Source organism: Zingiber officinale, chromosome 4B (genome assembly GCF_018446385.1).
Source record: "Zingiber officinale cultivar Zhangliang chromosome 4B, Zo_v1.1, whole genome shotgun sequence".
Classification (NCBI taxonomy): domain Eukaryota; kingdom Viridiplantae; phylum Streptophyta; class Magnoliopsida; order Zingiberales; family Zingiberaceae; genus Zingiber; species Zingiber officinale.
Genome location: NC_055993.1, coordinates 122,591,309 through 122,713,524, shown reverse-complemented (window position 1 = coordinate 122,713,524; position 122,216 = coordinate 122,591,309). Strand labels below are relative to the sequence as shown.

The 122,216-nt window shown below is 35.0% G+C and overlaps 11 protein-coding genes and 1 pseudogene across 13 annotated transcripts; 3 read left to right on the top strand and 9 right to left on the bottom strand.

Annotated features, from left to right (window-relative positions):
• Positions 1-2,405: 2,405 nt before the first annotated feature.
• On the bottom strand, positions 2,406-9,978 carry LOC121976357 (serine/threonine-protein kinase GRIK2-like). 2 transcript variants are annotated; one of them, XM_042528487.1, is made up of 13 exons: positions 9,848-9,978; positions 8,109-8,279; positions 6,311-6,597; positions 5,528-5,602; positions 5,408-5,452; positions 4,715-4,789; positions 4,327-4,414; positions 4,103-4,227; positions 3,196-3,291; positions 3,046-3,112; positions 2,854-2,969; positions 2,692-2,770; positions 2,406-2,612 (listed from the first exon to the last, which is right to left on the bottom strand). In XM_042528487.1, the coding sequence occupies exons 2-13, from the start codon at positions 8,128-8,130 to the stop codon at positions 2,497-2,499; spliced, it is 1,191 nt and encodes a 396-aa protein (XP_042384421.1). In that variant the 5' UTR covers positions 8,131-8,279; positions 9,848-9,978; the 3' UTR covers positions 2,406-2,496. The 2 variants fall into 2 exon arrangements, with proteins under 2 accessions (XP_042384421.1, XP_042384422.1); XM_042528488.1 differs by lacking the exon at positions 2,406-2,612 and having other exon boundaries at positions 2,697-2,782.
• Positions 9,979-10,497: 519 nt separating this feature from the next.
• LOC121976356 (protein C2-DOMAIN ABA-RELATED 4-like) lies at positions 10,498-15,720 on the bottom strand. Its single transcript, XM_042528486.1, has 3 exons — positions 15,536-15,720; positions 11,466-11,561; positions 10,498-11,073 (listed from the first exon to the last, which is right to left on the bottom strand). Exons 1-3 carry the CDS (start codon positions 15,644-15,646, stop codon positions 10,783-10,785), a joined length of 498 nt encoding a protein of 165 aa, XP_042384420.1. The 5' UTR covers positions 15,647-15,720; the 3' UTR covers positions 10,498-10,782.
• Positions 15,721-16,463: 743 nt separating this feature from the next.
• LOC121976355 (protein C2-DOMAIN ABA-RELATED 5-like) lies at positions 16,464-17,763 on the bottom strand (the record flags this gene model as incomplete). Its single annotated transcript, XM_042528485.1, has 2 exons — positions 16,464-17,257; positions 17,620-17,763. Coding segments are annotated over 2 exons (435 nt in total), but the record flags the coding sequence as incomplete, so codon positions are not given.
• A 626-nt stretch (positions 17,764-18,389) lies between these two features.
• Positions 18,390-23,799, bottom strand: LOC121978626 (uncharacterized protein sll0005-like). The gene is made up of 12 exons (XM_042530947.1): positions 23,425-23,799; positions 23,189-23,338; positions 22,499-22,675; positions 22,224-22,367; positions 21,796-21,901; positions 21,502-21,650; positions 21,298-21,423; positions 20,610-20,753; positions 20,431-20,518; positions 19,724-20,097; positions 19,230-19,553; positions 18,390-18,716 (listed from the first exon to the last, which is right to left on the bottom strand). Exons 1-12 carry the CDS (start codon positions 23,650-23,652, stop codon positions 18,390-18,392), a joined length of 2,337 nt encoding a protein of 778 aa, XP_042386881.1. The 5' UTR covers positions 23,653-23,799.
• Positions 23,800-27,232: 3,433 nt separating this feature from the next.
• Positions 27,233-28,755, top strand: LOC121978625 (annotated as a pseudogene).
• A 1,815-nt stretch (positions 28,756-30,570) lies between these two features.
• On the top strand, positions 30,571-31,209 carry LOC121976354 (vitellogenin-like). The gene is made up of 2 exons (XM_042528484.1): positions 30,571-30,713; positions 30,792-31,209. The coding sequence occupies exons 1-2, from the start codon at positions 30,644-30,646 to the stop codon at positions 31,172-31,174; spliced, it is 453 nt and encodes a 150-aa protein (XP_042384418.1). The 5' UTR covers positions 30,571-30,643; the 3' UTR covers positions 31,175-31,209.
• Positions 31,210-35,469: 4,260 nt separating this feature from the next.
• LOC121976353 (serine/threonine-protein kinase GRIK2-like) lies at positions 35,470-43,130 on the bottom strand. 2 transcript variants are annotated; one of them, XM_042528482.1, is made up of 13 exons: positions 42,992-43,130; positions 41,345-41,515; positions 39,592-39,878; positions 38,813-38,887; positions 38,693-38,737; positions 38,000-38,074; positions 37,612-37,699; positions 37,388-37,512; positions 36,490-36,585; positions 36,340-36,406; positions 36,148-36,263; positions 35,986-36,064; positions 35,470-35,906 (listed from the first exon to the last, which is right to left on the bottom strand). In XM_042528482.1, exons 2-13 carry the CDS (start codon positions 41,364-41,366, stop codon positions 35,791-35,793), a joined length of 1,191 nt encoding a protein of 396 aa, XP_042384416.1. In that variant the 5' UTR covers positions 41,367-41,515; positions 42,992-43,130; the 3' UTR covers positions 35,470-35,790. The 2 variants fall into 2 exon arrangements, with proteins under 2 accessions (XP_042384416.1, XP_042384417.1); XM_042528483.1 differs by lacking the exon at positions 35,470-35,906 and having other exon boundaries at positions 35,991-36,076.
• A 556-nt stretch (positions 43,131-43,686) lies between these two features.
• Positions 43,687-48,864, bottom strand: LOC121976352 (protein C2-DOMAIN ABA-RELATED 4-like). Its single transcript, XM_042528481.1, has 3 exons — positions 48,674-48,864; positions 44,617-44,712; positions 43,687-44,224 (listed from the first exon to the last, which is right to left on the bottom strand). Exons 1-3 carry the CDS (start codon positions 48,782-48,784, stop codon positions 43,934-43,936), a joined length of 498 nt encoding a protein of 165 aa, XP_042384415.1. The 5' UTR covers positions 48,785-48,864; the 3' UTR covers positions 43,687-43,933.
• A 701-nt stretch (positions 48,865-49,565) lies between these two features.
• On the bottom strand, positions 49,566-52,596 carry LOC121976351 (protein C2-DOMAIN ABA-RELATED 4-like). Its single transcript, XM_042528479.1, has 3 exons — positions 52,435-52,596; positions 50,720-50,815; positions 49,566-50,357 (listed from the first exon to the last, which is right to left on the bottom strand). Exons 1-3 carry the CDS (start codon positions 52,543-52,545, stop codon positions 50,067-50,069), a joined length of 498 nt encoding a protein of 165 aa, XP_042384413.1. The 5' UTR covers positions 52,546-52,596; the 3' UTR covers positions 49,566-50,066.
• Positions 52,597-72,490: 19,894 nt separating this feature from the next.
• On the top strand, positions 72,491-86,463 carry LOC121976350 (protein BLISTER-like). Its single transcript, XM_042528478.1, has 13 exons — positions 72,491-72,843; positions 75,529-76,252; positions 76,348-76,901; positions 77,412-77,531; positions 77,639-77,704; positions 78,767-78,877; positions 81,006-81,082; positions 81,956-82,023; positions 82,793-82,906; positions 83,750-83,955; positions 84,089-84,157; positions 84,573-84,728; positions 85,793-86,463. The coding sequence occupies exons 1-13, from the start codon at positions 72,766-72,768 to the stop codon at positions 85,871-85,873; spliced, it is 2,424 nt and encodes an 807-aa protein (XP_042384412.1). The 5' UTR covers positions 72,491-72,765; the 3' UTR covers positions 85,874-86,463.
• Positions 86,464-88,363: 1,900 nt separating this feature from the next.
• LOC121976349 lies at positions 88,364-91,622 on the bottom strand. The gene is made up of 3 exons (XM_042528477.1): positions 91,438-91,622; positions 91,218-91,355; positions 88,364-88,576 (listed from the first exon to the last, which is right to left on the bottom strand). The coding sequence occupies exons 1-3, from the start codon at positions 91,526-91,528 to the stop codon at positions 88,560-88,562; spliced, it is 246 nt and encodes an 81-aa protein (XP_042384411.1). The 5' UTR covers positions 91,529-91,622; the 3' UTR covers positions 88,364-88,559.
• An 887-nt stretch (positions 91,623-92,509) lies between these two features.
• Positions 92,510-119,346, bottom strand: LOC121976347 (probable protein NAP1). The gene is made up of 24 exons (XM_042528476.1): positions 119,075-119,346; positions 114,720-115,131; positions 114,567-114,641; positions 113,531-113,611; positions 113,364-113,444; positions 113,149-113,231; positions 111,839-111,923; positions 109,962-110,087; positions 109,756-109,863; positions 109,118-109,162; positions 108,905-109,047; positions 108,395-108,527; positions 107,603-107,710; positions 107,423-107,501; positions 105,671-105,864; positions 101,614-101,759; positions 101,036-101,117; positions 100,807-100,917; positions 99,136-99,261; positions 98,930-99,066; positions 98,757-98,853; positions 94,143-95,134; positions 93,600-93,812; positions 92,510-93,206 (listed from the first exon to the last, which is right to left on the bottom strand). Exons 2-24 carry the CDS (start codon positions 115,119-115,121, stop codon positions 92,711-92,713), a joined length of 4,143 nt encoding a protein of 1,380 aa, XP_042384410.1. The 5' UTR covers positions 115,122-115,131; positions 119,075-119,346; the 3' UTR covers positions 92,510-92,710.
• Between the last annotated feature and the right edge of the window lie 2,870 nt (positions 119,347-122,216).

Sequence of the window (122,216 nt, the reverse complement as noted above, 5' to 3'; positions counted from 1 at the left end):
AAATTTCTCCATATGCGTTGCAATGATAAAACATTGAACAAATAAAAAAAAAATCAAATTTGGAATCTCCGACTTGCATAAATTATGTTAAGAATTTAGGACAAATAAATTAACAAAAAGCGAACTTCAAACTGTAGAATTATCAAAGGAGGCATTTAATTTTTAGATGGTTCAAAAGGTGTTCTTATTTTTCATTTACCCCCTCAGAACAATATAACTATAGTGTTGGATTTTAAAAAATAGTGATGCATTTAAAAAAACTAATATGACAATGGTGTTAATTTTAAAGTTTATGCAGCACCAAAATAAAATGTTGATTTTTGAAATACACTACCACTGTAATATTAATTTTTAAAAATCAAAACTATAATAATATTAATTTTAGAGTTTATGCAGCACAAACTTTGTGCTGATTTTAAGATTTATCCATATTAATATAATGTTAATTTTTAAAATACAATATTACTTATAATGTTGATTTTTAAAATACACGGTAACTTGCTATAGTGTTGATTTTTAAAAACAACATTAAGGGGGTGTATTCAATCAAGAGATTGAATGACTTTCATTGACTTTTTTTTAATGATAAACTTTTGTGCAGTTGATTGATTTTTATTGACTTATATAGAATCTCGCGTAGTTGTGAAAAGAATTCTATGGAGTTCTATAGACTTTTTTGCAAGACTTTTACATACATTTATAAACTTTTTCATGGAAACTTATGGATTTATGAGAAAGAAAAATTCGTTTCGTTATTGCCAATATGATAAACATCGCTCCACATTCGATCCGCTATTGTATCTCTCCATGCATTGATATTTGCTCGTTGTTGTTCTTGAGTATCAAATAATTGATCAAAGCAATCGACACCATGAACTTGTTCTGGTAAGGATGATGAAACTTCATTATCTGGTTCAACTAGAAATTCATCAGAACGACACTCCTTGTGAAGAAAATTATACAATCCGGCACAAACCAAACTTTTTATAATAAAAATTTTATTTTAAAAAAGACCGTAAACTTTAAAAAAAAATAAAGAAAAATTAAAAAATGGTAAACTAATAAAAAAACATAAACTAACAAAATCGTAAACTTAAAAAAAAATTAAAGGAAAAAACATAAACTTTAAAAAAAACTTAAACTAAAAAAACGTAAAGTCAAAACTTAAAAAAAAAAAACCTAAACTAAAAAAAACATAAATTAAAAAAAAACGTAAACTTTAAAAACAAAAAAATAGAGAAAAGCATAAAATTCAAAATAATAATAATAATAATAAAGTTAAAAAAAATGTATAGTTAGTTTTGTAACAGAGGGTAACACACCCCTAAAGTAATCTCTATGGTAGACCGTCGACATGATCAAGGTGGTCAAGTTGGATTGTATACTATTGTATTGGTAGGCTCTGGACGGGGCTCAAAGAAATAATTAAAATCGAGGAGCGGAAAGAGAAAGGACTTATTCGTAAAAAATTAAAATGATTTGAAGTCTATAGAAATCTCAAGGGTGAGGAGAAGACTTTTTATTTTATATTTAAACTTGTACCAAGTATTTTGGAGAGCTCTCATTGGTTAAAATTTATATCCAAGGAATTCTAAAAGAATTCATGAAAATCTATTAAAATTTTGGATACCAAAAGATTTTCATGGAGTTTTAAAAAGTCGAGTTTGAATACCACATGACTTTTTAAAACTCTATAAAAATCCAATTTGGATACCATTAGATTTCTATAGAGTTTATAAAAGTCTAGATTGAATACATCTAGACTTTTAAAATCCACAAAAGTCATTCAAAATAATTAAAAGTTCAACATTGAATACACCCCCTAAGATAATGCTGATTTTAAAAATACAACACCACAATACTATTAATTTTTAAAATCCAACATAGTAATTGGAATGAGAAGTAAAATAGAAAACAAAAGACACCTTAAATTTGAAAGTTGATGTGTTTGTTTGCCCTGATTTTAAAAATACAACACCACAATACTATTAATTTTTAAAATCCAACATAGTAATTGGAATGAGAAGTAAAATAGAAAACAAAAGACACCTTAAATTTGAAAGTTGATGTGTTTGTTTGCCCTAAATATACCTTTGATCAATTGCTAAATAATTTATATTTTTAAAAAAAAGACTGTTTACCTCAGATTAATCAGGCAAAATCCAAACACCTAATTATTATACAAAATAAAATAAAATTTTAAAATGGAAACTTACAAAATGATGTACATAATTTCATAATTAACACACTGGACAAGTCCAAGAGACAGTGGGCAGTGGCATTAAGAACACTTTCATCAAACAACTCATATTAACACCATTCTCATCAGCAAACAAGTTTTCAAATTTTAAACACAAATTTTCAATATTTCCAGCTTGAAAAAAAGAATGAAAGAGAGAATTATATAACACAAACTGTTGATGTAATCTTCTTATTATGCTTTAGTCATAGCAATCTCTCGGGCAGTCAGTAAATTCGCAACTCCAATCAAGCTATTCAAGTAGAAGATTTTAGCCTGCTGCACCTGCATGAGTACTGTGGGATCGGACCCTCATCGCCAATGACCCAAGGATGCTCTGATACGGAATGCAAAGTGAGACGGGCTTTAGGATCTGTGAGACGAAAAGGAAGAATTAGGAGTTGTGAGATAGTTTAGTAAGAAAGCATCAGACAAATGCTAACTAGATCAACCTTTGCATAGAAGGCCTTCGATTAAATTTTGCAGTTGTGGATCTATACCATCGGGAATAATTATGGGGTTGTTGACAATCTACATCAAGAGCTAGATTTTTACAGTTGGGGATGTCAATTGAAGCAAGTTAAGCAAATCATTCGGGAGTAGTTCGTGCACACCTTATCGTATGTGTCCTGAAGAGTATCCCCTAGAAAAGGATACCGGCCGAAGACCATGCAATATAAGGTAACCCCTACAGCCCATGTATCGGCAGCCTTACCGTGGTAGGTTACATCTGTGTGGAATTAGAGATGCGATGAAGTATAAATTCCATGTGGGGTATCGTTTGAAAATGATACTGTCATTGTTACCTAGACAGCATTCGGGTGCAGTGAAAACAGGAGTTCCAGGTGATCTTCGGAGCATATCATTATCGTCCTGCAGTTCATCCGGGCTCGTATCAAATGGGGTAAATATTAATGTAAGCACAGCGATTTGAGTTAATGGGTGCCAAAAAGTACCTCAAAAACTTGGCTAACGCTGAAGTCTCCAATCTTTACGTTGTTGCTTTTGGTCACCAAAAGATTATCAGGTTTAATATCTCCATGGATGACATTCTGTGATTCAGAGTATCAACAGTATCAAAATTAAATGACCAAGAAAATGGAATCAATATCCCCCAAACACACACAAAAAAGACTTTCCCATCCTTTCATGACGTATTTCTGTTAGACGAATTAATCTATCAAGTAATGCATGAAGTGGCATCATAAGAACAACTATACCAAACCTTTGAACTGTACGTTATTCTTTGGATTGAATTCATTAGACGAAACAAAGCCATCGAACTAAATACTGCTAACTTAGCACAAAAGGCTATACAAGCAAGATTCTAAATCTTGATCCAGTAACCTATGACCTTCACCTAGTACAAAACCTCCATTTGCAAAAACTAAAATTCAACTTTTTTTTCTATCTTCCAACATAATGGATAGCCGACCCCACCTAGTGGGATAAGACTTGATTGTTGTTATCATCGTCTTCCAACATTATGGATCATAGCTTCACTTAGATAAAGATGATTGGTAAGACATCATTCGAACATAGAACAGAATAATATTCCGCAAAAACAAGATATCTTTTAGGAACCATGATCAGATGAGTAAATTTTGGCCTAAGTTTAATATCACGTGATGAGTTTAATAAAATTGTCAAAGAAAGCTGTCATGTTCCTGACCCCTTAACCTTTTAACTACTTGTAAGCATAAAATGCATTATTCAAAGATAGAATTTATTTATTTTTTTGAAATAGAAAGAACACTAAGATTTTTGTAGGCTGGCAGATGTACAAAATGATTGCACAGTCAAAATGCAAACGTGTCTTATTACAAGTTTTGAGAGCAATAATTCTCAGTTTAGACATCTTACATGAGAATGAAGATGCATCAGACCAGCAACTATGTCTCGCAGGTATCTTCTAGTTGTGCTTTCTCCTAAGCAATCAGCCGCTCCAGAACCCTCAAAAATCCACTTACCTTCAACATATTCTAGTACTGTGAAAGAGTAGATGACAGATAGGAAAAGTCATAATTCATGAAGGAGCCTAAATAAGTAGAAGTAACAACAACCAAATAATAGTTGAAAGAGGATACCCATGTAGAAGTTGTCTGTGTTTGGATCATCAATGACCTCGATGAGATTAACTATATTGGGATGATCCAACATTTTCATGATTGCTACCTGCAGAATAAGCTGTATTGCTAAACAATAGACAACAAATAAAAAGATGTAACTGAGAATAAAAAAGGCCACTATCTGGTTGGTTTTAATTAATGCCTTTACTTTTAGGACATGGTAGTTAAGCAAACAACCAGTTGACTTAGAAAAGCCACTGAAAGTTTAGTGCTCTTTTAAGTTTTTGGTTTAACCATCAAAGGCCAAAAACCCAATACATGCATCTCTATAGTTTGATCAAGCTAACAAATAACAGAAAGAACAGTGCGTCTAGAATTAGAAACATTCTGAGAGAATCACACTAACCTCCCGAAGAACATCATTCATTGCAGTTTCATAAGGGGCCACATGCAACTTTAACAAATGTGATTTGTGGAAGATCTGCAATATTGACCTAAGCTTAGGTATACAGGGAATTCAATAAGAAATGACAGAATCGCTGATATTTATCAGAAATCAGCATGCTTAATTAATGCTGATTTTCCATGGAAAATCTGAAAATCATTAGTACAAAACTGAATGACAAATGATGGAAACATGGATCTTTAAGCTTTCCTCATCAACCCTACATAGAGTAATCTATGGCATAGTTTCATAAAGCGTGGAACAGAGATCAGAAGCAAAAATGTCAACACTTGGAAAGGTTCAGAACATATGAAAAAATGTGATTTTCAGCCAAGATAGCTAAAGCCTCAGATAACTCAAAACCTTGGAGTATCTTAGTTAAGGCACAAATGCATACTCAGGATAAGACACCACTTTTAAATAGAATGTTACCGAATATGAAATGCTGGGCATTGTATCTATGACCTAGTTAAATTTCTCTGTATTCTAGAAGAGCATGTCCTGAGTCCTGTAACTCTATAATGAGATAAGGATTTCTATTTTCAACAGACAATGCAGCATTTTCCAAAAGGTAATGAACTAGTCATCATAATTTTAAAAGAATTCTGACCTCCAATACCCAATTGAAAGGATTGATAATTACAATTATGGTACCTTGATTGCATATTGCTTCCCATCCTCAGTGCTTCTATATAATACCTGCTTGTTTGCAAAACATTTCTTCGCACTTAAGATCAATTAGCTAAGATACATTTAACAGAATGTCAAGCTTACCACTTTGCCATAACTACCAGAACCAATCTTACATTGCCGAACATACTCGTTGATCATCTTGTCTCCATTATCATCCTAAAGTGCAATAAAGCAAAATAATGTTCAGAGTGCTTGCAAGACAAGGAAACATTAAAAAAAAAAAAAAAAAAAAAAAAAGAAGGTGGAGGTTAGTTGCCATCTTTAATCAGAATCATAGAAGGTTCAGGTTAAATTTTGTTGTCCTAGATATTTGCAGTTAGTGACCTATTTGAATTCATGTAATTCGATAACCTTTTACCAACAATAGCATTGTAACACCAGATCAACTTTTACCCATGGGATTTGGAAGGATTATGATAATGGAAGTGGACTAAATAAGAAAATGTGTCCTACTTCAAGTCCTTCAAGGAGGGAAACAAATTATAGCTGTCAGTATACTGAAGCAAAGTTTTAAGTAGCAATACTTCCCTAATACGCAACTAAAGTTTGTTTCCTATAAAGGTGGAGAGGAATCATGTAAAGGATGTTGGTAGACATATATCAACATGAACAAGCTCATTATTACTCTGGGTAACGTTGAGAAACCTATATAGACAGACAAACTTTAAAGCCAAAATTACATTTACGGTCGTCGATTTAACTCTTAAGACCTCCAAAGATAGTAAGTTTAAGGTCAGCATGAAGAACCAAGGAGTAACTCATAAGAAGGGAAGAGGGGGGTGGGGTGGGGAAGCTAAGAAATAGAAAAGCTTGTTTGAAAGGAACAATCATCCCTTCCATATCATCATAAAATCTAAATTTTACCTCTGAAAGAATAACCCTCCTAGTTTCCTTAACTGGAACTTCCCTGCATATCAATCCATTATGAAATCTCCATAAGAGAATTTCTTCAGAACGTTTAACAAAATGCTGTGAACCACAGTCACTGTCGGAATGATTGTTCCCATTGTCTCTGTTGTAAAATATACCATCAGGATCATCCATGTCCTGTGGCAAAAGGAAATCTTGGAACGGACCACCAGAGCGTTTGAGAGGGATAAGGGATCTCTGTGGCTTTCTCAAAAATCCAAAGCAACCACAGCAACCCATATCTATTAGGTCAGAAATTGAGAAGTTATTCCAAGAGATGCAGAACTAATGAAAGTAAAGAACATAGACAATGGTGGAAAAGACGATAATATGACAACTACCAACCTAAGATAGCTCAATGGAAGATTATGATAGATACAATTTTATAGTTCCCTTAGCATCAAAGAGTTGAATCTACTCTTCAATAAACTAAGGTATTTTATGCAACAGATAGTAAACAAAAACCTTTTCAAGCTTCAAACTAGAAGGTAAAACTGCACATATTTCATCAACTAGGCAACCACAAGCAAAGTAAATAATCTGCTCAAGCCAGGTATCCTACCAAAAACAAGGGTGTGCTGTTTCCAGTAATTCTTGAACACCTATCTAGGTAAAATTTCCATTTTGCCATTTAAAAACCTTAAAAGAATAGCCTTAAATATTTCATTCCATATTTCACCTTCAGAAGAACTAAGATACACCTTCCATAAGCAATTGTAAAGGGTTAAAGAATGTATCTTTCTCACAATAGACATATTAAATTACATTACAGGAATTAAAATGAATACATTCATAACGATGACACTTTTTAATATTTTTCCATCAACTCAATTAATCAGTGCATTAATAGGGATATGACTAAAAATAAGGTACAAAAAAAGCAAAAAAGTCATGAACATTCATGTTTAGATTACCCATAAAGTCAAAAAATCTTAATCAGTAGTAGATCTTCCAAGATACGAAACATCTAGAGTTCCAGCCACAGCTTGGCTTAAATGAGAATTGACTCATCAAGTTGTTACATTGAACCACCAACCCAAATTTCTAGTGGTTCATTCAGCTATCTACGAATCTCCTGTATTAGCCCACAAATATCATGGAGAACCAAATAAGAATGTCACAATCTCCCTCACTAAAAGGTTTGATATTCCCATCAAGATCCAAATTGCAACTCCAATCATAATCATCTCTACTTGATGGCAAGTTAAGCCTAGTGGTGGTTTCACTATCACACAAGATGTCTTTTCCAAATATCTTACCATTCTTAGATTATCACTCTAATAACAAAACGTCACAACAAACTTCAAACAAGAGAGTTAATTTGCTAAAATTGTAAGACTCGACCACCAGTAAAAATGCCTAAGCCCAAGTTAATTCTAAATTGTAATTCATTAATCTAATCCTATAAATTCCTATTAGCCCAGAACTCTCAAGGTGGGAATATACTAGGATAATTCTGTTTGTAATGTGGAAGACTTCTTATAATATGAGAAACATCACTTCTTTTGAGCTTTAAAATTGTTCGCTAGACATCAATGAAAAATGCATGCATGATGATACTACAAAAGTGTAGGAAGAGATCCATCCAATATCATCATACCATTTTTGATTATTTGTGTATATAGCTCAGACTTCTATATTGCAATCAAGTAACAATAAGATCTGAATATGAATCAGAAAAAAGGAACTACTTCCAATGAAAAACCTACACAGTTATGACTTAAATGACAAGGTTGCAAGTTAAATAACTTACCTCTCTGCATGATCAACTGCATATATTGATCTACCTAAATACCACTGTCAAGAATCACCATATTGCATTATTTTAGGAGCAGAAACCATTGATGAAGAACGGTCAATGCAATTTATGGTCAATACTTGTAGCATTGAGAATTACTTGTAACACTCCTATCAGCAAAGTAATCTAAGAAAAACACAAATTAAAAATAATGTGAGCAAAAGAGAAGCAAAAAAAAAAACAAAAGGAAGGCCGGCAAATGCCAAACTGAATACATACATGTGCTTATTCCTATTCACAGTAATGATTATATATATAAATAGGGAACACTATGCATGTTGAACACATTCAATGGAAGCATTCACATATTACAGAACCTAGAAGCAACCACCAGTACAACCAAGAATATCCTATACAGGCTAATAATATACTTATGAGAAGACTTATAAGTGAATTGCCATGATATAAAAATTAAGATAGTAGGAATCAAACACATCTCTTTGCCTTTAACTACTCAATATTCGAGAAAATTGTAATCAACAAAAGAATCAAAGGAACTTTTACAAGAATCGCCATGTTAGAACTTGCTGATACATTCCCAACTATAGAACCTAAATCAAATATAATGCAATAAAGCAACTAACTGAGACATCTAAATTCATCTCTAAAGTACTAAAAATATCTTCCTTTGGACACACTATATTTTTCAAGAAAGCCACACTGATCCTTATTTCCGAAGAAACTCTTCTAATGCTCAGTCTTGTGAAAGAGAAAATCTAAAAAAATTCCTTCATGCACATAAGCATGGAAAATGCTGAAATCTATACAACACACCAAAAATGGCAAGAGCATTCTATACCAATTGCTTGAAGATGATGACAGATCGCTGACTTTTAACATAAAATCAATGAAGAGTCCAAGGAGAAAATGGTTATAGCAGTGGGCAAACCATCTACTATAATATAATGACAGAGGAAGAGGCAAAGGAGGAAGCAGAGGAGTCATAGACACCCAACATAATGATTTACCACGAATAAGAATATCGGAAAATTTTGTCATTCACATATGGCCCTATGAAAATTTCAGCAATTTTTTATTTTTAATGTTCCTTTTCCAACTATAAAGCTTTTGCCAGTTTCAATTTCCTACCATTGCACAATGGTTAACTAATCGGAATAGAACAAAAAATGAGATGATCAGATCGTGCAATAAAAAGAAATCACATACATTCCAATCAATTTAGATGAAAATTCAGCATGTTGAATGACCGTACACATTGATTGATGTTTTCTTGCGTGAAGGCTAAAAAATGGAGCTTTTATAACTGATTAGAAAGCAGAAAGGAAAAATATTTCCATAGACCAAAGCAAATCTACACGTATACTCTATGCAGAAACAAGGAACAGAACCATAATCCAGATCAGGTAACAACCGAGCAATCCACTAAAAGCGCACAATTTTAGAAACAAACAAACCAATGGAAGAAGGATGACCTAGACCGACTCTGCTGATTGTGCAGATGGATACAAGAGAAGGGAGAGGGAGGGCATAGAAGAGCCGGCATAAGAAGAAGCGAGCAAGGATGGCCGGAGACGGAAAATTAGGTTCGTGGGGGGCGTCGGTTCCTAGCAACGAAAAGGTGACAGGGGGAAGGTGAGCGAGGAGGATGGGGAAAACGAGAAGTGCCAGGGAGAGGGCGGTTGCAGAGAGGAGGAGACAGAGGACGAGAGGAGGGAGCATATATGCAAACTGACCTTGGAGACAGAGGCGACGGCAGGCGGTGGTCGGTGGCAGGCGCCGGCCGAGGAGATTCTGGCTATGGGGAAGAGGAAATCCTAGAGAGAGACGGAGAGAGAGAGAGATGAACGATGGGCCGTTGAGTAGACTCGCGTTGGGTTCAAAATGCTCAACCGGTTCAATCTGGCACATCATTAGGACACGCGCAGGCCCATGAACCGACCCGGTCCACTATGAGAATTTCATTAGCAGTAGAAATTTAGGAAAAACTTAAAAGGATGCCGCTAATTAAGATTTTCATTAAAAGAATTCTTCTATATTTAAAGAGTTAAATCAGCACTTTAAAATATTTCTCATCTGAAAAATATCTATTATAATATAATTAAATTATAATATTTTCCTTTTAATTCAATTTAATTATAATTATTATGTATTAAATATATTTATATAAAAATATTTTTTATTAACTTAAATATTATTCATTTTGGACTTAGGTCTTCGTGGCTTTACTTTTAAATTCTCCCCAAAACATCTCCAATGAAAATATCATCCATCATTTTAACCCATAATCTTTATCAAATCTTTTCAATGTATGATTTAGATTGAACCCCAACAAAAGAGAAGTCGCTAATCAATTCTCGAAGTAAATCCACAACAGGACAGAAAATTGAAAATCATAAAAGATCCCAATCTTCTTCCGAAACATCAATACACAACCTGCTCATCCTCTGATTATCTGGTGAAAACAAAATATTACAGGAGCATACTCAGTTTATTTGGCATTTCCACTGCACACATTGCTTCTACAGCTGAAGCTTACAAACCTGAAGTATTTCATCACTCTGGAAAATGAAAATAGATAGGGAGTGCCTGATCGAATTGATCCAAATGCTGTACCTATGCTATAGGGTAGGAAAACAAAAGTATTCCATCATTCTCTGAATCAAGCAGCTTACGAGCCTGAAGCTTGCGATAGATTGATCCATGACAACTGCAGTTCCAATTCCCCGCTCTCTACATTTTTGAGCCTGACAATAATGTCTTGTACCACTGTGCCATCTCTCCAAACAATAGCGCTCTCGTCGGCCAGGCAGTTGTGTCGGTTGGGTCTCACGGTGGTGATCACGGTGCCATTAGGGATGTTGGATAAGTTCAGCTTTGTTGCTTCTACAAATGAATGGATATCGATCTCTGCATCGCCCATTTTATCATCTCGGCTAAATAGGTCCTTGTCGAAAACTTGCTACAATAACACGTCAATGAGAATCAGCAATCTATCTGCTATGTATCCTATAAAGGAATGTCTAAATTTGAATTTAACTGGGTACAGTAGAAGTAACATTGTTACTTTACATTCATATCAGTGAGTCTATTATGTAGAAAATATGCTTCTCCTATAGACAAAGGAAGAAATATCAAGTTAAAAATAACTATTTATTTGGTTCAGGTAAAGTGATATTGAATTGATATAGTAGTTTAGGCATCACAAGGGAAAGCTTCTTATAGATATTCACCATCCCTATTGTCTAAGAGAGAACAATTTGAAGCCAACTACTTATTTGGTCGACGGGAAGTAATATCAAGTCATTAAGTAGTTTAAGTATCACAAGGGCAAGCTTCATTGTAGATACTTACAAGCTTAAGTGGATGAATAGGATCCGAGACCGTGAGAGTCAGATCTTCGTTCCAAACTGGATTAACATTGTTCTTCTTCACACTTGTCTTCAATTTCTGGAAATAAAGTGAATAAACAAACGATCAATGGCAAAAAATGAAAGAAATATTTCATCAATTATACAATGCAACACCCATAATGCAACCCAAAGAAGATTGCTGTGTAACTTTCTTCTTTCTCCACCAACGATCGTAAGGTTACTAACTGTACATACACTCATGAACTAGTAGTACAAGGCAAAACTGTTCTGTCTCACATATAGGAAATTCTGTCAAAATGAAGGTTTTGAGAAACAATTTCTTGAACATCATGCAACAGTGTGTCCATGTGACAAATGACCATCTCATAGGAAACTGTTCTGTCTCACATATAGGAAATTCTGTCAAAATGAAGGTTTTGAGAAACAATTTCTTCAACATCATGCAATAGTGTGTCCATGTGACAAATGACCATCTTATAGGAAGAATCTTTTCGATTGGTGCTCAACAGCATATATAACTGAAAGTGCCAAATCTACTAACTAAATTAAATTGCACGCCAAAACAGGTAGAAGTCATTCATTAATTTCATGATCGTCAGAAGAGTAATATGTTTCCTTTAAGGAATAGAGGTTCAGCCTAAAATGAAATATGGAGGTGTAAAGATACAAAACGAAAGAATGAATTACATCAGCCAAGCATCTGTTCTGTCCCTAAATCTCTCTCCATAAAGCCATGACAGTATGGAAGAAGCTAGTTCATATACCACAAGTAGTTCCTTCAAGTGCTAGAATATTCCTACAAGTCAAAACACACACAAACCTAAAAAATTACTAGATGCAGTCTGCTCTTTCCTGCACACCCTCTTCCCATCCCATCATTCGATGAGCAACTTTGAATTGGGAAGAAATGGAAAAGTCCTAAGCTAAAGTGATGATCCTCCTGAAATCCAACATCTAGAGAATAGGTGATCACCATGTTCAAAGGAAGAAGTACAAAATGTGGCGTATGGGATCCAGTGAAATAATCTTTCGAGGAAAAAAAACACATTTAGTTAGAAGCCTGCTTGCCAAGAGGAGCCAGTGGAAGACTTCCAGTTCAAAAGGACATCTTAACTTACAGTGCTTTTCATTCAACAGCTATCCAAAACATTTGTCCATTCCAATGAAGCATATATGTCGAGTAGTTATGATTTCAGTCCTACCACATACAGTAATGGTTTTATTAGTTAACTATCAAGTATCAATGCGAGGATGATGATGTGAAGGGTTTCACCGGCCATAAAAGAGATGCATGAGTTGAAAGATTTATTTGAAAATTAACAAATTTGATGAATCGGAGTAAGTGTTACTTAGATGGATGGGAGAAATAACTAAAAGAGCGTGAACTAAAAGGAAGAGTCTGAATTCTAAGTCTATTTTTTGAGCCCAATGTAGGGGCATTTGTTCCATCAAAATTCATCAAAAACAGTATACTATTCCAACAAACCAAACATATCAAACAGAAGTATAAGATATTCAGAAGATTTTGAAGAATGTATAAATCTAAGTTGGATGTGGGTTGTCGTGTTTGATACGTATTGAGAAGACCAGATTGCATATAATTTAAGCAAAAGAATTAGGCATCCTAGAAGTAGGGATGACAATGGGTTAGAATCTGCTAGTTTGGGCATTTTTCGAACATGTATCCACTTAAATATCTGCTACCCAAACTCATTAAAATACATACTCTAGATGATAAATAGGTTCCCAACTTAAATGAGCAAAATATGCAGATACATCATACATGCATGTGTCAATGGCTACTTTTAATTTTAAACAATCCTAATCACACCCGAACCATTGTTAAGCATAATACGAGTTGGGTACCCACAAATACTCGATTATAGGGTACCTATTGCCACAAGTACTTTAGAATCTAAATTACTTTATGGAAGCAGTAAAAATACTTGGTTTAGTGTATAACTGTTTGATAAGACCAAAATGCAGATTCTTGTGAAGAAATAAGATGAAACATAAGTCATAGACCCTGATTCAAACAAACACATTATCATAAATATGGTCTGAGAAGATTTGCTAAAGGTTCAAAGCAGGGCCAACCCTGAGGCATGTCATCGGGGGCGACGGCCTAGGGCCCCTGATTTTTAGGGGCCCCAAATTTGACATGCATATACAATATATATTATATATAATTAGATTGTTTTAATAAAAACCCAACAAATATATTTTATTAGATTATTTTAATAAAGGTTCAAAAATATATATATTGTTGGATTGTTTTAATAAAGGTAAAAAAATATTTTATTGGATTATTTTATTAAAGGTCCAAAAATATATATATTGTTGGATTGTTTTAATAAAGGTAAAAAAAAATATTTTTCATTAAAAAAATCTAAAGAAAGAAAAAAATAAGAAATGTAAACGATTCTTTTTTTCCTTTCCAAGATTGTATTTCATGTACAACTCTTTCTTCATTAATTTGTTTATAGAAGTCGGAATACTCTGAAGAGTAAAGTTTGAATCATGAACGCTAATTTCTTCCCTTCTTCTCTTTTGTATTTCTTCTAATTAAATAAAAAAAGTCTATTCTCCAATATAAATTTTAGTTTCATCAATATATAAACTTACGTAAGTTATCTACTTATCTATATTTTTTCTTATTGTCAATATTCAATATTAATTTTTAATATTGTATTGGAGTCCAATATTTTATGATTTTTCTTGCAGATGTGAAAGAGTTAAAATAAATCATCCCAGTTTTAATCACTATAAAATAGATTATGTTGATTGCTTCAAGCACAAACCAAGCTTTATTGCTCTTTCACTATTATTTTCACTGCTTGTGTTTGTTTCATTGCTAGCTTTGTTGCTTGCTTGTGTTTGTTTCATTGCTAGCTTTGTTGCTAGTTTTGTGTGTTTTATTTTTACATTTGAAATTTGTAGTACAAACATGTTTCCAAAGAAATATCAATTTCGGAGTTAGAAAAAAAAAGAGTGGAACAACTTATTAAAACTAACAAAGGTGTTTTTCATAAGTTTTTTAAAGATGGCTCTTCAATTGAAGATTCAATTGATGAATTACAAGAAGAAAGTCAAGAAGAACTAAATGATCATGCAACAAATGAGCAACAATTGAGTAATCGAGAAGAACTAAATGATCATGCAATCAATGAGTAGGAAGAATTGAGAGAAAACGATGATCATAATCATGCAACGAGTGAGCACGAAGAATTGAGAGAAAATGATGATAATGATTTGAATATAAATGACTTGACAATTTTATGCATCGAAAATTAGGTATTAGAAAAGCTTGATTTTAAAGATCTTATTGTTGATTTTGCTTCTCAAAATGCTAAAGATTTAGATTTTTTCAATGATTATTTTATACTCTTTTTTTTGTATTTGTAGGTATTGCACTTTTTTGAGAAACTTGGGAAACATACACTTTTTAAAGAATCTTGAGAAATATATTTTATATGGAGTTTATCATATTTTAAATGAAATATATTGATTTTTAAGTTTTCTATTAAACTCTATTCAAATTGTACGTTAGTAAAAAAAATTCCTATAGAGGACCATTTTCTCTTGTCGCCAAGGGCCCCTAAAAGTCAGGGCCGACCCTGGTTCAAAGGCATAAAGCTAACACATATAAGAGACAAAGTAAGACATTTCTTAGGGTTAATTACCCAACAAAAACATTCATAAACTATTTCAATAAACAATTTTTTTTTTAAAAAAAAACATCTTAAAGAAATTGTGTTTCTATGATTACAATCTCTGTTGATGTTTCAACAACAATTCATTTCAGGAAGTATATGCTCAATATTTGCAGCCAAATAGGGAAACAAGGATAGAAACTCGCTATACTGATCTTCCAACGTGATTAAGGCGTTTGATTAGTGATGATAAGCTATGCGCCTAGAAGTATAACGATGAGGATTGCAACGAAAAAAAAGATAGAGAGAGATATATATATATATATATCATTTTGCACACGAAATCGATGAATGAAGCTGAGAAGAGATTGATCTGGCAAGTTTGAGCGGCTGTGACCTGGCCTCCCATACGGACGATGACGTAGGGGTCGCTTCCGGTGGCGTCTCGGTAGGCGAGGTTGACGCCCTTCGCCACCCGCAGCTTGATGAGCCCCAGCAGATGCTCCATGGATCCTCCACAGCGACAGCGAGAGAAGAGGAGGATGAGTCAACAGGGGAGGTCCATTTCGCTGGGTTTATTTATCCATCGGATAATTGTTCCGGTTTGACTAATTTAAACCGAGTGAACAAACCCAAACTGTTGACCTCCAACATGTGATTAGACTGAACCCGGTCAAAGATGCACGCACACGGTCTATCTCGCGTGGTTTATTTATTCAACCATCGGACAATTATTCCGGTTTGTTTAATCTAAACCGAGTTTGACCTGTCGTATTGCTCGAGACTTGAAGAATATTATATGAGAGAACAAAACCGATTGGACCGGAAAAATTGAAAGCTCACCAAAACCGTTGACCTCCAACAAGGGATTAGATTGGATCCGGTCTAGGATTAAGACACATCTACAATCTTATTCAACAAACCAAATCAAATCAAACCAAATCAATTTTTTATACTAATTAAATATTATTGCTATTTTTTTATTTAATAGTTTTTTTATTAATTTATATTTATTTTTTATTAGCAATTTCAAACTGAACACCAAATATACATAAAAAATTATCAATTTAATTTATATTTAGGCTGATCAAATCATCAAAACTACCCTTATATTGATTGTTTTTTCAAAAATACTCTCTAGAGTTTGAATCATGTTAAAATGTATTATAAAAAATAATTTATCATTAAAATATATCTACCTAAAATATTAAGGAGTATTTGGATTTTAACAAACTTTAAGGGCATTTAAGATATCTAATAAGGCTATTTTTAAAATAATGTAAATTTCATTCTCTAATCGACATAGAACAAAATTTTGACCGACATAGAACCAAATTTTGACCCATGATAAATTTTACTGCAGAGTAAATAACAAACAACTGCTTAGTTCATGGTCATCGAAGCTATTAGCCACTGCCTTATAGCATGGAGTTACATTTTCAAGATCACTTAAGTTCTAGAGTTCAGCAAGAGCTACATACATAAATAACAATTAGCAAACCTAGTTCTCGATGCGATGGGATGTCAATCATCAACTGTCGAAGTGAGTCCATGACAGGACAGATAACTGAAGATCGTAAAAGATCCTAATCTTCTTCTGAAAGATCGATACACAACCTGCTCATCCTCTGATTTTCAGGTGAAAACAAAACAATTAGAGGAACATACTCAAAGGTTTATTTGACATTTCCACTGAACACATTGCTTCTACGACTGGAGCTAACAAGTCAACAATGAAAATAGATAGCGGATGCTTGTCGAATTGATTCAAACGTTGTACTTGGGGTAGCAAAACAAAAGTATTTCATCATTCACAGAATCAAGCAGCTTACGACCCTGAAGCTTGGGATAGATTGATCCACGACAACTGCAGTTCCAATTCGCCACTCTCTACATTTTTTAGCCTGACAATAATGTCTTGAACAACTGTGCCATCTTTCCAAACAATGGTACTCTCGTCGGCCAAGCAGTTGTGTCGGTTGGGCTTCACGGTGGTGATCACAGTGCCATTAGGGATGTTGGATAAGTTCAACTTTGTTGCCTCTACAAATGAAAGGATATCGATCTCCGCATCGCCCATTTTGTCATCTTGGCTAAATGTGTCCTTGTCGAAAATTTGCTACAAGAACACGCCAATGAGAATCAGCAATCTATCTGGCTATATATCCTATAAAGGAATATCCAAGTACATTGTTACTTTAGATTCGTGACAGTGAGTTTATTACATAGAAAATATGCCTCTCCTCTAGACAAAAGAAGAAATAGTAAGTTAAAACTAACTATTTATTTGGTACAAGGAAAGTCATATCGAATTGATTTAGTAGTTTAGGCATCACAAGGGCAAGCCTCTTATAGATACTTACAATCCCTAATGACTTGAGAACAATTTGAAGCCCACTACTTATTTGGTCAGTGAAAAGTAATATCAAATCATTAAATAGTTTAGGAATCACAAGGGTAAGCTTCTTAGTAGATACTTACAAGCTTAAGTAGTTGAATAGGATCCGAGACAGCAAGAGTCAGATCTTCGTTCCAAACTGGATTAACATCATTCTTTTTTACACTTGTCTTCAATTTCTGGAAATAAAGTAAATAAACAAAACGATCAATGGCAAAAAAAATTAAAGAAATATTTCACTAATTATACAACGCAACACCCAGGATACAACCCAAAGAAGATTGCTATGTAACTTTCTTTTTTCTCCGTCGACGATCATAAGATTGCTAACTGTACACTCATAAACAACCTAGTTTAGAAGAATTTGTATTTACCAATAATTGTGTATCTGAACTAGTACAAGGCGAAACTGTTCTATCTAACATATAGGAAATTCAGTCAAAATGAAGGTTTCGAGAAACAATTTCTTCAAAATCAAGCAATAGTGTGTCCATCTGACAGATGACCATCTTATAGGAAGAATCTTTTCAATTGGTGCTCAACGGCATATATAACCGGAAGTGCCAAATCAACTAACTAAATTAACTTACATGCCAAAGCAGGAAGAAGTCATTCATTAATTTCATGATCATCAAAAGAATAAAGTGTTTCTTTAAGGAATAGAGGTGTAGCCTAAAATGAAATATGGAGATGGAAAGATACAAAATGAAAGGATGAATTACATCAAGCAAGTGTCTGTTCTGTCCCTAGATCTCTCTCCATAAAGCTATGGCAGTATGCAAGAAGCTAGCTCATACCACAAGTAGTTCCTTCAAATGATAGCATATTCCTACAAGCCTAAACTCACACAAACCTATAAAACCACTAGATGTAGTCTGCTCTTTCCTTCATACCCTCTTCCCATCCCATCATTCGATGAGAAACTTTGAACTGGGAAGATTTTGAAAAGTCCTAAGCTAAAGTGATGATCCTCCCACTGAAATCCAACAGCTAGAGAATAGTTGATCACCATGTTCAAAGAAAGAAGTACAAGATGTGGCATACGTGATCCAATGAAATGATCTTTTGAGGAAAAAAAAACAGCAATCATACTAAAGATTGGGACTGAATTCCCAATTCCTAGAGTTGCAGCGATCTGGACCAACTGCTCTCGGGAGACTGCATCAATTGCTTTAACAACCTACACAAGATTGACAAAACAGTTCAAATTGAAAGCTAGTGTACTAATAGATGATACAATGAGAAAAAATGTATTCAAAATGATATCAGCATCTTCAAACACAACAAATAAATTTAATAGATATAAGTATTGTATCTATTTAGAGTGGAAGGTGGAAGGCGTAGAGGAAGATCAACGAAAATATTAGTAAAGTGAATTTAATTATTAATGAATTAGTTGATTTCAATATTACTAGTGATAATGGCTGTCAATGTAGAGCTAAGATTCATACATCTGATCTGAAATAGTTGGATAAACACAACTTGATGGCATGGACAATCACATGAATGTTAAAACAAGCTTCACCAATTAAAAGTAGAGAAGTATAGCATTCAAGAAACCTAGGAAGCCAACATATTAGCAAGGAGCAATGATCTAAAACAATACTACTCGAGACATAAGTATGGTCGTCATATATTTGACTCGAAAAGATGCTTTGAGTAACATGGATTGATTAGTTTCAGTGAAGTCTACCTCATCTAGAATGAACTCTCTGAAGAAATTGCCTTTATCGGATAGCAAAAATATAAGAGCAGCCCTTGTTTTGACAGGCTGTGCTGGTTGAGACACAGCCGATGGAAATATTGGTACAAGGAAACCTGATTGATCCTGCAAAGAACCAAGACCTGCCATATTTCCATTTAGGTTCTCACCACCACCACTTTTTGCAGCGCTGATGAAATTCTCGAAGGCTTGCATGACATCGATGAATCTCTCTGCATTGAAGACTCCACGTTTACCATATATCATATATCGCAGTGCCTTCTTTAACCTTGGCGACTCATCTGTTAAAAGTCTCTGCTCCAATAAAAATGAAAAACAAATTTAATAAGCTGAACTCTCCACAGTTGTATTAAACAACAAAATTAAATCACAAAAGAATGTCGTTCAGGAAGCACAGATTCAACCTATCACCAGATATTGCCATATAGAAAGTAATGCCGAAATAGATAGACAAGATTATATACCTGAGCTAGATATGGATATGCTTCATCTACAATTGCAAAATCCGGATTTCCAACCAGGGCAATCCCTTCTAGTACTCCAATTGCTCTAATAATTAGAGCAAAATATGGTGGTATTCTGAAAGGGTAATCAAAAGTAATTTGAGCCAAATCTGATGCAAATTCCTGAAAGTTAAAGTTTTTTGCACCCCCTCCTTCAAGGGCCTGATCAAAAACTTTGGCAAGCACTGGCAAGATTGGCTCCAAATTGACCCCCTCAGGAATGAAATCAAGCTTTACGAAGTCTTTGACGATTTCATCATAGTCACGATGAATCAGATGTGCTATTGCTTCAATTATACCATACTTCTGGTCATCAGTCAACCTTGTCACAAGGCCTGATAGACCAAAGTCAATGTATCAATTTTTCCCAATTATGGGAAAGGATATTAAAAACAAATCTAAAGCAGGTCCAACTGAAAAAAAAAGGCTAAGAAAAGATGCAGATGACCGCAAAACCAAGTGAATGTGATAGATCAGAACAAAATTGAAACCCCAAAGATTTGGAGTCATCGATATCATAACTCTCAATGTGTTTGTATCCCTAGAACATGTGCTTATCAATAAACCTAATGATTATGTTTCTTATACTAGTCATAAGGAAGTTACTATACCAATGATATATGGTACAAGAATATCTACAAAACTTCCAATCTAGAATAGAAGATTACCAAAGTCAAGTATAGCCAACTTCCCATCCGATGTACGAATCATATTCCCAGGATGAGGATCAGCATGAAAGAAGCCAGTATCAAGCAACTGCCGATCAACATAGCCGTTTATCAATTAAATGCATAACCTATTGAACCATCTATCATATCTCAAACTATCATACCAGCCATAAACTAACCTGCTTTAGGTAGCAAATAACTCCAACACTAACCAGTTCTCCAACATCAGTCTCAGTACTTTGAGATAGTTTTTCTCCTTCAATCCATTGGGTAGTAAGTACCTTCCTCGACGTGTATTTATGGTGAGTCTTTGGTATGACCACCTGAAAAACTAAAAGCATTAAGATCAACTAACCACGTGTTGATTGAGCAATTTGTTGGCAACTGGTAAAAATTTAAAAATACATTTTTTTAGTAATAATTAAGGCATTAGAAAGCACTGCTTCTGTAAGAAAGAATTGAGCAAAAGTATTTCAGACCAACAAACTGAAAAATATTCATCAGTGACGGTATAAATGTTTAAACAAGAGGCTTGGCACCAACAAAAAATAACAAATATAATAAAGATACTATAAATATCTTCTTGAGGCAAATGTCAGAACTTCCACATTATAATCTTTGCACAGATTGGGCTTCTAGGCAGGTCCCAGCCCTACCAGTGGGAGACTGAATACAATGAATGAAGAAATGAAATATGACATGGAAAGATAGGTATGAAGGGACTGCTCCTTCTTTTGCAATAGTACATTGATGAAAGTGAAAAAAAAAAACTAAGATGGAGAAAATAATTTTGGAGCTAAATATGAATTCATATTTTTGTGCAGGGGATTCTTCACGCAACTCAATTAAGTAAATGCAACAAGGTACCTGAGGAAGATCTTCCTTCATCATTTCAGCAAAGCGAGTACCATTTTCTCCCTCATTCACATAATCAAGCTCTTCAAAGAAGCGAGCGGCCCATTCATCAACCAAACCAACAACATCAAGAGAAACCTGAAGGTTAAAAGAAAAGGTAAATACAGTATAATTTCCATGTTTAAATGGAAGCAACCTGAATAGCCACCTAGTTACCTGAGGAAATCTTCGCAAAAACAATCCCAATTTGCGTATAATGAAGAGATCTACAGTAACAGTTTCCAAAACAAAAGGCCTTTGTACTTTGACAGCCACCAAATCGCCAGTTTCTTTCAAACGGCCCTTGTATACTTGCCCCAATGATGCTGCATAATCCCATTACCATATGATAGTTCAATACCATATGTGAAAATGAAGATAAAAGAAAAAGGGTATTGCTACAAAAATTCTTCTCTAGAAAGACAGGAAATTTTGAAAGGGAAACAAAAAAAAATCAAAGCTTTGCATTACCAGCAGCAATTGGAGATGAAGTCAGTTCAGAGTAGATGTTATACCAAGGCTGGCCAAGTTCTTCTTCGATTAGTGCCATTGCTACATCATCAGGAAATGAAGGAACCTGAAATGTCAACAAGAAATATTAGTTTTAGAAAGTCGAGTAAAAAAAATAAAGATATCCAATTATCCATATAAAGGTATCATGAAATATTGGAACAGCTTCGGAAAACAATATTACCGTGAAAACCACAATGTATACCATATAGTTCAAAATGCTCTTGGGAAATAAAACATAAAGTAATTATACAAACTGAGAAGAAAAATGCTATTGAAATATATATGTGTAAATTTTATAACATCTACTGGTACAGATACTAAGCACAAGGTGTCAATGTTCTGGTCCATGATATTTATGAAAGCCAGAATGAATATAACTACATTACCTTATCACATAGCTTTTGCAGCTCAGTCATTGCAGCAGGAGATAATATATCTGGTCGAATACTCAAAGCTTGCCCAAGTTTTATATAAGCTGGGCCTAAAGATGTCACTATTTCTCTTAATTCAATAGCTCGAGCAACCTCATTCTGACAAGGGAAAAAAACATGAAATGTTTCAGAAACAAACAGTTGATTCAAAAATGGTGCTTTCTGTGCAAGTACTGAAAACATGCACCAAGGAAGTCAAATGAAACGTTTAGATTTGTCAATGGCTTTACCTCTTTGATTTTCTTGTTAATCAAATCTGAAGCTATGTGAGACAGAAAACCACCGGCCACAGATAGAAGCTGCACGATGCGTGTGGCAACTGCTCTAGGGCGCTTGCCCCAGTAGGACGATATAATGTCGGGATCATACACAAGTGGCAATGCTTCACCATTGGTTACATCTGGTACCTAAACAAATAAAACAATAGCTGTTAAAATAATTTCACTGCCATCTCAGTATCTTAAAGAATATAGTTTGATGTTTTTGTCAAGAAGTCCACATGTCTTGACTAAAAGAGAAGTAACAACTTGAGGGTCATTCCTTAAGGATGAAATTGGACTATCCTTGGAGATTAAACAACTTGAAAAAGTACTTCTTTTCTTTTTCTATGGACAATTATAGTCAGAAGAATAAGAAGAAAATGTCAGAAAGGCAGTTTATGGTGAAATTCTACACCATATATCACTTCTATCAGTGCATAGAAATCATAATTTGTTGCTGGTCCAAGGTATCTACAAATCACACACATCTACGATGACCAGAATCACTTGTATCTTGATACTTTTATCAAATTGTATCCCTCCGTTGAGCTCTAAGCAAGCCTACCTCACTCCTAATTTCAAATCAATCATCATCATTGATGTTCACAAAAGAAGACCGAACTAAGGCAAATCTCAAAGTGTCGGCCATAGAAAACGCACCTCAACTAATTGAAGCCTGATGTTCTCGTCAGCAAACTGCACATCGGTGAGATTTTGACCTCGGAGTCCTCTCATCAGAGTGGCCAATTGCTCGTCCTCCTCCATTTGCTTCCTCACCTTTTTGATCTCCTCCGATACGTTGCCGAACCTCTACCAATCCCCATCAAAAAACCACAGCCAATCCTCAATCTCCGTGATGTAAAATTAATAAACACAAAAAGTTGAAATCATCTTACATTCGAGGCGACGCCACTGACTGAACCGAGCGAGACGGAACTGGAAGGAGTAGAAGACGAAGAGGAAGGCTTCGTAGCCACGGCGAAGACTCCGAAACGGGGAAGCCCAGATTTGAGATGAACCGGTCGATGTTGGCAGGTCCTCCGATGCGGAAAGGCCGCCGACGACGACGGTAAGCAGCGGAAGGGATCGATCCCGCAACCGGAGAGTTGAATCGACACCTCCATCTGAGAAATCCAAGCTCTCTCTCTCGATCTCTCTCGGAGAAGACAACGTCGGCGGTGCTTCCACCGCAAAGCTAAAGCATCGGTTCGTGCTAACGCAATGGAGCAAGTGCTGAAGCAATACTTTGTCCCGCCGGAACACTTACACTATAACCGCTCCGACCAAAAAGGGCGCTTTTTAAATTTCTATTGTTTACTTCGAGTTGAAGAAGGGAAAAAGAAAAGAATTTCATCGACGGCGGTCATGCCAAAACCGTGTGAGGTGGTCGCGTCATGTAAGGTTGTCCACGTTGATTGCATAGGGCCGCATAGGCTTATAGTGAGTAAGGATGTAAATAAATCAAACGGCTCACGAGTTATTCGGAGTTCATTTCGATAAAAAATTCGTTCGAGTTCGTTTGTTTATCTTATCGAATCGAGCTCGAGCTCGATTTCGAGCTCGACAGTTTTATCGAGCCGAGCTCGAGCTTAAGGATATTCGGCTCATGAGCTCGTGAGCATGTTCATTTATAGGCTCGTGAGTAAAAAACGAGCCTTAAACCGAGCCAAAAATAAGCTCTAAAACGAATTTTAAAATGAACTTTAAATGAGCAAAAAACGAACTCTAAAACGAGTCCAAAATGAACTCTAAACGAGCCCGAAAACGAGTTAGACTCGTTAACTTTGATAATCGAACTAATAACAAGCCAAGTTCGAACTATTCATGAGCTTGATAATTTTAAAACGAACCGAGCTCGAGCCTTGTGATAAAAGCTCGATTCGAGCTCGAGACGAGCTCGAGCCCGAATATAACTTAAACGAGCCGAGCTCAAGCCTAATACTATTTGGCTCGGTTCAGCTTGTTTACATCCCTACTCGTAAGGGTGAAATCGAGTTGAGCTGAATTAAATTCTTGAATATTTAAATTTAATTTATGTCGAACTCATATTTTATTTAACAAATATATTCATAATTTACAAGTTTATTTAAATTTTTATAGAGTCGATTTTAATAAATTTAAATATTTATTAAAAATATAATTATATATTTAAAGAAAATTATAATATTTTTATTAAAATTTATAATTTATTCTAATGTATAAATTTAATATATTTGTCTATATTTTTCATAAATAGAGTGTAAAATTTATAAATTTAATATCAAAACTATTATTTTTTCATTTTAAAATTGATTCATAAGATTCCTAATGAATATGTTCACAAACTAACGAGTCAAGTATTGTGAAACATAAGCTTGGTTTATTTATTTTAATAAGTCTTATTAAATAAGTTCAAATAAAATTTTATCAAGCTTCGAATAATTCATAAGCGGCTTGATTTATTTACACCCCTAACCTCTCACAACCGGTGTAAGAAACTTTTTTTTTAAAAAAAATGTGAGAAATGAAAGAAAATTAGTTCTATTCTCTTGAATGTTTAATTTGGACGGATAAAAAAATATCTTAAATTTATCTACCAATTATTTTATAATAAATGAATAGTAAAAATATCGAGTAGTCTATTATTCTCTTAAAATGAAAAAAAAAAAATCTTAGTAAATTTTTTTCTCATCCTTCTAAATAATCAGCACGATCCTCTGATTCACAAATTATGAACCCGGAGATATTCATTACATGAGGACCCTTAATTTGGATAGACTCCACCTTTAAATAGGTTGAATACATCCAAATTAAAAGTCTAAAAAAATAGATCATCCTCTGGTCCGTAAATTACAGACCAGAGAATCCGTCCTCTTAAATAATGGGAAAAAAAAGTTTTTTTAATTTACATAGATGCCCGATTAATATGCATAAAATTTGGAGTTGTCTTTTAAGATATTCATTTTATTTAAGATTCACATAAATATTATTTTTTAAAAAAAATATTAAAATATAACCCTACCTATTATTTGATATCTAAACAGATTCTTTATTTTTGGCCGATTTAATCCCTTCAAAGTTGGAGTTATTTTGTAGCTAGATAAAAGTAATTTTAAAATGAAACAAAAAAAAGTATTTATGATATTCAATTATAAGTTAAATATTACTTTGATAAATTTTAAAAAGAGAGATATTCTTTTAATTATATGAATAAAAATGGTGCTTTTTGATTATTATTTTTTTCATACTCGGTGTTGAATAGGTTTTCGTAGAGATTCCTCGGGAGTAGAATACCGCTAGGCAGATCCGACGGTTAATAGGAAAAGTATCAATCCGTGTTTCCACTCTACAGCAACAGTCTTGTCCGGATGTTCAAGGCCCAAACTTGCGGCCTTCGCTATTTCTATTTTTTGTCGGAATTATATCGAAAACAAAATTTTTGAATTATATTTGATATTTCCTCTCCTTTATTTTATGTGAGCGGAACACGTGCCACGTGGCCTTGTCCCATGGGAAACACATGGAGAAGCGTAAGTTGACTTGATTGACGACTTAAGTGGGGGCCACGTTGACAAGAGGACCTCCACTGTTCTTGTTTCTTAGTTTGCTGACGCTGGAACTCAATGGCGGACCCGAGTTAGCGCCGCGGATGGTAAACTAAAAAGTAGATTTCCTGTGAATTTTCTCACTCAATTTTCTGTTGTTGACGATTGATTTAATGAGTTGGCGGCCAACCATTGGCCAATGTGATTCCTTAAACTGACTTAGGGCATATCCGGTTAAACCTCTAAATATATTTTTTTTCAACCCACACATCAATACTAGAGGATGATCAATTTACCTACATTAATAAAAATTAACAATTTTATCTATTTTATAAATAGAAATCATTAATTTCCATCAATATATTAAAAGGGATCCTCTTCTAGTCCATAAAATCTCCTTTGCTTGGAAAATATAAAAAATTATTATTTAAAAAAATTCTTTATAATTTTTTCTCAACCCTATTAGAATGAATTCAAAATTTATATATAGTATTTAAACATTCTTATATGCAGCAGAAAATTAAAATTTTCGCGTATTAAAATTTTCTTTTATGATTTAACAATTAAATCAAAAAAGTGTTTGCATGATTTTTTTTTAAAAAAAAATATAAGTATGGTATTTAATCTACGCATGTATTATAATTTAAATATACAAATAATATCCATAATGCATATTAAAGATAAATTATCATGTATTATAATTTAAATATGCAAATAATATCTATAATGCATATCTAAGATAAATTATCAAATTGATTCATCTAATATCAATTTTAGTTTTTTATTTAGACATATAAAAATATTTAATTAGATCATTCAAACATAACCTAAATAATATTATTAACTTAAGCATCAATAAACATATGAATCAAAACATAAGTAAAAACATACTTGAGAGTGACCTTTGTTTGAAGATAACACCAACTATTCCAGATTTAATGAAATAGCTCTTTGACGTTTACCTCGAACTCGTGCTTCCTCCATCTACTCCGATCCACGATTAGAGTCATCTTTCCAACACTTGATCGTATTAGAGATCAAGTGTCATTTTTTTTATCGAGAAGATAAAGAGTGTTCGCCAAAAATGAGGAAGAGTTGCCGAATTTTTCCTTCACAAGATGTTGTCCAAAGAGCCCTCAAGAGAGGGGTTGCATCTTTCAAAATCGCAAGGTAGTGGCCGATGACAAGGAGATTAATCCTTCTCGATGGAAGTAGGAATCTTCTATCTTCTACCTTTGAGAAGAAGTTGCTATCGAAATTCTCCATGGAGAAAGAGAGGAAGTGGTTGTCTGAATTCTCTAAAGATAAGGCGAAGAGGTAGCTATTGAATTTTTCATGGAGAATTAGAGGTAGAAATGTTGGAAGGGAAAGTTGAAAAAAATAGCATCCGAAATAAAGCGGAGGAAGGAATTATTGCATAGCAATAACCCAGATGATTCGAATCTGGTTCTCTCTGATATCCAGAGCCGAATATGTGGAATCGAGAAAGCCGTTGCTGAGCAGGGCTTCTGTCAAGTCATGAAAGCTAACTGCCAGGATAAAATCAAATTTGCACCAGGTGAAAATGATCGAACAAGCATTCCGAGCTATACAGTTAGAGAGTTAAAAAAAGAAGTGGTAGAAGCAAGGTTCTTTCTGCATGATAAGTTACCAAGAGACATGAACTCATCTGGCATTTTGGAAGGCCATTGCTCAGATGCAGTGACTCAGATTTTGAAGATGTGTCACCGGGTTTTATTGACGAAAATCCCATTTCAGTGAAGTTCCTGGCTTCTCTAGATCTTGAGCAATGTGAGCCTAGCAATAATGTTGTGAATTCGGCGTCTGAGCATGTGACAGTACAAGCATCTGCAGCAGTATATGCTTCAAAGAATATGGCCAGTGGACTTTCCAAAAGGGAAACTGAACTCAAAGAATTCTTCGACATGGAGAAGAAACCTGCATTGGTGTTGCATGAACAAACCGAGGGATTTTACAAAGATCAGTTATGTGAGATAGGGCAGAAGCCTTCGACTGGTGGATGGTTTGTTTCAGAAGGAGAAGCTGTTCTTCTTGCTCACCATGATGGATCCGATCCTGTTCGTACTACGACATAACTAATTATGAGGTGAAACTTCGAACTTCTAATACTTATAGACATCTTTTATTCCTAGATTTTCTGATACACACTAATATACTTTTCCATGTTTCAGTTCAAGGCTGAATACAAACCACCATTGGGCGTGTCCAACAATTTGTGGGGTGATTGTTGGATAATCCGTGCACCGGGTATAGATGGATGTTCTGGGAAATATGTCGTAGCAGCTTCAGCTGGGAATGCTACTGAATGTAGATTTTGTTCATGGGATTATTATACAAGAGGTAGACAAGCATTTTGCATTGGAGATACAATGAATAGTTCCCCATTGCCATGGTCATCTACGATGCCTCCTGGTTTGATAAATAATGCTGGCTTAAGGTGGAGTAATTTGTGTGCGACATCAACTGTTGGACAACAACAGTGCGGTACAAGCTAATCCTTGTGGTCCTCTCCTCCTCTCTACTGCTACCAGGCAGAAATCTGTGAATGCTTATGATATTCGAGACGGTGAATTAGTGACAAAGTGGGAGAGTAGCAGTCCTGTGACGAGGATGGACTACTCAAGCCCTTTGCAATGGCGAAGTAGAGGAAAGGTGATTATTCTGGATCGAGAGTTCTTGTAATATCAAGAGACCGCCCTGCCTCCTGGAGTTTTGTATCGTGATTAGGATGAATATCTGCTATGTTAGTTTGATCTTTAGTTGTTCTATGAGTGTTTTATTTCGAATGTTTCCATATGTACTCCAAGAATCTAATTCCATACTCCAAAATATTTTTGGAATTATTTCCACCTCGAACACAAATTACTTGGTAACTCAACTCATGTATAGCCGTAAAATTATTTGTCCCGTTGACTCGGTAGATAATTTCTCAACCGCTCTTTCTCCCACTCTTCGCGCCGTGACATTAAAAGTACTAGTTCCCACAAACTAAAATAGCAACAAATAATAAATAATAAAAAACAAAAATCCTTCGATTAATTTGCTTTCTCTTTAATTTAATCACTTAATCTCTTCCTCTAGCAAATCTTTCAGCTTGTTTGAGAAGAGAGATGCCACATTGTGTATTCCATTCTTTCTATTTCCAATTCTTTTCCATTCATTCTAATTGCCAATTATCTAACTAGCTGGATTATAAGTTTTCTTTTGAAGAAATAAATTAAATTGGATTCGGAAAGGTAATTTTGTTTTTTATTCTTCGTTATGGATCTTCATTCGTTGTGTTTTTTTATGGTTAATTGTGTTTAGGCGACATGGGGACCGGGATGAAGATGAAGAATCTCTTCAAGGGTCTTCGCTACCTTTCTCAAATCTTTGGTATGTCTTCATTCGTTATGTTTGTCTCATTCTCGGATCATGCTAATGGGGGACACAAAAGAATTAGAATTAACGGGGCGTAATTATAATTACTTTATTTTATTTGTTCTTTCTCTTTTCTTCCCAATTTTTTCCCCATTAATAATTTCTTTCCTTGATACGCAGAGTCTAAAAGTAAAAGGATTTTAAATTTATCTATCTGTTTGAATCACTATTTTAAATTCTAAGATTATTATAAATATATTTTATAATAGATGAAATTTTACTTAAAGAAATTATTATAAAATAGAAATTAATAAAAATAGACATTTATGATTAATGAGTATTATTCTTATTATTTTCATGATTTGAAGTGATAAATTATGTATGCAGTGCCTGAGGAAGAGGAGGAAGAAATGCAAATTGGTCATCCAACAGATGTCAAACACGTGGCGCATATTGGCTGTGATGGCCAGTCTATTAACAATTCTCCTAGTTGGGTATGTTTTAAGAATCCGTACTATTAATTGTTTTTTTTTCTATTTTTTAATTTTAGCAATAATTTCCTTTTAAAAATCAGAGATATTTATTATTTTTATTTGATCAAAAATTTTAGAAACCCAACTAATTATTAAGAGTTTAAAAATTATCAAAATAGCATACCCTTTTGTTTGATTAGAATCCTTTTAAATTTAAGAGTCCGTTGTCTCAATTTCCAAATCTCTCTATAAATATCTACCAACATCCGATTACGGTTGACCTTACTTTTTCAATTTTAAAATTTATTTTTCTAAATTTCTATCAAACATCCTGTCATTGTTAACTTATCTAAACTTTTCATTCCCTAAGAACCCTCACTTCCTTTTAATGTCACTATTCCGCCCCACATTCATAGTTCAAACTACTTTGATACCACTTATTTAAATAAAAGAATTGATATATTTTCATAATAATATTATATTATACACTTTAGATTTAATCCCTCATAAATTTATTTTATGGCTCTATCTAAAACATCTTATATAAATATCTTGTCTTCTAAATTCGTCGTGTTTGTGTGATTTTAAATTTGAAAATATTATGGAAATTTCTTTTTTCTATGCTGAAGAAAAAAAAAAAGTTTAGATGTCATGAAACTTTACCGTATTTTTCTTCATCCTCCGCCGTATGATCATGATCCGACGATCTAACGGACGTCTTCCATCGCCTCTTCCAGATGACTGAGTTCCGGTCGACGGCGACTTCCTCCACCGCCGCCGCCGCTGCCCAAAGCAACTCCGTATCAGGTTCATTTCTACTCTTTTATCGCACACAAACTGTTCGAGCAATGTCATCGCCTTACCTCACCTCGCTTTCGCCGGTAGATCCCCACTCCAGCGAAGCCCCGCCTCAGGAGCGCTCCCCCGGAGGAAATGGAGGATCCGACCGGAAGCCTCGCCGCCCACAGCGGAACGTCGGTGCCGACATCCGGTCGAGGGACGCGACGTCGGCTGAGGGGGCCAAACCCGAGCGGAAGCACCGGACCGCCACGGCGTCAGCCGCCGAAAGCGCTGAGGATGCTGCGGTCGTCCCCAGGAATCCGCAACGCCGCAAGCCCAAGGGGGGTCCCTCCTCCTCCTCCTCCTCCTCGGTCTCCCAGAACGGCGGGTCGACGCGGTCGAAGGCGGCCCGATCTGCCGAATCCAGATCCGATGCAGCGAAGGCGGCGATAGAGGAGGGCGAAGGAGAAGGAGGAGAAGAGCAATAAGGCTTCGAGCGCCCTTTCGACGGTATTAAGAAGAAGAGATCGGAAAAATGATGAGGATGAGATAGAAGTTACTGGACGATATGTCAGGGAGCAATTTGTAGGAATTAGGTGTGCTAATTTGAAAAAAAAAAAAATTGATCACAGTTTTTTTTTTGTTGTTGTAAAATTATTCACTTATAAAGGATTGTAAATCAATCAAACAAGTGTGACGAGTTTACTTATATTCGTTTAATATAATATAATCAATTAAATGAATAATAAATTAGAACTAAATGAATATATATTAACGGTTCATGAATAATATTTATTAGAAAAAGATGATATCCTTATAGTATTGGGAGGTCAGCCACCCACTAAGTCATTTTGTATTCACTACGAATAGACCTCAAAACCTATCAAACTAAACATCTATAAAGATATCAACTACGTCAACTCGGAAGAGCTGTTGGATAATATTCATGATTAAAATTTATGAACTATATTTATCAATAAATCTTTCATTATACAATAAATAAATAAATAAATTTTTAAAATAAAAAATAAATTTTATTATCAAATTTAAAATTATAAACTTTTCAAACAATCAAATAAATTTAATTAGAAACACGAAATATCTAAATCACCCAACTGAAACTCAAAAAAACAAATGAAATAAATTAGAATAATTATTTTAACCATTTAGTTCAGTTTAGACTAAGCTTGAATTATCATTAAATTTTACTCCGCTAGACTAGTTTACAATCCTACACTTATTAAATATTGTTTCCCTCCTTTTTATAAGTTAATAAAATAGCAAAATTCAAAAGAGATTTTTTTCCCGTTAAATTATTCTAAAATTTCCATGAAAAGTTTCAACTTTACCATCATTCCCTATATTAAAGAATATTCATTTCAACTTATCAATCCACTCCAATTCACTATCTATACATAATCTTATATAATTATACCCAATTAAATTATATATATACTTGATTTCAAATATTTTATACCTAATAAAGTGGTATATATATATATATATATATATATATATATATATATATATATATATATATATATATATATATATATATATATATATATATATATATATACTACATATTTAAATATATCTTACTATTTTATTAAGAATCTTCCCCTTTACTAATTAATTTTGGTAAAACTCAAAATAAAAATAAGTTAATATCCTTTTTGTTATTCACACCGAAAAATAATTCTAAGGTTTATTAATAATTTCAACAAACGCATCAATCAATAATCTAGAATTCAAAACTCAACTGCGACGTATTATTGAAAAAATTTCTCATTAATTAATTAAAAATTTAGAGTTCTTTTTAGTTTCACATCTTATAATTGACAATACTACGAGTAAAGAAAGTTCTATAAATACCTTGGGTCGGCGATGTTAAAAAGTATACTTTTCTCAACTTTTTTATTAATATCAAGTATGATATTAAATTAATTTTTTATAAAGAGGAGTCTGCTATAGAAACTTGCACGCAAGCAGGGCGGAGCCACGTATAACTTTGGTACTTTGGTGGAGCAGCTGTTCAATTATAAAAATATTAGAGTATTACCTTGCTAATAAATAAAAATAGGTTAAAATTATTTTTTATAGGCCAATTATTGTCTCTACCTTTATTGACCCACCTGATATAAGAGGTCTAGCTCATGAAATGCGTGTGCAGAGTCACTAGTATATATAAATGATGTTGAATAGTGCTCGGGTAGAAAATATTATATTTTAGTTTAAATGATGTTGAATTTAAAAGTAATTATGTTTCATTATAGACTTTTTTACCTATATTTTGTCATGTACATAAAAAATATGTGCACATGAATGATACTAATTTAAGAGAAATTATACCTCATTATGAATTTCTTGTATTTGTATTTTACCATATATCTAAAAATTATGGGTATGTATACTAGATTTGAGTTTAAATTATGCTAAATTTATGAGGAATTATATCTTATTTTGTACCAATAATACCTCTTTTTTACTTTTTTGCATTTATATGTTGTAATAGTCCCTAAAAATGTGTTTACAAATAGTGAATTAGGTGAATTTGTGTAGATTAAGAAGTCGAAATAAATATTCTCAAATATAGGAATTGATGGTAAAGTTGAAATTTTAGGATAATTTACCTTTTTTTTTAAATTTATATTAGTATATTTCTCATTGCAAACATATTTTTATTTTAAGCTAGAATAATTTTAAAGCTATTTTTAAAATATTATAGCTATACGTTTTTAAAGCTCCACGATGATTTTGATTAAAATTATTTTAATAATATTTAATTAAGTTAATTACTTTTAATTAAATTGAAATAGTTTTAATTAATATTTTATCAATTTTGGAAATGTTAAAATAGATTTAATTATAATTATTTAATAATTTTAAGATATGAGATATCATTTTAATAATAATAAAAATAAAGCTATTGACTTTTTAAAGATCATTTTAACATTTGGGGCCTTCAAATAGGTACAATCACAAAGTATTTCAATAGATTTTTGGAAAATTTCCATTCATTCCCAAAGACAAAACTTCCTACAAATGTTTTTAAGATCAACCAAATATTTCTATGTTTTCATTTCTTTTATTTCATTAGGCAAATGAATAGACTATCACGGATTGACACAGGATTTACATATGGTATTATAGTAATAAATTATGAGATTAATTTTTAATGGGTACAAAATATATTATGGGTCATTTGACTCATGCAAAAGGTCATTGTATTTAGAATCGTTAATTTAAGTTGGGTTTGTCGGGTTAACTCATCTTGTCAAATAATTTAAACAGATTAGGTTGGAATTTTATCAACAAAGTCTATCATGAGTCGACTCTCCTAAGACAGCCCACGATGGGTTTGGATTAACCCACGGGTTGAGAAACACGTGTAAGTCAAATTTTATGTCAATTTATTTTTTTATTTATTATAATTTTGAAATAAAAATAGCATTGTTTAGGTGAAACATTTAAGAAGTAAATGTTGAATATATGATTTTTTTTTTATTTTAAATTTTGATGGATCCATGAGTTAATCTGTCTAACTCGTAATTTATCTTGGATTAGATTGAATTGAGAATTTCTCAGTTCGCTAAGATGACAAACTGGCTTATCTCGTTCCACCATGAGTCAATCCGTCTAACCATGCTAACCTATCTGACAAATTTTATTGAACGAAGTTCGCCATAATTTATTTTCTTTCCAAATAATATAGGATAATTTTGAAGGATTTTCGAGTGACGGTTACCATTTTTTATGACAATTCAATAAGTTGATGGTGTAAGATAGTTAAAAGTTTAGAAAAGGATTTTAATAATATTAAATATATTTTCAAAAAGAAGTGCACTCCAGTATCAATATAAAATGTTCCTCGATTATTTTCTTAAAAAATTGCATTTCACTTCTTTTTCCTTAAAATCCTTTATAAAAACAAATAAATATAATTGCAAAACAAATAATAAGATTGATGGCCATTTTATACTTATTTATAAGTGAAAAATAATTTTATCAGTTAAAAATTACAAATAAAATTTCTTCATATGCGTTGCAATGATAAAACATTGAACAAATAAAAAAAAATCAAATTTGGAATCTCCGACTTGTATAAATTATGTTAAGAATTTAGGACAAATAAATTACCAAAAAGCGAACTTCAAACTGTAGAATTAGCAAAAGAGGCATTTAATTTTTAGATGGTTCAAAAGGTGTACTTATTTTTCATTTATCCCTTCAGAACAATATAACTATAGTGTTGGATTTTAAAAAATAAAAAAATAGTGATGCATTTTAAAAAACTAATATCACAATGGTGTTAATTTTAAAGTTTATGCAGCATCAAAATAAAATGTTGATTTTTGAAATACACTACCACTGTAATATTAATTTTTAAAAATCAAAACTATAATAATATTAATTTTAGAGTTTTTATCCATATTAAAATAATGTTAATTTTTAAAATACAATATTACTTATAATGTTGATTTTTAAAATACACAGTAACTTAATGTGGTGTTGATTTTTTAAAAACAACATTAAGATAATGCTAATTTTTAAAATACAACATCATAGTAATATTAATTTTTAAAATCCAACATCATAGTAATTGGAATGAGAAGTAAAATAGAAAACAAAAGACACCTTAAATCTGAAAGTTGATGTGTTTGTTTGAGAATTTTACAATTTTAAATATACCTTTGATCAATTGCTAATAATTTATTTATTTATTTTTTTAAAAAAAGACTGTTTCCTCAGATTACTCAGGCAAAATCCAAATACCTAATTATTATACAAAATAAAATAAAATTTTAAAATGGAAAACTTACAAAATGATGTACATAATTTCATAATTAACACACTGGACATGTCCAAGAGACAGTGGACCAGTGGCATTAAGAACACTTTCATCAAACAACTCATATTAACACCATTCTCATCAGCAAACAAGTTTTCAAATTTTAAACACAAATTTTCAATATTTCCAGCTTGAAAAAAAGAATGAAAGAGAGAATTATATAATACAAACTGTTGATGTAATCTTCTTATTATGCTTTAGTCATAGCAATCTCTCGGGCAGTCAGTAAATTCGCAACTCCAATCAATCTCTTCAAGTAGAAGATTTTAGTCTGCTGCACCTGCATGAGTACTGTGGGATCGGACCCTCATCGCCAATGACCCAAGGATGCTCTGATACGGAATGCAAAGTGAGACGGGCTTTAGGATCTGTGAGACGAAAAGGATGAATTAGGAGTTGTGAGATAGTTTAGTAAGAAAGTATCAGACAAATGCTAACTAGATCAACCTTTGCATAGAAGGCCTTCGATTAAATTTTGCAGTTGTGGATCTATACCATCGGGAATAATTATGGGGTTGTTGACAATCTACATCAAGAGCTAGATTTTTACAGTTGGGGATGTCAATTGAAGCAAGTTAAGCAAATCATTCGGGAGTAGTTCGTGCACACCTTATCGTATGTGTCCTGAAGAGTATCCCCTAGAAAAGGATACCGGCCGAAGACCATGCAATATAAGGTAACCCCTACAGCCCATGTATCGGCAGCCTTACCATGGTAGGTTACATCTGTGTGGAATTAGAGATGAGACGAAGTATAAATTCCATGTGGGGTATCGTTTGAAAATGATACTGTCATTGTTACCTAGACAGCATTCGGGTGCAGTGAAAACAGGAGTCCCAGGTGATCTTCGGAGCATATCATTATCGTCCTGCAGTTCATCCGGGCCCGTATCAAATGGGGTAAATATTAATGTAAGCACAGCGATTTGAGTTAATGGGTGCCAAAAAGTACCTCAAAAACTTGGCTAACGCTGAAGTCTCCAATCTTTACGTTGTTGCTTTTGGTCACCAAAAGATTATCAGGTTTAATATCTCCATGGATGACATTCTGTGATTCAGAGTATCAACAGTATCAAAATTAAATGACCAAGAAAATGGAATGAATAACCCCCAAACACACACAAAAAAGACTTTCCCATCCTTTCATGACGTATTTCTGTTAGACGAATTAATCTATCAAGTAATGCATGAAGTGATATCATAAGAACAACTATACCAAACCTTTGAACTGTACGTTATCCTTTGGATTGAATTCATTAGACGAAACAAAGCCACCTAACTAAATACTGCTAACTTAGCACAAAAGGCTACACAAGCAAGATTCTAAATCTGGATCCAGTAACCCATGACCTTCACCTAGTACAAAACCTCCATTTGCAAACACTAAAATTCAACTTTTTTTTCTATCTTCCGACATAATGGATAGCCGACCCCACCTAATGGGATAAAACTTGGTTGTTGTTGTCATCATCTTCCAACATTATGGATCATAGCTTCACTTAGATAAAGATGATTGGTAAGACATCATTCGAACATAGAACAGAATAATATTCTGCAAAAACAAGGTATCTTTTAGGAACCATGATCAGATGAGTAAATTTTGGCCTAAGTTTAATATCACGTAATGAGTTTAATAAAATTGTCAAAGAAAGCTGTCATGTTCCTGACCTTTTAACTACTTGTAAGCATAAAATGCATTATTCAAAGATAGAATTTATTTATTTTTTGAGATAGAAAGAACACTAAGATTTTTGTAGGCTGGCAGATGTACAAAATGATTGCACAGTCAAAATGCAAACGTGTCTTATTACAAGTTTTGAGAGCGATAATTCTCAGTTTAGACATCTTACATGAGAATGAAGATGCATCAGACCAGCAACTATGTCTCGCAGGTATCTTCTAGTTGTGCTTTCTCCTAAGCAATCAGCCGCTCCAGAACCCTCAAAAATCCACTTACCTTCAACATATTCTAGCACTGTGAAAGAGTAGATGACAGATAGGAAAAGTCATAATTCATGAAGGAGCCTAAATAAGTAGAAGTAACAACAACCAAATAATAGTTGAAAGAGGATACCCATGTAGAAGTTGTCTGTGTTTGGATCATCAATGACCTCGATGAGATTAACTATATTGGGATGATCCAACATTTTCATGATTGCTACCTGCAGAATAAGCTGTATTGCTAAACAATAGACAACAAATAAAAAGATGTAACTGAGAATAAAAAAGGCCACTATCTGGTTGGTTTTAATTAATGCCTTTACTTTTAGGACATGGTAGTTAAGCAAACAACCAGTTGACTTAGAAAAGCCACTGAAAGTTTAGTGCTCTTTTAAGTTTTTGGTTTAACCATCAAAGGCCAAAAACCCAATACATGCATCTCTATAGTTTGATCAAGCTAACAAATAACAGAAAGAACAGTGCGTCTAGAATTAGAAACATTCTGAGAGAATCACACTAACCTCCCGAAGAACATCATTCATTGCAGTTTCATAAGGGGCCACATGCAACTTTAACAAATGTGATTTGTGGAAGATCTGCAATATTGACCTAAGCTTAGGTATACAGGGAATTCAATAAGAAATGACAGAATCGCTGATATTTATCAGAAATCAGCATGCTTAATTAATGCTGATTTTCCATGGAAAATCTGAAAATCATTAGTCCAGAACTGAATGACAAATGATGGAAACATGGATCTTTAAGCTTTCCTCATCAACCCTACATAGAGTAATCTATGGCATAGTTTCATAAAGCGTGGAACAGAGATCAGAAGCAAAAATGTCAACACTTGGAAAGGTTCAGAACATATGAAAAAATGTGATTTTCAGCCAAGATAGCTAAAGCCTCAGATAACTCAAAACCTTGGAGTATCTTAGTTAAGGCACAAATGCCTACTCAGGATAAGACACCACTTTTAAATAGAATGTTACCGAATATGAAATGCTGGGCATTGTATCTATGACCTAGTTAAATTTCTCTGTATTCTAGAAGAGCATGTCCTGAGTCCTGTAACTCTATAATGAGATAAGGATTTCTATTTTCAACAGACAATGCAGCATTTTCCAAAAGGTAATGAACTAGTCATCATAATTTTAAAAGAATTCTGACCTCCAATACCCAATTGAAAGGATTGATAATTACAATTATGGTACCTTGATTGCATATTGCTTCCCATCCTCAGTGCTTCTATATAATACCTGCTTGTTTGCAAAACATTTCTTCGCACTTAAGATCAATTAGCTAAGATACATTTAACAGAATGTCAAGCTTACCACTTTGCCATAACTACCAGAACCAATCTTACATTGCCGAACATACTCGTTGATCATCTTGTCTCCATTATCATCCTAAAGTGCAATAAAGCAAAACAATGTTCAGAGTGCTTGCAAGACAAGGAAACATTAAAAAAAAAAAGAAGAAAAAAAGAAGGTGGAGGTTAGTTGCCATCTTTAATCAGAATCATAGAAGGTTCAGGTTAAATTTTGTTGTCCTAGATATTTGCAGTTAGTGACCTATTTGAATTCATGTAATTCGATAACCTTTTACCAACAATAGCATTGTAACACCAGATCAACTTTTACCCATGGGATTTGGAAGGATTATGATAATGGAAGTGGACTAAATAAGAAAATGTGTCCTACTTCAAGTCCTTCAAGGAGGGAAACAAATTATAGCTGTCACTATACTGAAGCAAAGTTTAAGTAGCAATACTTCCCTAATAAGCAACTAAAGTTTGTTTCCTATAAAGGTGGAGAGGAATCATGTAAAGGATGTTGGTAGACATATATCAACATGAACAAGCTCATTATTACTCTGGGTAACGTTGAGAAACCTATATAGACAGACAAACTTTAAAGCCAAAATTACATTTACGGTCGTCGATTTAACTCTTAAGACCTCCAAAGATAGTAAGTTTAAGGTCAGCATGAAGAACCAAGGAGTAACTCATATGAAGGGAAGAGGGGGGTGGGGTGGGGAAGCTAAGAAATAGAAAAGCTTGTTTGAAAGGAACAATCATCCCTTCCATATCATCATAAAATCTAAATTTTACCTCTGAAAGAATTACCCTCCTAGTTTCCTTAACTGGAACTTCCCTGCATATCAATCCATTATGAAATCTCCATAAGAGAATTTCTTCAGAACGTTTAACAAAATGCTGTGAACCACAGTCACTGTCGGAATGATTGTTCCCATTGTCTCTGTTGTAAAATATACCATCAGGATCATCCATGTCCTGTGGCAAAAGGAAATCTTGGAACGGACCACCAGAGCGTTTGAGAGGGATAAGGGATCTCTGTGGCTTTCTCAAAAATCCAAAGCAACCACAGCAACCCATATCTATTAGGTCAGAAATTGAGAAGTTATTCCAAGAGATGCAGAACTAATGAAAGTAAAGAACATAGACAATGGTGGAAAAGACGATCATATGACAACTACCAACCTAAGATAGCTCAATGGAAGATTATGATAGATACAATTTTATAGTTCCCTTAGCATCAAATAGTTGAATCTACTCTTCAATAAACTAAGGTATTTTATGCAACAGATAGTAAACAAAAACCTTTTCAAGCTTCGAACTAGAAGGTAAAACTGCACATATTTCATCAACTAGGCAACCACAAGCAAAGTAAATAATCTGCTCAAGCCAGGTATCCTACCAAAAACAAGGGTGTGCTGTTTCCAGTAATTCTTGAACACCTATCTAGGTAAAATTTCCATTTTGCCATTTAAAAACCTTAAAAGAATAGCCTTAAATATTTCATTCCATATTTCACCTTCAGAAGAACTAAGATACACCTTCCATAAGCAATTGTAAAGGGTTAAAGAATGTATCTTTCTCACATGACCAAAAACAAGAATGTATCTTTTTCCATCAACTCAATTAATCAGTGCATTAATAGGGATATGACTAAAAATAAGGTACAAAAAAAGCAAAAAAGTCATGAAAATTCATGTTTAGATTACACATAAAGTCAAAAAATCTTAATCAGTAGTAGATCTTCCAAGATACGAAACATCTAGAGTTCCAGCCACAGCTCGGCTTAAATGAGAATTGACTCATCAAGTTGTTACATTGAACCACCAACCCAAATTTCTAGTGGTTCATTCAGCTATCTACGAACCTCCTGTATTAGCCCACAAATATCATGGAGAACCAAATAAGAATGTCACAATCTCCCTCACTAAAAGGTTTGATATTCCCATCAAGATCCAAATTACAACTCCAATCATAATCATCTCTACTTGATGGCAAGTTAAGCCTAGTGGTGGTTTCACTATCACACAAGATGTCTTTTCCAAATATCTTACCATTCTTAGATTATCACTCTAATAACAAAACGTCACAACAAACTTCAAACAAGAGAGTTAATTTGCTAAAATTGTAAGACTCGACCACCAGTAAAAATGCCTAAGCCCAAGTTAATTCTAAATTGTAATTCATTAATCTAATCCTATAAACTCCTATTAGCCCAGAACTCTCAAGGTGGGAATATACTAGGATAATTCTGTTTGTAATGTGGAAGACTTCTTATAATATGAGAAACATCACTTCTTTTGAGCTTTAAAATTGTTCGCTAGACATCAATGAAAAATGCATGCATGATGATACTACAAAAGTGTAGGAAGAGATCCATCCAATATCATCATACCATTTTTGATTATTTGTGTATATAGCTCAGACTTCTATATTGCAATCAAGTAACAATAAGATCTGAATATGAATCAGAAAAAAGGAACTACTTCCAATGAAAAACCTACACAGTTATGACTTGAATGACAAGGTTGCAAGTTAAATAACTTACCTCTCTGCATGATCAACTGCATATATTGATCTACCTAAATACCACTGTCAAGAATCACCATATTGCATTATTTTAGGAGCAGAAACCATTGATGAAGAACGGTCAATGCAATTTATGGTCAATACTTGTAGCATTGAGAATTACTTGTAACACTCCTATCAGCAAAGTAATCTAAGAAAAACATAAATTAAAAATAATGTGAGCAAAAGAGAAGCAAAAAAAAAACAAAAGGAAGGCCGGCAAATGTCAAACTGAAGACATACATGTGCTTATTCCTATTCACAGTAATGATTATATATATAAATAGGGAACACTATGCATGTTGAACACATTCAATGGAAGCATTCACATATTACAGAACCTAGAAGCAACCACCAGTACAGCCAAGAATATCCTATACAGGCTAATAATATACTTATGAGAAGACTTATAAGTGAATTGCCATGATATAAAAATTAAGATAGTAGGAATCAAACACATCTCTTTGCCTTTAACTACTCAATATTTGAGAAAATTGTAATCAACAAAAGAATCAAAGGAACTTTTACAAGAATCACCATGTTAGAACTTGCTGATACATTCCCAACTATAGAACCTAAATCAAATATAATGCAATAAAGCAACTAACTGAGACATCTAAATTCATCTCTAAAGTACTAAAAATATCTAAGCATGGAAAATGATGAAATCTATACAACACACCAAAAATGGCAAGAGCATTCTATACCAATTGCTTGAAGATGATGACAGGTCGCTGACTTTTAACATAAAATCAATGAAGAGTCCAAGAAGAAAATGGTTATAGCAGTGGGCAAACCATCTACTATAATATAATGACAGAGGAAGAGGCAAAGGAGGAAGCAGAGGAGTCATAGACACCCAACATAATGATTTACCACGAATCAGAATATCGGAAAATTTTGTCATTCACATATGGCCCTATGAAAATTTCAGCAATTTTTTATTTTTAATGTTCCTTTTCCAACTATAAAGCTTTTGCCAGTTTCAATTTCCTACCATTGCACAATGGTTAACTAATCGGAATAGAACAAAAAATGAGATGATCAGACCGTGCAATAAAAAGAAATCACATACATTCAGCCGAACATGCGATAATCTATAAGCCAATCAATTTAGATGAAAATTCAGCATGTTGAATGGCCGTACACATTGATTGATGTTTTCTTGCGTGAAGGCTAAAAAAATGGAGCTTTTATAACTGATTAGAAAGCAGAAAGGAAAAACATTTCCATAGACCAAAGCAAATCTACACGTATACTCTATGCAGAAACAAGGAACAGAACCATAATCCAGATCAGGTAACAACCGAGCAATCCACTAAAAGCGCACAATTTTAGAAACAAACAAACCAATGGAAGAAGGATGACCTAGACCGACTCTGCTGATTGTGCAGATGGATACAAGAGAAGGGAGAGGGAGGGCATAGAAGAGCCGGCATAAGAAGAAGCGAGCAAGGATGACCGGAGACGGAAAATTAGGTTCGTGGGGCGTCGGTTCCTAGCAACGAAAAGGTGAAAGGGGGAAGGTGAGCGAGGAGGATGGGGAAAACAAGAAGTGCCAGGGAGAGGGCGGTTGCAGAGAGGAGGAGACAGAGGACGAGAGGAGGGAGCATATATGCAAACTGACCTTGGAGACAGAGGCGACGGCGGGCGGTGGTCGGTGGCAGGCGCCGGCCGAGGAGATTCTGGCTATGGGGAAGAGGAAATCCTAGAGAGAGACGAAGAGAGAGAGAGATGAACGATGGGCCGTTGAGTAGACTCGCGTTGGGTTCAAAATGCTCAACCGGTTCAATCTGGCACATCATCAGGACACGCGCAGGCCCATGAACCGACCCGGACCACTATGAGAATTTCTTAAGCAATAGAAATTTAGGAAAAACTTAAAAGGATGCCGCTAATTAAGATTTTCATTAAAAGAATTCTTCTTTATTTAAAGAGTTAAATCAGCACTTTAAAATATTTCTCATCTGAAAAATATCTATTATAATAAAACTAAATTATAATATTTTCCTTTTAATTCAATTTAATTATAATTATTATATATTAAATATATTTATATAAAAATATTTTTTTATCAACTTAAATATTGCTCATTTTGAACCTAAGTCCTCATGATTTTATTTTTGGACTTTCCTCAAAAAATTTCATGCCAATAAAAATATCATTCATTCTTTTAACCCATGATTTTTACTAAATCTTTCTAATATAAAATTTAGATTGAACCCCAATAAAAGAGAAGTCGCTAATCAATTCTCGAAGTAAATCCACAACAGGACAGAAAATTGAAAATCATAAAAGATCCCAACCTTCTTCCGAAACATCAATACACAACCTGCTCATCCTCTGATTATCTGGTGAAAACAAAACATTACAGGAGCATACCCAGAGTTTATTTGGCATTTCCACTGCACACATTGCTTCTACAGCTGAAGCTTACAAGCCTGAAGTATTTCATCACTATGGAAAATGAAAATAGATAGGGAGTGCCTGATCGAATTGATCCAAAGGCTGTACCTATGCTATAGGGTAGGAAAACAAAAGTATTCCATCATTCTCAGAATCAAGCAGCTTACGAACCTGAAGCTTGGGATAGATTGATCCATGACAACTGCAGTTCCAATTCCCCGCTCTCTACATTTTTGAGCCTGACAATAATGTCTTGTACCACTGTGCCATCTCTCCAAACAATAGCGCTCTCGTCGGCCAGGCAGTTGTGTCGGTTGGGTCTCACGGTGGTGATCACGGTGCCATTAGGGATGTTGGATAAGTTCAACTTTGTTGCTTCTACAAATGAATGGATATCGATCTCCGCATCGCCCATTTTATCATCTCGGCTAAATAGGTCCTTGTCGAAAACTTGCTACAATAACACGTCAATGAGAATCAGCAATCTATCTGCTATGTATCCTATAAAGGAATGTCTAAATTTGAATTTAACTGGGTACAGTAGAAGTAACATTGTTACTTTACATTCATATCAGTGAGTCTATTATGTAGAAAATATGCTTCTCCTATAGACAAAGGAAGAAATATCAAGTTAAAAATAACTATTTATTTGGTTCAGGTAAAGTGATATCGAATTGATATAGTAGTTTAGGCATCACAAGGGAAAGCTTCTTATAGATATTCACAATCCCTATTGTCTAAGAGAGAACAATTTGAAGCCAACTACTTATTTGGTTGACGGGAAGTAATATCAAGTCATTAAGTAGTTTACGTATCACAAGGGCAAGCTTCATAGTAGATACTTACAAGCTTAAGTGGATGAATAGGATCCGAGACCGTGAGAGTCAGATCTTCGTTCCAAACCGGATTAACATTGTTCTTCTTCACACTTGTCTTCAATTTCTGGAAATAAAGTGAATAAACAAACGATCAATGGCAAAAAATGAAAGAAATATTTCATCAATTATACAATGCAACACCCATAATGCAACCCAAAGAAGACTGCTGTGTAACTTTCTTCTTTCTCCACCAACGATCGTAAGGTTACTAACTGTACATACACTCATGAACTAGTAGTACAAGGCAAAACTGTTCTGTCGCACATATAAGAAATTCTGTCAAAATGAAGGTTTTGAGAAACAATTTCTTGAACATCATGCAATAGTGTGTCCATGTGACAAATGACCATCTCATAGGATACTGTTCTGTCTCACATATAGGAAATTCTGTCAAAATGAAGGTTTTGAGAAACAATTTCTTCAACATCGTGCAATAGTGTGTCCATGTGACAAATGACCAGCTTATAGGAAGAATCTTTTCGATTGGTGCTCAACAGCATATATAACTGAAAGTGCCAAATCTACTAACTAAATTAAATTGCACGCCAAAACAGGTAGAAGTCATTCATTAATTTCATGATCGTCAGAAGAGTAATATGTTTCCTTTAAGGAATAGAGGTTCAGCCTAAAATGAAATATGGAGGTGTAAAGATACAAAACGAAAGAATGAATTACATCAGCCAAGCGTCTGTTCTGTCCCTAAATCTCTCTCCATAAAGCCATGACAGTATGGAAGAAGCTAGTTCATACCACAAGTAGTTCCTTCAAGTGCTAGAATATTCCTACAAGTCAAAACACACACAAATCTAAAAAATTACAAGATGCAGGCTGCTCTTTCCTGCATACCCTCTTCCCATCCCATCATTCGATGAGCAACTTTGAATTGGGAAGAAATTGAAAAGTCCTAAGCTAAACTGATGATCCTCCTGCAATCCAACATCTAGAGAATAGGTGATCACCATGTTCAAAGGAAGAAGAACAAAATGTGGCGTATGGGATCCAGTGAAATAATCTTTCCAGGAAAAAAAACACATTTAGTTAGAAGCCTGCTTGCCAAGAGGAGCCAGTGGAAGACTTCCAGTTCAAAAGGACATCTTAACCTACAGTGCTTTTCATTCAACAGCTATCCAAAACATTTGTCCATTCCAATGAAGCATATAGGTCGAGTAGTTATGATTTCAGTCCTACCACATACAGTAATGGTTTTATTAGTTAACTATCAAAAAGGTAGATCCGCTACTTTATTAGTTAACTATCAAGTATCAATGCGAGGAGGATGATGTGAAGGGTTTCACCGGCCATAAAAGAGATGCATGAGTTGAAAGATTTATTTGAATTAGCAAATTTGATGAATCGGAGTAAGTGTTACTTAGATGGTTGGGAGAAATATCTAAAAGAGCGTGAACTAAAAGGAAGAGTCTGAATTCTAAGTCTATTTTTTGAGCCCAATGTAGGGGTATTTGTTCCATCAAAATTCATCAAAAACAGTATACTATTCCAACAAACCAAACACATCAAACAGAAGTATAAGATATTCAGAAAATTTTGAAGATTGTATAAATCTAAATTGGATGTGGGTTGTCGTGTTTGATGCGTATTGAGAAGACCAGATTGCATATAATTTAGGCAAAAGAATTAGGCATCCTAGAAGTAGGGATGACAATGGGTTAGAATCTGCTAGTTTGGGCATTTTTCGAACATATTATCCACTTAAATATCTGCTACCCAAACTCATTAAAATACATACTCTAGATGATAAATAGGTTCCCAACTTAAATGAGCAAAATATGCAGATACATCATACATGCAGGTGTCAATGGCTACTTTTAATTTTAAACAATCCTAATCACACCCGAACCATTGTTAAGCATAATACGAGTTGGGTACCCACAAATACTCGATTATAGGGTACCTATTGCCACAAGTACTTTAGAATCTAAATTACTTGATGGAAGCAGTAAAAATACTTGGTTTAGTGTATAACTGTTTGATAAGATCAAAACGCAGATTCTTGTGAAGAAATAAGATGAAACATAAGTCATAGACCCTAATTCAAACAAACACATTATCGTAAATATGGTTTGAGAAGATTTGCTAAAGGTTCAAAGCAGGGCCAACCCTGAGGCATGTCACCGGGGGCGACGGCCTAGGGCCCCCGATTTTTAGGAGCCCCAAATTTGACATGCATATACAATATATATTATATATAATTAGATTGTTTTAATAAAAACCCAACAAATATATTTTATTAGATTATTTTAATAAAGGTTCAAAAATATATATATTGTTGGATTGTTTTAATAAAGGTAAAAAATATTTTATTGGATTATTTTATTAAAGGTCCAAAAATATATATATTGTTGGATTGTTTTAATAAAGGTAAAAAAAGTATTTTTCATTAAAAAAATCTAAAAAAAGAAAAGAAAGAAAAAAATAAGGAATGTAAACGATTCTTTTTTTCCTTTCCAAGATTGTATTTCATGTACAACTCTTTCTTCATTAATTTGTTAATAGAAGTCGGAATACTCTGAAGAGTAAAGTTTGAATCATGAACGCTAATCTCTTCCCTTCTTCTCTTTTGTATTTCTTCTAATTAAATAAAAAAAGTCTATTCTCCAATATAAATTTTAGTTTCATCAATATATAAACTAACGTAAGTTATCTACTTATCTATATTTTTTCTTATTGTCAATATTCAATATTAATTTTTAATATTGTATTGGAGTCCAATATTTTATGATTTTTCTTGCAGATGTGAAAGAGTTAAAATAAATCATCCCAGTTTTAATCACTATAAAATAGATTATGTTGATTGCTTCAAGCACAAACCCGACTTTATTGCTCTTTCACTATTATTTTCACTGCTTGTGTTTGTTTTATTGCTAGCTTTGTTGCTAATTTTGTGTGTTTTATTTTTACATTTGAAATTTGTAGTACAAACATGTTTCCAAAGAAATATCAATTTCGGAGTTAGAAAAAAAAGAGTGGAACAACTTATTAAAACTCACAAAGGTGTTTTTCATAAGTTTTTTAAAGATAGCTCTTCAATTGATGAATTACAAGAAGAAAGTCAAGAAGAACTAAATGATCATGCAACAAATGAGCAACAATCGAGTAATCAAGAAGAACTAAATGATCATGCAATCAATGAGCAGAAAGAATTGAGAGAAAACGATGATCATAATCATGCAACGAGTGAGCACGAAGAATTGAGAGAAAATGATGATAAAGATTTGAATGTAAATGACTTGACAATTTTATGCATCGAAAATTATGTATTAGAAAAGCTTGATTTTAAAGACCTTATTGTTGATTTTGCTTCTCAAAATGCTAAAGATCTAGATTTTTTCAATGATTATTTTATACTTTTTTTTTTGTATTTGTAGGTATTGCACTTTTTTGAGAAACTTGGGAAACGTACACTTTTTAAAGAATCTTGAGAAATATATTTTATATGGAGTTTATCATATTTTAAATGAAATATATTGATTTTTAAGTTTTCTATTAAACTCTATTCAAATTGTACGTTAGTAAAAAAAATTCTTATAGAGGTCCATTTTCTCTTTTCGCCAAGGGCCCCTAAAAGTCAGGGCCGACCCTGGTTCAAAGGCATAAATCTAACACATATAAGAGACAAAGTAAGACATTTCTTAGGGTTAATTACCCAACAAAAACATTCATAAACTATTTCAATAAACAATTTTTTTTTAAAAAAAAAACATCTTAAAGAAATTGTGTTTCTATGATTACAATCTCTGTTGATGTTTCAACAACAATTCATTTCAGGAAATATATGCTCAATATTTGCAGCCAAATAGGGAAACAAGGATAGAAACTCGCTATACTGATCTTCCAACATGATTAAGGCGTTTGATTAGTGATGATAAGCTATGCGCCTAGAAGTATAACGATGAGGATTGCAACGAAAAAAAAGATAGAGAGAGAGATATATATATCATTTTGCACACGAAATCGATGAATGAAGCTGAGAAGAGATTAATCTGGCAAGTTTGAGAGGCTGTGACCTGGCCTCCCATACGAACGATGACGTAGGGGTCGCTTCCGGTGGCGTCTCGGTAGGCGAGGTTGACGCCCTTCGCCACCCGCAGCTTGATGAGCCCCAGCAGATGCTCCATGGATCCTCCACAGCGACAGCGAGAGAAGACGAAGAAGACGAGGATGAGTCAACAGGGGAGGTCCATTTCGCTGGATTTATTTATCCATCGGATAATTGTTCCGGTTTGACTAATTTAAACCGAGTTAATAAACCAACATGTGATTAGACTGAACCCGGTCAAAGATGAACGCGCACGGTCTATCTCGTGTGGTTTTTTTATTCAACCATCGGACAATTATTCCGGTTTGTTTAATCTAAACCGAGTTTGACTTGGCGGATTGCTCGAGACTTGAAGAATATTATATTAGAGAACAAAACCGATTGGACCGGAAAAATTGAAAGCTCACCAAAACCGTTGACCTCTAACAAGGGATTAGATTGGATCCGGTCTAGGATTAAGACACATCTACAATCTTATTAAACAAACCAAATCAAACCAATTTTTTATACTAATTAAATATTATTACTTTTTGTTTTTTATTTAATTGATTTTTTATTTATTTATATTTATTTTCTATTAGTAATTTCAAACTGAACACCAATATACATAAAAAATTATCAATTTAATTTAGATTTAGGCTGATCAAACCATCAAAACTACCTTATATTGATTGTTTTTTCAAAAATACTCTCTAGAGTTTGAATCATGTTAAAATGTATTATAAAAAATAATTTATCATTAAAATATATCTACCCAAAATATTAAGGAGTATTTGGATTTTAACAAACTTTAAGGGCATTTAAGATATCTAATAAGGTTATTTTTAAAATAATGTAAATTTCATTCTCTAATCGACATAGAACCAAATTTTGACCCATGATAAATTTTACTGCAGAGTAAATAACAAACAGCTGCTTAGTTCATGGTCATCGAAGCTATTAGCCACTGCCTTATAGCTTGGAGTTACATTTTCAAGATCACTTAAGTCCTAGAGTTCAGCAAGAGCTACATACATAAATAACAATTAGCAAACCTAGTTCTCGATGCGATGGGATGCCAGTCATCAACTGTCGAAGTGAAACCATGACAGGACAGATAACTGAAGATCGTAAAAGATCCTAATCTTCTTCTGAAAGATCGATACACAACCTGCTCATCCTCTGATTTTCAGGTGAAAACAAAACAATTAGAGGAACATACTCAAAGGTTTATTTGGCATTTCCACTGAACACATTGCTTCTACGACTGGAGCTAACAAGTCAATAATGAAAATAGATAGCGGATGCTTGTCGAATTGATTCAAACGTTGTACTTGGGGTAGCAGAACAAAAGTATTTCATCATTCACAGAATCAAGCAGCTTACGACCCTGAAGCTTGGGATAGATTGATCCACGACAACTGCAGTTCCAATTCGCCACTCTCTACATTTTTTAGCCTGACAATAATGTCTTGAACAACTGTGCCATCTTTCCAAACAATGGTACTCTCGTCGGCCAAGCAGTTGTGTCGGTTGGGCTTCACGGTGGTGATCACGGTGCCATTAGGGATGTTGGATAAGTTCAACTTTGTTGCCTCTACAAATGAAAGGATATCGATCTGCGCATCGCCCATTTTGTCATCTTGGCTAAATGTGTCCTTGTCGAAAATTTGCTACAAGAACACGCCAATGAGAATCAGCAATCTATCTGGCTATATATCCTATAAAGGAATATCCAAGTACATTGTTACTTTAGATTCGTGACAGTGAGTTTATTACATAGAAAATATGCCTCTCCTATAGACAAAAGAAGAAATAGTAAGTTAAAACTAACTATTTATTTGGTACAGGGAAAGTCATGTCGAATTGATTTAGTAGTTTAGGCATCACAAGGGCAAGCCTCTTATAGATACCTACAATCCCTAATGACTTAAGAACAATTTGAAGCCCACTACTTATTTGGTCAGTGAAAAGTAATATCAAATCATTAAGTAGTTTAGGAATCACAAGGGCAAGCTTCTTAGTAGATACTTACAAGCTTAAGTAGTTGAATAGGATCCGAGACAGCAAGAGTCAGATCTTCGTTCCAAACTGGATTAACATCATTCTTTTTTACACTTGTCTTCAATTTCTGGAAATAAAGTGAATAAACAAAACGATCAATGGCAAAAAAAATTAAAGAAATATTTCACTAATTATACAACGCAACACCCAGGATACAACCCAAAGAAGATTGCTATGTAACTTTCTTTTTTCTCCGTCAACGATCATAAGATTGCTAACTGTACACTCATGAACAACCTAGTTTAGAAGAATTTGTATTTACCAATAATTGTGTATCTGAACTAGTACAAGGCGAAACTGTTCTATCTAACATATAGGAAATTCAGTCAAAATGAAGGTTTCGAGAAACAATTTCTTCAACATCAAGCAATAGTGTGTCCATCTGACAGATGACCATCTTATAGGAAGAATCTTTTCAATTGGTGCTCAACGGCATATATAACCAGAAGTGCCAAATCAACTAACTAAATTAACTTGCATGCCAAAGCAGGAAGAAGTCATTCATTAATTTCATGATCATCAAAAGAATAAAGTGTTTCTTTAAGGAATAGAGGTGTAGCCTAAAATGAAATATGGAGATGGAAAGATACAAAATGAAAGGATGAATTACATCAAGCAAGTGTCTGTTCTGTCCCTAGATCTCTCTCCATAAAGCTATGGCAGTATGCAAGAAGCTAGCTCATACCAAAAGTAGTTCCTTCAAATGATAGCATATTCCTACAAGCCTAAACTCACACAAACCTATAAAACCACTAGATGTAGTCTGCTCTTTCCTTCATACCCTCTTCCCATCCCATCATTCGATGAGCAACTTTGAACTGGGAAGATTTTGAAAAGTCCTAAGCTAAAGTGATGATCCTCTCACTGAAATCCAACAGCTAGAGAATAGTTGATCACCATGTTCAAAGAAAGAAGTACAAGATGTGGCATACGTGATCCAATGAAATGATCTTTTGAGGAAAAAAAAACATTTAGCTAGAAGTCTACTTGTCGAGAGGAGCAAATGTTGAGTAGTTATGATTTCAGTGCCACCACATAGAGTCATGATTTTATTAGTTAACTCTATCAAGTACCAATTCCATGATGATGATGTGAATGGTTTCACCAGCCGTAAAACTACATCAGCCACCTGTCAAACATGCTATCTTAATCACATTTGCATTGAAGCTTAATTTTAGCCCATAAACACCAATTTAATTATAGGGTTCCATGTTGGAATAAGACTTGTTGTTAATATATTAAAATAATAATCTTGGGGATGAAGTAGAATATGGACTGAGAAGGTTTTCTAATGTCTAACAGGATAAAGCTAACACCTATAAGAGACAAAGTAAGACATTTCTTAGGGTTAATTCTCCCCAATAAAAACATTCATGAACTATTTCAATAAATAAATTAAAAAAACATCTTAAGGAAATTGAGTTTCTGTGGTTACAGTCTCTGTTAATGTTTCAACAATAATTCATTTCAAGAAATATATGCTCAACATTTGAAGCCAAATAGGGAAACAAGGATAGAAACTCGCTATACTGATCTTCCAACATGATAAAGGCGCTTGATTGGTGATTATAATCTATGCGCATAAAAATATAATGATGAGGTTGGGAAAAAAAAAATCTTTTTGCACATGAAATCGATGAATAAAGCCGAGAAGAAATCGATCGAGCAAGTTTGAGGGGCTGTGACCTGGCCTCCCATGCGGACGATAACGTATGGGTCGCTTTGGGTGGCGTCTCGGTAGACGAGGTTGACGCCCTTCACCACCCGCACCTTGAGGAGCCCCAGCAGATCCTCCATGGAACCTCGAAGACGAAGAAAGAGAGGAGAGTCCACGGGGGGGTGTTCATGTCGTTCGGTTTATTTATCATTCGGATAATTGTTCCGGTTTATCAACTTAAACCGAGTTAGACTCGGCGCATTGATGGAGATTGGGAGAAAATTAGAGTAAAAACCCGGTTTGGACCGGAAACTAATAGACCAAAACAATTGACCTCCAAGAAGTGTTCGATTGGACCCGGTCAAAGATAAACCAAACCAAGTTTGTTTTTATACTAATTAAAATAATTAATTTCGATTTTGTTTTTTTATTCGTTTACATTTACTTTGTAATTTAGCAATTTCAAATTGAACGTCCAATAAAATGTATTTAATTTATATTTAGCCCGATCAAACTACCAAAAATACTCCTAAAGTTGATAAGTTTTTCAACAAACTCTCTAAACCTTGATTAATGTTAAAATATAAAACCGACAGTTAAATATGGAACCATCTCATTAGCGGCTTCCTAAGCCGCTCATTACTATTGGAAGGAAGATAAAATAGAGAAACCCAAGTAATAAGTCTGGACAAGGATCTACAACGAAGGTGAAACTTTCTGTTAAGTTTTAACCCTCTTGACCACTACAATCTTATCTCAAGCATTTATCATTGAACCATATGCCCCCAAGGCAACAACTCGCTTCACAAAGCATCCAATGGTGCAAAGTTTTGGAGAAGGGTCGATCATCTCGGATCTATTATATATAAAGTCTTACTTTATATTTTGTAAAAGATTATTTTTACGATTCGAATCTATAACTTAGGTCACACATTTTATCATTACACTGAGACTCTCCTTTTGATTAATATGAAAATATATTATAAAAAATATTTTACCATGAAAATATCATTGTTTATATCAATAAAATAACATATTCAACATCTTATCATATAGGATTTTATTATGTCACCCACTTTATAGTGAACATCCTATGAGCATCTAATATAATTTTTAAAATTTATTTTAGGGCGTAAGGTATAACAGTTAAACAAAATATTTTTTAAAAAAAATACATTAGGTACATGGGATGTGCGGCACAAAATCCCTCTCTTAGATTTTATTATGTCATACACTTTATGATGCACACCTTACGGTGCACATACCGTGTAATTTTTTTTAAAAAAAATTAGAACTTAAGGGATAGAGTTTAAAGTGTACGGTATATGCTTTAAACTAAAGAAATTTTAAAAAAATACATTAAATGCTCATGATGTGTGCGACATAAGATGTGTGACATGATATAACCATTACACTATTACCTTGAAACATAAAAAGAATAGGTAAATCATGGGAACTACCAGTCCAGATCTTCTGGATCACAAAAAGCGATTCAGGGGATGATCCCTTGATCTGGATTAGTGGAGATGAATGGTTTCTATCTATTTTATGAATGGGGATCATCCCTTGAACCAATCCAAGTCAAGGGACCATCCCCTGAACCGCTTTTTGCGGTCCAGAGGATCTGTTCTCGGGAACTACTACCACTATTTGACTCTTGTTAAGAAGTGTTTTTAATTTAAACATATTTAAGATAGATAGTAATATATGTTTTTTAAAATAATATAATTTTTATTGGGAAAAATCAAAAGCATACTCTTTTTCTTATTGTAAAAAATATCAAAAATATTTTACCCTAAATTAATTTTAACCAAAATTAATGATATATGCTATAATATAATGATATATTAATTTTAACCAACATTAAAATACAACATAATAATACAAATCTGCTAATAAATTATGAAAGATAAACGCATTAGGAAACATTTTACAATTTTATAGGAGGAATGAACAATTAATGATTTATCAAGCATCTAAATTAAAGTTTTATATAATCATTTTAATTAAAATGGGTATATATTATTAGTAGATTTATTTAAAATAGCATATATTATAGTAATATTTATATTTATTTTAAAGCCGAAAATGCTATAACATAAAATATATTTATGAAAAATTGCTATATATTTTTATGTCTTTTATTTTTCGCAAAAAAATATAATAAAATGAGACTCTTCATTTTCTTTATCTTAAAAAAGGACATTTCATTTTAACAATATATTAAAAAGGCCCCTTATATTTTAAAAATATAGATATTCCAACATTGGTGAAAAATATTCCAAGCCGTTATAGTTAAAATTGTTCCAACATATTCAAAATTATCAATTATAGTTAAAACTATTTTTACATTGGTAAAAAAATATTCAAATAGTGATTAAACTATTTCAATTTAATCAATATTCCTAGAGAAATATTTGAAGGACAACTAGACCCTAATTGATCTAGCGGACCAAGTGGAGCCGAAAAAAAATTCTCCTTTAGTTTTTCACATTCTAATGGAATTCATGGAAGTTTATATTTAATAATTATTTTCGTCATTCAATATACACTCTAAATCTTAAATCTGTAATTTTTCTCCTAAACGAATTATCTTTTACCATATAAGAATAATTAAGTTGGTATTCGAGTGATAAATTCATATCACAAGGAAGGTCTGAATTCTTTGGGATTCATTCTTTTAAGAAATAAACTTTGTTGGGGAATAAATTTATTCATTTAGGAGACCGCTCAATATTATAATTTATCTCTCTTTTATAAAGGCTTGGGATGGACAATGAAGGGGCATCAAAGGCAAGTGTTATCACCTTTAGCATCACATTAGACACATCATATAAGAACCATCGGTAGGATACCTACGAAGGTAAGAAAAAACAGAATCCTTTGTTTCAAATTCTATTCCATTTCTCTTTATCAATTTGATTTGAGTGTTAGAAGAGTTTTGTCGAGGATATTTTTTGCCCTCTAGTTCTCTTTTGTTTTGTTGTTATGGTTATACAAATCTACAAGACCTTGTGATTGTGATAAAATTTGTAAGACTTCGTGATTGTGATCAGAGATGTCAGACGGGCTGACTAGGAGTAGGGATCCGGATGTCAAAAATTCATCATCTGGAGGGACTAAGGTGGGACGAACCGACCTGCTAGACTGATGGGTTGGGAAATCTCTCAATCCAATCCAATCCCAATCTAAGAGGGTTGCAATTAGACGGGTCGCCCAAAAAAAATTTTAAAAAAATAGAATTTATAAGTTTGAGTTGCTAATTTGGCGGGCCAACCCACCCACGAGTTTATTGAATTTTTTTACTTTAATTTTAAGTTTTGAAAAAAAAAATTATTCTCAACCCACATGACAACTCGAGCCAGTCATGACTAGGTTCGTCTAGATATGTAACCCATGCTAGTTTCTAGTTGTGACAATAAAACTTTACCTTTAAAGTTTAGGGGTTGAGTTATAGTATTAAGCAAAAATAAAAAAATTTTAGATGCTCATGAGGCAGGCAGGATAAGTTATGTAGGATGACAAATCTCTCACTCTCTATATATCCACCTCACTTCCGTGATTGCGTTGCATGACTAAGTAAGTTGGAGCGCCCGAAAGTGATTTAGGCGCCCCGAGTGAGTCGGAGTCGGGGCACCCGAATCACTTCTAGGCGCCCCAACTCTTAATCACACAGTAGAGGTGCACACGGGGAGGTGCATAACGTATCAATTCTCTCTCTCTATATATATAAAGTTTTGATATGTTGCACACCCTGACTATGCATGCCTGTGGGTGACTGAGTGAGATTTCCGACACCTGGATTACTTATGGGCTCCTTGAGTCAATTTTGAGCACATGGGACACCCGGAAGTGATCCGGGCACCAAGAATCCCACTCAGTCACACATAATCGGGTATATATATATATATATATATATATATATATATATATATATATATATATATATATATATATATATATATATATATATATATATATATATATATATATATATATATATATATATATATATATATGTTGGTTGCTACTCGGAAAACCTAGAGATTCCACTGTACAAAAATTTTGTACAAAGGTCTGAACCTTTTCCTAGCTACCATGTGTTCTTTTAAATTAAATTTTGGATCGCCTGCGGAACTTAACACGTTTGATCCAAAACTTAATCTATTCGTTCTTTTAGGTTTTGACTTGGGTCTCCTGCGGAACTTAACACGTTCGACCCAAATCGCCTTAAGTTATTAATTCCATTAAATATTAATTTCCATAATCGGTTCCCAGTACTGACGTGGCGAGGCACATGACCTTCTTGGATATGGGAGCAACCACCACCGACTAGACAAAACCTTTTATAGAAAGCTAATATTTAATTTCCTAAAATAACTTTAGGTTAACCGAAAAGAACAATCAAATCACAAGGAAAAGAAAAAATAAAAGAACACAACATCGAAAAACATATTCGAAATTCTAGAATCGTAAGCCTCTTGTATTTGGTATTATTTCCAAAAATAACTAGTATGATGCGGAAAGAAAAATTACTAGTTATACCTTTTAGAAAGACCTCTTGATCTTCTACCGTATTCCTCTTCTAACCTCGGACGTTGTGTGGGCAACGATCTTCCGAGATGAGAAACCACCAATCACCTTCTTCTCCTCCTAGCTAGGTTCGGCCAACAAAGAGGAAGCTTCACCAAGGAAGAAAATCAAAATACTAACCAAGCTCCAAGAGATGCTAGCTTTCTCTCCTTCTTCTTCTTCTTCTCCGAGTAGTATCCGGCCACCATAAAAGCTCCAATGAAGGGAGAGAGGTTCGGCCACCACAAGAGGAGGAGAGGGAGAGGATGGCCGGCCACACCAAGGAACAAAAGAGGGAGAGGAATAATAGATGTTGTGTCTCATGAAGGCACCCCTACCCCTTCTTTTATATTCCTTGGCCTAGGCAAATTAGGAAATTTAATTACCATAAAATTTCCTCAATTTCCTTGACATGATTTTATTGAGAAAAATAAAATAAAATTTCCCAAATTAAAACCAATGGCCGGCCACATCATTGGAGAACAAATTGGACAAGTTTTAATCAACAATTAAAACTTCCTAATTTGTTTCCGGAAATTTTAAAAAATAAAATTTCTCTTTAAAATCTCTTCATGGTTGATAAAAGGAAATTTCTATAATTTTAATTTTATCAACATGTGAATAATTTTTAAAGAGAAAATAAAACATCTCTCCAATCTACAAATAAGGAAAGAGATCTAATCTCTTTCTTTAATCTTTTGTAGATCTTTTACAAGAGAGATATTTTAATTTTAATTCTCTTTAATAAATTATTTCTTCCACATAAAAATTAAAATTAAAATCCCTTTTAAATCTAATTTGGCCGGCCCCCACTAGCTTGGGTTCAAGCTAGGGCCGGCCACCCAATATTATACCTAGGCCGGCCCTAGCTTGTTCCCAAGCTAGCTTGGCCGGCCCCTATTGGGTGGGTTTAGAAGGTGGGTATAGGTGGTATAGAACTCTATAAATAAGAGGCTACGATAGGGACCGAGAGGAGGAATTGGTTTTGGTCTCCCGATAAAATTAAGCATCCCGTGTTCGCCCCGAACACACAACTTAATATTATCAATGATAATTCATTTCACTAGAGAACTATCATTGAACTACCGCACCAATCCCAAATTACATTTTTGAGCTCCTTCTTATTATGAGTGTGTTAGTCTCCCTGTGTTTAAGATATCGAATGTCCACTAATTAAGTGAGTTACTGACAACTCATTTAATTAATATCTAAGTCCAAGAGTAGTACCACTCAACCTTTTTATCATGTCGGACTAAGTCCACCTGCAGGGTTTAACATGACAATCTTTATGAGCTCCTCTTGAGGACATTATCAACCTAGTATCTCTAGGACACAGTTTCCTTCTATAATCAACAACACACACTATAAGTGATATCATTTCCCAACTTATCGGGTTTATTGATTCATCGAACTAAATCTCACCCATTGATAAATTAAAGAAATAAATATCAAATATATGTGCTTGTTATTATATTAGGATTAAGAGCACACACTTCCATAATAACCGAGGTCTTTGTTTCTTTATAAAGTCAGTATAAAAGAAACGACCTCAAATGGTCCTACTCAATACACTCTGAGTGTATTAGTGTAATTATACAGTCAAGATAAACTGATACCTAATTACACTACGACCTTCTAATGGTTTGTTCCTTTCCATTTTGGTCGTGAGCTACTGTTTATAATTTATAAGGTATTGATAATATCATCTTCTGTATGTGACACCACATACTATATTATCTACAATATAAATTAATTGAACAACTACAACTAAATGTAGAAAATTTGACCAAATGTGATTCTTTATTCATAATGAATGTTTACAAAATTTAGGCTTTCAGTATACACTCCAACAATATATATATATAGTTCGTGACCTTCACAGGTTAGGGCACCAAGTGATCTGGGCGGCCCATTCCTGGGATGTATATATATATTATATATGTTGTGCACCTCACTTCTATGACTGCGTTGTGTGATTGAGTAAGTCAGGGCACCCGAATCACTTTCGGACGCCCCGACTCTTAGTTGTGCAGCGGAGGTGTGCACGAGGCGATGTATCAATTCTCGATATATATAGGAAGACTCATTACTTCAATTGAAATAATGAAAATTTATTTTACTTTTTTTAGTTGGAATCTTAGGTGGTTCTCGAAAAAATATAATGAAATTTTTTTTTCCCTAAAGTAAAGACTAAAAGGAATGTATAAATCAATGCTTCCATAGATTTAATAGTGGTTTACAATCATAACATCCACATCTATTCATTTGATATCATTTATCATATAATATAAAGAATTAAGATAAAGAAAAGTAAAAGAAAAGATAGTGATTCAAGTCAAGATTTCTTAAGTACTCTAAACCTATGTTAAATAAAAAAAAGAGCCGAACGATACTAAGCAATCTTGAATCAGACTACTTGTTTCCTTGTAGTTGGATCTCCTATTTTTTGGAATGCTTCAAATTCCACTCGAGCATCCAAATTTGGATCAATACTAATAAAAACATCACTGGAAAAGGTTCTAGCTCTATGCTAAATTTGTTCAAAAAAAGGCAAATGTAGCATGACCAAGAATGAACCAACCCAGCCCCTTGAACGGTTGCAAAAAATGCCATTGGATTTCAAAATATCCCAATCTAATTCAAAGTTTTTACCTAATTGGGCACGTCTAGCATATTTTTTTAACAGTCACAAGATCACTATAACTGACTACATTGAATTCGCCATCATAGAACTTAATAGTTACATCTACTTCTTCAACACTATACTTTGATTCTGCTCTCTTAAAAAGAAACACCAGCTCTCACAATTCAGTTTCCATCCACCAAAATCACCAGAAATGTTTTAAAAAAAGTAGGCATATGATATACAAAAAGCTCGCACCCTTCTTTATCTCTAAAGACAGGGTGCCCGTTATCCATTGACCTTGCTCTAAATAATCCCCCTTTACTAGTGCCAAAGGATAAAAATGGGGCATGGCCAAGTGACTAAGGTACTATATTTTGGTCCTGTTACTCAGAGGTTCGAATCCTTTTGTCCCAAATCTTATCTATCTGAAATAAAAAATAGGATCACACTGTATCCCACATAAAACAAAAAATCTTTAAGAGAACAAAACGATAATATAAGGCAAGTTATAAAAAAAAAATCTCAATAAAATGAATCATAAAAGAGGCTTTAAATTGGTAGAAATGATCTAGCAATACTATTCACTAATTAAAAAAATAACAATTCAAAATGAATTAATCCTTTATTTATTTTTTAAGTACTTTCCTCGGAGATAGAAGTGTAGGACCGATGCACATGAGAAACCGGAGAGTGAATCATATGATTTTAAAAATAATTTCTTTTACAATTTTATAAAAGTGAGTGTGCAGTGGACAAGCGAACACAAAAACACAATCAGTTACTTGGTTCAGAGTTTTTGACAACTCCTACTTCAAGACCTAGGTCTCTCAGACTTATCCATGGATAATCCACTAAATTCTCTACCGGTTAACTCTTGATAAAGTAATCGAATGCAATTAACGAAGAAGAAAAATGTAACAACCCTACACTTTTCTTGTGCAAGTATAAACAAAAGCACAATAAAATAAACCATTACCAACACTTAGAATAGTTGAACTTGATCGAGCTCGTGTGTTGGTGTCGGTCTACTGACAATGACTGGAAGTCATCAAGTAGTAGCACGGCAGTAGCATGAAGTCATAGTAGTAAAATGGTTGTAGGAGCTCGTATACCAATTGATTATTTGTAGTTGGTCGAATACTGCTTATAAGGAGTGTTGATGGTGCCTCCCACCTCAAATTTGATCAGTTCTGAAACCTTCGACTTCTATCTAAGCAAGGGCGCCTCCAAATATTTCGAGGCATCTCCAATGCACCTTCGAGGCACCTCCAGTGCACTCTAAGGCGCTTCACGCAGCCAACTTTATCTCCGAAGTTTATCTACGAATGAGTGCCTTTGCTGGGTTCGGGGTGTCTCAAAGCGTTGCTCCGAGCACCTCCATGCACCTCTAAGGTACCTTGGACACTATTCATCTGAGATTAATTTTTGCCAATTAACTGTACAATTTTATGTTAGCCCAATAAATTAAGTGATTATTAATTACATCTGGTCTTCTCAAGACTAGGATTTAGTCATTGTCTCAGCTTAAACATCCGAAATGACTCTAAGCTTGACCGTGCCTATAGTCCCACCGGGACTTGTCCTCACTAGATCACTTTCCTCAGCGACTCACCTTCACTTACCATTTACAGTCACTTGACTTGCCTCTTGACCCACCAGGTCTTCTTGCCAGTTGTCAGGTCTGTAGACCCAACTGGACTTCGACTAGCTATCAGGTACCGCTAGGGGTGTCAAAAATGAACCCGACCCGACGACCTAACCCAAGTCGACCCGAAAAAAATTAGGTTGGGTTGGGCATTTTCGGGTTCGGGTTAGAGGGTTGGAAGGTAAAAAAAGTTTCGGGTTGGGTCGGGTCGGGTTCGGGTTGACCCGGATTGACCCGGGTTGACTTAAATATAGGATTTTGTAGGTTTTTTTGGGGTTAAATCAAATTTTATTTTAAAAATTTAGATGTTTTATGTATATTAATATCATGTTTGTATGATAATGATGGAGTATTAAGATAAAAGTGAAGAATTATAGGGAAAATAGCCCAAAAAGTCGTTTTGAATAGGATTTTCGGGTTATATGGGTCGGGATCGGGTTGGTCGGGTTCAGGTTGAGGTGTTTTGGGTTGAACTCGAGTTCGGGTCGAGTTCGGATTGGGTTAAAAAAAAAACTCAACCCGACCCGACCCACCCGAATTGACACCCCTAGGTATCACATACCCAATTATACTTCCTATCAAATATCGGGTTATATCTTGACTTATCTAGACTTCGTGCCAATTATCATGTTCTCATACCTAACTGGGTTTTAGCCTAGTGTCAAGTCCTCTAGATCCGTCAATTCCTACACATTGGGTACAAATATTAGTCAAACATAACACTTAACATTAATTCATTTATCATTTATCAAAATCTGAGTTTGACTATATGTGTTGACTATATCAACAAGAAGAATAAGAATAAAAGAAATGGAATATAATATTCAAATGAATATTTTTTTTAAAAAAAAATTCCTTTACATATAAATAAATGAAAAATTTATCATTATTAAATTTATGAAAAATTCCTCTAATTATTTTATTCCTATGATATATTTGATTAAATAGTTTAAATTATTATCCAACAAAATAAAGAAAAATATACTTTGATTATAAGGGATGAGATGAATTCCAAAGATTTTTTTTCTTATTTTTACAAACAGAATTTTATTGGTTTAATTTGAAACTCTCTCATTGTTTTTTTTTTCTACTCTAAAACAAAAGGAAGTGATAAGACCGAACCAGTCTTTACATTTCTTTGTGGCCATAGAGGAGCAGTACAAGGTCGAGGTCTCATGTACGGTTGAAATAACGATGGGAACAAGGTTATTTTTATTAACTATATGTTGGATATTGAGGCCTTAAATGGACCAAAACGATTTAGAGGAAGGAAGCCATCAATTGTTGAAAGTCGTAATTGACTTCAAAATTGAAATCTACGATTCGCGTAGATAGATTTAGACTATTAATTTGCTCAAAACCGATTAAGGGTGAATGAGAAATTAATGTTTAAAGTCAGCCCAAAATAACATTTATTATTCATTAATAAAGTGCATGAGAGAATGGTCCCACATCGGAAATTCTCGATGTGTATTTTCTACTTATTAATGAAGATGTGTTAATGGAGTTAACACAAAAATAAAAGGACAGGTTACCCCTTAGCCCAGGGCGAGCAGGTGCTTTGGGTGAGTGGATGTGTTCCTTGGGCTGGATCGATCTAGAACCCTCCAGATGATGGAAAATTCACTCAATTCACTCAATCCTCTCTTCTCTTCCTCAAGCATTCATCTCATCTTGTGCATTCAAGAGTCCAAGAAGTCTATTAGAAGGTTCGCTGGTCTCGGAAGTCGGAGTGCTACGATTCCGAGACGTTCGTCGTCGTTGTATCTTGGGAACGAATTGCAACAATCCGTTAAGCACCGTAGCAGAGCAATATCGTTTACGGAGATAGTGTCGAACACTAGCCTCGACGATTAGTTTGCATACTCCAGAAGCTACACGGGATCCAACAGTCGTAAACGATATTTCCTGCAAACTGATATGGCTACCAACGACATTCCGACGGCTATTCCGACCGCCATTCCGACAACCATTCCGCACGGAGAAAAGCCGGAGAAATTCACCGGAACCGACTTCAAAAGATGGCAGCAGAAGATGTTGTTTTATCTAACAACGCTAAACCTTGTACGATTTTTGCACGAAGACACGCCAGCCGCTACGGAAGGTAGTAAGGCTGCTAGCGATGCGTGGTCTCATGGAGATTTTCTGTGCCGCAATTATATACTCAACGCCTTGGACAACACGTTATATAACTTATATTGTTCACTGGAGACGGCAAAATCTTTGTGGGAATCCCTTGAGAAGAAATACAAGGCCGAAAATGCTGGATTGAAGAAATTCATCGTCGGTCGGTTTTTGGATTTCAAGATGGTGGACTCAAAAAGCGTCTCATCTCAAGTCCAAGATATGCAATTAATACTACATGATCTGGACGCCGAAGGCATAAAACTGAACGAGACATTCGCAGTTGCTGCGGTAATTGAGAAGCTCCCTCCGTCATGGAAGGATTTCAAGAATTACCTAAAGCACAAGCAAAAGGAGATAGGGCTGCAAGACCTGATCCTGAGGCTACGAATAGAGGAGGATAATCGAAAGTTATCCGACTCCAGAGGAACCAAGCGGACTATAGACGAAATGTCCAACCTGGTCGAGCCGAACGCCAAAAAGCCGAAGCAGTTCAAAAAGAAGGCTCAAGCAAAGAAGTTCAAAGGCTCCTGCTACAACTGTGGAAAGGCAGGACACCTATCAAAGGACTGAAGACGCCCAAAGAAACCAACCAATGGGCCAAAGGATGTTGCGAATCATGTCGCAACCTCTCTTGAGGACTTGGATCTCACTGCAGTTGTATTTGAAGCCAACTTGGTGCATACCAACCCGAAGCAGTGGTTCATTGATACTGGAGCAACTCGTCATATCTGTTCCGATAAAGCTATGTTCTCCAAGTATACTCCAATAAATGGCAGGAAGCTCTATATGAGTAATTCCACGACGTTGCCAATTGTTGGACTCGGAAAGGTTGTTCTGAAGATGATGTCCGGAAAGGAGCTAACACTCATTGATGTACTCCATGTTCCCGACATCAGTAAGAACCTAGTTTCTGGAGCGGCATTGGTCAAGGCCGGATTTAGGCTAGTGTTCCAGTCAGACAACTTTGTACTTACGAAGAATGGTGTCTTCGTAGGAAAGGGGTACCTAGAAAAGGGTCTATTCAAAATGGTTGTAATGCCTGTACTCCGAAATTTTGATGGTAATAAAATAAATGCTTCCAGCTATGTTGTTGAGTGTTTTAATTTATGGCATGATCGACTCGGACATGTGAATAATAATACTCTCAAACGTCTCGTCAAATTAAATTTATTACCAAACGTCAATGTTGACGGAACACACAAATGTGAAGTGTGCGTGGAAGCGAAAATAACGAAACTACCTTTTCATTCGGTGGAAAGGACAACAACTCCTCTAGAGTTAATACATAGTGATCTATGTGACTTGAAATTTGTGCAAACTAGAGGAGGTAAAAAAATATTTTATTACTTTTATCGATGACTGCACAAAGTTCTGTTATGTCTTTCTTTTAAGAAGTAAAGACGAAGCCCTAGAGGCGTTCAGAACCTATAAAACAGAAGTTGAAAACCAACTTGACAAACGAATTAAAATAATTCGAAGCGATAGAGGTGGATAATATGGTGCACCGTTTGATGAATTTTGTACAGAATCTGGCATTATCCATCAAACAACGGCGCCTTACTCACCTCAATCAAACGGTGTTGCCGAACGTAAAAATTGGACACTAAAAGAAATGATGAATGTCTTGTTGATAAATTCAGGCTTACCTCAAAACTTATGGGGGGAAGCAATATTATCGGCAAATCACATTCTCAACAGAATCCCTCATAAGAAAAATGATAAAACTCCATATGAACTATGGAAAGGCCGCGAGCCATCGTACAAATACCTGAAAGTGTGAGGGTGCTTGGCAAAGGTCGAAGTACCTAAACCAAAGCAAGTAAAGATCGGACCTAAAACGTTCGATGCGATATTTGTCGGATATGCCCATAATAGTAGTGCATATCGTTTCTAGTTCAAATCGAACATTCCGATATTGTTGGAACAACCATAGAATCTCGGAATGCGATATTCTTTGAAAACGTATTCCCAAATAAAAATGGAAACGTTGAAAGTGATAACAACGGAAGTTCAAACAAAAATGACGTTATCGAACTTAGCTGTTATAAAAGGACTATTGACGATCAAAGTGAAGAGCCACGTCGTAGCAAACGGGCTAGAGTTGAGAAATCGTTCGGGCCAGATTTCATGACTTTCATGTCATAAATGGAACCAAGAACATTAAGTGAAGCTCTCTCTAGACCCGATGCTCCAATGTGGAAAGAAGCTGTCAATAGTGAAATTGAGTCTATCATGAATAATCATACTTGGGAATTAGTAGACATTCCTTCTGGTAATAAACCATTAGGTTGTAAGTGGATACTAAAACGTAAGTATAAAGCTGATGGATCAATTGACAAGTATAAGGCCAGACTTGTAGGCAAGGGGTACAAGCAAGAGGAAGGTCTTAATTACTTGATACATACTCACCGGTGACAAGGATTACGCCCATACGAGTGATAGTCATTGTAGACAGTATGACCTTGAAATACATCAAATGGATGTTAAGACCGCATTCTTAAATGGTGAGTTGGAAGAAGAAATTTATATGGAGCAACCAAGGGTTCATGGCTCTGGAAATGAGGAAAAGGCGTGTCGACTTGTTAAGTCGCATTGTACGGACTTAAAGCCTAAACAATGGCACAAAAAATTTGACAAAGTAATGTTATCAAATTCAGAATAAAAGAATGTGACAAATGCATTTATGTCAAAACACACCTGAAGGCTAAATCATTTGGCTATACGTAGACGACATGCTAATAATGGGCAGTAATCATGATGTAATCATGACTACAAAGAAAATGTTGACCAGAAATTTTGATATGAAAGATATGGGTCAAGCAGATGTTATATTGGGAATTAAAATTCTCAGGACATCAGAAGGGATAGTTTTAACACAATCCCATTATGTAGAATCTGTATTGAAAAAATTCAATGCGTACGATCTCTCTACAGTGAAAACACCTATGGATCTAAGTCAACACTTAGCGAAAAAACCATAGTGAGACCATATCACAGTTGGAATATTCTCGGATAATAGGCAGTTTGATGTATCTCACAAACTGCACACGTCCGGATATTGCCTGTACGGTCAACAAACTGAGTCGTTTTACGAGTAATCCAAACGACACCCATTGGAAAGCATTGATGCGAGTTCTCAGATATTTGAAATATACTATGAACTATGGATTACATTATGGAAAATATCCCGCTGTGTTGGAAAGATATTGTGATGCTAATTGGATATCAGATACAAAAGACTCCAAATCCACTAGTGGATATGTATTCATGATCGGTGGGGGAGCAGTATCTTGGAAATCCACTAAGCAGACCTGCATTGCTCGGTCAACTATGGAATTCGAGTTTATAGCACTAGACAAAGCAGCTGAGGAAGCTGAATGACTGCAGAATTTCTTGGAAGATATTCCTAGCTGGGTGAAACCTGTGTCTGCCGTACTAATCCACTGTGATAGTCAATCGGCGATTGGAAGGGCACAGAGTAATATGTATAATGGGAAGTCACAACATATACGTCGTAGACATAATACCATTAGGCAGTTGATCTCGAATGGAGTGATTGCAATCGATTATGTTAAGTCCAAAGATAATTTGACAGATCCTCTAACGAAGGGGTTGAGTCGAGATCAAGTATACTGCTCATCAAGAGGAATGAGATTAAAAAATCTACAACTAAAAACGACTGTAGCGGTAACCCAACCTTGTTGACTGGAGATCCCAAGATCTTGGTTCAATGGACCAACGAAGTTACAGAAGTTGTGGTCCAACACATTAGATAGTTTATCTCTATCCCAATCCTAGGATGAATTTGTGCTGTCCTACCTCATGTAGTGAGGTTAAGCTTATGCTTTTAGTGACTTCTATACCTGATAAGGTGGAGTATGGTAGGATACTCTTGATAGAAGTGTCACCTATGTGAGTGTGAAGACAGACCACTTCAATGAAACACTCATGAATCCAAGATGGTATCCATGGACGAAACAGAACCAACCATGAGAACCTAAAGTAGGTGAGATAGATCTCTGTGTGAGTGTTATTGTCTCAGTATACACCAACAGCTGAACAGTTCAAGACATCACGTTCACTGCGCAGCCTAGTATACTCGATAGCATTTCACTACGGAAGGTTCAAAGCCACAAGCTACCTCTCCCGATGCAGTGACTTATCGATTGGACTCTTGTAAAATGTCAGCATGCATACACGCATTGCATTAATTTCCATTCATGTGGGGGATTGTTGGATATTGGGGCCTTAAATGGACCAAAACGATTTAGAGGAAGGAAGCCATCAATTGTTGAATGTCGTAATTGACTTCAAAATTGAAATCTACGATTCGCGTAGATAGATTTAGACTATTAATTTGCTCAAAACCGATTAAGGGTGAATGAGAAATTAATGTTTAAAGTCAGCCCAAAATAACATTTATTATTCATTAATAAAGTGCATGGGAGAATAGTCCCACATCGGAAATTCTCGATGTGTATTCTCTACTTATTAATGAAGATGTGTTAATGGAGTTAACACAAAAATAAAAGGACAGGTTACCCCTTAGCCCAGGGCGAGCAGGTGCTCGCACCTGTGAGCCCGCCACCCGCCACGTGCGCACGTGCGCAATGGGCGCTTTGTAGGCACACTTTGCACTTTGCACTTTGCACTTACGCATCGTCGCGAGGAGCATTGAGGAGCTTAAATTTATGCTCTAGGTGACATTGCAGTGCCTACGTGGCACTCGGGTGATGTGTCAGGCTCGTACCTGACGTAGCAGCACCTATGCGGCATCCTCGTGGGCAAAGGATGGCTACCGTTGATCAATGTTGATCAAATAGGTATGATGGATCGCTTGTGATGCGATCTAGAGCGTTGGATCGCAAAGAGTAACGATCTGACGGCTTGGGATGAGACTTGATCTGAAGCATCGAATCAATGGATCCAGATCCGATGGCCGATGACAATAGGCGGGATCTGAGGGTCACAACTCCTCAGATCTGATGGATGAGATTGAAGTGGGCTTGGTGAAGGGTTACAACCCTTCAGAATGGATGATCTAGATCGATCCAGCCCAAGGAACACATCCACTCACCCAAAGGACATTCAACCTCTTCTTTCAGTATAAATAGAACCCTCCATATGATGGAAAATTCACTCAATTCACTCAATCCTCTCTTCTCTTCCTCAAGCATTCATCTCATCTTGTGCATTCAAGAGTCCAAGAAGTCTACTAGAAGGTTCGCTGGTCTCGGAAGTCGGAGTGCTACGATTCCGAGACGTTCGTCGTCGTTGTATCTTGGAAACGAATTGCAACAATCCATTAAGCACCGTAGCGGAGCAATATCGTTTACGGAGATAGTGTCGAACACTAGCCTCGACGATCAGTTTGCATACTCCAGAAGCTACACGGGATCCAACACTATAATTATCTAATAGTTCAAGTATAGTTGATATAGTTGAAATGCAATCCAAATATGGTTTTAGAGGGTGGAATCTATGAAGTTAGTCCATAGGATTTATGGGTTTCATAATTTCTTCTCTAGCTAAATGTGAGAGATTACCCTTTGATTTACTAGAAGAGAAAGAAGAATTAGTAGCATGTTATCAAATGGAATATTTAGCTGTGTAGTCTCATAATGTTCCTCAACAACGATTTAGGGTTGTAACATAGTTGACATTGAATCTAAAGAATCAACTATAGGATAAATACCTTTGGCAGCTAACCCTCTTGATAGTATGGTAGTAGCATATAAATGTGCAAATGTTGTGGCAGGAGCAAGGTTGGTCAACTTGTCTATAGACACATAAAAGGCTTGTATCGAAGTTATGGATTCCTTTTGGTAGAAGTAATTCTATATGGATTCCTTTTTGGTAAAAGTAATTCTTTCTTCCAAAGAACCATTTTTGTACTATGGGTAGGTTGATAACCCACTACAGAAGGCATTCTCCTCAATAAGATGGATACTTCTGATGCCGCTTAGACGAGACAAAAGATACTGTCGATGAATAAAAGTTACTGTTGCACCAAAAGTTGTTATGCCAGGTGCTAAAATATGGGTGGTTTGTACCCATTGAGCAAGGATGAGTTGTAATTGTATAGCAGTATCTAAAAACATATCTTGGGGATGCCTGAAAGCACTGATGATATCATTATGAATATACAAGTCAAAACTATGAAAATCTAAAAATTTACGTACCCCATTATGATGTGATATAGTTGCATCATAGTGTCTAAGGATACAATCTAATAGATCAAATATTAAATGACTACATTGTAAATTATGATATTTTGGTATTTCTTCATTCAAGAAAAGATATTATCTTCAACAAAAATGACGTTCCCATAATAATTACAAAACCTTTGGATAGAATTTGAGAAAAAAATAAAATTAAAAATAATTATTATGCCCAACAAATATATTTTGGTAAATATCATTAACTGAATAAATCAAATAATTTTTTTGGTACATTTGAATATTAAACTTTTACCAGGAAGAATTTATTGTCATAGCCCAAGAAGTTTTAGGTTCATAAAAAATTAAATTATTTAACCCATGATCATAAGCAAGCACTTGTGTATGTATGCGTGTATATATATATATATATATAGAGCAGCCCATGCACACCTCTACTACGGGGCTGAGAGTTGGAGCGCTTGGAAGTGATATGAACGCCCCAATTCTGACTCACTCGGGCTGGGGCGCTCGGATCATTTCCGAGTGTACATACTCATTCAGTTGCACGACACAATTATGAAAGTGAGGTGTATATATATATATATATATATACATTTTATCCCGCACACCTAACACCCCGTGAGCATCTTAAAATTTTTTTATGTTTAATACTATAGCTCAACCCCTAAACCTTAAAGACAACATCCTAAATGGCTAAACCCCAAGTAAAAAAAAAACTTGGGCGACGCGTAGTCGCAATCAAGCGCGCACTACAAGTAGCCCAAGATGATAAATAAATAAATAAATAAATATATATATATATATATATATATATGAGTTTTGTTACTGTGCGCGACCGCACAGTGCGCGACTGTGCACGTCGCGCAGTAACAGCGCTTTTTTTGTTTTTTTTTTTGTTTTTTGAATTTTAAAAATTCAACATTTCCTTATTTAAAATTTAATATATAAATATATCCCTTAAACACATTACAATACTCAATAAATACTTAAATTAATTTTATTTTAATTTTTTTTTAAACCAAACACTATAACCTAATTAGAAAGTCTAAACCCTATAGTTAAAATCTAAAAAAAAAATAGTTTTAACACTATACCCAAAGCCTGAACCCTATAAATAAAATCGTAAAGAAATTTTTTAATTATTTTTTAATTTTAAAATTAAAAAAAAAACAAAAAAAATTTGATACTGCACGCGACGCGCACAGTCGCGCACTGTGCCGTCGCGCGCAGTATCAAACCTATATATATATATATATATATATATATATATAAAAGCTGTTTTGATATGTTGCACACCGCCCTGTGCGCGTCTCCGCTTCTCGATTGAGAATCGAGGCGCTCGAATCACTTCCGAGCACCCCCGACTGACTCAGTCACATAGCGCAAGCGTGGAAGTGAGGTGCACAACATATCAAAACTATATATATACGCATTGTTGGATCGTGTGGACTAGCTATTGGGGGGAGGACAAATTAAAGTTACAAATTCTCTTGCTACTTGCTTAGCAAGGATACACAATTATTTAGAAACAAATAACATAAAAATAAAGTAAGGAGACATAATTTATTTGGTTAAAACTTAGGTGGTTGTTAATCCAATATAGTGAAAAATGCACTAAGAAAACTCCTTCGACATAGGTCGAAGACAGAGAAGCCTCTTACACCAATTGAAAGCTCAGAAAGAAAATACAGAATTGGTTACAAGTGTGTTCATTACAACTAGCTCTAGAGTGTTATTGATTACAAGTGTATTCATTATAACTAGCTCTAGAGTGCTATTTATAGTCTGCTGGTTAAAAGTGATCATTATTGATGTGACACTTCAAAGGCATCTAGAAAGCTTGGAGGTGCTTCTAACTGGATAAATTTTATCCTTATCATTGCCAATGTTCAATTGTTTTGACAGCTGGAGACACATCGGTTCATCAGAGGTGTCTCGATTCAGCTGAGTTGGATTCCACGTCTTATCTCTTCGCCAACATCTCTAACTCCTTAGAGAGGCACCTTAAGTTCGCTGCATTGAAGGCACCTCATACGCATCGGAGGCACCTCGGGTCTTCACTTCATCAGGGTGCCTCCAGTCGATTGGAAGCACCTTAAATGGTCAACTTCCGAGTTGACCATCACTCTTCGGACGCTTGGGTGATACTTTGGGCGTCCGAAATTGAGCTCATTGAAACTCAACTCCGATTTTCTTTTCGAGCAGACTTCTTCCCAGCTTCTCGTCCCTTGGATGCAACATGCACGTCCTTTCGTTCCGCTGGTGTACTCTTTTGCAGCTCCTCGTTCCTCGAATTCATCGAGCTGGTCAGCTCTCTTCTCGTGTCATCCTTCTTGCTCACTACATCTTTCATTGACTTCTTGTATTCCTAAATTTCTGCACACTCAGATATAATGTATCAAAATACATAAGACATAACTTAACTCGGTTGATCAATATTAAAATTAACCCAAGATACTTATAGCGTCTCTACATGAGTGACACATGTTGGGGTTGCAAGGTTACAAATATAGTTCCACCTTGAAAACACATGGGAAAGATCCTGGATTTGTAAGAGAAAAAATATCTCTATTGATATGAGATCTTTTAGGAAGAGTCCCAGAACAAAATCATAAAGACTTAGATTCAAAATAAATAATATCATATTATAATGAAAATATCAAATTTTTTTTTCCATCGTATAAATTCTAAGTGTCTACTCACTTTCTAGGGCAACACATTCACGATGAATACGAGTTGGACACGGAGATCGGGCAATATATCATTTTTACAAATATATATAATATTTACTTTTTAAATTGAAGTCCTGAAAAAAAACAGGGCCCTTTGATTTTTGCGGGTTGCGTTTCAATTTGGTTTGGTTCAAATCTGTAGCCTTAATTTCCAATTAACCTATCCGCTTAAAAAAATGATAAAAAGAGGTAAAACAGGAATAAAAAAATTTAACAAAATGAGAGGGACAGAGAGGGATCGGCGAACTCACAGTTTAATCCCCAACAAACTCCTCGTCGGGCTCTTCCCTTGGATCTCTCTGCTTCCTTCCGATCTCGGAAACCCGAAGGGCTCGCTTCTGCTGCGATCCATTCGATTTCCTTTGAAGAAGTAATCTCTACCTCCGCTGTTGTTCTACCCGAGGTTGTGCTCGCGGCGTGAGACGTCCGGGTAGGATTTCTGAAGGGGAGTTGTTTTTTCTTTTCCTTCCTCCGGGATGGCGTCGGCGAAGGTCATTTCGAGTTCGGTCGCGTCGTCGCGCAAGCAAGGGCATCTCGAATTGGGCAAGAAGAAGGTTCGATCTCGACCTGGTTTCTGGATTTTTCTGGTTTACTGTTTTTCTGCCCTCTGGATTTCTCAAGAACAACGTCTGAGAACCTCTAAAATGATTTATTTGGAGCAAATTTTGATCTTGAGAGTTAGTCGGCGTGCAACTACGTCTTCAGCTGACTTATTGTTTCTTTTTGGATAATCCTGACTTCATATGCGACTCACGATTCTCGAACTACCTATTGTTTCTTACAATGTAGAAATGGAGATAATACATTGAATTCAGCATTGGCTAAGGTTTGTGAATATCATAATTGTAGTGTCAGGAAGACTGACATATCATGCATCCCTTCGTGGTCATTACCACATTAGATTGTATTTGAATCATTCATCAACATTTTACTTCCAAAGGGCATATGGAGACACAAACATTTGCCAGAATCTTTGAGCAATAAATCAGCTTGCATGCACATAATTTGTCATTGGTTACATTTTTTTTCTTGATTGTGGCATGGGCCATGTGTAAGGGGAATATAGTTGTAACCTGTTTACTTTGTTTCTTTTTATTGATCTATGGATTTTTATTTATTTTGGAGGACTGAATGCCATATTTCTTGATAGACAGTGTTAGTCTTTATGGATTATGTGATATGGAAGTGTCAAGTGTGAAAAAGCTTAGAAGATGAAGATATAAAATGAACTATGTACCAAAATTATGAGAATTAAGAAGATGATTACAGCTTAATGAATGGAGGAAAAATATTTTAACACCAACTCTCAAGAGTAAAGGTGATTTAATATGGTATACCAGCTACTAATGTATAAAGTTCTTGAGACATACATTGGAACTTTGTAGAAGGGCAATTGAAAAGAGAATAAGAGAAAAAAGAAATAATTGCTATCAATTTGATTTATGTTGGGAAGGTTAACCATATGCTATTCATGTAATCAACCAACTAAAGAAAAAATATAGAAAATAAAAATTTGCATAGGCTTTTATTGACTTAGAAAAATAACAAACTTCCTAGACAGTTACTGTGGTGAAATTTAGATAACAAAATTGTATATATGGATGTGATAAAAGTCATATATGATAATGTATTCAGTAGTGCAAAGCATTGTTGAAGGCATTGGAAATTATTTTCTCATATAGTAACTTTACATCAAGTCATGTCTTTTCAGGTAAATATTAGATAAATTCATCAACCCAACAAAAGCATCCCTTGGTGTCTGTTATTTGTATATGCCATATGATATTTTCCTACTTGATATAAATATATTCAACTTGAAATAGAATAGCAAGGAAAAATTATTTGGAATTAAATGTATTAAGTGGATTTAAAGATGAAGAATCAACAGAATAGTTAAGATGAATGAACATCAACTGCAATTTTGAGGAGCTTCTAAAGGCTTGTGTGATACAACCCACAATAGTTATGAATTAGAATCTTAGGCAATTAGCAAACAACATATAAAACATGTTATAACAAAGATGTGATGCTAATATGGATGTGTGGTCTTGAGTTTTTTTTTTCTTTGAAAAAAATTGTTAAGTGTGTTCTTCTGTTTTTTTTTAATTCTTTATTTTGTGCAAATGTCAAATTTTTTATTTCCATTTTTTGATTGGTTTCTTGTATTTTTTTACTTGTTGATCATTTCAGCTAAATGGTTTTGGATTTTGAGCTTGGCTAGCTTTTGATGAATACACTATTAATATTTAATAGGATAACTAGTGGGTGGTTGCAATGCAAAGGAGCTTCTAAAGCGTTGTGTGATAGAACCTGCCATAGTTTGTGGATTAGAGTCTTAGACAATTAGCAAACAACACATAAAACATGATATAGCAATGATGTGATGCTAATATGGATGTGTGGTCTCAAGCTTTTTCCTTTTTGAAAACATTTTGTATAGTGTGTGCTCTTCTTCTTCTTCTTCTTCTTTTTTTCTTTGTGTTTTTTTTCCTTTTTCCTTGTGCAAACAACAAATTTTTAATTTGTTTTTTTGACAGGTTTCTCAGTTTTTTGACTGGTTGATCATTCTACTATTATGAAATGTATTTGGATCTTGGGTTGGATTAGCTTTCAATTTAAGTGGTTCAATCAGCTAATTCTGTCTAGTTTCATAAAACATTGATCTACCAAAGTAGCCAGATAGTATGCATTTTAATAGAAAGAGGAAACTTCATTTTCGCTGATTATCAAAGAAAAAGAATTTAGATTGATGGACTGTAATAACTAAAATTTTGTCTATGCTACTTTTCATCTACCTTTTTCTTCTTTTGCCTAGCCTATTGATTCCAGATGATGGTCATATCCAACCTCCTGCTCTGTAACTCAGCTACTGGCCCCTGTCTCTCTCCAGCATTTCCTGTTGAAACATTTTTTGGGGTTAAGGTCTTCAAAATATCACCTGTCTAGGCCCAAAATAATTGGGTTTTCCTCCAGGATCAACTTCTTGTTATTGGTTAATCTTCTATATCAAAGTGCAAAGACATCTGTAGATATATCTTTCTAGCATCTTAATTTAGCTGACATACTGCATCAAAATCGCTATATATATATATATATATCCATCCTATGTGTCACAGCAAGCATTAGTATCTTTGTGTTGTATAATGCCCCAAATTTACCAATTTCTTTTGCTTTATAATTTTTGTGGTAGAGAGTATTTTGCAGGATTAACTGTTTGTACTGGTTTATTGATTTATCAGTTGGAGGAGTTCCGGAAGAAAAAGACTGCTAAACAGGTTGCATCTGCTGGTCAACTGCAGTCAGCTGAGTCAGACCAATACCTTGATACTTCTAAAAGCAATCAGCATAATGGAGAAAAATCTGTCATGGATAGAAATGGTAAAAATGTCGCCGAAACTTCAGGCACTACAATGCCTAGTGAAGATAAAATAGTTATTTCTTCCTCAAGCAGTGATGTTGATTCTTCAAAAGAAAAGTTTGTTTCTTCATCTTCTTTGAACTTCAGCAATCATGGATTACAGAATAACTCTGTGCAAGATATTAATGATAGAGCATCCAAATCACAGGAGAACTCAACGTTTTCTGAATTATCTAACGGATCTTATGACCATTGGGGAGAGAGAAATGAGCTTAGCAGTAGCAAGGAATCAGAGACTAGATTAGTTGATGGCTTCAGAAGAGATCAAATTATTGCTTTTAATCCAGCTATTAAAGAGCCATATGTTGATGCATACATTTACAATTCAGGTTCTCATTTGGACAATGTTCAACTAAGTGATATAGAGCGCAGAAGTTCTTCCACAGCATACAAGCATGATATGGATGTATCAGTTGCTTATGATAGGAGCAATCTTCCTAAGAAAATGGAAACTGTTTCTGCAAGGAATGCCTATGGTCTTCTGAGCACATCAACTAGTGTTTCTGGGGTGTATGATGGTAATCGAGTCTCAGATTTTGATCATGGTAGTTATAAACACCATTCTATTATCTTGATCCTTTTACTTTGTCAAATACTTCAATACAGGACTTCTTTTCTCACAAAGTAGTTTTTCATGCAGTCCAAAAACCATTTGAAACTAGCAGCCTGAATAATAAATTTGGTGCTCTTAGCATGGGCGGAGGAAGAATCGCTGATGCCATTAGTCGTCATCTTGATGCTGGGACAACAACTTTGCAGGCTCCAGAGTCTTCATCAACTAGCTTTAGTCCTGGTTTTTCTAGCGAACAATTTCCTTTGACTACTTATGGAACCATTCTTGGTCGATACCATCCTCCATTTCTTGATTCACTTAGTGTGCCCACTGTGCCTCCCATATCCAATTCACTAAATGGCAAGCATGTTAGAGATGCTACACATGGATTTTTTGACGAGTTCAAGAACACTGAGACTCGCTCATCTTCAATTCCAGTTCATCCATATAGAGAGTTTTTTCTGGAAAAATCCATAAACTCTACAACTCTAGATTCTACAAGGGAGAAGCTATCAAATTTTAATAGTTTGACTTCTTTGAATAATGAACAACAGATTAACTACAAAGCAAACGATCAAGATTTGCAAGACATTGAGTTCACATCTTTAAAGAAAGATGAAGATTTTGCTGCTTTGGAGCAGGTTATATATATTTTTAGCTAGACATGCCTTGGCAAATGTTTTTTTTTGTTGGTCTTAGCTAAGCTGTGTTAGAAACAGTATTTCTCCTTTCTTCTGAAAGAAAATGTAGGCCTGTACTCAGTCAATTGAAAGTTCATTTATTCCTTTGCAAGTAAGCTCAGATGCGTGACTATGAGTTGGCTATATATCTAGAAGCTAGAACATGGTTTCCTGAATTAGTATGGACTATTTTTTTTGTTTTGGTATAATCAAAGGGTTCTTGCAAACTATAGTACCTCAAGGGTTAATAGTAAGCAACAATTTCTGATTCATTTCCTTATTTGTTGCAATATGATGTTCACAATTAGCTTGTTTGAGTTCCTTGTGATTTGTCAATTTGTGCCCTATGTTACTTGAATATAAATGACTTATTAGTGAAGATAAATGACTTGAATCTTTTTTTCCTTCTTGTTACTATGCTGCAATGAGTTTGTGGTTTTTCTCAGCCATATTATTTTCCTTATCCTACAGCATATTGATGAATTAACCCAAGACAAATTTTCATTACAAAGAGTGATAGAGACATCTCAAGCTCTATCAGACTCCTTGGCTGCTGAGAATACATCATTAACTGATAGCTTTAACCAACAGGTGTTTTTTTGTGACTGGATGAGTGTATCTATTCTATGTCAAAGCGAATCTTCTAACTTATTTCCAATACACCATTGTTTCTCCAATTTTGATCTATATTTTTGCAGGGCAAAGTAATCATTCAGTTAAAATCTGACATTGAAAGATTGCAGGAGGAAATAAAGGCACAAACGGTTAGTATTTCTTTTGGAGGTCTAAGTGTCAGCTATTTTCCTCTTTCAACATTGTTTGAGCAGCTGATCCAGATAATTAGAACTTGTGGATGGATGTTCTGATATATATACACTATTTTTGGCAGGAGAATTTTAGCTCAAACAAATAAGTTAAGACTTAGTTATGAGGCTTAAAGATGTATTATTAATTGGAAAAGGGAATATCATAGACATGGTCATGATACACAATAACTATAATAATAATATCACATGTGAGACTAAGTTTATATATCCTAGCAAAGGTATATATCTACTCCAAACTGTAGAATACTTGTTGATCAATGTCTAACTTGGTTCATAAAATCGAAACACACAAATATTTTATTTGACTGAGTTGCTTGACAATGACAATGAAGATAAGTGTAAAAGTTGATGGTTGTTCCTCAAACACTAGTGGTGTGATGCTGAAGTTATGACCTTATTCTGTGCTTGAAAAAGGGTAATTTTTCTTAGATTTTATCTTTTCCATTTCCCTTAAATTGAAGGTACCACTGATATTGAAGTTTGCGAACATAAAAAGGCAAATTATGAAAGCATGCAAAGAGAAAAAAAGTTGAGGTGCATTATCTTTTCTTGTGACATAAGCAAGAAAATATCAGGAGAGAGATTAAGTCCTATATTACTCTGTAGTTAAGGATAAAATGACAAGAGCATAGGATTATACTGGGTAGAGAGATATTAGCTTATCTTTTATACTGTAACCCACATAGAAATTGATAAAATCATTGGAGACAATGAGACTAGAGTTTCAACAGGTACTATTAAGGGAAGTAATAGAGGTAGATAAGAGACTAAATTTTCATTCACTTATTCATGGTGGACGTTTTCAGTCATGTAAACCCGTATTGTTGGGTAATATGTTTCGTTATTAGTTTCCACAGACTACTATTAAGTTCAGAACAATTTCTCATATTGCTGCTGCTTATTTTTGGTGTCGCTTTTATATTGTGCGATGATTTCATAATAAAACTAAGGTGGAATTGACAACCTCTGATTGGTTTTCGTCTGTATCACTACCTGTAGCTTGCACTGGAGGTTGTTAAGTCAGAGCGCACTAATGCTCAGCTAGAATGCAATGCTGCTGATGAGCGAGCCAAATTACTTGCATCTGAAGTAATAAACATAGAAGAGAAGGTAATTCATTTTACTTTTATTAGTTATCATCAAAAAGGATTTCCTACACATGACACAAAAAATGTAATGTACAGTGAACATCATTTACACTTCCAGAATAAACTAAAAAAAGTACTTGACAGTTTATAAGTTTATATAATACTTACACGGTTTTGCTTGTTTTAGCTTTTCTCTTACCAAGTTGATTATGGTATGCTGATTATATGATTAGTTATGGTTCTTCTTGATCAAGGTTGACCTAGTTGTTAGGTGAACATTAAAATAAAGCTTTTTTCATTGTTTTTCAAAATGTATAAACTATGGTGCTGGATAAAACCATCGCATCATTTTCTTTTTTACATCTGTAGAACTTTTTACATTGAATGTAGCAGCTCTGAAGGGTGGCCCAAGAGCTTTATGCAGTTCTTTGAAATGAGTTAATTTGTTTCTGATTGTATATTCCGATGTGCATGTGCCATCATGACAAATATATTTGAGCATTTACTATGTTAAGGAACTTATCTAATGTATAATACAAGGTTATCAAAGAATTTATCCAAATACATCTCTTAAAAAGTTGGAACAATAAATAGATTAAAACTTCTCTATGATCTCATATTCTTGTAGTCTGAGTTGATAAATCTTAAAACCACATGATCATATGATGTTTAGCTAAGGGTGATCTTGAAACAGAATATTGTTTATGGTGTGGTTTAGAGAACCAGCATTGGAACTGGTTTTGGTTGAAGGTCATCACCAGAATGGTTCCATACTGGTATCCTGACTTGTGCTGACACATGGTACAGGATTACACCGATCAATTGTGCCGATAAGGTATTGTGACAGGGGAGAAAGAGGAAGAGGAAGAGCGAGCGAAGGGAGAAGGATGAAGAGGAAGAAGATTTAATTGCACTGCTCACCCATCTACCACTATGGTTCATGATTTCTCAGAGAAGATAACTCGTTGATCATTTCGGTTCATAGAGTTCACAAGTTAGAAGCAATGTTAAAATCCAGACAGATCAGTTGTTTTATTTTTTAACTGTTTCAACCTGAAACACTAAGGAACGGCAGAACCTCTGGTTCTCTATCTTGTCTGGTTACAAAAAACACTGGTTAGAAGTTCCTCCATGCTCTCCCTCATTGCACAACTGTCACCAACGTTAATAGGCATTTTGACATCGTGTTGCTGACTTGTTTCACATCCGCCAATATTGATCTAGACAAAAAATATTGGAAAGACTGGTTAAGGGTCTCTCTTTTTATGTTAACAAAACCATGCTATGTTTGTCCATGATTCTTAATAATTCCGTAGTTTTACAACTCTCATTTGTCTTTACAAGTCTAAGCCTAGAAATTATTCCTTTCACTACTCTTCTTCATGCTTAATTTCTCTGTGTACTTTATTGTTGATGTACATTCTAACCTTTTCCTACTTAAGCATACATCTTGTCGCATATCTGCTTGACTGCTTATGTTGAGAGGTTTAGGTTTTGCAAGGACATCTGACAAACTGTCTATGGGTAGTTCCAATCAGATGGATCCGACGTAATGCGAATAACATCAACATTCTAAAATAAATCAATTTAGGGTCTAAAACGTAATTTTATTTTATTTCTATTTTTACTATTTTATACTAGATCTATTCTTTCTACTAAGAGCATGCAATAACAACAATGACAAACAAGACTTTTCCTAATAGGTGGGGTCGGCCAGGAACAACTTAGTTAGCACAATAATTTGATGAATCCATTCATAGAACATTCGATTGTGTTTGATGTTGGCTAGCAACCTAACACAACCTTCAACCTTTTTCATCTAGGCTTGGGACCTGCGTTAATGTTTTTTTCCTAAGACCATGTTGTAAAAGCTTGTAGAAGGGATTCTCTATAATAATGTTTTCTATTGTTTTATTCTCTCTTCTTGTGCATGAGATCACTAACTGAAACCTGGAGTCCTCCATTAGATAGCTGACTGAGGGTTTCAAATCTATTGCGTACCAAGCGATTGTCATCAACTGGAAAAACACTTGAAAAATAATTTTTTTTTTTTTCTTCTGCGATGTTAGTGCTGATCCTTCACTAAGGAAGTATTAGTCGCCAGTATTATTGTTACTCATTCCTGTAAGTTTGCTGTAAACTTCAAACAGGCACTAAGGTTGAGGTCAAATGAGCTAAAGCTGGAAAAGGAATTGGAGAACTTGAAATCTGATTTAGCAGCATATCAGTAAGATTGACATTTGTTTCACTTTTTCTGATTACTGGTCTCTGATTTATTTTTAATTCTCTTCATATTTATTCAAAGGAACGAGATGGATATTGCGCTCATTATTTTGTGGAGATTTGTGTCGGAACATCTCAAAAATAAGAGTTCAATAGCACCAATTATATCATGTCTGGTTGAGTGACTTTTCTATTCTATCAAATAATTATATATTCAATTAAGTTATAAGTTTTCTCATTTCTGACAAATTTCCGTTAGAAGTTCAAGTTATTTTTTTATTTCTTATGGGGCATTTCATGTATATTCTTTGCCTTGAAGTTGGAATATGTGATGTTCTAAAAGCTCAATTTTCTTTCCTCGACATTCTTCTTGGTGTTCTCTTATTTTTTCTTTCTGTAGAGTGCGTGTAGCATGTCTTTTATCAGCACAATGGCTTTGTTGCATTAATGCCTTTTCATTTGATGCTTTTCATATATGATATAAGAAAATTAACAAGGTATGCTTTTATGAAAATGAACTGTCATGTTTCATACTTGTTTTGGCTGAGATTTGATTGCCCCAATCATATTTTGCCTTTTCTGTTTTGATATAGCATTACTCACTGATAATCTTACAGTTTCATTTCAAGTTAAAATCCATATAGCCAATTCCAAATAATTAGGATTCTCCTCTTGTTGTTGTAGAGACTAATAGGCTGCTTTTGGCAACAAATATGAGACTACAGATTCCTGAACATTCCTTATTAATCTGTGGATTTCTCATGAATACAGATTCAAGAATGTGTTTCCTTTTATAGTGGATGTATTTGAATATATAAATATAGCCTTCAAACATTCATTGATGAAGTGTGTGATCACTTCATTTTCCATTATTCAGGCGTAAAGTTTCCATTCTTGAGAAAGAGTGTCAAGATTTTCAGTCTACTGTTGATGCCTTACAAGAAGGTTCGCTGCTTATCTACTTACGTTTGTTTCTCAATTGCTCAATGCAATTTTATTAGTTCACTGTGCTTTCTTGTATGGGGAAAAGATTTACAGTAATTGAGTTTGAGAAATTGCCTTTTTAATTTTCTAAATTAGAGGTTTAGCCACAATTGACAGAACAAGATCTCCTGTGTAGCAGGCTGAGTTTCAATGGGGCGTGTGTTTTTGTGCTGGGGGTGGGGTGGGGGAAGGATCTTAACTTTTAGGCTATTTTGGTTATTTTAAAATGTCAAATTATCATTCCAAACTCTGTCCTTAGGGTTTGTGCTGTTTCCAGTCCATGGACCTGATTCGCAACTCCCAGCACTAGCTCATTTATGGCTTGGGCCAGGCAAGACAGGATCAATTTAAATCCAAATTATGATGGGTAACACAACCCAGTTGACTCCTCTAATTGGATCTTATTGAAGGTTTTTTTCATTCTTCTTCAAAGTTACAAATCTTAATGGCCTATACATTATATGAAAGCATGAGCCTTGTGTTCAAGATTTTTGAAGCTAAAAAACCTTGGGCTTTGAGTTGAAAGTTGATAGAATGTTTGACTATATTAATACTTGCAGATATTATCTTGTTTATATGTTTTTATTCTCTTTTCATTTCTAGTTATCACTCTAATAGTTATGTCTCTGTGAAATTCTGTCTGCATTGCATGTTGCATGACGATTTTTTCACAAGCTCAGCCCTATGTTACTAAAGTAATGTGATTCCATTTGTACATGTGAGTGAACAGAGAAGAAAGTGTTACAATTGAAGCTGAGAAAAGCATCTGATGATGGAAAAGCCAAAGATATAGTAGAAAGTTCCGCTTCTAGACAAGATGCAGCTACCTCCACAGAGGATCTAGGTATAACACTGCTTTTCTATACCACCATAATTTATAAGTTTTTAGGTTGTTTCTACAACCTTAGTTTTGTTGCGGAAATAAATACTCTTGTCTTGGTTTAAAAATGCGCTCCAATATATGCTACATTTGTGGTTCTTTTTCTATTATTCTTTATTAGTGAGTTATTCCTACATTTAGAATGGTCCAAGTATTTAAGAAATAACACAAGGACCAGAAATACATAGCAGTCAGGTCAAGGGCATATAAACACTTTTTTTTATGGTGCTGATTTGTTCTACCTGGTATGCTGCTATTGTTTCAACATGAGCCTTATGGGTAATGATATTGGTATGAAGGTTTTCCATCTGGCATCTTGGTTTAAATTAGGAAAACAAGCATTAAGCGTGTGTCTAAAAGTGGGAATTCAATGGGACTTAGAAAAGGAGAGGCTGGAGCAGTAACACTCAAATATTCTTGGTTGAGATTGGTTATTGTGCTTCCACTGTAGTGAGCACAGAGAAGAACTAAAATTGACTAATATATGAAGGTTTTGTGTATTGCAAATTCTAGCTTTCTCCTTGCAAGTTGATCGATCTTCTCAAGGTGAACTTTTTTTTCTTCTATATTCTTAATTAACACTTTATTTTTGTTAGGGGTTAATAAATCGTTTTCCAGTGTGCATCTTAGAATATGCAAATGCTAGAAGCTGATTATTTTTTCATAGTGAACAAATTAACACCGAAACTGCCCTTTGGTCTTAGGCAGCCTCAAAATCAATGTTAACTTTATTTGGAACTTTGATGGCCAATCATGTGGCTTCTAGTTATTTGATAATATTTCTTTGAGATGTTATTTGTTTTCCAGATGTTGAGACTAGTATCCAAGGAACATCACTGCAGAATGACATAAATATGATTCAGGATGTCACACCATTTGAACCTCTATTTGGTGAAACTTCTTTATCATCTTCTCTTCGTGACAATAGAGCAGTTGACCTTCCAGATGCATCTGCTGATCTTCCACAAGATCAGCTTCTAATGATTGAGAACATCAGGGCATTAATATCTGAGGTCGGACTTCATTTTCATTGCTCAAGTTTACATTTTTGCTAATAGAAATAACTGCGCATGGTTAAGACCCTTATTTGTGTAGTTTTAAAAATCTTCTTGTTTCTTATTACTAAGACACACTGGACAATTGCAGTTAGCTGTGGAGAAAGAAGAGCTGGTACAAGCTCTAAGAATTGAATCATCTAACTGTTCCAAGATGAAGGTAATGAACCTCTATGGATAGAAGTTTTGATGGTTTATAAGTGAGGCACCTTCACCAGATAAAATCGGTTTATCGCTCACTTGTTTTCTGCTAGGTGATTATGTTTGCAATAGAGTTTGGCTGCCTGATTTGTCTTAGTTTCACAATTTAGAGATTGTAGCATCTTTTATCTTTTTGACTAGATTTTATTTTTCTGCTGTTAGGTGTTGGCAAAAATAAATTTGTTTGTGACCAAAGCTCCCCTTGGAGAAATTATTCATTGGTCATTCTGAAACCATTTGCTTTGTGATATCTGTCAACCTCCAATTTAGTTTAGACATTAGCCTGATTTATTAGTATGCAACTGTTGTTCTAGGACCTTCATTACCATCAACTGATGTGATTTTCTATTTATTTTGTTTGCATACCATTGAAGGAATTGAACAAAGAATTGTCCCTTAAACTCGAGATTCAAACCCAGAGGTTAGAACTCTTGACTGCTCAAAGAATGGCCAACGAGAGTCACTTGGTAAAGCCAATGGATAACCATGGTACACATGATACAGCTGAATATGCTGATGAGGGGGATGAGGTATGCCGTTATCTGATGATATTTTTTTTTTTGCAATTATTTTCTTGATAGAAGGGGAGCCTTGGGACAACGGTAAAGTTGCTACCATGTGATCTGAAGATCACGTGTTCGAGTTTCCGAAATAGTCTCTCTTATAAAGGAGGGTAATACGTACAATAGACTTTTCTATGGAATCCCGCATTGGTGGGAGCTTTGTGCACCGGACTGTCCTTTTTTTTATATTTATTTTCTTGATAATTTTGCAATCATTCTATTTCACATTTGCCTTGTTGAAGTTCTTGGCATTTCTTCATTAGTTATTTCATGGTCACCAAGATCATCTCTCTGCTTGATATCTTTTATGAGTACTTATAGCCACTTATTATGATTCACTATTGGTGGTTTGTGTGGAACTCTTTTAACAGTGTGACTGGACTCATGTAATAAAACAACAAATTTTTGCTGGTGGATTGTGGAGATTAGACCTCGAATGCTCCTTGAACTATGTTATTCATTAATGAATTACACCTAATTTTCCAGTTTCTGTCCAAGTCAAGTGGCTTGAGCTCAAAATTGGAAATCCATGCGCGCACTTTGGACCTAGACAGCTCCTCATAGTTGTCTTTCCTAATTATTAGAAATAATTTTACCTTTAAGAGCATTAATTGTAGTTTAAATGTGTAGCAGTTGGTTTAAGATATTTGTATCCTACTAGTGTCACCCAATAAACTTTGGAGGCAAAGTAATTTTGCTTTCTCCAATCGATCCCCAAGTCCGCTGGCTCGTGCTGAAAATTGGAACTGCTGTACACATTTTGGACCTAGACAAATCCTTGCGATAGTAATTTCAACTAATTATTGGAAGAAACTTTAAATTCAGATTGTAGCAATAAGTGTCGTTCAATTTTGCTGTGGAGTTTAGTAGTCCTAGCATTTACTTTAAGATTTATAGATCCACTCTTAGTACCCACTAAACTTTGCTTGCTTCAGTACTTTGATATCAGTTGGTTCTCACAGGTAGTTGATAATCAATATCATATAAAATCTTGATTTATTGGATCAGTTTTTTTGCTTTCCCTCTTCTAGGTGGTGGAGAGGGTTTTGGGTTGGATAATGAAACTCTTCCCTGGAGGCACAGCAAAGCGTCGAACCAGCAAGCTTCTGTGATTGGCAACACAGCATATCCGTGACTTTTCTTTTTCCAATCATTTTGAAGTTATATATACATGGAGATCTGTAACTTGTACGTCTGCCGCTAGTAACCGTCATTCTTTTACATTGAAAATTACAGCTACTGAGCTACACTTCCATAAATTGTGTGGAAGTACCCAAATGGATTGAAAATAAACCAAGTTGCCTCCCACATTCTTTTTTATATTCATTCTCCTTTGGCCCTCTATCTGGAGACGATGCAATGCAAGAAGCAACAGCCATGTTACCTCCATTCTATGCTCTTACAGTTGCTGATTCGTCCAAGGCAGTTTTTTCTAGGCCAGAACTGAGGCAGTATTGAAATGCTGATTGAAATTCTAAGGGTCAGTGGAGGTCAACTTATAGCTCGAAACCTGAGCTCATTATGACCGGAAACACCGGATCCTAACATGATGTAAATTGAGTAAGGTTTCGCTTATGTTTATGTTCTTTTATTCTGGCACATGTTCTGAGTGTTCTTTGTAAATGTTTGTCGGCCATGATATATAAGACAAATTGTTTTGTGGTTATTCAATTTTGAATCAGTGACTAGATTAGAATTTTAATCCATTTGCCTCAAAAACTTTTGGCTTTTTCATATTTTAGTTCAAGATTCTTGCTAATTTGTACTTCAGTTTCTTCAGTGTACCGTGAATGGTTATACCACGAGTTGGAGCTAAGCAATTTTGAAATTTTATTTTATTCTATCATACCCCCCTTGTTTTTAATATTACCTTGTTCATTACTGCATTCAAAACGACTGTTGTATCAGTTCGAGATGAATCATTGTATATTAATTTATTTGCGTTTGAAATGTCCATTAAGAGGCCTCTCTCGTTATAGAATATCTCAAACAATTTACAATGGTTCAACAAGTTGACCTTATAATTAGCTCGTTGGATGTACATAATGCTCAACTAGTTCCCTTTTTCTTTTAAAAAAAGAAAATTTTAACTTATTGTGCCATTGTGAGTTTAGTAGGGTAATTAAGTATTCAATTAAAATTGAATAAATTATTTTTTTAATGAACAAAGTAATCGATCAAAATTTATAATTAAAATTGAGTAATATAACATTGATTAATTTAACGGTAAATTAGAGAAAAATCCTCAATGGTAATCATAATTTTACATGCAATCCTCATGCTCAAAAAATTTTGTTTCCACTCCCTGCATGCAAAGTATTACTTGTTTCAACTCCCTCATGCAAATTAGAGAAAAATCCCTAATGATAATCATAACTTTACATGCAATCCCATGCCCAAAAAACTTTGTTTCCACTCCTTAATTTAATCATTGAACTAATTAATTTGTTTTCTTAATAATTAATTTATAATATAATATCAATGGATTGTTATGTAATTAATCGATTGCATCAATTAATTTTTAAATTAATTTTACTTTTTAGATTAAGCAATTTTTAAATTTACTTTTTTTGTTTTTTAATCTGCATTATAATTAATCTGCATGCAAATTTTCCCTTTAACCAACTTTTACATTTTATAATCGAATCAATTAAATCAAAATAATCATCCTTCCAACCGATGTTGAAATGGAAATGAGTACTCTGCTTCCTCTCTCCTCTAGTTGTTGCCACCCGATCCTTCGACTCGGTGGAAGTGGAAGAAGCTTTATTAGAGGCGAAGAACCCGTTCTCGCCGGAGACCTGGCGAGTTCTCCACGACTGCTACGCCGATAACTCCGACTGATGTCCATTGACGCCAATTCAACCGTCGCGGCGTTCAACCTCTGCACCACTACTCCCTAGCCGTGGCCGGCTTGCTCTCCCCATGCGAGTGGACTCACAGCCCTCTCAACCTCTCATCCAACCGCCTCAATCCCCACCTCGCTAGTGTCGCCTTCAGGCCTCCAGCTATTCAGACTCGGCGACAGCCTTGGGGTCCTATGATCCAATACCAGACTCATTTGGGGAGGAGCTGCAGGAGCTCACCGCCATCGCCATGGTGGCTCACTGTCGAGCGGACTCAAAAGGTTAACTCAGATGCAGAATCTGGTCCCTCCGCCCAGCAGAACCGGGGTTGGCTCACCCGGCCGATTTCGCCGGAGCTTCGCAATAGGCCCGACCTCCAAATCCCGAACCTGGCTGACAACATACAGCAGGGAGTCGACTCCGCAAGTTAGGCAACTCACCTAGGCCATGCTAAGGAGAGCGGCATGGAACAAAATCACGTCAAGATGGACATGGTAAGGTGGGTGCAGTCTCCAACTGTGCCATTGACGAAGACGGCATTTATGCCGGACAGTCCTTCCATGCTTTGATGTTCTCCAAGAGCAGCTCCGCTCCCGACGAACGGCCTACCTCACTGGTGTCGCCCTCGGGCCTCCGGCTACTCCGACTCGGCGGCAGCACTGGGCTCCTATGATCGTACTCTAGTTGGTTTTTTTACGGTATTTGCCTATTTGGTAATAATAATAATTAATAATAAAAAACAGCAATCGTCTACCATTGAGCAACAAAAATATTTATAGGGAACATTGAACTACCAGGTTTAACCATAATCCGTTCAGAATGCCTGCAAAATGAATCTTTTTGAGGCTAAAACTGAATTTTATTACAAACAACATTGCCTTGAGCAAACACAGTTGCAGTAACACCAAAAAAACTCGAGGAAGAAGGCCCCATAGGAACACGCATCAATGCACTAGTCGTCGTCGTCATCTGCAACAGAAAAAGCAACGAGTTTAATAAAGGCATAAGATCACAACAGATGTTTTACGTAACTTTTATCATTGCACAAGATAAATACTGCACAAATCAAACAAGAGGATTGACTCTACAAAGCTCAGCATCTAAGCCTTGGTTACTTCATCGTTACGTTCAGTCAAATTAGAAAATAGCATAAAAATTCATGATTTTTTTTTTTGGATAATTCAAGTGTGTGAGCATTGCCCAATTAACCCTGAAGAGAGATAAATTTTAACCTTGATTCATCTATCGAATGAATCTAGAGACAGCTTATGCACACTTAGAAGCCAATCTTTAAGATATTCGTCCTATTTAGGATTCAAATTCTGATCCACTTATTGCTTCTTGAGTGCTTACATACTGCATCACACTCGCGGGGGCTTTAATGGTCATTTTAGCACTATGTATTTCAGAATCTTTGTATAGGTGAGTCCGAAGCAATACAACATCTGGGCGCATTGTATAGCCTAGTTATTAAAGTGACATTGCTTGCGCCATGTGGTTCAATTTCTACACCTGAAATAGGAGATCCTATTATAGACTATAAGGTAGAATATTGACCTTGATAAGAACATTAGTTGTTATGTGAGGGAAGTTGTTGCACTAAAGTGAATCCGACAGTGTAACACATATACTAGGTGTGCAAATATATATAACCTAGATGAGTCTACCAACATTTGGCTTCAGCTCAAGTATTTTAGATCACTTGATGCAGGCCTAAATTATATCAACAAATTGGTTTTAGAACAATATAAATGGGACTATCCTTGGAAATCTTCTACCCTTAAACCCTTCTCTATGCAAAAGCCAATAGTTCGATTCTTCTATCTAGGCACTCACCATGGTTTTATATTTCGATTGTATTTACTTAAATCATTATTCAAACAAATAACTCACATATCACATGCATAGAATCAATGAATACTACCCGTCGTAGGCAAAACATATCCTTTCAATACACCAGCCTATAAGAGCATATACATCAATTTCTCTATTACTATATCTAAAATTTAAAGTAAATGACTCACTTTATTAAATTTAGATAATCACTTTTCACTATACACTACATCAAATACCCTAAAATTTTTATCTCCTTAATTTTTTATTATTTTCTTCTCTTTCTTTTATTTTTTATTATTATATTTATGGAATGAGTGGAAGGAGAGAGATTGAAAAAATTGAGTGGAAGAAGAGAGATTAAAAAGAAAAATTATTTTATTTTTAGGGTAGAGGTTTCATTCCCTAAATTTAGAGAATCACTATTCATAAAATCTAAATTTAGGGAATGAATAGGATAATTGATGTAAAGAATTTTTAGCTACCCTATCTAAAATTTAGGGTAAAATTTTTAAATAGGGTAGTTGATATTGATACTCTAACAATGCAAGACTAGACCTGAACTTTAAAGCATATTACATTCTTTGAAGGACTTGATCCAATTTTGCCATGGTTAGCCAAGGCAATTCAGATTGAGAAAGAAGAGGGAGTTTCAGATGGAAAAAATGAAATGATGGATACACTGCCAGGGGTATAAATTCAGTTCATTGAACAGGAGATTTAAACGGTATAACAGTTCAAGCCAAGTCATGATTCAAACACCTGTTCATCAGTACAATTTACATATTTTATTGTTTCTCTATTCATATTTTTCCCACAATTTCACTTCCAACAAGAACACTAGTAATCTTCTATTATATGCTATACTATCATCACAAAACATTTCATATTTACTATAATATAATATTGACCAGTATTGACTAGAGATAAAGTATCCGTATTACAGCAATTATAAACTATAACTGCTACAACATAATGCTACTAGTATTGACCAAAGTTAAAGTGTCCATATTGTGACAACTATAAGTCATCGCTCTATTCATATTTTTACACAATTTCACTTCCAACAAGAACACTAGTAATCTTCTATTATATGCTATATTATTATCATAAAATGATTCATATTTACTATAAGATAATATTAACCAGTGTTGACTAAAGATAAAGTATCCATATTGCAGCAATTATAAACTATAACCGCTACAACATAACGCTACTAGTATCGACCAAAGTTTAAGTGTCCATATTGTGACAACTATAAGTCATAGCTACTACAACCACGCTGAACAAAACTATTTTCAAGAACAAAAATGAGTTGAGGCAGCATGATCCACTATTTTGATGATAAATGAAAAAGGGAGGCCTTTTGACAATTCGAATAAAAAAGGACACCCTTTAAATTTTGCCCTTTTTTTATCTTCATTTCTACAAACTCTATTTCCTTTACACACTTGAATCGAGGATCCAAAAACTGAGCAACAACTAGTCCTTCAACTCTTTCGCAAATGAGAGTGAAAGACCAATTAGCAAAGGACCTTCACATCGTTGGATTTCAATAGCTGGAATCTGTCGATGATCTTACACTAATAGCTAATATCACTATCGTCAACAATCTTCACATAGCATTCAACAATACTAACTATAATAGCTGTGTTCAGTCTCTAACATCAAGTGAAACTAACTATAATTCTCAGACGCATGAAAAATTAGGTCTTAAGGTGCAGAAATCAACGAATAAGCAAGCAATTGAGAAGGAAGGAAGAGAAAAGGAACGGACCAAAGTATCTTCTTTCGTTGGCGGTCTTGGCCCTCTCGATCGTCTTGGCGAGGTCCTCCTCCATCCTCGCTTCCCACTTCACGAACTGGGTGGCGAAGACGACGCCGAGGCCTATTCCCAGCGCGTGCTCCCACGGATCTGCATCGAGGAAACAAAAACCCCAATCGAGTAGGCAGAAGAGATCAAATCCTACACGCTGTCGAGGGTTAGGGTTACGCACGGCGCATGTAAGGCAGCTTGCGGAGGGCGTTGGAGTACACCTGGATGCCCAAGCCCAGAAGGGCTCCCACCATCGTCGCTGTGTTCGGCATCTCTTACGCCTCTCTCGTCCTTCCTCGCTCCAGCGATCTACTCCCCTCGCTCCCCCACTTGGTCGGCTTCAATTGTCGTCGAGGATGGTCCTTGTGTATATATAGCAGATATTTGAAGCTGGATAACGGCCCCAATCTTGGCCCAACCCATTCCTTTCCCAAGTCACGCTTTTCTCACGGGCTCACTTTTCCTTCGCTACCGGTTCCTTCCGAGTTCCGCCAGCCCGACTACGGCGACGGACTCGCCTTCTTCCTCTCGCGCGTCCTACCCTTCCATCACCCCCGATAACTCATCCGGAGGCGACCTCAGCCTCTTCGCCGATGATTCATACGCCACGGTCATCGTTGCCACGAATTCGATACCACCACGTCGGGACGACGTGAAACCCTGGCATAAGGACGGACGGACGGACGACGAGCGTTTGGGTAAGCTACAATTGAGCCACCCAGAACTTGAGCGCCTTCTTGACCTACAACGACAACCCGCAGCAACTCTCCGCCGCCACAGGGGTATTGAAGAAGGGGAGGTCACGATCATAAGCCGGTTGAGCCACCGGAACCTGGTGCAGATCGTCTAGTGGTGCCACGAGAGCTGCGAGTTCTAGCTCGCCCACGAGTTCGTCCCCGACGGCAGCCTCGATCGCTGTCTCCCCGGCGAGAAGGCTGCTCGCCAGAAACCTACTTCGAAGGCTATATTTTCATCTAATAACTCCTCTTATTTTACCTATTTTTTTTACATTTTGCCCGATATTTTGTAAAATAATAACGAAACACTCTCTCCTCGTCTTGTGAAGCAGGTTGATGAAGCAAGCGGTCGGCGTGCTTGGATTTCGACGGGAGGCCATTGCCAAGGGTTCTTGACCTCTTTCTCGTCGAACTTGCTGATGCAAGGCATCCTGTAGGGTCCATAAAAAAGTGTTTGCCTTCCATTTTTACATGCATACCAAGAGGACACACAATGTGAGGGAATCTACAGAAAAGTTTTATCCCAAAATAATAAGGAATTAATACATTATAATACTCAAGTCTCATACTGTTTATGATGATATGGCTAATCATAATCAAACAAATTAACTACTACCAAATACACTTCAAAGTCTCGTAAAAGAAAAAAAAATACAATCTCCCGTCAGCAATACATACAAACCTGCTACAACAGAAAAGTACGATCACTGGATACTCCTACTTGTACAAAAGTGGTCCTGACCTTGACACGGCGAATCTCTGCAAGGGGCTTGGCCCCTGGCCTCCTCCAGAACTCGACCCCTCTGCGAATTTTACTTTCCTGTTTGAGCTGTACTCTAATGGTCCTGAACTCCTCATATTCCGCAGCTGCTTATCACTGCGTTTTAGCCGCAGAATATCATCATATCGAGCATCGTCGTGCCTCTGGAAGGAGGGACCAGCATAAGTTGTGTCGTATGAGATTGGTGTAGAATCAGCTCGGGCCTGTGGCTTGGTGTTTGGGGATGGCGCATGGGTCAGCGATATGAAGGGTGAGTGCCTTGGCGATGGCGGCTGTAGTTCTGTTGTCGTACTCATGGAGTTTCCATAGTACTGTCGATGCACTGAGCGGAGAATAGTATAAGGGATATGAATTTCAAGAGTGCTTCTAGGGAGGTACTTGGAGAGTTCGCATAGCTGATCCAAGAATATGAGCTTCGATACAATAAATGCCCTGCAAAACATAGGAGATAGCCTGTTAGTGGGATGGAGTTACCAAACAAGCCCTATCGCTAATTATTCACACCGATGACAACGATTCAAGCTTACTTATAACATAGTCATTGCCACCAGTCCAAATGCTTTAGGGGAAAATACAGTGCAACAACTTTAGTTTTCAAAGAAAAGTTAGTTGAATAGCTTAACTTAGGTGCACATAAAGCACAAACAAATTTATGCAATGCATCAATTTTGGACATTAGAAATGTCGATCACTAATATAATAGATTGCAATACTGAATTGATAATACTTTATTTATGAAGCTGAACAAAGAAGTTTGCTTCGATGTGGAGTGATATGCAGCTTAAAAAACCGTATGTCTATAAGCAAATTTAATAGAAATATTACCTGCTACCATCACTCCATGAATCAAGTACTATCCCTGCAGAACATTTAACAAATATTTGCATAGCAGACTTTATGTTTGCCTCAATCGATGTGCGGTTCAGTGTTTCTGGATCTGACATTTCCACAGCATGACCATTAGAAAGAGACTTTTTTTGCTGTGCTGTTCTTTCAGATCTTACATATTCACTTCCTGCAATGACAGCGTTGATGCACCTGCAAAACACAAATAGCCATCTACAATGAACTGCACACAGTAGTCCCTGCTTGCATCAGGCAGATGGAACTTCTCGGTAAAATTTGTCAGGATACATATAGGAACTTAATTGTGCTACTTCTATTGTCTACAGTATTTTGTTCAGATAATCTGAAAAGAGACATTTAGTTTTCATTTTGACAAGTAACTTCGACATATATACATCACTTGTTTCAAGTAACGTCACATTGTTATGACGGTCTTTTTATCGCTTAGACAAGAAATTTTACTTTTCCATGGATATAAGTCAAAAGCACATAAGGGTCGGCGTCAGTACTTAGAAAAAATACCTTGCTAAACAATGAACATTGTTGTTGAATCCTCCAGTGTTTATGTTATAAGTTGTCATGCTCCAGATATTAGATACCATAAATGCAGCACAAAGATAGGGAAGCAAGCTCCAAGAGTTATCACTGCCGATGCCAACTTCAGTCATAATTGCACGAATCCATTCGGTATCATGATCATCATCTGCACCCACAGTATTTGCTAACCTCCTCAATTTCGTGATATCAGCCTTCTCTGGTATATCAGCAGGCAACTGCTTAGCTGTGCCATGAAACAGAGACAGAATAAGAGGTGCTTTTTCTTCGAGAACTGCTCCAGTAGCCTCAACAAGCAACTTGCGGAATGCTACAGCCTGTCCAGCCTGAATACAAAATCCAACCAGTGTTTCTATCTCCGCTATTTGCTTTATATTTGCTTCTCTTTCAATCCGATCGCCATAACTTACACTTCCAGCCACACCCTCAAGAGCTTCACGGTTTGACCGCAGAGTTGTGTCAATACACTTCAATAAAGCAGCTGTGTGCTCCTTTAGCATCCTGTCAATTCGGTCAAATCCATAGCCACCAAAAATATGAATGAGGGCTTTGAGTTCTCGCATATCCGTGTATGATTCTGCTGTGTATGCACCAATCAGGTCTGAGCTCTTGAAGCAATGACGGCTTGGAGCAAACAGTACTCTGAAGTTTGAGATATCCTTGACAAAATTCTCAAGATACCAGTTACCAACAGATTCAATGGCAGAACCAGTTTGCATTTCTGTAGGTTTTACAAATTTCTGTAAGTAAGAAACGGGCCCTGTGAAACTCTCAGCCAATAACACCTCACGGATGCCTTCAGTAATATCCATACTAATATGCTGCTCTGCCAGGTGAATGATGCCGATGTGTCTCTGTATGAGAGACTCTATCACTGATGGACGCTGAAGATAGTTATCCGTTATCAAAACAGCAAGAAGCCTTCTCCTGAAGTTGCCAAGTATACATTCTCTCATGTACTTCACAAAGATGACATACAAACTGAAGAATCAATAACCTTGGGAGTGAAGTTTAAGCAAAAACATGTAGCGACAGAAAAATAGAACAAGATGGCAATATGACAAATTATAAGGACTGGAAAATTTTCAATCAGGGATTGCGGAGCTGTTAGGTTATGGAAACAAAAACAAGCATCATGGTAAAGGAAACAACATAGGGTGGAGACCTAGCTATAATTATTATTTTTTTCAAGAAATCCAGACAAAGAGCCACTTTGTGCTCATTGATTTATTTCCCTTTTTAGTAGATAAAAAAAATGGAATAAGAAGCTTTGACGAATAAAAAGTGTCTAAATCTGAAAAAAAAAAACTCAAATATTAATTAGTTTAATTTCAATATTTGAAAAAACCATAGATTTGCATGAACAAGATGAATATCATACTAAGCTACAATCCAATTATATAGCGGATGTCAACACAACCTTTCTTATTTCAAATCACAATTAAATAACTTTTAAATCCTCTAGTAAGCACTCTTTAGAAAATTTATGAAAACCTGTTTTACCTGTTAGACGTTATTATTGTCTTTCCTTAAAAAAATGTTCTTTAGAAAATTCATGTTACATCTAAAGCTAGTAAAATCAAGGTTTAAAATCTCGATCCGTGCCGAGGTTCGATCCCGGACCGGAACGACACGGTTTCGGTATCATATCGTGTCATACCGATATAGTTTCAATATTTTTTAAATACAAATATACATGTATAGTAATATTTAATTATTAAATATGTTTTACATTTTGAGATGCTAAATTTATATTTTTAATATTTTCTCATAAGATAATGCCTATTAATTTTTTATAAAAAATATTTTTAAAAATAAGTAATTCTTAAAATTCAAAACTAAATTTAAAATTATAAAAAAAATTATAAAATTATTTGAAAATTTTAAATTATTTTTTAATGTATTTGTAAATTTTTAATTTTAAAAAAATTATTTGAAATGTTTAAGAATTATGTTTTTTTATTTTTTAGATTATTTTAAATTTATATTTATTTTAAAAATTATTTTAGAAAATATTTATTAAATTTTAAATTATTTAAAAAATTTGAAATAATTTTTAATTTATTATTATTATTATTAATAGTTTATTTTAAAAAATAGATATTTAAAAAAATAAAAAATTAACTAAATAAAAAAATCATGGTTGCGGTGACCTGCGGAGACTATCTATGCAGAGGGTTTTAGGAATATATAATATTTTATTAAAAAATTTATATATTTTTGCGATAATTTAATTAGGAATTTAAAAAATATATTTGATTATTTATTTAAATTAGAGATAATTAGATTATTTAAAAATAATTACATAACTAAAAATAAATAAATAAATAAAATTTTTATTATATATTTTGAAAATTAAAATAAATATTTAATTAATTAGATAATTTTATTAGGGTTTAATTAAGTCTCTTTAAATTATCCCTATTCATCCTGGGAATTGTTTTAATTAAAAAAAATATTCATTAAAAAAACTGACCTGACTTGTGGCCGCGCGACTCTAGGGTCACGCAACCCCATCCATAGAACCGCGAGGGTGCGCGGCCCCTTCCGTGCGGTTGCGAGGGTCGCATGGCCTCTGATGCGCCCGCACAAGTCACACGACCCCTCCTACGAGGCCACTGGCGTCGCGACGCCCCTCTAGGACGGCCACGGGTGTCGCGATGCCTTGACTGCTGCCGCTTGGACTGGTGTCGGGTTTATGCCAATTCCGGTCGACAGGCATAACGAAATTTTCTACTCATTTCGACCAGCTCGACACAAGATCTCAATCCATGAGCAAAATCTAGTTTTCTCAATGCATATTTTTAGTAAAATTCATTATGTGTGACATTAAGATCACTTGCAATGTCAAGCCTAGCGCACAAGTTTCACTTGCCAATACATGCAACCAAAAAAGATTTTCCACATTTCTCTCATTGTCGGTAAAGTATTGTTAGCCATCATGACAAAGCCAAGCCCAAGGTATTGATACATTGTAGCAAAGTTAGCATGTGGCGATCGACATGATACACACAATCATGTTATGCCATAAAATATTTGCAAGACCTGATGGCATGACTCATCACTATGTCTTTGTATTCAAATACTAGAACCTAACCTCAAATAAGGTACTGACAAATAGCTAGTACACTTAGGGATGGATCCAAGAATTAGAGTTGGGAGAGCTTGAACTTAATGAGGTGGGTTGGACTTTGGGTGTGGAAGGAATGGACTTGAATGGGCTAAGTAAAATATTTACATAGGTGATCCTGCTCCGAGATTCTAGCAAGACTCACTGGTGACTTTGCACTCGAAGAGTAATGAGCAATATGTAGGTTCCTCAAGAATTAGAGAGAAGAAAGATAATAACCTTTTCCTTTCTTACTATCCTTTTGTACATTCCTCTCTTCAACCTTTCCTCTTTCTCATTAATGAGGTGATGAGGTGATATGTATTTATTATGAAAGAGTAATGAACCAATAAGTGGTTCAATAATAAGAGCATTAATTATGAGAGAGCTTTCGCCTCCAAACTTTGAATGAAGCTAGGATTGATGAGAACATAATGAATGCATATGATTACCAATTTGACTTTTCCGCCTATTCCCCTTTCTCCCATATCTATAGTCTCATCATAAATGGATACTGAAAATAAACAGTGTTTAGGCATTTAATACAGGCCACAATAATGCACAGAGTTAATGCAGTGAGTATCCTGAGCGGTGACTCTGGATTAGCCTCCCAAGCTGATAGGATGCCCGAGTTATTACTCGGTTTCTAAAACCTAAAAAGGGTACTGGAGCGCCGAGCCGTAACTCTATGTTAGACCCATTCAGTAAGGCTTAGAAATGCTAAAAGCTTTTCTAGTGAATAAATTGCCCAAACTCAATTAGCGTGACTATTGCCTGAGTGGGATATCTTCGCTCTTTGACATTGACTTTGACTGCCACCTCACTTGGTATGTTGACTTCTTGACGCCATATGACACCTCATGTGGATCGCCACATCAATAGGTAATAATAAAAAATAAAACAATTGTACTGGGACAGCCCTAAGCAAGGTCTGTCAATGGGTACACTGATTACCAGTATATAATCAGATCATATCGTACAATAAGGAAATCGAGTCCATATATATATTTGGATAACATATTATATCATATGAAAACACGTGTGTTCGCAGATGCTGGTATCTATCATGAGTTCCTTAAGCTAATCAAGATGCCACTTTCTGAACTGATCAAACCATTCTTTTAAGCTTAATGATATTAAAATAGTAATGGCTTTTGGATATAGTTGCCAGTAGTGTGCATCATGGAGTCATTTTTGCAAATAAAGATGCCATTTGACCTCCCAGGGTAGGTAACTGCAATATTGCACCCACAAAGGGAGTTTATTCAGTGTTTTTTTTTTATGAATCCAACCCACAGGCATACAAAATAAATATGCACAAATGCATGCCACATCATCACATCAATTCAGAACGTGATAAGCGCGGCACAAGGCGGCACAAGGTGACAGCTTAGATACCATGCTTCAGAATGATTTAATTAAATGTAGCAATATATGAACCAGCAGTATGTAAAATTGGTTGAAATTGATACCTCACGCAGGACAAAAACATGATTGAGTACACATACAGGTTCCATATCATTCAAGACAGAACAAAGATTAGTCAACCTCTGCAAGGCAGCTTCCAACCTGTAATTAAGAAGTAACTCCTGAGTTATTAATTATTAAAGTATGTCCAACAAATCCAAAATGTACAATTACCTACATTTTCACAGAATTGCTGTTTTCTGGATGGCTCTCATGTCCAGGTTTTTGGATAGATAATCCTTTTGGTGATTTGAAAGAGGCAGCTGAACCTCTTAGCATGTTATTTAAATAAAATGCAGCTTGCTCAGGGATAAGCTGAAAAAGAATAATCAAAAGAATAAGAAAGAGATATGACTTGTCAAAGTTGTAGGGGGAAGTGAATACCTGTGTTTCTAATGAGCCTAATCCACCTTCTGAGTCCAGGATGTTGATAAGACCTTCCAATCCACCCATGATGGACTCAATCAGGGACTCAACATATAATATCGAATCTCTTCCTATTTTATCCACCTGCATTTACAGAAAGTAACTGAGTAAGAAAATTTACAAGAGAAATAATGATGTCATATAAAAATAAAACTATGCTTGTTGAATTGAATAAAGATAAATGGAGGAAAGCTCAGTGAATGGGGCTCATGGCAATATAAAATTCGGGACGAGCAATTTACAGTACTCACTCAGTGAACAACATCAACAAGCACTAGTCACTCAACTCCAAGCAGTAACAACATTATGGAGTTAAGGCCACCAATTAGAGTCAAACTACGTGGGCAACGGGCATAATGTTTTGGTCCAAATACCATGAATTTAGCACTGGTAAATCTAGATATATAAACCAGAAAGAATGTTAGAAAGATACAACCTAGAGGTTTGATTCTATCCATTAAGATTATGCAGAAGAGAAATATCTATATTTCATAATGTTGTTATAAGTATGATAATTATTAAATTATAAATCTACAAATTAATTGCTAACAGCTTAATCTTTTGAAGCAAGTGATCATCCAATCAAATCTAGCTCATGCCACATTAATCTCATTATCTGAATTTATTATTGTGGTTTAAAAATGATTCATTGGTTCAGTGTCTAACAAAATTGGGCATATCTCTAAGCAGTGGATGGGCATACCTCCTGCCTTTATCTCTAAAGCATAGACATGAAACAGGACAGGTGCACAACCAAAATGGATATGGCAACATTATAATCTAACAAATGTACATTGTGAATATACTGGTATAGAAAATTAGTATACAGGATTAACCAACTATGGAGCTTATAATACTACAAGAATTAAAATACAAGAAAACGTGCACTAAACGTCAATATAGAACTTAACAAGTCCAAGCTTCTCAGTTGTTACAGACTCCATATATGTAGTTAGCCTTGTACAACTCACTTGGCCAATGTATTCAGTAATTGACGTAAACAAATATAAATAGTACAAAGGTTTATATATGCATGATGTGCATTGATGTGTATTGAATCTACAACTAAATTGGTTACTTCACTTAATCAGCTTTATTCTTAATGGATTTAGCCCAAAAAGAGTCAGCTGCTTTACTATTTATCCTCAAATCAATCATAGCTTTTCTTTGAACTAACCTTCTTGAAAAAATGTAATGCTTTTTTAATAGTGGTTAAAAAATTAAGGGGTTTCTAATGATTCAACTTTTCTTTGAATAACCTTCATAACAAAAATTTAATTCTCATTGGCTGAGACGCCAATAAAAAAGGTTTCTGGTAATTTCTTCATCAATAATTATTTCAAGTTTCCATTTATGACCCATATAGTATACGAACAATTGAAAAACACTAGACACTTAATGTTAATTGACACGTCTTTAATATGTGCATAAGGACTTTTGGCATCTTTTAACTCTAAAAAGCAGCTCAAATTCAATTTCCAACTCTTCGAACACTTTCATCTTACAAGTTACAACAGAAATCAATATGACGTTCTGGAATGCAAAATCATATTTGGTTTTAACTGGATTCATTTGAATTTTTCGATGCCAGCACACCGAGGGGAAAAAAAATAGAAAAATCAATAGTACCTCATCAGGAAGTATTGCAGAGGCACATTGTGGAAAACTACTTGCAACTCCAAGCCATGCACAGCAATGCTGCGGTCTTCCTTCAGGGCCAAACATTGTATTCCTAAACACCTGTTAAATTTACTTGTGAACATAAAGGGAAAAGTCTACTGAAATGCTACCCATAAAAGAGGGTTCTACATGAAATTTGTAAAATTGATAATCATTAGGTAAGAAGTCTGCAACTTACAACTGTTAGATGTTGATGGTAGAAATACAGTTTTTTAAAGCTTCCGTATCTTAGAAGTTGACTCTCGAGTTCATCAACGCATCTAGGAATGAAAAACTTCTTAGAAACACCAAAGTGAGATGGTAATGCAATTAAGTAAAAAAAATAATGGAAGAAGAAAGTAATCAAGCTAAAAAGATAATTATCATGCACACAAATTAAATGGATTAATTTCTTGGTAGTCACTTGCCTAAAATCCCTGATTTCACCTTGATACCAAAAGTTATGATATGAAAAGCAAATAATTCAGACAAGGTAATTCTTGATAAATTCAATATCTTTTCCTCTGAAGAGAAAAATAAAATAAAATCAAAGGGCATTTTGCATACCCTTAGTCCTGATTATATTATAAGGCCATATACACATGGGGTAAATAGTAATGACTCATTATACTCATTATCAACTCGTGATTGTCCCAACTATTTGAGGTGTGCTATATAAATTTTAACCCACGACTAAGCTCTATGCAAGGCAGGTAAACAGTAACAACTAACATTGAAAGTTAGGCTTATATGCATAATCACAAAAATAATAAACACCTTGACCAGTTATACACAGTGTTTCCTTCTGATAACAACCCTTCCTTTCCGGTGGACACTGTAGCCTTCTCCAAGTGCCTAATGTTTACAGAAGATCGTGAAGATGTAACTATCATTAAGATTGATAACCAGTAGTTGCGCAATTCCTGCAAGCCAAATGTAATGAAATCAATCAATTCCTGGAAAAGATAAATCATATGACCATGAAAATCCTGTGGATACCACCAGCTAAAGAAATGCACCATGCAAAACATAAGCACATACGAAGGATCTTCAATACATACTAAAACTCAACAACGTGGGGAACTCAACCAATCTAAATCATGCAAAATCCTTTGGTTACATAATCATATCTGACGTACCAACATGCATAGCTGCACACAAAAAACAATTTTTAATAGGATATTCTATATCCATGATGGTAATTGCTCCTGCCCTTAACTAGTACAACTGCTAGTTTTAATTTTAGTAAATGACCACCAAAAAGATTGTTGTTAATAATGATACTTCATGTTGGGGAAACTAATCAGGGGAAAATCATCAAATATTGTTATTCATAATTAGATAGAACTCTCTCCTCATTTCATGTTTATCCAAATTAACATGCTTTAAGTCTCTAAATACTTATTTTCCATCTATTCAGACCTTGAAATCTCAAATTGACGGAATGGGAACCAACCTACAAAAGTTATTAAGGGCTCCTAATACCTAGACATGATCCTTGAAAATCAAAGGTTAACTCATGATAAAGCCAGATTAGGATAAACAACAACAACCAAACATTATCCCACTAGGTGGAGTCGGCTTTATTGATCCTTCTATGTCATTGGGCTCTATTCTCTATTGTATTTAATTATATTGCTAACCAAGTCTTTTTTTTTATTTCCTCTTTCTCATTTGATGTATTTTTTGATTTCCTCTTCCTTGTTTGATATGTATATTTGTTATAGTTCACATTATATAACTAGAGCATTTATTGGTTGTCTAAGTACATGTCCGTACCATCTTAAACGTGTCTTTCGAAGTTTTCCCTCAATAAATGCAGCCCAACTTTCTATTTAATGTTTTTATTTCTTATCCTATCCATTATCATATGTCTGCTCATGTGCTCGAGTCATAGAACATTCAACTCTATATAATATAACAAATCTAATCACCATTTTGTAAAACTTCCTTTAAATGTTAGAAGTACTTTACGATCACATAGAACACCCAACGCTCTTGTCCATTTCAATCATTCTACTTATAGTCTATGTAAGACATCTCTCTCAATCCCTCCATCATTTTGCAAAAAAAATTCTAAATACTTAAATCTCTAAGTTCTAGACAACATGTCTTCTATCTTAACAATTGTCATATTATGTCTAACATTACGAAATTTAAATTTCATATATTTTATTTTTACTTAAATAAGCCTAAACCTTACACTTCCAGTGTTTCCCGCTAAGATTTCAGTTTAGTCCTTCATATGTCTGATCCAACAAAACAATATCATTTGCAACAATATGCACTATGGTACCGTGTCTTGGATGTGTCAGTGAGTTCATCCATGAGTAGTGTAAAAAAATAAAACTTAAAATTGATCATTAATGTAACCCTATCTTTATGGGAAACACTTCGGTTAATCCGCCTAAAGTTTTCACTATTGTCGTTATATCCTTATACACATCCTTAATTAGTTCAATATATGTTACGCTAACACCTCTCTTTTTTAAAATTTTCTATATAATTTCTTTTGAAACTCTATCATAAGCTTTTTCTAGGTCTACGAATACCATGTGTAGATGTTGCTTTTGTTGCCCATACTTATCAATTAGTTACTTGAGAAGATGTCTAACTTGTATTGTTGACCTTCCAGGCATGAATCCTAATTGATTTTCGGTCATCGTGATCTCGTTCCTTAATCTTTTTAATAATTGCCCTTTCCCAAAGTTTCATGATATGACTCATTAGTTTAATACTCTTATAGTTTGTACAATTATATACAACTCCTTTGTTTTTACATAAGGGAACTAAAGTACTTACCCTTTATTGATTAAACATTTTTTTCTTCAATATCAAGTTAAATAACTTTGTAAGACATTCAATACCTTGTTTCCCTAGACACTTTCATACCTCTAATTCAACTACTTTTCCATTTTGCATCTTGTTCTACATTTGAAGTTTGAATTTTACGATAAAAATTTAAATTTTTACACTACATACTTAAATTACTTAAGTTAAGTTGATCACCTAAACCTTCATTAAAAAGTTGATGAAAATATCTCTTTCACCGCTATTTTATTTCCTCATCATTTACTAGTACTCTATTGCATTCATATTTAATACATCGTATTTGGATAAGATCTCTTGTATTTCTCTCTTTTACTTTAGTTATTCTATAAATCTTTTTTCCCATCTTTTATATCTAATTTTCGATATAGGTGTTTAAAAGTTTCATTTTTTTTTCTTGATTCACAGCTTTCTTAGCTTCATTCTTGGTTACTGTATATTTTTTAAATTTTTTTTCGTTCTTACGAGTATATAATGCCTTATAGTATGTTCATTATTTTTTTCCACTTTCTCTCACTTTCTCATTCCACTACCAAAATTCTTTACTATTGTGCATGTCCCTTTGACTCACCAAGTACACTCTTGACTACTATTTTCAACTTTAATATTATCTTATCTTGCATTCGAGTCGTATATTTCTCTTAATACTTTACTCTACCCTCTCCTTAAATGTGTTTTACTTCTCATCCTTTAACTTCCACCACTTAATTCTAGGAGCTGTGCACATTTTTCTTTTATTAATACTATACTTGAGGCGTATATCCAAATCTTTACACCACTTAATTCTATATACTTTATTTTTCACTCCAACATGCTCATCTAGATCTCCTCCTATTAAAACTATTTCGTTTGACTGAATGTTTTGTAATACCTCATCTAGGTCGTCCCAAAACTTAGATTTAGTGTTTTCATCTAATCCTACTTAGATGCATATATGCTAATTACATTAATAATTTTTTTCACCACTACTATCTTGAGAGCTATAATACTATCCCCCTTTCTAATTACTCCTACAACTTCATCCTTTAACGAACTATCTATAACAATACCTACTCCATTTCTTGTTTTACTCATTCCTATATACCATAACTTAAAACCCGAGTTCTCTATTACCTTTGCCTTCTCTCCTATCAATTGTCTCTTTTACATACGGAATACTAATTCTTCTCCTAATCATCGTATCTACCACCTCCATTGTTTTACTAGTGAGTGTTCCTATGTTCCATATTACAAATCTTAGGTCATTAAATTTCCTATAATATTTATTCTTATCCAACTTATGGTGTGAGAACTCTTGCATATTTAACCTTACATCTAAGTTTTCATGGAGATGTAGTAGTCCTTGTTGATACATTACAATCGGACATCTTGCATATTTAACATTACACCTGAGTTCTGGAGATGTAGCGATCCTTACCGAGACATTACAATCCAGTAACACGTTTATTCTAGAGAATAATCTAACATTAGTCCAATAGTTTAATCAATCCATTTGTTAAACATTTGTTTTAGGCTGACAACCAAATATAACCCTCACCCTTTCTCGTCCAAACTTGGGACCAGCCATCTCCAAAGGAGCATCTAGTAAGCCTCATTAATCAAAACTTGTTTGGGGTGTCAAAATCAATGAGGGAAGGGTTGTTGAGTGATTCTACCTAACAGTTCCATGTCAAAATAAGTTATCTTTGTAGATTAGGTTAGGGTGCAAGAATAAATGGGGAAGGATTGTTTGTTCTTCCCGCTGTGAGTTATTCTACCTAATAGGTTCTCCTAATGCAATTTATACTTATAACTAAATTGATTGTCAAACATAATCATCAAAAAGGAAGAAATTGTTGAGACAATAGTTCCTACCTTGTGATCAAGTTTGGCCATGGTATTTTGATGGTTTGGCAAACCTTCTTAAATAGTTTTAACTGCTAAAAAACAACAAATAGGAAGTCTGCCGGTTCCATCTAAGGGGCATACAGAGAACAGATATGATCTAAAGAGTATTCTTACTTACAGAAAGATCACATGAAATGGATGAGACATTCTCTCCTTGAGGCTTCGGTATGTTTTCGAGGCAATGAACAACTTGCTGAAAGAGGGTCTTCAATGTGGAATCTATGTCCAGAGCCACCATACCAGGAGTTCCAAGTAAAAAGCGTATTCTCCCAGCAGCAGATGACAAATATGAAAGTGCATAACCTTTTATTGCTGCAAATAAGCAGATTTATCAACTAAGACGAATGTTTTCCAAGATATCTAAATGCAAATCGTAATCTGTATAGAAGAAACTTGTTCAAGTTAACAAGTTGCAACATTGAAATCTATAACTTAGATGAGGGAGATGGTTACACTTTAAGCCATATAGCATAGGGGTGGCAATTTATGACCCAACACGAAAACACGATCTAAACCAAATACGAAAAAATCATGTTAGGGTTAGATCTTATTGGGTTTGGATCAGGTTTGGATCGAGTTCGGATCAATCTGAAATGGCCCTATTACAACCCGCGAATCCATTTATAAATATTTTCAGGTCGGATTCTGGTTGAGTTTGGGTCAAAATAAGCATATTTTTATAAAATGAGTCTTTTCGGTTTAAGTTCGGGTTAAGATGAACATGTTTTTATAAATAGGTCATTTTGGGTCGGGTCGGGTTGAATTCGGGTTGTGGGTCATTTCAAGTCGAATAATTTGACATGAAATATTAATCAAGTTAGGTTCGGATTTTGATGTTCCAACCCGTCAACCCGTTAACCCACCAATCCGAACCTGACCCGAATTGCCACCCTATTATAGCATCAACTAAAGCTAGAAGATAGGATTCATCTGAGCTTCACAATTCCAAGAACTACTGTAAAACAAACATAGCAAGACCACTAAGTTATAGTGCTCTTTGATATAACATGATAAGAAAGACAAACAACAAGATTAGAGGGAACTAAATAAGTTTGGGAAAGCAAATTTTTCAAAAGTAAAAAACGCATCTATAACTAGGATAGAGGATAAAATGCGTGTTGAAAAAAAAAACATATGTATAGGTAAGTTCAAAGGACAGAAAGATATCCTGGCTTGGAGGTGATTTAATTGAGATTCATAGCACAAAGAATGAGAAAAGAACTGGAAAAACTTTACCAAGTATAATAAATCAGATATGAAATTAACAAGCATATTAAGGAATGACCATGTAGTCACAAGCATCATAGCTTCTTCTTGTTTTTATAGTGACAAATTATTCTCAATTTCATCATTCATGCATTAAAAAAAAGGACAACCCGGTGCACGAAGCTCCCGCTATGCGAGTCCCGAGGAAGGTTCCATTATACGCAGCTTTACCCCATTTTTTACAAGAGTTGTTTCCAGACAATATTAAATGTTAACAGATAGAAGATTGACAATACAATGGATTTGGAAAAACTTATCTAATTCCAGCAAAAAAAAAAGACAAACTCAATGGTGCAAGATTAGAAGAAGAAAAATCATGTTGCTCACTACTGGACATTACAACTTGTACATCTATGGAGATACGCATGCATAGTTCAATAGACAATATAGAAGACAAAAAGAAGAAATCCAACTGCTTTATTAGCACATTTGGAAACTACCAAGTAAAAGCATTTTTACAAATGGAGAATTAAATCTAATCACTTAACATCATGTGCATTCAATCTAGTGCATAAAAATAACAAAAACTAGATGATTGCCCCTAAGGAAGAAACTGTTCCTATTTCTTGTAATAAAAACAGCTTAAAGATTGTCAATCACTAACCAGCCATATATTTGCGAATTAAATGACAGAGCTTGTCAATTCCATCAAGCAAGAAACCAATAGTTGGGTCCGCTGCATCCTGTTATCAGAAACACAAATTAGGACATCAAAGCAAGAAAATGACAATAATATGCTAGATTGACATTTGCATGAAATGAAACTGAACTATGTGAAACTTACAATCTCAATCGGTATTGCACGTGCTGCTTTGGGTTTTGGCTGAATTCCAACATGCTGAAAGTACCAAATTACCTCTGACTGGGCCAAAGCAAGAGCAGAAAAGACCATCTGTCCAGCTCATGAAATTTGTTGGATTTAATAGCGCATGGGGAAAAACCGAAGAGAAGTTCAAAGAATTTATAAACATTGATGACAAACGTAGTGTCTGAAGGAAATGAAGACATCTAAATAAATTTCTGACAAATTTACTCTCTCCAGCTAATTTATATCTCCAAATGAGCGTGTGAATATGATGCCAGTCTTAGCTCTTAGGGTTACTCCTCTTAGTTTGTTGAGCATTTTATAGTGCCTAGCTGTCATTTATAACAAGTTGATAAATATTTTAAGGCTACTCCAAAACATATTAAATACAGTTTATATGCCTCTGGCTGTCCCTATTCAAAAATATATATTTGTACATTGCCAGAAAAAAAAAATCATGTGGATGGTCCTCCCAAAAAGTCACATGAATAGAATACTTGCCATGAAAGATAAAAGAATTACGAGAAGCATTGCAGTTGCATATAGTTTTATAAATTTGACCATTAAGGATTAAATGAACAGAGATCATTTATATGGCCATAATCATCCTACATCCCTACTTATTGCTCAAAATATTAAGATCAACTAGCACTTAACAATTTACACTACACTAGATCAATTTTTTATAATCACGACAAGTGGACAAAGATCAGCTGAATAAAGAAAAAAGCTACTAGTGTGTCATAGACCTTAGCATGTGGGCACAATTACCTGAATGTTAGGTGCTAATAAACTTGGTTGGTCAGTGAAAAAAAGGACCATTCTTCCAATTTCTTGTTTCAGGAAGGTTCTTCTTTCACGATGTATGGCATCACATGTTGTGTATGCCTGTTCATGCACCTCACTAGAAAAATTAACCACAAATGTCACACAATGTTACCAAGATCATAAATTTAAAAATTGAAGTATTTATAGAAATGAAGATGGCATCATAGTATTTTCTCCTCTATTTGGCAACAGTTGTTGCATGTTTCATAGGAACAATGTGACACCCAAATTTAGTCACACATGGAGTATCATTCCAATCATATAGGGGGGTGCATTTAAATGCTAGAAGAAGACAATATTATGATCCTGAATGTAATTTCAAATTCCAATCATATGAAGAATTTAAATGCTAGAAAATAACAAAATATTTACATGCTAAGATCCTTTAGAAAAGTACAAGAATATAAGTTAAAATGCTAGGATATATGAATGCAATTTACCTAAAGTACAAACCTTATCATCTTCTCAACTTGTTTTGCAACATTATATTCCAGATCTGCCTCTTTTTGTTTCGCTCGTCCAGATTTAGCTAACTTTTTGGATTCCAAAATGCTTGGAAGAACATAAAGCTGATAATCTTCATGTAATAGCTCATACTGTATGAAAAATGTTAAAATCTGCTTAGAAATTTTAACCAAAATACACCATAGTACCACACATACCTACCTCATCTCTAAACAAAGTGAGAACCAAGTGTTCCTTCAATACTACCTGAAACAAAAATGATGGTATTTGTTAAGAAAGGGGACGAGAACATTTATTTTGAAATTGTTTGAACTTGGATGCACTGATAAAAAACTATAATGATAATAATTAAAGAAAACATAACTTTCTCATTAAGGCATGTAAGGTATATCAAAGTTCAACTTAAACAAGAAAGAATATTCAGAATAAGAAAAGAATTGGACTAAATCCTAAACCCTAAACCCTATTCAGAATAAAAAAAGATTATGCTACACTCATATTGCCTCATATTAGAACTTTCATGGAGAGGAATATTCAGAATAAGAAAAGAATTAATACCATATGAGAAGCAAATAAGCTACAATGGATGCACATAAGAGATGTCATGTGCAAGAATTTTTTTTGTTTAACAAAGATAGATGGTGTTTGTGAATAATTAATTTTGCAAAAACACTATCTTAGCACAAGTTCACTGGAAAATGCATCAAATTAAGAAGTTATATGCTGAAAATTAGAATATTTAAGAGTTCAATATCAAAACTAAAACAGACACTAGTTGTGTAAGTAGGCATCGGATATCTGTTCTATTTCAGATCAAATGAAAGAGCATAGGGGTGTACCATAGCAATGTCGATGCTAGTAGCTCGAAGTAGTTCATCAGGACATACTAGATAGCCAAATAGAACCCATTCTCTGTAGGATGTAACATTTGCCAAGTCTTGGGCCCTCTGAAATACAAATTAGTTAAAAATTCATCTCAAAGACAAAGAAGAAACATAAGTAACATTCCTAACGTGTAAATTTTATCCTAGAGAAATACACCTACCATTGGGTGAGCAGAATTGGTAAGTATGTCGGGATAACGAGGATGAAAGGGACTTAGAAATCCCTCATTTCTCATTTTTCTGGTATCAGTAGAAAGAAAAATAATGGGGCCTACAGCCTCAAGAACCTGCAAATACAAATGATAAGAAATTGAGGTTCAAATATGTTCTAAAGAAAAGCTGACCCATTTAGGAAGGAAACAATATATTAGAATACCAACAGAATTTATCATCCAATATCATTCATGATGTATTCTTATGAGCCACCAACCTACCCAAGATGTTAGCGACTTGGGAGAAACACCCTTCTCATAAGGGCCTCAGACTTCCCCAAGCTGACAATCCCACCACCAATTATATTCATGAAAGGTTCCCATCACACTTCCCCCCTTCTCTCAGATCCAACTTGCTCTAGAGCTAGGTTTGCCCTACAGCCCTAGTCCTATAGGCCAAAATTTCAAAATACTGAGATGATAGCTAGCTGGAATGGTAAGGTTTTAGTGCCCACTAACCCACCATATGTTGCTACAAGATAGTGCTGGTTGGCACAAATTACAAGGAATTGGAAGAAGAGAGAAAAAAGAAGAGGAAGAGTGAAAAACAAAAAAGGATCCAGAGCTGCTTCTTCACATCCCAGCCTAGGCTTTCACCAGTTCATCGTCGTTTTGCATCATCTGCCTCTAGTTCATATCAGCTCTCTGGTGTTTGCCTCTCCAGCAAATCTTTTAACCATCAGAGATTCATTGTGGTGCTTGTGGTGAGGTGCTAACGGGTATCAGTGCTGGTATCTCCATAGAACAATTGGGCAAGACAAAGTATTTAAAACCATTCTTAGGCCTATGATTATGAAAGTCAGCTTTGACATCAAAATGTAATGGTTGGATAGAATGGAGGCACTCCCTTCACGTAAGGGCCTGAAGAATTCTTGAACCTGACCATTTTGAGTAAGAAATCACCATTTGACTCTCCAACTCCGACATTTGAAACATAGGAAGCTATGAAACCTAACTGCATCAACCAGGTTGCCAGGACTCTGATGCTAGCCAGGACCAAGTCATTTATGGAACTATAACTGACAACAGAATGAAGATAAATATCCCGTCCATTTTACTAGAACTGTATTGTATTAAAATGATTCATACCCATCTTCTCTGATCTGATGGAAAAGATTGCCACAAAACAAGAAATGATGTGATACATAAATCTGAACTATGCGCATGGAAAAAGTACACGTTTTTGTTTCCTAGTATCATATAAATACTAAAAATATTAGTTTTCAACTTTTCATGTCTTAGAATGGCCATTATGAACACTCACTTTTCTTTTAGCTAAAAGTATGTAACCTACAGGTGTAGCTTCTTCCTGAAGGATAAAAGTATTGGACTATAACAATAAAAAAGATATCATTATGTCCATCAGAGTGCATTGAAACAGCATATGAGGTGATGCATACATGAGATGACTCACAGCAATCGAGGCAAGTATTATCACACAATTGAACCATAGTAAGGAGCTTGTTGCATAAATATGTAAGTGAAAGAATAGGTTATAAATTGACCATAAAGAAGGGCTTATTTTTTAATGAGTCCTTTTATATTAAAAGGTGAATTAGAGAATGATAATTGATTGATTGACAAAACAGCATAAACTACTGATTTTTTTGTATTCAGTTATATTGTAGCAATTGACCAAAACTGAGATATCATCTATTTCTTCCCTTACTAATGTACGGATGATACAATGTCATATCTTATACAATGATGAACTTTACTAATAAAAAATTATCAGTGTAAGAAGGCATCAATATTCTACTGCAAGAGTATACAAGTACTCTATTATAAAGCAGGAATGGTAATAGGAACAGGCCAACAACATCGACCTCTCCAATACGAGGGCTAACAAAATTTAGATCTTCTTGCAGTCCTTTCACCGGTGGATCATAAGAATCTACAAACTGAACCAATCTGTCAAATGGAGAAAGCGATCATTAGATGATCAACCAAGCATCGAAAGTATTTTCTTGCAAATTCAGAAGATGATAAAGAAGAAACAACCATATATACTAGTGCTGTTGAAAAGCTCAAAGACAAGCTAAAAGTTGCCAAAGACAATAAAAGGTCCATACAGTGCACAAGTCCTCAGCCAATGAGAGGTCTGTGGAGGTTGAACAATACATTGCATAGTGAATTTTTCTACCATCATTGGCATATTTTTCTTCCAAACCAACAACCAACTTTTTCTCCATGTCAGCACTAAATGGAATAAGTTAGTATTCATTACACTTTGGGGCTATGAGGAAATTATTGTGTTATACATGTGGTTGATTTTCAAATAGTGTTCAAAAGGATAAAAGAATGGATCGTTTTGATTTGCATTGGAAGGAGGGGAGGGAGAGAACATAGATTTTTTGATGGGAGAAGCCTTCAGTGAAGGAGAGGGTACTTGCAGCAGATGAACAGAGGGGGAGCACTCAGTAGATAGGGATGGGCACAGTTCAGTTTATCAGTTTAATAAGGAAAAGCAAAACCAATCCAAAATACTTTCAGGTTTTAAAATTCAAACCAAAACCATTTTGGTTTGGTTCAGATTGAAATTGTTGATTAAAAATAAACATAAATAAATCAAAAGCATATTAAAGACTAGTTTCCAGACACTAATTCTATTGAGATTAATAATAAAAATAATCATAAGTTAAGGCTTATGTTGATTAGGGAACACAAAAAGTAAATATCAAAAAGAAACCATAAAAACAACATATTAGTTTATCTATATATATACGCAAATACATATATATTATAAAAACCTTAAAAATTCAATTCTCTTTTAATGGTTCGCACAAGTTCAAGCCAAAACCAAAATAATAAGCTGAACTTTTCCTCGTTCAAAATGATAGGTCAAAACCAAAATGTTGCAACCTATCATTTTTCTCATCCACGCTTCAGATGCTGTAATGATAAGCGATATATATAACCAGGTAGTTTTAGGAAGAGAAACTTTTGTTTATCCAAATGGTTCATTGTTAATGTACTAGGAAGTAGGAACTACTAAATAACATCGAGATAAAAGAGTTATGCAACATTGATTTTTCTAAAGCACTTGTAATAATTGGTAGATCCTTGAATAGGAGAAAATCCAAAATGTAGTTTTTTCAACTGATCATCTTCCTTTATGAAATTTCAAGCCTCTTACCTATGGTAGAAGTCACAATCGCGGCCACCTTTTAACATGGCATATAATAAGTTGTAAACCTGGAGCATCATTTTTCTAGGTATCTGAAAGACGAGTGTTTTTAAATAAGAAACAAAAACAAAAATTGCTGAAAAAAACAAGCATTTTATGGAAGTGAAAAATATAGATACTAAAACAAAAACACAAAACTATAAATGGAACTATTGAAGAGGTACCTTGTCGGATAAAAGATTTACTCTTACGAATGCACAGAAGAGATCCATAAATACATGCAAAATAAGAGAATTTTGATGGGGCTGCCATAATGAAACCAGCAACATAAGGTAAAATAATCTTAGACACCAATAGAATGTAACCAATGAAGGGTAAACAAAATCCATACCAGTAATGTGATGACTGTACTGCTCAGATCTAAAATAACACGAAGAGCTTGTTCACGAAATGCCATTAAGTCAAGCAGTAGCTAATAAGAATAAAAATATAATAGGGTGTTAACTCCAACAAGCAACATGTTCCAAAAATATGAATACTATCCACATGTCTGATAAGCCCATACCATAACACTTTATCCAATTTAATCAAACCTTCTATGTTATATTCACCAATGATCTTTCACGAACAAATTCAGTTAGATAGATAAAAAGAAATTCAACACTAAAAAACAAATGTAAACTCAAGTAACAAGGATCAAAAGAAAACTGCCAATATATTTTTGAATTGACAGGAGAGTTTTTACACATAAAGTCATTCAATTAATCATAAGATTGTAGTCAACCCACCTTTATAGATCTAAGTATGGAAGAATTAGGAAATAACATGAAACAAATATATAACAAAGAGAAAATACTAAGAGGGTTGTGTGGGGTAAATGGAAAAGATAAAATTAAAAATAATAGCATGTTAGAGTGAATAGGTGTAGCCCTGAGCAATAAGGAAAAAAAAAGATGGGTCAAAATGTTGCATATATGAATAGAGACGACAAACGGAAATCTACATGTATACAAGTTAAATCAATTTAGAGTTAAAGTTGTAAGGGGTAAAATAAGACAAAAAGAAACCACAAGTTAACGTGGTTAAAAGTAACTTAAAATATCTTAATAAAAATATTGATGTAGTCTTGCTCAGAATTCAATGGAGAGACCATCATCATCAAATAGGGTTTGTCCCAACTATTTGAGGCAGACTATATAGATCTTATAACTTCCATTGAGCCCTATGCAAGGCCATATATAACTAGTTATATCCCCCCAAAAAAAAAATAATAGTTTTTTCAATTAATCAAGATAATTTACAAAAAATGCCGAATGCATTTTGCAAATCAGAAAGTTTCTTAAGCATACATTAACCAAAAAGATAAATACTATGGGAGCAACTTTCCAGTCAAGGAATGGGTAGAATGTAGAAGCCAGAAGAGTTACCATGACCCAAGGTTCTAGTTTCTGCAAATAATCTTCTGCATTTTCACTCAAAGCATCCAAAGCAAGTTTATCAACCTGTGAGATATACTAGACATGTAAACCAAAAACCAAGCTAAGCATGGTTACAAATGACATCAGAAAAGGATATCTTACTCGATCCAATTGTAATTTGTTAGGATGTTCAGGAAACTTCTTTGACAAAAGTATGCATACTCTGGGAAAGTTTGGAATTATTCCAGCTTTCCAAAAAACATCTGAAAACACATGTGCCCCCAGATCTGGTCTGTCCAAGACCCGATTTAACCTGTACATTTTCGCTAACAAACCTTCTGCAACTTTTGAAAGTTGAACCACCCATTCTATATTCATTGCCTTGTGGCCAGTTCCGGAGTTTGGTGGTGCCTCAGAACTTGAATTTTTCCAGCTCATAGATGTTGAAGGAGAAGATTCATCAGGACTTATGTACTCAGACCATCTAGACATGTCCCACTCCCTATTCTTAAAGGACCGTGGAGATGCATCATGAGTAGAAAAATGTGTTCTCGCCTTTGCCATAACTTCAGTTCTAGAAACAAATAAGTGATAACACATAGAACGCAAGTCATTGCTAAACTACAAAGCACCCATATTTTTGTATCATCTTAAAGCCTTAAAATGCAAAAATTTATCATTAGATATGCAAAAATAATGAAAATATAAGTGAACAATTTATCTTAAATCAACAACAATAGTACAATTACCCAGGATGCATTTCTGTATTTACAGACATCTGATGGTTGATAGGGTAAATGAATAATTTCTCTATTGAAAAGCATTGAAATCTCAGTCACTATAGCCAGCTAATCTTCCATTCATGAGAATAAATATCATTAAATAAAATATATTATTGGACGAAAATGCACATTATATTTCTTCATATCTATTTTAAGTTGCTCTATTGGTCTTTCCCTTTGATAGCCTAGGTCGGATGATAGGATAATTTTGAGGCAAATCGTTGACAAAAAAATCATCTCAATCCAGGGGTGGACTTGGACAAGAGAATAAAAGGATAAGGGTAGTCGATGCCAACTGATGTCTGGCCCTGCCTGTAAACCTGATCCATCTACTGCTAGTGGATTGCTTACACTTCACTATAACACAGACGGTTGATCACCATACTAAAATTTCCTTTTGGTTCACAGTTTCACACCCAAAACTCCCTCAAGCATTAAGACCCTTTTTTGCTCTAGAAATTGGCATTATCCAGAAAACCAAAACAATTGCTAGTGCAGCCAAACTTCAAAGTTTCGAAAGTACTTGGGACCTAAGGATCTATAAGTTTTTTTTTACCTTTTTTTTCTTTTTTTACAGAAAATGAGGAGTTAATCTGACAGGTAGGTCTTCAAGAAATTTCTATCGTAGCAAATGTAAAAAATAGTGAGATTCGGGGGGAAAAAAACTATCGTATCTCTCAAAGCTATAAAACTCAGTTTATACAAACTTTGCATACAGCAAAATAAGAAGGAAATTGGTGTGAACTTACTATGACAGGAACAAGATAATTATAGGTAGAAAACACAAAAATAGGTACAGAATTATCTCTATTTTTGTGATAATTTTATAATAGTCAATAGTTCACTCTTAAACTGAAAGGTGTCAAAGATATTATTATGTTTGCATTGAACAAAATAACAGCAATCTGAGGTTGAGATGTTTACCATTTACGGAAACTAAACTAGATGGCACACCTTGCCCATGGACAAACACAGAAAGCAATGCAAACAAATGGAGGCAATGCACGATTCTCGAGTGGATCTTGCACAATGTCGAGTAGCTGGTGCAGCATGCCTACATCAAGAGGCTTTCACACAGGAATCAAGGAGCTGCAGCTGGACCAGTAGTGGAAATGGGCCATGATGCATAAATGAATGTCATTCACTTATGGCTGCAAAAGAGATGAATGGGACAACATAAAGGTGAGCAAGGGAGATCAGCAACTTCGAAGGAGTTGTTGATGACATCCAATGAAGCTAAGAGAGGAGTGGATGGCTCTCTCAGAGAAGTTGGAGGCAGCGGCCAAAAAGGAGCATTGGGTGGTGGTTGATGAAAATGGAGACAAAATTGGGAGATTGGTGTTTCCTCTTATTGCTACGAAGCTAGATTGCTAAAAGGGAGGGGGAGATCAAGTGTAGGGTTGTAAACGAGCCGAGCCGAGCCGAGCTGAGCTTTGGGGTGTTCAAACTTGTTTGATAAGATAACCGAGCCAAGCCAAGTTTAAAATGAACCAAGCTTTTGAAATGATTGTTCAAGCTTAGCTTGGTTTATTTTTTACGAGCTTGAGCTTTTTTGAAGCTGAGCTTGAGCTTGGTTCGTTTAGATATTATCGAGCTCTCAATTCAAGCTTGGCTTGAGCTTGGTTCAAGCTTGGTTAGTTTAGATGTTATCGATCTCTCAATTCAAGCTTGTTTGATTGATTATTGAGTTTGATCATTTAAACTTATTTATTTATTTTTATTTATTTTATTATTTATTTAGCATATTGAAAAGAGTTTTATTAATGAATATGGTTCGCAAACATTGGTCACTAACATTGTTCATGAATGTTAACGAGCTGATGTTCAATCTTGTTTGTTTAGTTTAATGAGCTGTTCAAACTTATATTGAACGAACATAAACAAGCTCTTACCAAGAAGAACACCAAGCTTGTTTGCGAATGCTTGGTTCATTTACATCCCTAATCAAGTGGCTTAAGATTGGCAAAATGAGGTTGGTGGTGAACAAAAGGAATAGGTCAGCGGAGAGGACGCCGTTGAGGATTTCCGCATATTCAATCTCAGGAAGAGATCAGCCAGAACAAAAGTCTGCCGGAGCAGAATGGCCGCACATAAGAGATTTCTGCAGTTGGAAAGCATCGTTAGAAGATGATGGAAAGGCTGAGAGGAGGATGAGGAAATACATAGCCTAAGAGGTATCGAAGGTAGAATTGAAGGCTAAACTCACAAAAAGGCGTCGACAATGAGGAACTTGACAGAGGCTCTGTTGGACAAATTTCAAATAAATTAATTAAATCAATTAATTTTGTAACTGTCATGCTTTAGTGGAAATTAAATCAGTACAATAACTCCTGTTAGTGCTCCTTAATGCTGATGATATTTTTGGGTGGATAATTTTTTAAAATGTTCACTCTCCATGAGTTCGATGTGGCTCTAGGCAACATTGGAGGTTGAGAGAAAAAAGTAGAACGAGATTGTAGCTTCATGACAAAGTGGTAAGTGTGAAGTAAGAGTTTATCTATATACTTACCCTATACATATATCATCAAAAAGGATATTATACGCAACATGTTTAATTACAAGTTTAGTCATTTTACAATCCCTTATAAGAAGTCTGTGTCACCCTCCTCACGATCCTATCCACGGAAAGGAGTCCTAGTCGTACCCACTAAACTGATACATATAGGTAGAAAACACTATTTAGTCGAGCAATTACAAATATTTTGTTGGTACCTGCATGAGTGATTGCTCCAATAGGTCTTGGAAAAAATTTCCAATGGGTGTAAAATGTCTCATTGGGTGCCCATGCAAAGGGCCGCTGCGCTAGGGAAAATGTCCCTCCTAATTTACCCCTTCTAGAGAGTGTGAAGCAGCCCTGGAGGAGCTGCTAAGGTGACAGTTTCACCTTTTGCTCCAACTGCAACTACACATTTCTGAATTTTTATTTTATCTAGCAACTATTTTCTTCATATAAGTTTATATAGATGTTGCAGGTCATACGAAACAGATGATTGATCCAAAATAGGATATTGTTTTTTAACTCAGCCTCATTTAGAATTAATCAAATATATTTCATCCCATGATTCTTATAATATTTGGCATAGGTTAAAAGGAACATAATTTGGAACTAATGTTTCAACGGCTCTTGAGAGGTGGGAAGGACTCGATACCCAAAAAATGGCCCAATTTATACAGACATTGCATACAACAAATAAGAAGGAAACAAATGTGATAGTTTCACATTTTGCTCCAACTACAACTACACTACACGATTCTAAATTCTTATTTTATCTAGCAACTATTTTCTTCATATAAGTCTATATAGATGTTGCAGGTTATACGAAATAGGATATTGTTTTCTAACTCAGCCTCATTCATAATTAAACAAATATATTTCATCCCATGATACTTATAATATTTGGCCTAGGTTAAAATGAAGATAATTTGGAACTAATGTTTCAACGGCTCTTGAGAGGTGGGAAGGACTCAGATACCCAAAAAATGGCCCAATTTATACAGACATTGCATATAACAAAATACGAAGGAAACAAACGTGCACATAATAGGACGGCAGCAATACAATTACTGGTATATATATATATATATATATATAGCATTGTTCACACAGTTCATCGCAGTATGAAATAAAAGGTTCGTGCAGTTAGATCATTGGCCTAATATTGAACAAATTGAACTGACAAAAAAGGCGAAACGGAAGAATCAGAGACTCGATGGGAAGAGGCAATTGGGAGGTACCTCAGTGAAGTAGACGGAGGCGGCGAGAGGCGGAGATCTGCAGATCCGAGGCGTCTGGAGTGAGCTGAGCATCCGCTAGGGCTTCGTTCGAGGGGCAAAGGGAAGGAGGTGGAGAGAAGCGAGGTGACGGTGGAGAAGGTGAGGGATCGGATCGAGATCTGAGAAGCGGGGAGGGGAGGAGAAGGGGGCGGTGGAGTCGGCACAACACCAGTCACCAGCTGCCTGCTGCTGCGGTGGTAGTGCGGGGTTTGTTGGTGCTTCCCAGAGTAGAAGGCACGCGAGTGCAACGCACGTCGATAATGAGTAGGCCCCAGTGGGTATTGCCCTCTCTATCTACGTGGCAAACAGTGATTGATATAGAAATTAGTCACGGACATGGGGCATTAGTTCCAGCTGGACCACTGACACCCGGCCCAACTCCGGGCCGGCCTAATTTGGGCCGAGCACATTTACTAGGAATAGGGGTCATGCCCGGCACATGAGCCATGTCATACCCGATATAGACTCGAATAGCGCCCAGTGGGTATGTCACTGTGTCCACGTGGCAAATAGCAATTGGTGGTAGTAGTTGCTTGTAGAAATTCTGCACTAGTTCGAGTTGGATCACTTGTGACCCAGCCCAACTCTAACTTCTAATTTGGGTCATGCCCAGCATAGTTTAATAGGAACTACGTCATGCTTACACGAGCCGCATTAGAGCATCACTTGGGACGCGTTACTAGTAATATAATATTATATATATTTTTTTTTAATCTATAGATTTTTAACAATATTCAATTTTTTAACGTGTTAAATACTACAGTACATCTGTAGTATATCCATATAGATATTAATATTGAAATATTAACAATGTTATGGATGCTCTTATACACAACCCAAACTCGAGTAGGGCCCAATGAACATTGTGCCCTCTATCTAGTGGCAAATAGTAATTGATGATAGTAATTGACTACGGATATACAGTAGTAGTTGGAACTAGACTACTTGGTTAAAACATGACATACTGTTAATTTAATATTTGAGATTCGTATTTCGATATAATTGAGATAAATAATTTTTTTATACATCAGTCAAGGATTAATAGTTATGCGTGACTTTTTTCTTCCATGTTAAATTTGAGACAGACGCTAGGACAAATACAGTCATCTTTGCTAACCGGAGTTCAGGAGTTGGACCAGAGAGCAGATCTCCTGGTCCGCAAATTGCGGACCAGGGGATGGTCCACTACATATGGACCTTTGATTTGAATGAACCCCATTTATTTAAAAATGGGGTCCATTCAAATCAAAGGTCCAGATCAGTGGACCATCTCCTGATCCGTAAATTGCGGACCAGGAGATCCCTGCCCGTTGGGCCATGTCCCGTGTCCATCACAATTCATAAAGTATTGAATCATGCCGGGTATATAATTAGTCTCACAGACAACACAGACTCAAATGGGGCCCGGTGGATATTTTATATTTTATTATGTGGCAGACAACAATGGGTGGCAGTAGTGTGCCGTGAAAATGTAGCAGTAGTTGGATTTGAGCCACTATGAACTGCCCAACCTAGACTCAAATAAGGATTGAACTATTAGAGGATGGATTATAAATTGACTTTAAAACTTATATTTCTTCATAGAATTTACAAATAGAATGCAAGGGATGGAATGAATATAATTATTTTTTTTATTTATAAGTTTTCGAGGTGGAGATGGTTTTTGTCGCGTCGTATATGGCTCGACCCTTTTATCACTTGGACCAACTTCATTGAACGATCCCGTCTTGTGCTTAGCGTCCCTCAAAGATTAGGGGGGTAAAGGAACTGAGTCGAGTTGAATATATTGAAAAATTTAAGGTTCAAATTCGGTTCGGAATAAGTATATTTGAGTTCGAGATCGATTCGAAACTCGAAAAATTTAAAATTTTATGTTTGAGTTCGGCTCGAATTAGGGTTCGAGTTCGAGTTCGGCTTGAAAGATTCGAACATGTTCATAAATTATTCAAATTATTGCTCGAAAATAAGTACTCGAAAGGTTAATATATATTTAACTTATATTAATAAAATATTAAGACTCATAAATTATCGAACAATATAATTTGAGTTCAAGTTTGGTTCGAAAAAAATTCGAACATATTTGAGTTCGGCTCGAATTTGATAAATTCGAATACGAATTAAATATTTTTCGAATCGACTCAAAAAAAATTCATGAGTCAGGTCGATTCATTTGCAGCCCTAGCAAAGGTCATGCCTAATACAATCCCTGAATGACCAATCTACTAGCTTGGGGTTCCGAAACGACAAAGAAACAAAAAGTTAATTATTTTGTTTCCACCCAATTTCTCCCCATCTATTATTTGCCCTTAGGCTTGTTTACTTGAGCGAGATGGTGATGGGTGGGGAAGGAAATGGGGAAGAGAAGGAAAGAAGAGGGGAAGGGAATATTTTCGTGTGGTTGAGGAGAAGATCAAGAGGGTTGAAGAATAGTTAATAATTATGCTAAATTAAATCTTGTATTTTTTTCATCTTTAAAAAAGGAGGGGAGAAGACACGCACTATGGAGGTGAAGTCCTTTATCATGACATTATCTCAGAAGAGAGTGGTGAAAAGAGCAAGTCAATGATTAAGAGAGATGGAAAAAAAAAATGATTATGCTATATAAAAATTGTGTTTTGTAAATTAGGTCATAGCATCATTTAAGAAAATAAGGAAGAAGACACGCACTATTTTATAAAAGGTGAAATTTATTATCCTAACCATAGTTTGCAAAATCACGATCTGGATCGTAGGATCGTACGATCCTACGATCCTAAGACCCAAAATCGATCCAGGATCGTGCAGAATCGAGTTTTGCAGCAGGATCGCAGCAGGATCGGTAGGATCGTAACAGGATCGGTAGGATCGTAACAGGATCGGAGCAGAATCGGAGCAGGATCGGTGGAAGCTTTGAGAGGTCATAACTTTTGACTCGGATTGAACCACGGGGCCTATAATATATCAAATCAAAGCTCGTTCAGAGATCTTTAATAAATTTCAAAGTTTATCCTTAACCACCCTATTTCAAACCCAAAAAATATTATTTAAATCCTTTTCGGATGCCTAGAAGATTTTTTATTATTATTATATTTTTTCATCTTGTTAGGGTTTTAAATTATTTAAA

What these genes read in the sequence shown, in the direction of transcription:
- LOC121976357 (XM_042528487.1), bottom strand. Translation starts at nt 8,130, where the DNA reads ATGCAGTTGATCATGCAGAGAG. An exon ending in GCGTTAGCCAAGTTTTTGAG is followed by an intron (nt 3,113 to 3,195) that starts GTACTTTTTGGC and finishes GATGAACTGCAG; the next exon opens with GACGATAATGATATGCTCCG. An exon ending in TTCAGGACACATACGATAAG is followed by an intron (nt 2,771 to 2,853) that starts GTGTGCACGAAC and finishes CTCTTGATGTAG; the next exon opens with ATTGTCAACAACCCCATAAT.
- LOC121976356 (XM_042528486.1), bottom strand. Translation starts at nt 15,646, where the DNA reads ATGGAGCATCTGCTGGGGCTCATCAAGCTGCGGGTGGCGAAGGGCGTC. An exon ending in TCGTCCGTATGGGAGGCCAG is followed by an intron (nt 11,562 to 15,535) that starts GTCACAGCCGCT and finishes CTTTATTTCCAG; the next exon opens with AAATTGAAGACAAGTGTGAA. An exon ending in CTATTCATCCACTTAAGCTT is followed by an intron (nt 11,074 to 11,465) that starts GTAAGTATCTAC and finishes GTGTTATTGTAG; the next exon opens with CAAGTTTTCGACAAGGACCT.
- LOC121978626 (XM_042530947.1), bottom strand. Translation starts at nt 23,652, where the DNA reads ATGGAGGTGTCGATTCAACTCTCCGGTTGCGGGATCGATCCCTTCCGC. An exon ending in TCAGTGGCGTCGCCTCGAAT is followed by an intron (nt 23,339 to 23,424) that starts GTAAGATGATTT and finishes GGGGATTGGTAG; the next exon opens with AGGTTCGGCAACGTATCGGA. An exon ending in TTTTGCGAAGATTTCCTCAG is followed by an intron (nt 21,424 to 21,501) that starts GTAACTAGGTGG and finishes TTTAACCTTCAG; the next exon opens with GTTTCTCTTGATGTTGTTGG.
- LOC121976354 (XM_042528484.1), top strand. Translation starts at nt 30,644, where the DNA reads ATGACTGAGTTCCGGTCGACGGCGACTTCCTCCACCGCCGCCGCCGCT. An exon ending in CCAAAGCAACTCCGTATCAG is followed by an intron (nt 30,714 to 30,791) that starts GTTCATTTCTAC and finishes TTTCGCCGGTAG; the next exon opens with ATCCCCACTCCAGCGAAGCC.
- LOC121976353 (XM_042528482.1), bottom strand. Translation starts at nt 41,366, where the DNA reads ATGCAGTTGATCATGCAGAGAG. An exon ending in CTGGTAGTTATGGCAAAGTG is followed by an intron (nt 38,738 to 38,812) that starts GTAAGCTTGACA and finishes GCAAACAAGCAG; the next exon opens with GTATTATATAGAAGCACTGA. An exon ending in CGAAGGCCTTCTATGCAAAG is followed by an intron (nt 35,907 to 35,985) that starts GTTGATCTAGTT and finishes TTCGTCTCACAG; the next exon opens with ATCCTAAAGCCCGTCTCACT.
- LOC121976352 (XM_042528481.1), bottom strand. Translation starts at nt 48,784, where the DNA reads ATGGAGCATCTGCTGGGGCTCATCAAGCTGCGGGTGGCGAAGGGCGTC. An exon ending in TCGTTCGTATGGGAGGCCAG is followed by an intron (nt 44,713 to 48,673) that starts GTCACAGCCTCT and finishes CTTTATTTCCAG; the next exon opens with AAATTGAAGACAAGTGTGAA. An exon ending in CTATTCATCCACTTAAGCTT is followed by an intron (nt 44,225 to 44,616) that starts GTAAGTATCTAC and finishes GTGTTATTGTAG; the next exon opens with CAAGTTTTCGACAAGGACCT.
- LOC121976351 (XM_042528479.1), bottom strand. Translation starts at nt 52,545, where the DNA reads ATGGAGGATCTGCTGGGGCTCCTCAAGGTGCGGGTGGTGAAGGGCGTC. An exon ending in TCGTCCGCATGGGAGGCCAG is followed by an intron (nt 50,816 to 52,434) that starts GTCACAGCCCCT and finishes CTTTATTTCCAG; the next exon opens with AAATTGAAGACAAGTGTAAA. An exon ending in CTATTCAACTACTTAAGCTT is followed by an intron (nt 50,358 to 50,719) that starts GTAAGTATCTAC and finishes GTGTTCTTGTAG; the next exon opens with CAAATTTTCGACAAGGACAC.
- LOC121976350 (XM_042528478.1), top strand. Translation starts at nt 72,766, where the DNA reads ATGGCGTCGGCGAAGGTCATTTCGAGTTCGGTCGCGTCGTCGCGCAAG. An exon ending in AGTCTCAGATTTTGATCATG is followed by an intron (nt 76,253 to 76,347) that starts GTAGTTATAAAC and finishes TTTTTCATGCAG; the next exon opens with TCCAAAAACCATTTGAAACT. An exon ending in ATTTTGCTGCTTTGGAGCAG is followed by an intron (nt 76,902 to 77,411) that starts GTTATATATATT and finishes CTTATCCTACAG; the next exon opens with CATATTGATGAATTAACCCA.
- LOC121976349 (XM_042528477.1), bottom strand. Translation starts at nt 91,528, where the DNA reads ATGCCGAACACAGCGACGATGGTGGGAGCCCTTCTGGGCTTGGGCATC. An exon ending in CAAGCTGCCTTACATGCGCC is followed by an intron (nt 91,356 to 91,437) that starts GTGCGTAACCCT and finishes TCCTCGATGCAG; the next exon opens with ATCCGTGGGAGCACGCGCTG.
- LOC121976347 (XM_042528476.1), bottom strand. Translation starts at nt 115,121, where the DNA reads ATGGCAAAGGCGAGAACACATTTTTCTACTCATGATGCATCTCCACGG. An exon ending in TTAGCCCTCGTATTGGAGAG is followed by an intron (nt 110,088 to 111,838) that starts GTCGATGTTGTT and finishes TTGTATTTGCAG; the next exon opens with GTTCTTGAGGCTGTAGGCCC. An exon ending in CAAGTTGAGAAGATGATAAG is followed by an intron (nt 108,528 to 108,904) that starts GTTTGTACTTTA and finishes TAATTTTTCTAG; the next exon opens with TGAGGTGCATGAACAGGCAT.